Source organism: Topomyia yanbarensis, chromosome 3 (assembly GCF_030247195.1).
Source record: "Topomyia yanbarensis strain Yona2022 chromosome 3, ASM3024719v1, whole genome shotgun sequence".
NCBI classification, from domain to species: domain Eukaryota; kingdom Metazoa; phylum Arthropoda; class Insecta; order Diptera; family Culicidae; genus Topomyia; species Topomyia yanbarensis.
The window spans coordinates 290609285-290753463 of NC_080672.1; the positions used below are offsets into that span (position 1 = coordinate 290609285).

Below are 144179 nucleotides of genomic sequence, written 5' to 3' on the forward strand. Positions count from 1 at the left end.
ATTATTTTTATTTGGAAGCGATTTCACATTTCACTCGATCGAACGTTATTTTCTACTCTCTGATGATTTCACTCTCTGGTCGTCGTGCGTCTCTCTCTCTGCTTAGTGTGAGTGGCAACTAGTGGTGTGCCAATCGCCACAGGTTCATAAAAACAGACGCAGCGAATTTTCAATACGTATTGACCCGTGATCATAGATACTAGTCAGATTAGTCGTATTGGGGCTAATTTCCGATCAACTATTCATTTTTATGGCAATGTTTTCTCGACTAGATCTGTTCGCACCCTCTCATTCTGCTACTATCGGCAGAAGGCTGATAGCACCCAGTCGTCGCCGGACTAAGGACCAAATGTCATCAATAGACTTAGTCTCGCGTGGAGGTATGAGATAGGAAACTTGTGAGAATTTTGTTATCCCACCGTTTGACGACCAACGGTGAATAATAATATTTGCTCGAGAAAATTAGTCAAAAAATATTATTTAAGCTAAATGGAAATTTGCATCTAATAGTTCCAATAATGCTGCCAAAAACCAAAAGATGAACTTCATTGGCAACTGAATGTCACTAAATTAATGGAAAATAAGATTCTTATTAATTACAATCGAAATAAATTTTAAATTTGGTAATAAAATATAAATTTTTGCGACATGACCATATTGCCCCTTAAGATTGCTCATTTTGCCCCACAAGGTTTTTACCAAGCCAAAAATTCTCGACAAAAACATGATTACGGCCTAAAAGCCAACTGTCAAAATCCACTTTGAATAGAAATTCCAGACAAACCGTTACTAGTCGAACACAGTTCACAACAGTTTATCAAAGAGAAAACTTTTCTCTTTCGTTTACTACAAACATCTGTGACTGGCGTGTAACGGTTTGTCCGGAATTTCCATTCAAAGTGGATTTTGACAGTTGGCTTTTAGGCCGTAATATATGTTTGTCGAGAATTGATCATTACAAACAACGATTATTTTCAAGGTTTTTGAATTTTCTGCAGCACGTTTAATAACTGCATGTGAAGAATATGTTGTATTCTACAAATAGAGGGAAATTTGGGATTATTTGTATGTTTTGCTGCAGATATATTTGCCTTCAACCTTAGGGTGCTCATATTGACTCACTTTCCCCTACTAATGTGTTCAAATGGGTAGGATGAATAGAGGAGCTAAGATGAATTAGGGAGCAGTAACCCTACTTTTCAGACAGGATATTCGGAGTAGATGAACTATTGATAAATTTGTAACATTCTGCAGCAAATGAACCTTTAATTGATTACCGAATGTGGTCGGTCACCCGCACTTGTTCACTATTCAGTCGTAGTGCACAATGAACGGTAACACTGCAATTTTCTAACTACCTTCATCTCTGTTTCAGATATTAACCAGTACAATATAGTTTCACGAATCGACAGATACAGGCCTGGTGTTGATAGGTGCTGTTTATTACTGATTTAAAGTGTTCACTTCTCAGATTCAGACTTTACTTTTACTTGTAGACCTATCTGCAAGTTTTCTTTTAATTTGCTTCTTTGTTACACATGCCACTCTTTATCTATCGTATGGTGTTCATAATTATTATTATTAACGTGTAGTTGGCCTTTTCATGAAGTATATCACGAAAGGGGTAATTTAGATTGATCAAATCATGCCCTTGATGTTATTTAGCTTATCAAAGGTTTACTGCACTGTTATCGAAGACCGTAATATCTTCGTTCTTTCACTGTCGAAGACTAATGTTCTCAAATGTGATTGAATATCGAAACTCCAAATATTGCTTTATGGGCATTTAGTAGTTTATTATATAATTACTATGCTGTATGTTTTGCTCAGTAGAATAGGAAAACAGTGATTAAATAAAAAAAAATTGCATACATTACTTAGTTTGTCTGAACAACTGTAAGAAACGCCTACGGCAAGGAGAGAAACTTAACTTGAAAGAGCAAATATAGGAAGCCTAGTTGTATTCACATTTTTACACGTCCTAGCTACGAATGAAACCAAACTGTCGCGAAAAAGCTATTTTTTGGCAGAATTGCTACCATTATTCTGATTACTAGAGTTGTAGTAATAAGGCGGTAGTACGGTGCTAGGAATCTTGGTAGCATTATTATTGACCATCATTTGCTGCTGTTGCTGTTGTTGGACATTAAATGTACCGAATTGGTTGAAGTACTGTTGCTGCTGCTGAAGCGTTGGTGCCTGTGCATGTTGCATGTAATCGAAACTAGCTGGATGGTGTGGAGCTGCTGCAACCTTAGGTGTATTAACATTGTAAGCGGAATATTGCTGCTGTTGTGTGGATTGCACAGTTTGCTGAAAAAAAAATAAATAAATCAAGTTTGTTAATGATACACACAAAATTTAAAAGCGAAGTTTTTTTAAATCAAGAAAATATAAGTATCGTTAATTACAAAGTTGTTTTTATCATTCGACTAGAGTTGAATATTGAAAGGCAAACACTAAATAGTTTTAAATTTTCAGAAGCGCGGGCCTGATTGTTTCAGTTCAGGAGTCTTCTAGAGATGAGCGGGTACGGGTATTTTACCCGATACCCATGCCGAACGATTACCCGAATGCATCGGGGTGGGTTCAGGTTTTTATTACCGGCTAAGGATTGGGTCAGGTACTTTAAAAATGTTTATTCCAGGACGGGTCGGGTCGGGTTTTTTTTCTAAGCATTTCGGGGCTGATTTCATCACCATCGATTAACATTTAAGGGGATTATTTTGTTTTACGATGTTGAAGGCAAGGCAACATTGGATCTTTTGTGTAATGTTAGGATCGGTTTATACATTCATTGTGCACGAATAAAAAATATTTTCAGTCACACAAAGCACGAGCGTTCCAAGAGTAGACGTCCAACCATTTCCAAGTCGAGGAGCGCCGCGGCGAACACGATAACTCTCGATAAAATTGTCTGATATGGAAAATTCAATAAGTTTTGTAATGCTTAGACTTGTGGTTAGTCGATGAACAACAAAAAGAGAGAAAAAAGTTTCGGAAAATGGCTTCATGAAAACCGGAAAATCTCATAATTTACTGCAAAAATTCGCTCTTTTTGCTTAAAATAATAGGAAGAAAATTTTTTTTATTTAGTTTTCTGTATCTATGGTCCATCGACAGGCTGCACATATTGGGCATCCTCATGAAAAAATCAAGTCAATTCGTTGATTAGTTTTTAAGTTATCGTGTTCGCTAATTTAAAAAAAAAACGCAGTTTCGAGCAAAACGCTATTAAAGGGTGTCCCAATCGATCACAGCAACCTCTGACGACGAAGGTGTTTTTTTTCGCTCCTGACACGTTTTTGAGAAAAAAAAGTTTTCCGTTCGCTGCTCTTCAACAACTCAGCTGATGAAGAGAACAATTTTGCATTTCTAGAGAAAATTTTCAATAGGACGTAAGTAACATTGAGAGCCTCTCTTTGTTTACTTTCTCTTTCGTTTATTACGACGTCATTACAACACTTTGTACTAATTTTCCAGTACGTATCGAAAGCCGACGGTTTTTACTACAATATTATGCAAAGTGTAGAGTAGTAAATGTTGAAATGGCCGAGTAATGAACAGAAGAGAAAGACCTCAAAGAGAATCTCTCATTGTTACCTGCGTCCTATTGAAAATTTTCTCTAGATTTAGAAGCACGTGACCAAGCGGACTGAGTTTGAGTAGATACGACCACAGGCATCCACCCGCAAGCGGCCCTAGCGGCGACCTCCTGGCTGCAGGTTTCGTTGAACCCGACAGAGCCGTTCACTCCGGAGTGTTCAACATATAAAAAAATGTTTGAAGCGATAGCGGGCTCAATAAGGGATTTCCTGGGCTCGATTGAATGCAACATCAACTACAACTGGAATCCAGAAAATCGTAAGTATTCTGTGTGTGAGTGTCAAGGCCACCATCACGAGAGATGTAGATGACAGCATTCTGGACCATCTTATTCAACGTGAGTCAGATTTATTTGCCATTTTCTAAAAGATTATTTCTGAAATTCGTTGGTTCGTTCGTTAGTATTATTGTTGCAGTTGAGGGCTGAAGGGTCCTACCGGCGACAGTCGTTTTTTCGCTTGTTTGGTGCTAATCCCTCATGTCGGAGATAGTGCGCATTATAGCGCATCATTTTACGAATTATGCGCACTACCTACGACGTGATTCCCTTCCTTAGGACAAGAGAAAGTACGATTGTTGCTGGTCAGATTTTCTAGTTTTCAGGAGCAGCCAGAATAGCTCAAAAAAACATCCGGATTTCTCGGCCGCGAATTAAGAGCGAGTAAAGACGCTTTAACCAAGGCTTATTAGCCAGAGCAAGGTCTAAATACCTCTGTCCCATCCCAAAGGACCAAAGGAGTGACATTAACCTTCTTAGCAAAGTCACTCACAACGATTTATTATATCCCCTTTAAACTGAACGGTCGGTACGGTTGTCCTCGTTTCTTCCTTCTTTAAGATTCTACAAAAAATGTTAATTCACTTATTCATTAAATGAATAATTTAATTGTCGTCTAATTTTGAAACATCTTCAATCCCAACTAATATTGACAAGAAAAACACTACAGAATAACTGCAGTATTTTCCAGGATGCTTTTCAATACTGGCTGTGTAAGGGTTAGAATAGAATAGAATAGAAAATGCTATTAAAGGGTGTCCCACATCAAATTGCACCAAGGAAAAAAGAATGTGTTGTTCACACTGTATTTTTATCACTGTCAGTTTTTCGAAAATTGTTGCCCATAGATTGAAATCATCGTGTGTTATAGCAAATACGCATGTGGAATGCATGGTTGTTTAAAACAAAAGAAGTTCAGTGTAACCACCGAGATATCGGGAGACTTATCTAGAGGTTCAATACTAACAATTAAGTGGATAAAAAATAAATCGAATATTTTTTCCCTGTACACCAGACGCCCCCTTAAACCAGGTTTACCAGAGCGTAAAATCTGGTTAGAATGTTAAGCGGGGGTGATGAAATCGACCATTACCCGTATAAACGATTTTGAATGTTTGGATAATAACACCTTTCCGTAAATACTAGAATGGTGTAGATTATGAATAAAACGTATTGAAACAAGCATAATTTTCCTATTTTTACATACAGCACGGTGGTCCGAAACAGCAGGTGTTTTTTACTAGTACAATACACAACTGGTATTTTTACTATTACAATACACAACTGTTCCGAAGAATTCAAATAACTGTAAAGCATCTTGGCTGATATTGATTTTTTAGCATGTTTTTGAACCCCTATAACTTTCCTATGGCCAAATATTTTATTTATGTTAAATAGATTATTCTGATAGGACTAGGTTTCACTTATAAACGAAGGTAAACGCTTTGTGTCTGGCCCTCCTGAAGTCGCGTGAATGGGTCACTGAACGAGTAAGCGTTGATGTCCAAAGACGCTTCCGCTTGATTTTCTGAGCGCGCGCACTCTGTGTACTGGTGCGTCTGCCTGAAAGTTAGCCCATTATAACCCAGCTATGTTAAGACATTTGGTTATTTACACAATACTTCGAGAACCGTCATATTATGCTCAAATAAGTATGGGAAAAACAAAATAATCACTTTAAAACGTGTTGTTGCGAAAAAAAACTAACGTATGAAATTTCATACGCTGGGCTGATAGGGTATCAAAAAATCAATGCAGAGAAAATTTGGGCAATATACGTAATTTTAGCATGAAATTGAATAATATCTTTAGCCTTGGTTGAGCTTGAGCCTATGCGACCACCCCTCGCTGCTACTCCGTTATCGATCTGGACTAGCTGAAGTTGCAAAGAGAATAAGTAGATAATCATGCTTGGGAGTAGCGAAACATCTTTCAATGTGCAACTCCTGGTAATCCTAAAGTATTGATCAATACCGGCGCCGGCCAGGCCCGAACGTAGATCGCGCTAGGAAAGGAAAGGAATGGTTAGTCCGATACTTGATTTTGCTAGAGGCCGTATACACTACTGCGCACTCCACAAGTATCACAGGAGGAGGATATTTTTGTTAGTAATGGGGTTTTCTATTGATTGACACCGGTGTAGTGTAGTGCACTGAAACTGCACCGATTTTGCACTTTCTAGCAGAAGTGCAGAAAACTGGGTATGTTCCATTGACACTTCTGCTAGAAAGTGCAAAACCAGTGCAATCCACTACACCGGTGTCAATCAATCGAAAATCCCATAAGAGTATAGAAGTTGGATCACTTCTTCTTTACCGACGCCAGAGAGGTGACTTCACTATCTGGACTAGATATCGATCCACCAAACTCATAGATCGGGTACCAACGGCTTTACTTCCCTTCCGAAGGCAGACGTGACCACGGATTTTTTCACCTCAGAAAAATCTCAACGACCTCGGCTGGAATTGAACCCAGGCAAATTGGAATGAGTGGCGGTCACGCTTACCACTCAACCACCGGTGCCGTCTTGAATAATATCTTCAGCCTTGCGAGATCATTAATTTATCAGCTTTTTTGAATGAATTTTGCACTCCTCCCTCTCTCATGCCGCTTCGTCTCATGATTGGTTCGTTGCATCTTTCCCTTAAACTTTGTAATTATTTTAAGACAAAGAACATTTGCTTACGTGATCTTACATAAAAATATATTCTGGTTGGAATCAGGTATAATTTGTAACGTATTAAGAATTTGTTAGCCTTGAATGCACAGATTCAACGTCAAAATCAGCGAAAATGTTGTAAACCCCCTCCGGTTCCTAAAAAGGAAATAATTTCGCCTTAGGGAAAAAGATATCGGTTCAGCCCAGCGTATGAAATTTCATACCTTGAACTACCAGCAGAATTTTCGTAATTATTTCACCAATTTCCTCCATTTTTTCGCATTGAGTCACATCTTTCACACATCTCATTTGTTCTCAATCCGAAACAGTATTGTTCATATTTTGTTTTGCATTTTCTCCAACTTTGATATTCACAATTGACAACACAATTGAATTTTATAAAAATAGAAGATTGAGTATACACATTATAATTTATTGGGTATTAATTAACGTTCAACGAAGACCAGAAGTTTGAAGACGCCTTTATTGTATAACAAGTATGATCTAGAAATGTGTTGTTTTTGGTTATGAAATTACATATGCTAGGACATAAAGGGTTAAGGCCGATATTGAATGATTTTCGACCAGATGATGTATAATTCTATCTTGGTCCAGTTTATCGTATGAATTTTCGTTTCAGGTCTTCTGCAAAATTTAAAAAAAAATTTTTCTACATTAATTTGCCGAACACAACCAGGAGCTATCTCTTTGGTTCCAATGTCGACTATTGGTGTCCGTGCACGGTACTGAACCGGCATTAAAATGGATCGAATAGGTGTAAATGGTGCTTAAATCTTCTGGATTTCACACCAACTTGCACCAAGCAGTTGGAGGAAAAGGCACAAATTGATGCAGTGTACACGGACTTAAAAGCTGCGTTCGACCGAATTGACAACCGAATATTATTGAAAAAACGTTTTTAATCCACCTAACAGTGTGATGAGACATTTCTTATAACTTTTATCACTCTTTTCTGATATTATATAGATTGAGAATATTTAGAACTTTATGTTTCGCAATGTTTTTGATAACACATGCAGAGAACTAAAAACTGAAATTGTAGCTCTTGATATCACGCTACCTCTGAAGTGCATGCGTGCATGGTTCAAACTTTACTTCGATATCGATTTTTTCTAAAAGTGACTTCCCAGTAGTATCTTTGATTTGAATTATTGTCGCTCATCCTAATGCCAAAAAACAAATAAAGAACTCTCGAAACCCGTTGAAGAAAATCATCATCACTGGAATTTTCCGTTTCCATGAAACTTTTCGATAACCTTCCGTCACTTGTGTTAGTGCATATCGAGTTGTAAGATGATATTTACGAAATGTTCCTTAATCTATTTTTGCCTTTCGCAATAGAAAGGTATTGCAATTGCTCTGAAAACCGACCTTTTAACGGAGGCCCGGAGGGCCGAGTGACATGTCCCATTCGATTCAGTTCGTCGAGCTCGGCAAATGTCTGTGCGTTTGTATGTATGTGTGTGTATGTATGTGCGTCTGTGTGTGTATGTGACCAAAAATGTCACTCATTTTTCTCAGATGGCGGAGCTTCAGTCTCAAATGAAAGGTACAACGTTCCCATAGGCTGCTATTGAATTTCTAATGGATCCGACTTTCGGTTCCGGAATTACAGAGTGATGAGTACGATCACGCAGAAAATGTCGATTTTAATAAATTCTGCAATGAATGTATAAAGGTGAAATTTTTCCAAAAAGGTAACCACAACTACTTCGATTTGTAGTATTAGGTCACTAACAGCCATTCAAAATCTCTTTGGCCACATTGGCCACCATCATCGGTTCCGGAAGCCCCGGCGGAAGTATCCAAATGCAGAACAGTCACATCGGTTTCTCGGAGATGGCTAGACCGATTCAACCAAACTTAGTCTGTAAATGGCTATTAAATTTCATCCCGATCCGACTTCCGGTCCTGGAGTCACGGGTTGTGGCGTGCGATCACATAGCAAATTGCGATTCAAACCGATACTCCGATGAAAGCAAAAAGGTAAAAATTACGCTAAAATGTCTCTCAGACAACTTAAATTTGCAGTTCTAGGTCATCGACGGCCAACCAAACTTTCGTTGACTACATTGACCACCATAGACGGTTCCGAAAGTGCCCGGGAAAAGCAGCCATCTTTCAAAATTAACGAACTCACATCAGTTTCCCGGAAATGGTTGGGCCGATTGTCACAAACTTAGTACCAAATCGTCGCTGTTGTGCTATCTTATGACAAGCGCCATTTTGCACATTTCGAGAAAAACGATTTTTAAAGTTTGAGATTGAATATCTTGAAACTTATAAATTGTATAAATAATTCAAAGAAGACAAATGGTACTTCTATCTATTCTGCATTAATCTCTCAAATATTACGAGAATCGGTTAACTACATTGCGAGTTTTCTTTAAAAATGTAAACAAAAGTCGGTCTTACACGTGTCATAGGTGTGTATTGATGACAAAATTTGTATGGCGTGTCATAATCGTGCATGGAAAATTTTCCATAGAAAAAAATCATCAATTATTAACTTTTATTCATATCTTTGGCTTCATTTGGTCTATAAACAAGCGGTGAAATGCATTTTGAAGGAAATGAGTCAGGGAATCTAGAAAAAATAATTATTTTTGCATACAGTGTTGCCAAATATGCTATATTTCCAGTTTAAAACTTAAATTGCATTTTTCTCACAATTCTTGCATTTTTGTTTTGAAAATGATTATGCCATTGTGTTTCTCAGATAGTTTCACATATAAAAACATCTTATACATCAAGATAATTTGATCCAATTTTCAGACACAGTCATTTGAAGCAAAAAAATAAAAATTTCTCAGCACGTTTCTCGCTATATCTCAGTAACCAAGCAGAATGTCAAAATTCTGTAAACGCCACTTTGTAGAGATTTTTTATACAAGTAATGTTGCATATCTAACTCAGTTCACCCCAAAATGGCGTTTGTCATAAGATAGCACAACAGCGACGAAATGAGCTATAATATCCCCACAGATGTCTATAAAATTTCGTACGGATCGCTTAAAAAATATAGACTATACCGTCCGGTCACATATGAAATTCCCATATAAGCCGGAGCTCAAAATTTTTGTTCAAGGGGGGGACCCCATGAAATTTCAGAAATCGAATTCGTATTTTTGATGCCAAACATCTTTAAAATGCACGAAGCGTCGAGATTTTGTTATCTCAAAAATTTTATTTTATGAAAATCGACTTTTGGGACTTTGCCGATTTTGCACCTTTTTGCTTTTCTCAATAGAAAGGTATTGCAATTGCTCTGAAAACCGACTTTTTAACGGAAGCCCGGAGGGCCGAGTGACACTTCGTATGTTTATTGCTTGCGAAACAATAAGTCGAGATAAGTGCTACGTCCGAAAATCAGGGACCAGATTATGATGAGACGAAAACGAAATCCACGACTTACACAAAAATAGTTTTACCTATTTGTTTCCGTAGGTAGTATAATATACTCAGTTTTCTTCTTAAGGAGAAATATAAGATAGTGTATATCGCATTAGCTAGCTAAGTTGAAACATGTTTTAATTCCATTGATCTCTTTAGGTAAATCTGAACTTCTTTCTGTGGGGATTGACGCATGAGCCATTGTTTTCTTTGGAACTCGAAGCATCCGTTTTGATGTAGTGTCAATTTGATGCTAAGACGATAGCAGATTCTGATGAGACGACGTCGAAACACAATCCAAGACTATCCAGTACATTTGTGATTCGGATAGGGTTACGTAGTTTATTGGTTCTTTTGTCTACTGTTCAACTATTCTTTGGAAGGTGTGATTAGAAGGATTGCTATGAGTGGTAAGGTTTTCCAGAAGTACGTTTACTCTCACCGCTTATACCGACTGACAGCAAGGATACCTAAGTGGTTGATAAGCTCGTATATTTGGCGACCACCAAAAACGCCGCACATTGAGAAACTTGAAGAATTAAACTTACAGGAAATTGCGCCTACGTTGGACGCCCTGCATTTTCAAACGAAATATGTGGCGAACCATTAACGAAGTGCAGAAGGAAGACGGGACTCGGAGACGGGGGATAAACCACGAATGGCAACTGGGAGAACCATTCATCGTAGATAACATAGAATCCGTTGCCGTACATCGACCAAATAGAAGGAGATTGAGGACTGCATCCTTAGACACTGTTGATTATCAACTGTGGTCCGAACTAGCTAGAGACGACTTCAAAAGATTTTAATCAAAATGGTAATGTATGATAACTGTATTCACTTTGAAATCCATAATTATACTTAGAAAAGGAAACAATTTCAGTTCATATTGACGCATGGCACCCATCATACTTGCAATTAAAATTACACATTCATAAAAGGATTCAAAGAGGAACACATTCACTAGTTTAATTTGTCGGACTCTAGTACTGTGGGCTTGGGAATGATTAGAGTCCCGTTTTATTAGTTGTAAGCAACCGGAATATTTCTTTCAGACAAGTTCAACAGCAACGATAAAATTGGAGAAATAATTAAAAGTTTTCTTTAAAACGTAATTTATTTGATACCATTCTATTCAATTTCTTGGTTCGTGACAATGTTAATCAAATTCGAAAATTCCCTTTATATACTACAGTTACTATGTCAACATGAGTTTACTGGCAGTCAGTATATTATCACATGAAAAACAATACGCAGTTTTGTCAACGCTTTTTCAAGAATCCTTTCATGAAGTGAGCATTTGGTTTCCACTAGTAATCCCTTCTGTATGAGAAAAATTCATTTTGAATGAATCGTGAAAACATTTTCGGACATTCAATTTGTCGTTGTTTAGCTTGTATTAAATTGATTGCAACCTACTTATATCGATAAAAATAAACGTGACAAACTCCAGAAGTAACTGAAAGAAAGATATTGTGTCTTCATTGAAATACCATATCAGAAAAATTAAAGATAACTCAAAAATGCTGGTATGCATTGAAACCATTAACGTACGCCTAGCCAAATATCGATGTAGTTTAAATGATACATGCATGCATGCATAATCGATCTGGAAGAGTCTGATGATAATTTCAAAATGTTGATAACAGATGATAACCCATATATACAGTATGTCTTTCAGCTTTTACCCATTTCCATTGCTGCTACGTTGCGTAGTGGAACGTTCAAAGTAATACTTTTTTTCAGAATTTTTACTATTAAAAGAACAACGACAAATCGTCACTTACCTTGCTAGAAGCTGATTTGCTGGGAAAATTTCCGGACTGCCCGCTGACTGACGCACTTCCACCGCCGTTGCCGTTTTGCTTATTATATTCCATTGAAGCAGCGGAAACCGCCGATCTGCTAATTTTGCTTTTTTCACGATCTTTTTCGCGATCTTTCTTCTTGCTACTGTGACCATGGTGAGAGCTCGTATTGCTGCTATTCGCGGTGTTGTGAACATATCCTGAGCCATTGTTATGGCTATTGTCACCACCAGCGCTGATGTTGTAGTGATCAATTTTGTCCTTGGAGATTTTTAATTTGAGTGAACTTGGTGCCGGTACTGCACCACTAGAAGAACTGGAGGGGGCATTTCCGCTCGTGGTCGATCCCGCAGTTTGGGCACCAAGCGATGATGAACCAGATAGTCTGTCTTTTGGAATTTTGATTTTCAGCCCAGTATCGGATGGCGGGGGATTGTTGATAGCCGCACCGTCGGGAAGCGATGGGAGATTCAGCTTATCCTTGGGAAGTTTAATTTTTATTGGACCAGGTGTTGGGTCAGTGCTGAGGTCAGATTTATCCCGGTCGCGATCACGATGGCGATCTTTGTCCTTCTTATGCTTTTTACGCTCCTCGCGGTCCTTGTCTTTCGATTTGTCCTTTTCTTTGTGCTTGTGTTTATCTTTTTTCTTCTTCTTTTCCGATTTTATGCGATGATTTTCGTCACCTCTGGTAGGAACTACGAGAGCATCGCCTGTGAGAGTCTGGACTTCGGTTCGAACAGCAGGTGCTTCAGAAGCACCTGCACCTGCATTCATTGAACCAGTAGCAGACAATGCCGAAGTCATTGCAGGAAGTGAAGTTACAGGTTGAGCAAGTATACTACTGATTGTCGATGGAGCATTCACGTCTATTGGCGGAAGCTCGGTTTTCACCGTGACAGGTACATTGGACGTTAGATTTGCTGATGAAGATGTACTCATACTAGAAGTTAAAGAAGCACTATTGGATAACGACGACGACGATTGAGAACAAACGGCTCCAACATACGAACTCGCCGTAGTAGTCACAATCGCTGTGCTACTGCTATTGTTAGTAGTACTACTTAGGGTGCCGAATTTGCTCTCATTGCTGCAAAGACTCTCTTTTAGCAAACTACTAACTAGAGCCGGATTGGTTTCTATTCCATTAATCGTACTAGGAAAAATGCTTTTGCTGATGGTCGGTTTGGAATCACTCAATAAAGGTTGCGACAACAGTGATCCTGGGTCATTGAACGAAAATAGGGAAAACCCATCATCTTGCTTGTCGAAAGTATTCGCCAAATCGAAAGTTGAGGCGAATAATTGATCCGATGGAGAAGATATTTCCACTTTTCGTACCTTTGATTCCCGAAAATCAGTTCCGTCGTCATTTCGAATTTGGTCGCTGTTAGGAAATGATCTTTTTATCGGTACTTGACCAGTGCTGGGAAGTTTGCTAATACCCAAAAGATCGGCAGTATCAATCGTATTGCTAGCGTGCAAACCAGATATCGTCGGAGCTTCCAACGATCTCTTCAAGCTAGTATTCAAGGAGCTGGAGGAGGTAGATGATTTTTTCTCGGCAGACTTGGGTTGGTGGCTTCCGCTGGAGCCAGCTTCTGAACGACGATCTTTCTTAGGTGTTTCTGAACGTTGTTTTTGCGACATCTGATCTGTGAATAATGGCAGTATTGGCTTCTTTTCCCTGCTGCTAGGACTCTCCTTAATGGGTTTCGTCAAACCAGGAGGATTGCCTTGAGAGCGAGCCTTTCCACCACTACCAGCGTTGGTAGAATTGCTTATATTAGCGTTAGCATTATCTACCTGCATGTCTTTCCAATCAGGACTGAAAATCGATGAAGTTTTCATTTGTTTAGGCGGTGTGCAAATGTTCATAGGATCTGCTAATCGATTATTATCATCAACTAGCCGGAATGAGGGATCCGGTTTCTGTTGCAATGGATTTTTTAGCTGCTGGTTAGGGACGGAAACAGATTCAGTCGGAGGCAAAGTATTACTTCGACCACTCATCGTTTGACTGTAGCTGGGGGGATGCAATCCGTAGGATACCTGAGGCTGTTTAATGGTTGAAGAAGATGATCTTGAAGTAACATCCGGATTATTGCTGAACAACGATGTCATCATGGAACTTTGAGATTTTGACAAATTCTTGCCATCCGCATGCGATTGACCTTTCTGACTAATGCCGTGACGATCCATTTTACTTTGAGTGTACGGGTTCATTGAAGAGGATCCGCCCGTTGTCGCATTGGCCATTAGGCGACTTTTAGGGTCCCGTGTACCCTCGTGCGTGTAACCAGGACGAGCCGACGTCGAAGACGACTGCGAAGGTATGCCGGACCGACTGCTACCGTGGTGTGGTGCAGTCTGCATTTTGCCAACGGCACTACTCGTCCCATAATGACTACCACCTCCACCGCCAATCCCCAGCCCTTGCTGCTGTTGCTGTGATGATGATGACGATGCCGGTCGATCAGTACGGGAACGAGAGCTACCCGACGAAGATGACATTTTATGACTGGAGGACGATGTTGGTTGTGCTTTCAACATTTCACCTGGGAATGAACAAACGATAAAAAATGTATATCAGGAACAAAAGATATCATGCAATGTATGACATACATGTATTAAGAATGCATTAATGATATAGAGTACTAGCTAATACCACTGAGAACTGACATACAAGTAAAGTTTTCAACTTGTGTAAGAAATTAAACTGTCGCTTTGAAATGACAACAGTAAGTAGCAACTTGCTACTGGTCGGCGCTTCGATCGGCCATCAATCGCTATACAGGACTTGTATGCAAACTTGGATACAATGGTGAATCACGCATACAAGTATGCGATGATGATTTTCAACGTATTTTCATTTAAATTTTTACACATTTTTTCGGGAAAGTTTGTTCTAGTTTATATGTCTGTTCTCTGTGCTAATACCCATCGAACGTTGCTGCGACTTTCAAGGAAATAGGAGGAAAACACAATTTGTTCCGAAGCGCCATCTGGCGGGCAGATAATTCCCAACCAATAGCACACAAACACGCTCCATAGCAAATGCCTACTATGTATAAATTTTGACGGCAATCGGTTAAGCTGTTTAGGAGGCCATAAATCATATACATACAAACATTGACTTTTATATATAAAGAGTTGACAATCTGTAACTGTATTAGTGTGTTCAACGATTTGTTTTCCTCCACCTATCATAATTTTTGATAGATGGAGGAAAACAAATCGAAAAAAAAGCTTTTCAGTCGGATTATTTGCATGGTGGATCTAACCCAACCAGTATTGTGATCTACGGAATATATTTCACAGGGACACAGAGCATTTAAACACCATTATAAATACTTTAGACATACGATTTCAAACTTTAAATTGACTGATAGTTTTACAAATGATAGCTGGAGGAAAACAAACCCTCAAGTAGTGTGAGTGAATTCATTTGCATAGAACTCTACAATGAATAAACCGCCTCTAAATGCGTATGTGTCCAACAAATGAAGTGTCATACACGCAGAGTAAAAGTACATATCAGAATTTAATATATTAGGTCTTTGAATCCAACTACAGAGAATTGTTGATTCAAAACATTTTATTTTTTTGATTCAAATATCGGACAGTGTTGGTTCCAAAATGTTGGTCGATCCAAATAAAAATATTATTGATCCTACACTAAGTTGCTTCTAAGCTTTATTGTAGAAACAACACGCATTTGCCTAGAATCTAATAATAAGTATTTTTTGAATCAAATAAAATTGCAATTAGGCCCTGAGTCAAAAATATATTTTGTTGATTTCGAAGCGGTTTATTTTTTAATTAAATATATATTTTTCTGCGTGTATCCGTTCTCTAACCTTAAAGGTATCTTCACTGATCAGGGGGTACGTAAAAGGGTGGTGTTTGCATCTATATCGTAGCACAGTAATGTTTCTTCCAATAACTTTCTTCAAAAAAATCGGTATTTCTAAAACTTTATGATATGAAAGAATGTCCAGAGCTACATTTTATTTTTAAGTTGTTGATTGAAAACTTTGATTTTACCTACAGTCCACAGTTTTGTTCTTAGACACACTTTAGACATCGAATATTACTAAAAGTGAGACTGACGGGCAATTATATTGTCTATTCTTTCGATCCAAAATCATCCGCGGAAGCTTTTAGAATTGTATCGCGATTCTTAGTTTCGCCTGGGGCTTAAAGGTTAAGAAAATGAACTTATTTACATTACAAAAATCAATAGGTTTAGCTGAATATTGTTTTCAGAAGAAATTGAGTCCCTTAGATAAGCGGATAAATTATAATCTTTAGAACAACGAGATCTACATCCATATTGACCAAACTTTTCCGATATTTGAAATCTTTCCGAGGTACTTTAGGTAGTTTTCATAACAAAGAGAAAAAGTTTTTCTATTATGTACTCGTTTCTTTTTTTCATTTCTTCGCTCACCGTAGCTGATGGCTTAAGTAATCATGAATTGCCGTGCTTCTTCATCAGCCCTCATTTTCTTAAATAGGCCTGAATCCCTACCTATCTATTTGATTAAACACAATTGCACACATCGACTAATTGCAATATACAATAGATTTCATTGCAACTGGGAATATTGATGGTTTAGTAAGGTAAGAAAAAGATGATGGACGGAGAACAAAGCTCTAAGTTTTCGGTCATTTTTTTTACTTTTGGGATAGTTTCGAGGATATTTCAAGCTTGCATTAGCCATCCTCCAAAAAGGAACGAAAATATGAAAGGAAAAAACTGGTTCGTTTTGATGGATTACTCGAATCTTGGAAACGAGGCCAAAGTTTTATCTACATTTTACAATCGGCCCTATGCTGCGCGACGTGTGACGTGAGACGACTAATATCAGCTCACTCTACGTGACTTTTCTCATCCAATTCTGAAGAGTCATTTCGGGTGACGTGAGACGCCCATTTAAACGCAATGGGGAATCTCACCTCACCCGAGTCGACTCTCAGAATCGGGTGAGAAAAGTCACGTAAAATGAGGTGAGTTTAATCGTCTCATGTCACACGCCGCGCGGAATAACGCCGAATATCTCCTTGTTCATAAGATATCATTGGCGCCTAAGAACTGGAGGAATCTAGATATATTTTTCCGTTTAAACATGGGACTTCATAAGCAGTTCAAATTAATTCGTCCAACTGTTCAACTAAACCAAGATCCATCAACCGAATCACGCGGCCCTATTCTGCGCGACGTGTGACGACTAATCTCATCTCACTCTACGTGACTTTTCTCACCCGATTCAGAAGAGTCAGGTGACGTGAGATGCCCATTTAACCGCAATGGGGAATCTCACCTCACCCGAGTCGACTCTCAGAATCAGGTGAGAAAAGTCACATGAAGTGAGGTGAGATTAGCCGTCTCACGTCACACGCCGCGCAGAATAAGGCAGACGGTCAACATCTTCGCTGATTTCGTTCCTATCTAGATGGAAGGCAGCTCCAAATCAGCATAAAGGGCTATCTATCTGCAACATTTATCGCAAAATCCGGCATCCCGCAATGCTTGTTTTTCCTGAATCCGACGGAACAAGGGACAATTATGCGTAAAATGGTATTATATACCTTATTTAAAAAACTATCTTTGTCAAGAGCTCTGGATAAATTTTGGCTACGCAAGCTTTTTTTCAATCGAGGAATGCTAATCCACACAAGCTTTGAACAAATCGAATGCGTATAACAGCAGTATATTACATTTAAAAGGCTGTCGTTTGCAAGAGTCCTGGGTATTTTTTGCTTCGTAAGCTTTAGTCGAAAGCAGATTTCACAGTCTTGAATTGAATAAGAAATATAGAAACTTACCACTAGAAGAGCTTTGCTTGGAGTGCGAATGCTGTGAATGCGACGATGACCGATGGTGACTAGAGGACGACGAGCCAGCGTCGTCGATGCCCCGCAGAATGGACGACGAGGAGCCCGGCATTCCGGAGGAACTACTTGCGCTTCTCCGATTCGGATCATCCTGCGATTGGATATACATGCATATGTATTGTAACCATTAAGAACATAAGGATCGCTAGGTAACCTACCGATTGTGCTTGGTCAGCGCGTATCGATTTCATCTTACTCTTCAACCGAGTCGGACAACGGTCAAAGATGTGAAGGAATTCGTCAGTCAGCTGCTTAAGCTGATCCAGCGTAACGGTCTTATCCACGTAATGAAACCAATGACGACCTTCATTCGACTGGGGAATCTAGGAAATGCGAAATATAGCAGAACAAAACAAGTCTTAGATTACATCAACATAAAAATTTATTTGCTGATTTCATTTGTAGAGAAAATCAAATTAAGTAACAAAATAGATTACTACCCACCTCCCATCGGGACCATTTACAAGCTAAATGTATGCAGAAACAAGCCACTACTGTAGGTTTGTATTGCAAACACATGGTCGTCAGATGTAAACTGTAAGGAACGTATAATATTTTTCGGATTAAAATTAGAACAACTATAAATGTGGATCCGTGAATCCCTCACCTATTAGACGCCATAAAGTAAGATGTTTGGGCTAGATCTTTAGAAGCTGCAACAAAAAAAAATCGATTTAGAGCATTGCATTTTTAATCAATTTGCACCTCAGATTACCCTTGACTAAATGGCACGTCTTAACGACGTGCGTGTGAGGATGGTCGATGGCCACATCAAAGCCAAGCGTCTGTAGTAGAACATTTTCGTTAAACACCAGATCCTGTGCCTGCTCTGCGTAGCTTTCCTTCAACGGATCAGGTGCTTCCAGCCCTAAGCAGATATGTACGACCTTGATTATGTGCTCGAGCTTTCGTGGTTGTTCCTCTACCTAGAACCCGAAACAAAAACAAAAACGTGAATTTTTTTTTTGCACTATCGGAACCTATGAAACAATGTGCGACTTACCTTAGCGGCCAGGAAAAGTGAAGCAGCTGCTATGCTGTTTCGATGGAAGTGTGTGAACGAATGGAATGCGTAAAACCGGTGCATGTACACGATTGCGGTGTTTATGCAAAGTTGAGATCTGTTGAATAACAAGGAAAAAATAATCAAAATGTGTAACCATCAGTTCAGTATCACAGAGATGAAATATAATAACCATACAGAAAGAGGGCACTTCAAACGTACTATATTCATTAGTGAATTATTATGGTAGGTACATGTTGGACTCGATTATCCGGCGATTTCAAACAAAATTTCGCCCAGATAACCGAATCACCCGGATTAATCGAATCAAACTTTTTTTGTGTTATTTTATGAATTAAAGTTGAATTCACGAAGAAATTGGAAATAAAATGATCAGCATAAATTTTGCTATAATGGTAAATGGATCTATTTTGGCCCTAGTTATTTTTTCAGAATTTCAAGGTGCGATTTGTATTTTCAGTTGGTTTTCATTTATTGTTTACATTGGTAACGAGTTAAAGGTATGTATTACTTGTATAGCTATAATTTGTGAAAGAATTCAAACTTTTTAATAAAGTGTATCTTCTGCAATACAGGTCAATCGGGGCTTCGATTTTCCGGGGTAAATGATTTAGTTATTCGTATACTAGAAAAAAAAGTAAATAAGTAAGCTGGGGGTCGTATGTTTTTTTTTCGGCTCCAGTTCAATTTATGTGGTTGTGTCACATGATTCTTGTCCTTGTAGCATCATTTAGCTGACAAATATCATACCGGATTGTCAGGTGATCACTACGAATGTAGTCTTCGCAAACTCTTACTCATGTTTGTCACCAGCGAAGGACTACCAAAGGTTACGTAGATGATGGGTTCCCGGTTGTCTCAGCGAGAAGTATTGCTGACGCCCTCTTTACATAGTCTAACATCCATCTTTGCTTGAGCTACCCATGACTTGAAATCGCCTCAAGCGACATGACTTGAAATCGCCTCAAGCGACGGCCGGGTCTCTTATCAGACTCTTGTCAACTTTTTCTTAACCAACTTTTTTTCTTCCGCATCAAGGGTTCCAAAACTATTTTTCCTTAGAACTGTTGGCGTCATGAAACACGAAAAATCTGGTTCAATAAATTGGGTGCTTCTTTCGCAGTGATAGAAGCTGCTCAATATTTACCTTCCGATCTAGTCCAGTTGCATGAAAAAGATAGTTGAAGCCAAAGAGAATAGGGAAAGAGACGAAGAGTGAAAATCAGTCAAAACGGCAACACAACCTTATGATGATTTCAACACTAAAATTTTGGCAACCGCTTCCACAGGCAGCACTTTAAATGACTCCTATTATATTTTGAAAACAAACCGTATGTCGATCGTTGGTTTTGTTTATCAAACGATGCGCATTTCGAAACAAAGAGATGAAATAATTCTAGAGCTTGTTTTTACTCATACATATACTCTAGAATACACCTCACAATCACGATTAAACCAAATTCTGACGAAAATTGAAATTTCTTTTTTGATAGATGTACAATACTTATCTCCTCCAACTCAGGCGTGAGTAATGTTTATTTACATTGCACGATTGGTTTGCTCAATAAGGTATTTTTGGCTTCACACTATTCGTCTCTTTCCCTATTCTCTTTGGTTGAAGCCAGTTCAATAATATTGCCAGGCCACGAAAATATTCCAAAATGCCATTTTCACCATTAACAGAAACTATTCCTGGCAGCACTGCTTCAGCGGAACCAAATCAAAATATTTGTAATAACTTTTTATACCTTTATGGGCAGCTTGGGCCGAGGGTTGTGACTAGCGGGTCCTGACAGACAAAGCTATGGTGCCTTGCACACAGGTAACGCAGATCCAAGACCATCATTGAAATGATAAGTTCTGCGTTCGAGATGTACTTCACCCGGTTGCCAGAGGAAAACCTGTAATTATTGCGTGTGACTTTGTATGTAAATTCCAATTGTTAGTCCTGTGGTAGTAGGCGTGAGTTTTAGCGTTCGGAACCAGGGGTTCATATCTGTCTCCGTTGGCGTGGGTCTTCTCTAATTGCGTAATAGTGTGATTGCGAAGGGCTCGAGCGTTTGTATAATAAAGTGTTTGTCGCTTGCGCTAACGTGTATGTAACTTCGCGTGTATAAATTCGATTTTATAATCGTGTGGCCATTCGCAAGATAAGCCGTGTGCCGTGTCTAGCGGGCTGAAATTTGTTGCACTATTCCTGCCAAGAATAGAACGACCGGGAACCCGCTCCCATGTCGTAAGATGCAACTAGCAACATGCTAGGAGTTCCTAGGTCAAGATATTGATCCATACCGAAGACTTAACCTGGACGGACTTTCTGTTTTTGCATCATAGCCAGATGAGAAGAACTCGAAGCGCCTCCAATAACTAATTTAGTTATAGGTTTCGTGTCCTTTACGCGCAAAGTGGTTTAAAACAATTTTCTCCTTAGTGAAGAAAAAATAATGTTTTCCCTACCTACTAACACCAATCCTATCCTGCAACACTTGTGAATGATGTAGAGAATTCCTCGGTCATAACAGTCACCAGTGTTGAACTAACATTTCTTCCCATCCCAAAATTGACCTGCATGGGCATGGCCATCTACGTTACTGATCATACTATAATCTTAGTCTCTTTAGGTTGCACGTTGAGTATGATGTACTACTCCCAAGTATCATACAATTGGTTCAATATTCAATTTCAACAGGCTTTAATCAATCACGAGAAACTCAACTAAGCTAAGCTAGGCTAAGCTATGTTACAGATGCTAGAAGAGAGTCAGTTTCCCCATATCACTAGACCTCACGGTCCTGTCGCCATGGAACGTGTTGTCTTGTGAACATGAGCGTCATTTTTGATTGGTCCAACTGAAGGCATGAGTTTAGGCTGCTATAACTGAGGGTAAAGACATTCGGACGTGACCGATTCATGATCTCGCGAGCGGTGGGTTAATGCTCGAATATGTGTAGATGATAGCAATTGCAGGTTTGTGTTATCGCGAAGGCCACGAGCGTTTGCAAGTTTCAAATGGGAGAGATTGTGAGTGTATATGAGAGAATATGCAATTAAATGTGTTAGTGAGCGTTAGTGTAAATGTGTTAGTGAGTGTTAGTATAAATTTAGGATATAGTAATGAAACAAATCATAATCGATCCTCCCGAATAAAAAGAATCGGAAGCACAAATTGAACACCGGTTTTTGCCAACTATTCTATTATATGCACCAGTTCTGCATCCATTCCCTGAACCAGCTGTCACAAATACTCAGACGAACTCATACACACGACTAGCACATAACAATTGTACATACTAAAATTAGCTAATAGTTAATTGGCCTGTGCATGTTGACAAAGTCGACCGATAAATTGACACACAATGACCTCCACTACGAGCCATGCCCACAAACACTACCATTAAGCTGTTGAACAATGTTTAAAAACAGCTCACAGAAAGTCAATCCACGGCGACCCGCCAGTCGGCTACGCTAATGCGCACAGGCTGTGTGCTGACCCTTTAGTTTGGACTGGTGCGGAGTATGAAAACACACAAATCATACAAAAGACCCTCTCGGTCTCCTTGATGCTTCACTATCGAGGCTTAATGCAATAACCATCTTAAAGCAGTTGATGTACAAATATGCTTGATGATGTTTGCAATACCATCAAACCTGTCAACCTAGGGGAGGGGGTTAATTGTAATAACTTATGTTCTACTGATAATATTTATAACTGTTAGTGCTCAAATGAAAGATATTAGTCACAGTTATTAGCCTTACTTATCGTTGAAAACATACGTTGTGTGAACCAAAAGTTATAGTCGTTTAAAAACGTGGTTGTTTATCAACAACATGGGTATGAAGAGGTTAAAGATGCCATTGGAGTTCTGAGCAGAAAATACATTGTTGAAGGGGATAATGGGAAAACGGCAGCAATGTGTCAAAGTCCACTGGAACTCAAAGCAGGAGCTGTACACCGGATTTCATAGAAAAAAGGAACATGATTCTATCCGTATCTTGAATAAATCATAATCTTCAGAATTCTATCTCCACCACACCTTTTACTTCATCTCAGGAAAAAAAGATGGAAAGGATGTTCTCATAAAACTGCACAAAACAAATAGAATGGTTCACTTGGATCCGAAAAAAACAAAAATAATTGAACAATTACCTAACCTGTCCTCATAATTTTAGACGTGTTGGCAAACTATAGGGAAGAGTGGACACTTGATCCTTGGGGATATTTGATGTGATGCTAGAACTCGATGAATGCGGAGAAAGAAAAACAAAATTTTGGCAACATATTACCCGGTAGGGGAGAGTGGGTACGCTTGATCCCACTTTTGTTTTTTGCTTATAACTCTTCAATGAAGTAAAAATTTCAATCGCAAAATTCGCCATTTTGTAGATAATTCGAATTGTAAAAGATGTGTATAATGCGTAAATCGCAAAAACTATGTCCTGTCAGTAATATGAATAGTTTTGAAAATCATGCCAAAACGAGGTTTTTTGTAAAATCGTGTGGTAACTTGATCCCCCGCCGACTAGGGCTAAAGAATCAAAGCCCACTATTACCTATAGATACGAAAGTTCAGCTAACCACCTATCCTGACAAATTAAATAATAGGATTACCTTTTTAGATTCACGACAAACTTTAACCACAGTAGAAAGTCGACATAAGTATTTGCGGTAAATCAATGCTGTTTACCTGGCTTTTTCAACCTTCAATAACTTATACAATCATTTGTTCACGAAAAAAAAAAATTTTTAGATCAATTAATAGTGTCAGGTACATTATGAAAATGATGTTTTGCTATTTCTATACATTTCGGAAGTGTTTGAGAGAACTAATGAAAGGGATCAAGAATACCCAGTATTACAGGGATCAAAGATACCTGTTGTATAAAGCGAACAAAATTTTATTTTTTAGTATGTGTAGTGAAACTTTTTATCCGAAAAGCGTGCTTTTCTATGACAAAAGCCCTTAGAAAGTAATCGTAATATTCATAAATAATTAGTTCGACGATCTCATACAACCGTTCAAAAAATTTGTGAAAAGATCTTCGAGATGGATTTTTTTTTTTTTTTTTTTTATCCCTTTATGGGCAGCTAGGGCCGAGGGTGGTGGCTAACGGGTTTCATACATCCTTGACCTGACGGACAAAGCTATGGTGCCTTGAACACAGGCAACGCAGATCCAAGGCCATCATTGAAATGATAAGTTCTGCGTTTGAGATGTACTTCCCCCGGTTGCCAGACGAATACCTGTAATTATTACTTGTTGCTTTGTATGTATGAATCTAATGTTCAGTCCTGGGTGGTGTATGCGTGGAAGGTGTGGTTTTTAGCGTTCGAGTCCAGGAGTGCATATCTGTCTGGGTTAGCGTGGGCGTTTAGTAATTGTGTAATAGTGTGATCGCTAAAGGCTCGAGCATATGAATGCCAGCGTGTCTCCAACTTTGCGTGCATAAATCCGATTTTAGATCCGTGTTGCCATTCGCACATTCACGTGTATTCTTGTAATGTAATTTTCAGTGTATGGTAGAGAAACGTGTTGTCCAGTGAATCGGTCCAACTGAAGGCATGAGTCTAGGCTGATCGAGAGTAGAGAATTCCGAACGTAGCCAGTCTATGATCGCGCGAGTGGTGGGTTAATGCTTGAGACCGCGGTTGTAAAGTTATAGGTGCTGAAAAGTTCACTTAAGTAAAGGGGTGTTGGCGAAATTGCGAGCGTAGGTGTGTGTGGATGATTGAAATTGTAATGTAAGTTCGCGTTTTTGACCAGGTTTGTGTTATCGCGAAAGTTAGGGGCGTTTGCACGTTTTGGATGTGAATGTATATGGGAGAATATGCAATTGACTGTGCTTATGAATATCAGTATGAACCCAACTCAAGATACAGTAATAAAATGAAAAATAACATGCCGAATGTTTCTTTTTTTAGGTCAATAACCGTGCATTGAAGAATGCTCAAAAACTCTGAACTAGGCCCCATCGAGTCCAGTCTGTCCGTCTCGTCCTGTCGTGTCTGGGGTTTCCAGGTTACATGCATTCACCAGATGAGACTAGCTTATGTCAGCTTACTTGTGCACTGGTTTCGTAGAATCGAGGCGATCATCGAAATGATAGATCCTACGAGTGAATGCACTTGGCCCAGTCACCTGTCAAGCATTTGTGTATTTGTGTGTGTTGAGATATGTGTGGAGCCCGTAAATAATATTTTAATACGAATAACATTTTATACTTCAAAACAAGAAATGTGTAATATACTACTTGCAGTTTGTTGATCGTTCCTACTTATCTGATTCCATCGAGTATGAGAATACATCTCCATTGTTCTAAAACCTGGCGACGTCCGATGGCAGAGAAGAATCATTGTGGGCAGCAATGTTGCTCTTCTTGGATGTGTGAGCTCGCAAAGGTCATCACAAGAATATAACGCATGAGACCGAAAATTAATAAAAAAAATAAAGAGAAGAGTTAGTATTGTTATTGAGTATTAATAATATGCCGATTTTTTCGAGAGTTGTCCTACTGGAACTGTAGAGCTAATTGATTTAATTAAGGCATGGACCTAGACTTCTGGAATCGAGGATAGAGACCTCCGGACGCGAACGACTCATGAATGCGCGAGTGCGGGGGACTGTAGGTTCACGTTTGAGACCGCGTTTGAGTGAATACAAGTGCCGAGACGTTCATATTATCACCGGGATGTTATAATGTCTGGAAGAGCGCGAGTATAGGTTGCGTGGATGGTCGCGAAGGGCTCAAGCATTTTTATATTTGTTTGTCGCGTGTATGTGACTTTGCATTCGATTTTTATGTAGTTTCGCGCGAACACGGGCATTTGGAGGTTCACTCTCGAGACCGGGATTATTAATTTATAAGTGCTAAACCATTCACTTAGTCATAAGGGTGTTATACTTTTTACGAGATCGTGGGTGTGGTCGTGCGTGGATGATCGCGAAGGACTCGAGCGTTTGTATGTGGACGTTTTTGTCGCGTGTGCTAGTATGTAACTTCACGTGGACACACCATTTTTATAAGCGTGCGGCCATTCGCATGTTCGCGCATTCTTCAACGATCGCACGTGGATGTCTTGTCTAGTTTTTATTTCTATTGGTCCAACTAAAGGTATGAATTTGGGCTGCTATGATCAAGGGCGGAGACTTCCGGACTCGACCGATTCATGATTGCGCGAGCTTAGGTTCTTAGGTTCCAACATTCACCTAATCAATCGGGGTGTTCGAATATTGGCGAGATCGCGGGCGTTCGTATTTGTGACCAGGTTTTTGTTATCGCGTAGGCCACGTTTGTACGTTTGGAATGAGGTGCCTGCAGAGAGAATTGGGCCCTAAACCCACATTATATATTATTTGACCATGGCAGTGGATAATAAAGGTCGCCAAGTTAAGTACTAAAATTGATCACAATGTAGCTTAACTAAAAAGAAAATCATCGTATCCCAAGTTTATGTGATATCATCACTGTAATACTGCTTTGGTGGAAAAGCCCCCGGACCACATCAAGGTACAGTATCATGCCGAGGGAAAAGATCTTCGAGATGGATTTAAACACAAAATATTATACAACTTTTCCAAACCAAATGTAATACATCAGATTTGTTTTTAACCCAATATGTTTTAGCGTATGAAATTTCATACGCAAAAACAACACATTTCTGGATCATACCTGTTATACAATAAAAACGTTTTCAAACTTCTGGTCTTCTGTGAACGTTAATTATTACCCTATAATTTATAATGTGTACGCTCAATAATCTTTTTTTTTTATAAAATTCCATTGTGTTTTTGAATGTCAAAGTTGGACAATATTCAAACCAAAATATGAATAATACATCTTGTCAAAATTTATCTTCTAAATCACTAATTCCTGTTTCGGATTGAGAACGAGTGGCCATGAGAGGTATGAAAGATGTGGCTCAGTGCGAAAAAATGGAAGAAATTGGTGAAACAATTGCGAAAATTCTGCTGGTAGTTCAAGGTATGAAATTTCATACGCTAGGCTGAGCCGATATCTTTTTTTTCCTAAGGCAAAATTATTTCCTCTTTGGGACCCGGATAGGGATTCGCAACTTTCTCGCTTATTTAAACGTTAAATCAGTGCATTCAAGGTTAAAAAATGCTTAATACGTTGCAAATCATGCCTGTTTCTAACCAGTAAATTTTGCATGTAAATTTTTGTAAGAAAATGTTCTTTTTCTTAAAATAATTGCAAAGATTGCGGGAAAGATGGTTTGATGCAACGAACCAATCATGCGACGAAACGGCACGAAAGAGGAGACAAGCGTTAAAATCATTCAAAAACGTTGCTAAATTAATGATCTCGCAAGGTTGTAGATATTATTCGATTTTATGCTAAATATAAGGATATTAGCCGAATTTGCTCTTCAATGATTTTTTGATACCCTATCAGCCTATGAAATTTCATACGTTAGTTTTTTGCACAACAAAACTTTTCAAAGAGGTTATTTTATTTTTCCCATACTTAATTCGGCATAATATGAGGGGCTCACGAAGTATTTTATAAATTATCAAAAGTTTTAACATAGCTGGGTTATAATGGGTTAAACATCATAAACGACCAAATACTTCATTTTCTTTTTATATTTCCATAGCTTTATGCGTATAGATTAGGAGATATGGCCAGGGAATCAAATATCCCCAAGGATCAAGTGGCCTCACTCTCCCCTACTGAAACGGAAGAATATTCTACCTTCCTGATTGATTCACTCCAAGTTTAATACAAAGGTCCTAGATATAATTTTTCTCAACAAGGTCGTTTCCGGTATCATGAATCGGTACTGCTTTATTTTCTATCATATGGACGAAATTCGAATTGAGATTTTCGTAGAGTTCAATCGATTTTCAGAAATATTGAACGTTGTTGTTCTGGCCTGACCGAATTTTCTTTCAGTTGTGAAAAATCTGGATGACTTCAGATAAATCTGGAATATTGGCAACGCTGCTTTAGCCATTGTCTAGATGAGCACCTACTAAGCCTAACCGTTAATACGTTATCACTGTATAACATCGCATGCGTGGCGTCAATTTGTCTAATCCTATGGTAAATCTCCATGCGTTTACGATCTCTTTTTTCTAGAAATATTCCGTACAGCTATTCTGGATATCTTAATCTCCATTCTGATGATTCCTGTTCTAGTCGATATTACTGGATCATAGGCATGTGAATGGAGAAAATGTTTATCATTATCTATCTTAAAGATGACTAATTCTCTTTCTTACACGACTCTCGCGAATGAAATTTTAGATTAGTAAAAGTATTATTTAGTTCGGCAAGAAGGATTTCTGTTCATGAAGGACGTGTCACTCAAAGACGAGTCCTCTAAATTAACCCAATCTGCTCTTACCAAATTAACTGAACATTCGATTCCTACACATATCGAACGACGAAGAAACGACTCGTCACTTAAAAGAGCCAACTCGAGTAAAAATTACCAACAATTAGCTATTTAACTACATATAGTCACACACACACACACACACACACACACATAAACCCCGAGTCAGTCATGCACTCCTTTTCTGAACCAGCTTCTGGTTGTCACATATTCTTTTTTAAATGAAACGCAAAACGCCTTTTTATCCAAATTTTTATTTTATTGAAAAGATCAGTTCATGTCATTAATATTTGAATATGATTTCGGACATATGGTCAACATGCCTTCGTTCAACAGTTTTTTTTTCACAGAACTCTTGGCATATTCACCGATAACACGCATCGGACGTGGTTTAATGTCAAGTGGCGAATCCAAGATGACTCCGCGATTTCGACCAACGTAAGAGTCTCTTGTAATGATGGAGTCAAACAAACGGTAACGGGGATCAGATGACACGTGAATATGACAATAGAGCATCCTGTTTAGATCACATGAAGTACTACAGCACTCGGAAGAAGTTTGGCGCTGATTAAATTCCGTATCCTACATATCGTCAGCAAAAGACAAGTGGGTTCCTTGTAAGTCGATATCGGCGTCATTCAAATAAAGGAGAAATGTTACCGGGCCTGGATGGCATCCTTGTGGGATGCCGGATGTAGCAAGAAATTGTGCAGGTAGCAAGCCACTATTTCTGATTTTAAGTTGCCTTCCACTGGGTTAGGAACATGAAAACCATGTTTGTCTAGCTTGGCTATTACCATATCATGATTGATTTTGTCAAAGGGTTTTGATCTACGTATATAGCTTCGTTTAGCAGTTCGTCGATTAGTACATCAAGTACATAAGTTGTGAAGGAGAGTCTATTGCACGTTGTCGATTGTTAGGTAAAATACCGTGTTGATCGTCTGCGATGTAGTTTTAATAAGGCACTCAGACATGTGACAGCTTCAACTTGGAAATTGCCATGGCCTTGGCGCAAACAATAGAAAGTGCCAGAAGAAACGAGATTCGCGGTAACAGCAGCTTGTTGCGGTGTAAGGTTCGCATCGGAAAAAATCTGCTCCCTCCAAGGCGACAATTTTTTAAAACCGTCATCTGCTTTTGTAAAAATAAAAACAACAAAGAAGAGTAATACGCAAATGAAAACAAAATGTGTGAATTTCCGGATTTTTGGGGCCTTAGCTTCTAGGTCTGTGCAATGTTGATTAGGGGAGACAGAGGAAGGTTGAAACAATTGTTTTTATTAGATAAATCGGCAAGAATTGTAATTCGATTATTTATGCTTTATCAAATTACGTCAGAATAACTGGAACAAATTAATAACAAAGCATCAATATATTGATTTTTGTAACAGTGTTCTCTTTGTTTCAATTCTCCTCATACCGAGGTAAGTTGAAACAGCGACGATTGTATTATCAAAACGTTTTCTAAAGCATCAAATGTTACAATTGTGTCCTTTTTATTCGTTCACTCTAAGGTAATTCCTTAAAATGACATGCATTGTTATCATTATTCTTCACAGTATATATCTAGGTATATACTGACACTTGTTTTGAAAATTAATGTTAGATTTTTGTTTCAAATGCAGGAATTTCTGCACTAATCCTAACAGTAATAATAGTTAGATACTTTACCTAACTACTAATTGACTATAACTGTAAAATCAGAAATTTGATACTTATATTTCATATATTTAGTTATGTATTCATTTCAAACCACTTCCTTCAGTATATTCTGCATTTATCAAAATGGTTGATATGACCAGTGATACTATTTATGACTTCAAGAGATACGGGTTTATGAAAACAGGTAATTTGGTATCCATATCGGTAGTATTTGGTTTATTTTGACTTACGGTTACTTCGCTCCTAGCTTCAGAAGCTGATGGGAGTAAACAATTAAAACAAATGCATATTCCGTGGTTATAAATGACCTAGAACTAAAGAAATTGCGAATGCTGATCACTGTTGTCAATTCAGGAAAGAAGAATCTTGATTATTATTATTTGTTCAGGAACGTTAAAGTGATTGTAACATTACCATAATACTTGAAGGTGTTTCAACTCTCCTAGGTCGAGAAGCAAGGCTAGATCCACAATTTACAATTTATACATTACAAATATAGAAAAAATGCATACAATTCATACATGTTAACTGTAAGACTACATAATAATGATATTTTTATGATTAAACATCGCTTAATATCCTATTTATATCAATTTGAAGAATATGACAAAAGCTTACTTTTACTCGTTTTTTGCAGTGTGTTTACCGTAAATACTGAACCACTCATTTTACGTAGTTGGCGTGTATTTGAGGATTTATGGGCACGATATAAACAAAACAAATGCATTATTGTTGAATCCCTAACGGTACTGTTTCGCTAGTAATGTGCACTGTTTCAACTCTCCTCTGTTTCCCCTACTGTCAAAGCCTGTATATCTCCATATCGTTGCCATCGAACTGGAAAAATGCTTGAACGCGACTGCCGGAAGACTAACGCTCAAGGTTTGTGTCTGGAGAAGGCGTGTTCGCTTTGCTGTTTCTATTCCTGGTTGAGTTGAAAGTATTGGTCTCGTAGTGCTTCTGTCCTGTATTTCTGGAGCGTCTTTTTAAGGGGGGTGGTAAGGGTTTCAGTGTTTAAAAAATCAGTTTTTGCCATTTTTTTAGAAAGATGGGTGAAGCGAATTGATCAAAACTTTTGTACATTATATTACATCATTTCAATAACATTCTGTAATTTGTTATGCAAAAGTATCTACAAACGATTCGGTGGCGAAGCTTTTTGTGGAACGTGTCTGGAAAAACACGATTTGCGGTGTTCACTGCCATTCAAAAACTACTTGATCGATTTATTTCAAACTTTGCATACACATTCTACGTTAAAAATACCTAACCTCTACGTTGAGTTTTCGGGATAATTTTTCAATTAGGGGTGCTACTCATAATATGGCGGAATTTCTCTTGAAAAATAGCTATTCCGCCATTTTATGAATTGAAAAATTATCTCTGAAACTCAACTTAGGGGTTAGGTATTTTTAACATAGAATGTATATGCAACGTATGAAATAAATCGGTCAAATAGTTTTTTAATGGCAGTGAACACCGCAAATCGTGTTTTTCCAGAGACGTTCCACAAAAAGCTTCGTCACCGAGTCGCTTGTAGATATTTTTGCATGAAAAAATTACAGGATGTTATTGAACTGATGTAGTTTTTGGCCATTATTACTGGATTCGCCAGTCCATACACGACGGCGGCCCCTCGCAAGCAAACCTGTGATCCACTAGTTTGCCCAGATTACTCAAACATATGGGCTATAAATTAGTTCAAGTCCGACAAAGCGACAGCGATGTCGGACAGCATGCGACTTGAAGCGATGAGGCGTAGCACATTAGGCATGAATGTTTTTTATTAATTTTTATTAATCATTAAACGTGAATTAAATATTTTGGTAGTTGCCGTTACGCTCAAACATTTGAGCTACATGCCAGCTGCTTACCACTGCATAACTAACTTTCTCTCGAACGATGAACGCTATTGTTAACATGCAATCAAAATATATAATACATACAGGAAACGATATTTAATTTTCATTTTGCAGTGCTTGGTGGGGTAATGAGAGCGCAAATCAGTTCAAGGCCGATGACAGGAGAGGTAATGGCAGAATGGTCCATGCAGACCACAAAAACGCCAGGGAGGATCAAAGTGTGGGTTGGGATAGGGTTAATGAATTGATGTATACTTGACGAATAATTGCGCTGCAGAATGTGATGAAAAGGTGCATTGAACAGTACTACTGTTGGCTATGCAGGAATAAATATAATATGTTTCTCCATAAGGTTTGATAACAAATGTATGTATTTTGTGATTATGTGATGCCAATTTATAAGTGTTAAAAAGTTCATTTTCGCCCGTGGGTTTATCAAGTTTGTGTTACCGCTGCCGTAGATGTGCGTGGTAGATCGCGAAAAGCTCAAGAGTTTGTATGTTCACGTGTTTATCGCGTATGTCAGAACGTATGTGATTTCGCGTGTATAAATTCTGTGGCTGTGTGGCCATATGCATATTCGCGTGTGTTTTTTGAACGATCGCGCGGACCGTGAATTTGTTGCTTAGTTTTTAGTGTACGGTTCAGGTACTAGAAGAGAGTTCCCCCATAACACCAGAGTTTCCGGTCACGTTTCCGTGGAATGTGTTGTCTAATGAATATAAGCTTCATTTTTGTATTGGTCCAACTGGACATGAATCTAGGCTGTTAAGAACGAGGGCAGGGACGGACGTGACCGACTCATGATCGCGCGAGCGGTGGGATGTTGGCGAGATCGCGGGTGTAAGTATGTGCGGATGGTTGCAATTGCATTTTATGACCCGGTTTGTGTTATCGCGAAGGCTAGCGGCGTTTATACGTTTTGAATGAGATATTGTGAGTGTATATGAGAGAATATGCAATTGATTGTGTTAGTGAGTGTTATTATGAATTTATGTTAAGATATAGTGGTAAAATGAAAAAGAACAAGCCGAATTAAAGGAAAAAATGAAGATTAAGTAGAAGCGTATACATTGACTGATATTTTGTTTGGTATGCGTGAGCAGTGGAAAAGCAAACTAATAGAAGTAAAATAAAAACAGACCAATGAGGTAGAAGAAAAGAGGGACGTATTCAACGTTGCTTATAATTGGGAACACAGCCACTTTATTTGACGGATTGGTTTGCGTGAGAGAATTTTCTTCAAGATTACTAGGCACATTTTGAACATTTGACTTGATATGGTCCCAATACTTTGGATAGTTCACTTAAATTTTAGATTTAATTTAGATTATGGGCCCTATGCTCACAGTCACGTCACTTAGTGACTAGAAAAAAATTTGCTTCTAGTCACTAGGTGACGTGACTGTGAGAATAGGGCCCTATATGTAAAGAACCAACAATATGGTTGGATACTGCATTGGTCTGAATCTAGTTGAATTGACAGCAAAAATAATTCAATCTGCCAATCGTCAGGGTATCCCTTCGCTTCTATCTACCACCTGAAGCACGCGCCGCTCAGTCTCGCCTAGCCGAACAAAAACTCAAAATTTTATTTTAGATTTTTCATTTTACCTTTTTTCTTTGTTTCTTAACAAGTTGAATAGTCTTCTCCAAATATTAAGTCCCAAGGACGAGAGTTCGATTTTTTACAGAACTTCAAAGGTGAAATAGATGATGAATTCTGAGGAAAACTTTTTTCAAACCTAAGTTATTCAAATGAATATATCTTATTAGTCATGATTCCGATTAAGGTCAAACTGATTTCATTTGAAAGGTTATTCGCTGGACTTATAGCTGCCATTCGATTTAGTCGATACAAGCCTTTCTTCTCGCTCAGACTTGAAAAACAAATAATAAATCGTGCAAAAAATATTATGTTAATGTTATGTTCAAAGAATCTGTACTTTTTTTTGAAACGGTTCGGAAAGGTCGCTTGTTGTTAATGATACTTGAAAACTAGTGTACTTTCAGAAAATGAATATCTTGTTTTGCCCCTTTCTGCCCCGAGATATGAAAAAGGCGATTTTTCATGATACGACTAAGGAGACGCATGGTAGCCTTTGACTACCCAGGGTTCGCAATATAATTTATAGTTGTATCATCATTTTAAACAATTGAAAAAATGTGTATTCTGCTAAAAAATTCACCGAACCTAATTTTTTTAAAAAGAATTTTCGAAAATAGTGCACTTTATATTCGTAAATGTTGAATTTTCGAACCACCCTAAGTGCCAAAATTTTGAGGTAATAAAAAAACAAAAAAATAAACATCAAATATGAATTCAGCGTCACAAAATTACCCTAATGTGAACTTTTCATCAAATTCGGGCCACTTTTGAGGTTTTGTCCGACTTTTGTATGGAAGGTGATCACTTTGCGACTGTGCGTAGATCAAGTCAAATATGTTGGAGTTATATTGGATTCCAAAATGAATTAGTCTGCTCACATTAAGTTCAGAAACGAGAGCGCGAGAAAGCATGCATGGCCTGCAGAACGAACTTTTGGAAAGACCTGGGGTCTCTAACCTAAATACATCTATTGGATTTACATGACAATTGTACGTCAAATATTGTCGTACGGATTCCTTGTGTGGTGGCAGACGGGAGAGGTGATAACGGTCCAGTCAAAGCTAAACCATCTGCAAAGAATGGCTCTCACGGCGTTGACTGGTGCTTTCACCACAACTCCGACTGCTGCTAAGTATCAAACCATTTTACATACACATCAAACAAGAAGCACTATCATGTGCATACAGACTGCAGGTTACTGGGTTTTGGAACAGTAACCATGTTGATCTTATCACCAGCCAACGATATTACACTCACATGTAGTTTTCCTTACAGGACATTCCATGGGAAGATTCCCTCTCGAGAGGAGTGGTTGTCTGGCTATATGGAAAGACAACAACAAACGAAAGTGGTCTTTTACGCTGACAGTTCTCTGATGGAGGGACGTGCTGGTGCTGGTGCCTACTGTCGTGAAATGAGATTGGAACGATCTCACTCGCTAGGTAGATAATGTACTGTATTCCACGCAGAAATATGCGAGATAATGTGCGGGATACAATTGTCCCTTTAACGGAGATTGTCCGGCAAGTCAGGCTACAATCAAGGCCCTTAGCTCAGACAAAACATGGTCCAAGCTAGTGATCGCGTACCAAACCCAAATCGAAGAACTAAGCATTGTCAACACAATCTGCCTTGTCTGGGTGAACATTCCGGTATTACTGTAAATGAATGGGCTGATGAATTGGCCAGGGCAGGTGCAGCGATTGTCTTCGTTAGTCCTAAGCATGACCTGCCAATTTCGACAAGTTGGATAAGAGAAAAAATACGGTCCTGCGCACAGAGGAGTAACTAGAACAAATTCCTGGCCAATAAACAAAATAGTTTTTTGACTTTTTGTTTCGTTATATTTTTTTTCATACCTGAAAACCTACTGTATAATGTAGCAAAATTAGGGGAATGTCAAAAATTTTTAAAGAATCTTTGCATGGATGCAAAATGGTGATATTTTAAGGGGTTGTTTAATCATTTTCATTATATATCCAGCAATATTGCTTTCTAGTGGTGATGACTGTATTGAATAGGACAGTATTATTACAAACGTACTTGAACACAACCATTTGTATAACACCAACCTAAGACTAACTGAAAATATTAGTGTTGCTGTGCATTGCACCAACTTTGAAAAACGCGATTTTTAAATATTTTATTCCAAACCTAAATGACAAAAAAGTTATATTAAACGGGGAAATCCAGCTAAGTTGCTAAAACAGTATTATAAAACAAGATTCCAGCAATCCAAAAATATAAGAACTCTTCTGAAGTTGTCCGATCTACAAATTCCATGCGATTTGAAACTATTGAATTGTTAACTAATTTGAGGTACACCGAAATGCTGTAGGGCCAAATACTATGTTTGGAAAAATGCATCTTTATGAATACGTGCACAGGCGTCCCTTCCCCTCCCCTTTTCCACTGATCATCTGTTTATGCAACTAGAAAAGCAAATTATTCACAAATATTTCCTCGAGATTACTAGAATTCGAAAGGATGTAGAAAATTGACCTCTGCACTGGTAGATGGATAGATGCCAAATTATTCCAAAAACTAGTTATTGTCTATTTTTAGTTATATTAGGCCATAACCGACCACTGCAAACCGGCCACTGCAAACTCAATTATCACATGGTAACTATTCAGCGCACTGAATCATTTTCATGTGATGTTTGTGAATCCGACTACGGAAGCTCATATAATTCCAGCAGTAGCGCAATTGCGAATTCGAGTTTTCGGCCGTCCTTACATAGACAACTGAAATTCAGATATACTTAGCCAATGTGATAAAGAGCTTTAGACTTACTCGCAGGCGATTCTAACTACTTGTGAGTTTAATGTACCTGCTGTTTGTTTTCGCTCTGTTTTTTTCTCCACCCTTCCAATTCTACTTCCTCCCTCCTCCTTGTCCTTTCCTTGCGCTCAAGAAATTAAGAGAAGACACGGCAAGGCACAAATCCCCGGCTACATACGAGGAACGTGCCCTGTGAGCCAATACACTACGATTCCTGATACCTCCTCGCGGTGTCAACCACCTTATGCCATTTTTGCTTGACCCCAGGTCTGGATCGGATTATAAACCCAACTTCTGTCAGTTCATAAATTCTGAGTGATTGGTGTTGAATCCTGACTCATTTTCGCTTTCGTGACTTTAGTGAAAATCGGGTGGAATCTGTGCTCAAACGACGAGCGCGTGAAACCTCTAGTATATCCATCACACAAAGAAAAGCTTTCGGTATAGTTAAAACCTATTTTAGGCGGCTCAAAAAATTTTCACGCCCTTCGAGAATAAATCCGAAACGTACCTACGGTCTCTTCTTTTCCCTATTCGAAACCTTTTCAGTGATACTCGTGGGGATGCAAAGATAGTCTTGTCCGTTATCAACAGCGAGTGTCGAACTAACATTCCTTTCCTTCCCCGGTAGAATAGCCTTGACCGTGGTCGGCGTCGTTATTGGCCATTTTATGAAAATAATGAGTCAGTGAAACGTGCACAGTGAGAATGGTTTGCTACTCCAAATCATTGTGTTTTTGGTTCACAGTGCATGTTCACTCATCCGGTCAATTACGAAGTGCCAGTACGGGCAGTCTATCCTAGCTAATGTATAACTTGAAACAAGCTTTTTTAATTTGAGCCGTTCTTGTGTAGAGCCCCTCGTCTAAAGAGTACACTATCCAATGAAAAAGAGTGTTTAAGCTGCTTAGGTATAGCATCGCATATTTTTATGAGTAGCCATGTACCCATTTTTAACTGTAGATAGGTGCTAAAACGAAAATGATTGATAATGATTATTTTAGGTGAACTTTACATAATTTTACCCACCAGTTTTTAAAATTAGCCAGAGTTTACTGAATATACTCGTACAATATACTAGAAAATATTTGCTGTCATTTGGGAAAAAATCGGTCCACATATACCATCAATTCTCAATCGTTAGAGTTATTGAACATGTAAAAAGCTTGGTTGTCTTAAAATACTTCTAGTTCTAAAGGAATGCTTTGTATTTTAAATCTCTTGGCTCAATTGGAAAGGGGACACAATTTTTTATTGAATGATGTCCTCATATATCTCAGTTAATGAATATAAGCAAAACCTTAGAAGTAAAGTATTAAAAATGTACTATCTTTATAGTTTTTGCTATTTCTCAAAAAATAAATAGTTAACCTTCCGGCAGTCGCGCTAGAAACACTGAGTGCACGCTGCTCTGAAAATCTACCGAAATAGTCTTAGAGCAGCTGCGGCTGCTCGTTCAATAACGGAGGGTTAACATGATCATTTTAATAGTTCAGATCGCTCGTCTGAAAAAGCGGAAAGCTTTTTTCTTTGGCTTTATACACATTAGGTCTGTTCCAGTACCAGGAGAAACTGGAAGTACTCCGGAGAAAATCGTTCCTGTACTCTTCTTCTCTTTTTTCTTCTTCTGGTAGCAAACCGGAGTAAAAAGGAGCAAAGATTTTTCGCTCCTTTTTACTCCGGAGTGACTTCCGTGTACTGGAACAAACCTATTGATACCAGTAGAAAATTGCTTTGTACTCTTAACTAATAAATAGTTCTGTATAATTCGTCGACAACAGAAAAAGCTTCAATTGAAAAAATCACAAATAAACGAGAAGATGTAGGTACACAATGATGCAGAACAAACTAAATATCGTCTTAAAAATCAACTTTTGGAAAATAGGTGCTGCTCTGTTCCTAATTCTTTGTTTTGAGAAAATCGACAAAAACCTCATCGAGAACACAATTTTTTTTACTACTTTACCACTAAAACGTTACTTATTTCCATAAGCTGAAAGATGCAATGGCTTTGATGGGTTGGAATTTTCCAACAGCATTCCAGTAGACTTAAAAGAACGGAAATACAAAGTATTCCTTACAGGTATTTCAACACAAGAAAATCATTTACAAAAAAATCAGTAACCCTCAAATATGATACTCTTTTACCCCTGAGGAAGTTTATTACCATGAACTACGTCATTTTTACAAAAAAAAAATGAATAAGCCTTGTGGAAAAAGGCTAAATCATTGCTCTAATATATAATAGTACAAGTTTCATCATTTCAGCATTTTTGTAGTTTGTGATACAATGAATTATAGCATCGTAAGGTTGTGAAATACTCTACCCTCCGCCCCTTAATCTTTTTTTTCTCCCACAAGTGCCCTCTTTCTTGCTGGCGTGATCGATTTTGCGCTTGCATCAACAGAATGAATAAAATAAAAATAAAACCTTACACTTGCAACCGCTGGCCCATGTCCTGGATCAAATTCGCCGCGCGCTGCCTGTACATGAGTTCCTGATCAGCGTCCATACCGCATTTGCGGCTGGGTGAATTAGCCAATTGCTCCGACGTAAAGTACCATTTGGAATCATCCTTTGCTAAACTTCCGCTGCTGCTGCTACTGGTGCTTCCACTAGCGCTTCCAGACGCCATTAAAAGACCAAAATATTGCGAACCGTTTGCCAGCAGAAAATTGCCGTACTTATTTCGCAGTGGAGTTAAACACGGCACAAACTATCAGCTTGAAAACCACAATATTGATTCAAATCTTTCTTCAACTTAAAAAATCACATTCCTTGTAAACAAAACATCACACTGATCACAGCATAGGAAAATAACTGCGTGTTGAAAAGCTAGCCTCGTTCCTGTGCCTACACCCGTGAACACACTCACACAAGTGCACCTATTTCCGCTACCTTCGGTTCCTCTACTGACAGCTTGGCAGGTAAATAACTGCACACACACTTCAAAGTACCCCACACTCGCACTGTACCGTGCGTACTTCCAAGAGAAAATTTTCCAATATGGCGACCACAGTGCAGTGATTTGTTATTGCCCGTGGAAGTCGCTGTAGGAACTTACTCTGCAGATTTCCGTCAATTTTAGGCTGATAACAATCGTGAGTATCGTAAAATTACCCACAGGTCGTTACTTTGACACCTAGCCGACATAGATATGATAAAATCAAACTGCGAACGATCCTTTTAGTAGCGTGAATTTGAGCTGCAAAAAAATTTCATCATTCATTCATTGAAAGCATCAGCAGGCGAAAACTGCTACCCAAGACGCCATTGTTTTACGTAGGGAACAAGTAGGCTGGGTGTTACGTGTGTGCTTTCCGCCGTATCGCGAAACTTGACTTTCACCGTCTCTCGATTCCACAAGCGCCCTCAAATTTTCCTTTTTTCGAACCTTACGTATAGTTCCGATGTTCGAGAACTAACGGAAATGCAGGACACTAGCGTCCTTGAGTAGACGGGAGTAGTTCCAGCGAGTGGTATGTGAGTTTTGTAAGGATATTTACGCGTAGAAAAATGCACTTCACTGAGTTATGTTTCGCACTCCGTAATGGCCGACCTCACAACGGCGAGATTCAGGTATTTGACGTTTGCTCTCAGATTAGCATTCCAGAGAGCAGTTATCTGTCACTATCAGGGTTGTAATTGTACTAAAAATTGAATTACACATAAATGCCATTACCTGCTACACACTTTAAAACCACTACCTACCAGTAGGTAATTTCAATTTGCTGTAATCTACCCGAGTTTTCTAGAGATTTCGTTTTCTTTACATAACGTCCATTTGTAATTATGAAGTGCGAGGCACTAGGGGCAGATCACTTGTGATGCATTTTGAAAAATCAGCGAATTTAAATGCATTTCTTTCCATCAAAATATTCAAATTTTATTTTGCGTTGCGTGTAAGACGTCAAAACCCTACAAAAACTAGCCCTATATTCAACACAACGTCGAACAAAGTGGATCAGCGTAGGACGATTGTTAAATAAACTTTTGTGCGAGGGAGTGCAAAGTTGATGCAAAAATGGAAATTAAATGCATTTTTCTAATTTGATGCAAATTTGTTATACATTCCTAGAGTGATCTGCGACGACTTCAGAATAAAACCAATAAAGCGTTTCATATTATTTCGCTTGAAGTCTGGAGAAAGTTTTATCAAACTCGTGCATCTAATTTACATAAGTGTATCATATGTTGGCCGATTAGTCAACTTTAATTTTACAGAAACGAGAAATTGGTTCATACAGAATATTTTAATCTAAACAAATAATGTTTTGTACACAATCGAAACAAAACTAATATTTTTGCAACATTGGTAAGGAGCGGTGTGCCATTTTTACAAGGATTAGAAAAATATATGAAGAGGTGAAAAAAGAAGCCAGCTGGCGGATCCTATCCTAGGGATGAAGTTAAGTCGGCGTTGGGGAATATCATTATTTTTGGGTAAATTTGGACTCCCTCTCTTTCGTTTGAGGAAGTAGGATGCACAGATTTCAGAGTACCTAATGTATGTAATGCAAGTTTTTTACAGCCCCTGGCAACCCTATATCAACATACGGGGTTTGACCAGGTATCTGCTACGCCGCCATGATTTCATCATGTTATTCACCTACATGTCCAAAACAACACATTTCTTCAATTAGCTGTCCAATATCAAAGATGTCATTAAGAAGATAATTCTTAATGACATCTTTGGTTAAAGTATAGGTTCTAAGGAATGTTGTCCCAAATATACATATATATATATATATATATATATATATATATATATATATATATATATATATATATATATATATATATATATATATATATATATATATATATATATATATATATATATATATATATATATATATATATATATATATATATATATATATATATATATATATATATATATATATATATATATATATATATATATATATATATATATATATATATATATATATATATATATATATATATATATATATATATATATATATATATATATATATATATATATATATATATATATATATATATATATATATATATATATATATATATATATATATATATATATATATATATATATATATATATATATATATATATATATATATATATATATATATATATATATATATATATATATATATATATATATATATATATATATATATATATATATATATATATATATATATATATATATATATATATATATATATATATATATATATATATATATATATATATATATATATATATATGTATATTTGGGACAACATTCCTTAGAACCTATACTTTAACCAAAGATGTCATTAAGAATTATCTTCTTAATGACATCTTTGATATTGGACAGCTAATTGAAGAAATGTGTTGTTTTGGACATGTAGGTGAATAACATGATGAAATCATGGCGGCGTAGCAGATACCTGGTCAAACCCCGTATGTTGATATAGGGTTGCCAGGGGCTGTAAAAAACTTGCATTACATACATTAGGTACTCTGAAATCTGTGCATCCTACTTCCTCAAACGAAAGAGAGGGAGTCCAAATTTACCCAAAAATAATGATATTCCCCAACGCCGACTTAACTTCATCCCTAGGATAGGATCCGCCAGCTGGCTTCTTTTTTCACCTCTTCATATATTTTTCTAATCCTTGTAAAAATGGCACACCGCTCCTTACCAATGTTGCAAAAATATTAGTTTATATATATATATATATATATATATATATATATATATATATATATATATATATATATATATATATATATATATATATATATATATATATATATATATATATATATATATATATATATATATATATATATATATATATATATATATATATATATATATATATATATATATATATATATATATATATATATATATATATATATATATATATATATATATGAAACTTTAAGGTTCTACTTACCATAACATAAACGCTTGAATTTCCTCAAAAATACCACACCATTTCTCTTCCCTTATTTTCATGAATTGCGACGGTTCCTTGAAAACCACGAAAGAAAATTTTCCTTTACACTACTAGCACACCGAGCCACTATACAGAATCACCTCACCGAAGGAAACGCTTTTCATTAATATTTTTCGGAACCAAATATCACTGTTGGTTTTTTTTTAATTTTCTTCGCAATAATGGCCTTTAAATTGGTTTTTTGCAGGATAGAATAAAAAAAATCGACTTCCTGGGATAGTTTCTCCTGGGATTCGAGCTCGCGTTTACAAACAGCCGTTCACAACTACCTTCACGTTTTAATTTCTAATATGGTGAACGACTAAGAAATGTAATTTGCGCCTTAAACGCGATTATCTCGAAATCATGCTTTTCCAAAAACATCTTTGCTGTGACGATTGCCGAAAAGTTTTCAACCGATCTCTTTTTTTTAAATTGTTGGTAATTGGGTCATTAAGCTATATATAGTTTCCCGTTCCATTCGATAAATTTTAGGACCAATATAGATAATGTTGTAACAATGTTTATTTAAAAAAAAAATTTCGTTGTAATACGTAAAAACGATTTTTTTTGTTTTTCAAAATAAATCTTATGCAAATTTTACAACCATACATAGGAAAACTGCGGTTGTTTACATCAGGTCTATCAAGACAACACCCAAAGTGTGAAAAAACTATATGCATTGGATGGTGTTTATGTCAAATAAAAATAACCCTGCGGGAAAACCGGGAAAGCATGTATTAATTTTTTTCTGGCAGGGCATCATTTATCGTGAAATTCGATATGTTATGATTTTTTAAATTTCTTTTCGGGTGGCGCTATTTTGGCTTATTTAGAAAAATCGTCCCCGTTCGCAAAAATTAAGAATGTATGCAATGAACCGTTCAAGGACATCTCAAGTCTCTGTACCAACGATTTTTTTGTTTGTTTTTATGCTTTCAGTTGAGTTGTTAGACAGGAATCGTACTCACGGCAAACCTATTTAAAATACGATTTGCAAAACTTGGGTCATTAAATGAATAAAATTCGACTTTTATTTCATAACCCGATAGAGTTCATCTTTCTAAATATACTTATTTATATGCAGAGCCGTAGCGCGAACTTCTGGCGCCCTTGGCGAAGTCTCAGTTTTGCGCATCTTTGGTGTTAACTTACAGCATTTAACTAACACAAACTCGAGGAGCAGATGTTTCAGCTCGATAACATCAAGTTCTTTCGTGAATTGAAAGGGTCGAAGTAACGTTACAATGCAGTCGGATGTTTGCTCATTTATTGGTAATCACACGAAAAGTCAGCAACTTGGCAAAGCAGTTTTTTCAATTAACCCTTAAAGGCGCAAAGCATTTTTTTTTCAAATTTTCTGAAATTTGTCTAACAGTTTTAATACGTTACAATGATAATTTTGAGATGGTTTTCGCAATGTTGTTTTAAAACAACATTGCGCATTTAAGGGTTAAAAACTGCTGAAAGGAATGTCATTCCTTTGACTTGTCTTTCAATTATATCTCCCATAATTTCTGTCTCTGCCTTCGTATTCTTTAAATTTGAATTAGAACTAGTTTCTCTTCGAGCAAAAACTGCATTAGTTTTGCAACCCTTTGGTGTTTATATTCTCTTCTTTTTCAGTGTTCAGCTCACTTGGAAATGGCGCATTCTGTTGACTTATTTCATTATTTATCATCACAAAAATTGAAAAGCCGGTTATGATTTCAGCGCCCCTCTGAGGCTGGCGCCCTTGGCGGGGGCCAACCTGGACAACCGCACGCTACGGCTCAGTATATATTTTCAACCTTTAACACTTCAGAATCATGTTTAATTGATTTTCTAAAAGAATGAAAACGGACGGGAAATGAATTATTCATATATCTTCGCTACATAATATATTAAATATTATTGAGTATTGATAACCCGAATAGAAATGTACTGTAACAAAACCATGATTTTCATTGTGACAGTACAGTAATTTTACAATAATTTACAGTAAGTTCTAATGTTATGTGACAATGAAAAAACAATAAACTTTAACGTATTTACGGTAAATTGCAATGTAAAAACGACTTTTACAGTGAAAAAGGGGGGTGGTTATGTATCTTAACATCAAAACAATCGATTTTTCTCCATGCATTTTTTTTCTTGAAAACAGTAAAATTTAATGTGAATTTACTGTGTCAGTTTTTTGCTGAACAGTAAAATTGATTGTTGCATGAAATTTTATTGTAAATCTACTGCGAGAACACTGCGACGAACAATGTTGAAACAGTAATAACTATAATATTTATTGTTTTATGGTTGTTTGTAGGGTTAATGCTATTGTGAAATTCTATTCGGGAAAACATCAATTTAGACTGTTTTTGGCTACGTTTTGCAGGCAATTGGGCTATTGTAAATATTCTAGGAGAATTGTACTGAGCATTGGAATATAAAAATTGAGCAGCTTCTAGCAATAAGAATCTTTATGAAAAAGGCTTTTCGTGTTTCTTGGCGTCACCGCTTTTAAGGCAAAAAATAGTTTTGAAACCTAACATGCACTAGAAAAAAGTTAGTCATGAAAGGGTTAAAAGAAATCCACAATTTCATGATTTTTAAAATGTTCTAGCAATATGAATGCAGCGTCCCTTATGTATCGTTTCAACGTGAAGATGTCAATAGTTATACACATTACTTTTCTTTCAGTGCGATTTTAGTACATATAGGCTTGTTTGTCACCAAGCTTCTGATAGAGAAAATGCGAGACCAAAACAATCTTGTAAGAGCTCCACGTTTTTTGTTCACTTGGTAATTTTTTATAAAATTTATTATTTATTTCTTCCAGAAGAGTCCGAAGAAAATGAGCTATCCTCGTGGACAACAGAGGACTCGCCCATATCAGCATACATCTAAAACCACAGGAACATCCGTCACGGGAGGAGGTCGCGTCCCTATTTCGAGCCATCGTTGCGCCGTAGTCCCAGAAAAAAGTGTAGTTGATCAGGGAACAGCACTACGCAATCAAATTCACATGGAGATCGAGAAAAAATCCAAAGCCTGTTCGAATCTTACGTATGAGTGTACACTACCTCGGCTAGAACAATACAATTATTGCAAGCGGCACATTTTGCAAGATCCCCGAGCACCGTACAAACAGTGCGCGTATTTCTTTGCATCGAACGGCAAGCGTTGCCATGAACCGGCTCCAAAATATGATAACAAAAAGGATTATGGAACAAATTACTGTTTTGAGCACAGCCGATTGACCCAGCTGACAAAAACTAAATCTACAATTGGCAAGCACACACCCATTGAGACAACGGAAACCTTACTTCATAGTCTGGCACACCATGTCAAAGTGGATAAATCTAAGCAGCAGCAATCAGCAAATTGTTCTCTTAAAATTTCCGTTCACGAAGACGATGAAGATGGCGATGTGGATGTGGTCACGCCGTCCGTGGATCCGTACGGTAAGTTGGATGCTAGTAAACAGGTTTTCTTTTATTGTATGCTTCTTTCGTTATAGCCGATATTGATGTAGCAGCAATCAATGACTCCGCCCGCGTTGTATTAGACTACGCATCTGATAGTAGTTCCGACGAGGAAGCCACCACAATTGGAAATACATGGCGCGGCTACGAGATGGACAATTCTGACAACGAAAGTGTCGACTCACAAAATGAGGATCTACTGAAACACGCCGGAATCTATACCGCAGAAGAAGCAACTTTAATCACTAAAGAGAAGTTGATAAGGTTACAAGCGCTGTACATTGACCAATTCCATCGTCTACAACACGTGCTGAAGGAAAAACGAAGGCGGTACCTTCATGAGCTACGCCGCGAACAGGAACAATGCTGTAGTATTCATGTCCAGGTCAAAGACACGCCGAAGGAACGCATAATGTACGAAAAGTTGAAGGCTTTGAATCATTATCATAACAAACACGGTATGGAGGCGATTTTACATCGAAAGTATCTAGAAAAAAGGGCCAAAGCTACGGAAGGTTTGCAACAGAAGGTTCCGACATATCCAAAGTGTGCGTTTACGGAGGGTGGCGTCAAATGCGGGGAAAGAACGTTGCCCTGTTGCAAATTCTGTCGGAAGCATATTCTGGAAGATAAAAAGCAGGTTCTGTTCAAATTTTGCGGCGTTGAAAAGAGCGGAGTTGTGTGTCAAGAACCCTTAGCAAATCTTTTCGAAAATTCGACCTGTTATTTACATGTGGATCTCCCAGCGCAGAAAACATTCACAAAGAAAAAGTTCGAGTCGGAATCTGAAGGGGAGGAAGAGCCTCAGTCTGAAACAAAACAGATAGTGATTGACACCGTAGCGAATGACCAGAAAAACTCTCCTTCCCAAACGTCCAGCACTACTACGACTACTGTAGCTGAAACGGATGATCAGGACTTATCCAACGAAGCGCCGATTGTGGAACATAACATCACCATAGTACACGACGATGATCCAGGCAATCTTGAAGATTCGCTTCCGATTTGCGTTATTCCAAAACCGGTACCTGTGAAGGAACCCCTTCGAGAAGGCAAAAACGATGACAGCGAAGATAAGCAGGGATGGGAGAAACCGGAAGCTGAAACCGAGAAGAAATCAACTGAAGAAGCGGCGGACAAGATAAATACTTCAATTTAATTTCATTGTAATAGCAACGGCGTAAGATAATAATCCGAGTAACAAAGTGTAAATTAATACAAACATGAAATAACATAATAATCTAATGTACTCTCCCGAAATAAACGTTTCTGCTAAAACTTATCACATATGTTGTATTGTGAATGAGAAATGCGGTGGAAATCATACGGATGATTTTTGTGGAAGGAATGTGGAAAGTGTCACTACTGTGAACGAAATGCACACAATCTCCCCACATGTACCGCGTCCAAACAGCGCGAGGAGAAACTCAAGCATGTGTTTCAGAAAGGCTTTGAGCGATATTTTACAGAAATGTTAAAAGAGCTACGCCACCGGGGTCTATGAATGTCTATACTAGCTTAATGTATGATTTTTTAGTGTTTCGGATTCTCCTTGTCCAATCCAAAAAGTCACAAGTCTTGCGCGAACGCTTGTGACAGTTGATGAACTTGACTAGGGGTTTGTCTCCGACGCTAGCTTAGTTCTGCCGCTAGGTTGGTGTCGCATTTTGATGAGACGAAGGCGAAACTCAAATTTCATAACTAATTTAGTTTTTGGGTTTGTCCTCTTCATGTGCAAAAATAGTTTTAAACAATTTTCTCCTTAACGGAGAAAGTTTTTATAAAAATTTCTTTTCCACTAAGGAGAAATACATGCAGAAAAAAATCAATGAGAATAAACATATTTTGGTTTTAATTAACAATTTTCCTGTTTAATATAATGATAAGCAAGATTCAGGTTTGATTCAATCAATACTGTTGCTTGAAATTACCAACAAATTCATGTGTTGGCTTTTCAAAGGTTTCAACAAATATTTCGTTTGAAACAGCAAAATCATAAGTTTAACCGAACAAACAAGTTCGAAGAAACAATAAAAAAAATCTTTAGTGTTAACCAAAGTAGAGAACAACTCAAAGGGATAGTTCGATCAAATAAATTTTATTTTGATTCAACAATGTTTCTATTTAAAATGCAAACAGAAGTATCTACATTTTCCGGCTCAAGAGTTTTTGATTTTTTTAATTATATAAAGTGTTATGGCTCAGTTGACAATAAATTCACAGAGAACAGACGTCCATCTTCAGCATTCAACTTGTGTAAAAATCCCCAACGGTTGGGATATCTACACTACACGGAAACGAAAAACTACCTAAAATTGAGTTCCTTTGACTCAATCTCGCGGTATCGTGGGGGAACTTAAAATTAGGTAAACCGTGTTGAAAGTAGTTTCCATTTAACCACGGCAAAAATTACAATTCATTGATAGGTTTTTTATACTCAAATTTAAGTTGAATTTACCTAATTTTGAGTTCACCCCAAACAACTCAAAAGTACCTTCCTCCACGGAAGACCTCGACTGAGTCGAATCTCTCTTTTTGTTTTTGACAACACTAATAAGTGCGAAAGCGACGCACAACTCAAAAGTAAGTTAAAAGAACTTTTCTGCAGGTTGTTTTATTTAACCGTGTACACCAGGTGCGCTATTGTCGTCATGTTTTTAGTGGCTGAGTTCGACTGAATTGACAGCGGTTATACCCAGTAAAGTTCAGTCGGAAATGAACTGGAATTCTGGCTGGTTCCAGTTCGTATTCCGGCTCCAGTGCAACAACCGATTCTAACTAGAATCGGTTGTGTCACTGGAGCCGGAATACGAACTGGAACCAGCCAGAATTCCGGTTCATTTCCGGCTGAGCTTAACTGGGTACCTCTGGTACCTAGAGTTACTATATTAAGAGTTAGGCGGACACAAAAGCCGGAAAACTGGCAGCTCTTATTTCAGGAAGAAAACACTGGCATCCCATGTAAATGTTCAAGCTCTAGCTTGATAATTTCATTGTCGTCGTAATAACTTTAAATGCACGAATAGAAAAACCAATTCGAAGATCTGATGATATGTTTTCATACTTGTGCGAATATCTCTTCTTGTTACAAAAAAAATTGGTTCTTTTCGTTTCTCTACACTCGATAACACAAGATAAGAGTAAAATAGTTATGACCATAATCACAATACCTTTTCCATATACATTCAAAGAGAATATATTATGTGACGTCATGCTCGATTGGCGAATCAAAGCGTGATTGACTCACAGATGGCAAATATGTAAAAATGATGATGGGAAATTTGACATCCGTCAAACTACAGTGATTTTTTTGGTATTTACGAAACCTTCTCTAATATCTTCAACACGGAATCCAAAACGGCAAGAAAAACGTTAGGTAAGTTATAGAAATCAAAGATATAACTGCAAAAATCTGACGTTACTTAAATATTTTTTGTTTTAATAACCGCTGACATTGGTTATTTTTCAGAAAAGAAAAAATGTGTTGTTCACGTGTGCCTGAGCTATTTTAGTGCATCTGGAAATTTTACCACCTTTTTCAAAATTCCTTATCCAGTGTTTCATAAATGAAAGCAGCTCTTGCACTTCTCCAGTAAGCGCCGAAATTATATGTTCAGCTCATTTTACTTAGGCGGATATTATTGCAAGTAAGAAAAGAGATGCGAAAACCGCATATCCTTCCTTTATTGGACGGATGGATTCTCCGACGTAATGCAGGACGTTCATGGTCGAAATATAACAAAAATAACATAACCTTTCATAATTCAGAGTAGGTTTTGCAATACTTCAAAACTTCATGAACTATAACTTTACCAAATTGCGCAATAAAATAAAGGTAATTTCTTACCAGCACTTTTATATTCCATATCAAAATAATTTTTATTTACCTATAAGAATATCGTTTAGAAATTCACTTCCTTTATAAAAATTAACCCATCATCCTTTTTGTAATTGCAGGCCTGACAGACAGGTGTCTCACAACACGTTTTATTTTTGCTTTGATTCTTCAATTGGCTCCGGCATTTGACATGTTCAATTGGCTCCGCTCAGTGTCTCCGCCTAACTATGAATATAGTAACTATACTGGTACCAAGTCAAAGCAGTAACTATACTGGTACCAGTTAGGACTTCTGAGTGAGTTCAGTATGGATTCCAGCTCAAGTTCATCAACCGATTCAGTCGGAATCGGTTCCCACTGAGACGTCCAAAAAATTGTTTCAAAATCGTTCAACACGGGTCCAACGATGAACGTTTGTTGAACGGTTATTTGGACGTTGTCCAAATTGGTCCAACGAACGTCCTTCGTTGGACAATTTTGAAACCAACCGTTCTTAGAGGGTTCCCACTGAGACGTCCAAAAATTTGTTTCAAAATCGTTCAACACGGGTCCAACGATGGACGTTCGTTGAACGGTTATTTGGACGTTGTCCAAATTGGTCCAACGAACGTCCTTCATTGGACAATTTTGAAACCAACCGTTCTTACAGGGTTGTTTCCCGAGGTGCAACCCAGTGAGCAAATTTTCTTGCAGAGGGCGCTCTGGTAGATTTCTTGGTTTGGCAGCCCTGTGAGATTTCTGCGCGTATCCTGTCGGGTTAGTTGAGCTAGAGCGAACTCGGTTTCGCTCGCGTTTTCTGGTAAATTTTGACAGGAACCGAGCAAAACAAAACCCTGGCATAACTCGGACATAAACTGTGCAAAGATCCTGGCAATTCCTACCTGGTAGAATTTAGCACGAATCGAGCAAAACATCTGACAAAGATGTGGCAGGAAGCGTGCAGAGATCTTGGTCGTACATTTCTGGCTCGATTCTGGATAAAAGCAGCATCGGTTGGTGTAACCGTTTCTGTCAGAAACGGTTGTTGCATTTAAGCGAATTCGTTGCCAGAATTCTCGCACAAATCGCGCAAAATGCTCGCAGAAACTCTTGTCCGCTTCTCCAGAGAAGAAAAAAAACTAAAACGATACAGAAAGGAAAAAGGTGAGTGTTATGAATAAATATATTTTGACCACTCAGAATGGTTCAACGGACATGAAACAAGAACATGGTTATTCATATTTTGTGATACATACACTGCGTTTAATTATATTATATTATAATTTAGTGACCCGAAGCAGTTGGCGAATTGTAACTATTTAAACTAAACCGATTTTATTAACGTACATGTTTCCATTTCTAAGTCTTCGATTGATCCCTGACAGTAATTGCAATCGGCTCAGGCTCTTTTGTGCGTCATGCATTCACTAGGTCTGTTCCAGTACCAGGAGAAACTGGAAGTACTCCGGAGAAAATCGTTCCAGTACTCTCTTCTCTTTTTTCTTCTTCTGGTAGCAAACCGGTGTAAAAAGGAGCAAAGATTTTTTGCTCCTGTTTACTCCGGAGTGACTTCCGTGTACTGGAACAAACCTACTGACTCACAATCGAATTGTGCCTGACAACGCGCCCATTCCCCTTACTGAGCAAAAGGGCAGGGGAGGCTATTTATATAAGTGATTATACAACAAAAATCATATGCTCATAGAAACTGATCCTGACCTGCTAAGGACAAACGGAAGAAGTCATTTTTCATCATTTTTTGCTTTCCAAAATATTATTGTCGTTGTTAACCACGTTGAGTTTTAGTCTCAACTCTGCGCATGCTAAAAAACATTTTAGCAAATATAAAATGAATGAAATTTTTCAATGAGCAAGTTTTTGTTTATAGACAATCAACTTGATCAAACTTCGCCTCCCATTCGAAACATCCCTAATCCATATTTCGGAACATCTCTTCAAAAAAGAACTCGAAATAATTTGACAACTATCGGACCTTGGCTGGAGATCAGAACCAATAGGGATCTTTAGGGTGTAGTAAATATGTGAACAGAGACAGTGAAAATAAGATTGACATTAAAAAAACCAACAACAGCCAAAATGGAACCTTACAACGGTATCAAAAATGCGCACGGCTTTCCCAAACCATACACTGTAAGATCGAACTAATTCGAGTTAGGAAAACATGCGTTTCTGCGTTTATAAATACACAAACGCAATATCTTCACCGGAAGATGATAGATGTCGATGGACTTATGCGTTCAGAAAAAAAAGAGGAATGAGAGGAAATGATTCATTCTGTGAACTAAATTGAAGGAGAAAGGACGTGTTTGCCATATTATCAGACACGTTCACGACATGGCGCAGTTGGTCGGTAAGTATAAATAGCAATTGGAAAAGCTTTTGCTTATTGGAATATACGAAGAAGTATATTGGCCGAGCGTTGCAATACGAACCGCATATAATGCAATATTCGGAAATAAAATAAATGTGAGGTTGAGCCCACAATTGGTTCTGAGCGAGAGGTCTCGGATCACGAGAATATAAATTGGAGCAAGAGCGATAGGTCTCTTCTCATTTGCTACTCGAGCGAGTGGTCTTGAAGCACAAGTAACAAAAAAAAAGTGTAAACCGAAATTGCTTGGTCGAGCGAAAGGTCTCGACCCACGCGCAAAATAAAAAAAAAAAAAAAGAAGAAGATGAGCGCCATGAACATCTCGTGTTTTCTTTTCTCGTTCATTTTAGATAAGTCGTTGGGGGAAAGCAAGACTAAGAAAAAAGCTAAGAAGAATTTGTTGTCTAGAGAACTAGCAGAAGAAAAGGCTAGGAATGCATTGCTCTTGGACGAATTGGAAAAGAGTCGTATGCAAAACGCGGAACTTCTCGCAGGATTAAATGTCTCATCGGCGGCAAATATCAATCCTGTTGATAACGCCGCAATTGATTTTGATTATGGAAATAGACTCTGCAGTACACAGCACGTAACCACCCCACCGAGTTTGGATGAGTCACGATTTTTGTCATCCATGAACCAGCTTTCCGTTGCATCCATCAACGTACCGGAATGCAAACCTATTGATGATGATGATGATATACATAGACAGTCATTCGAGTCATGGAAGGATTTGCTTATCGATTGCATGAAGTTGGCGGGAATAGATGACGAGTTTACGAAATTTACGGTGTTTAAAGTGAAAGCCGGGGCTCGCCTGCTAGAGTTATTCCGGAACACAAAATCACAAGCAGATGATCCGGACCCGGACATCAAACCCTTTTCAAATGCTATGCACAGGCTCAAATCCTACTTCGGATCAGGCTCCGATGTAATGTTGATGAGACGCAAACTAGCACTAATGAGTCAGAAGCCAATTGAGTCTGACCTGACGTTTATCACTAGAGTTGGTTCTACTGCTCGCCTTTGTGAGTTTGACGAAACGAAGGAATTCGAAGAAATAGTTGCCACGGTTGCCGAACACGCTAGAAACAGGGATGTAAGAACAGCGGCATTAAAAATGCTCAGCCGCAAGGGATGCTTTACAGATCTCGTAGATAAAGTACGTGAAATCGAAGCTATAAGGCTGAATGAAGAATTTGTTATGAGAAAACATGGCAAAAATGAACAAACACAAGTCGCGTATGTCACTGATTCAAGGCAAGTGAACCGCCGACGATTTCCAGAACCGTATGAAATGCGCAGACACAATTATCGCAGTGCTCCAATGTCAAGAGATCGACGGTCTCCGCAAGGCAGATGGGTTAACAGGAACTCGGGGTCTATCCGTCCTTCCCGCGCTATGAAATGTTGGCGATGTAATAGCGTGTTCCACACAGCAGACGTTTGTAACGCCAGGGACAAAACGTGCAACAACTGCGGTCGAATGGGACATATCCGACGTGCATGCCGCGCTCAGGAATCAATTCCGACACCAAAACGTACATCAGATGACCAACTGGAATCTATTCCGAAGATAGCTGCTATCGAGAAGGAAGAAACCAATCACGAAGTTGAGGAAAATGTGAGTGAAGTACTTATTAATTAATATTGCGATACAATGTATCGAGTTAATATAAACCATGAATTTAAATATATTATTTTGAGAGAAATAAATAGAGGCTGGATTCATTATTAAAAAAAAAAAAAAAAACATGTTTCAATCGAAGTAATGCTTGAATACTATACAGGTACAAATTAATATTGACCAACGAGAAGCACGCATGCTATGCAATCAAATTTATCCGAAGATTCGAACAGAGACTGACTCAGATGCAAATGCGTGTGTCGATTCTTCTATTTGTCCAAAGAGTAATGTTACAAATGCTGCTAGCTACGATCCGAAGATAAAGACCGATATCAGTTTCCATCCAGTCGGACGAGTGAGTAACAATATATGCTTTAGGCAAATTGATTCTTTAAAGTTTGTTCTTATGCATTTAGGTTCAGACTCCATCTTCAGAACCGAGAAATATGGATGGAACTATTATAGCTGAAGTTGCGGGAATGCGATGCATTTTCTTGATCGATTCAGGGGCACAAGTGAACACGTTCACCAAAGATATGTTTCGTAAACTAATTAACGATTCAAGATATAGCAGTGGTTTGTTGAACATTCAATACAAAGCCGATAGACCGCTTAAAGCATACGCTAGCGGTGAAATTGCAGTAATAGCAACATTTGATGCAAAGTTGTACATATCGAACGATCGACCCACATTTCTTGAGAAGTTCTATGTTGTCAATGAGGTACGAGCACTCCTGAGCAGATCCACTGCCACAAGATACAGCGTCTTATTATTGGGTCTAAAAGTACCTATTCAGCATGATAATTGGGAAGATCAACAATTATATGCTGGGGAGGTCGCGTCGATTGGAATAAGTGGGATATTTCCAAAATTTAACGTTCCCCCTGTAAAGATATATTATGATAAAACCAAACCACCGTGCAGAAACATATTTCTGAACATTCCGTTGGCAGTGAAACCTCTGGTGGAAGAACGGTTACAGGCCCTTGTTGTGGCAAATATCATCGAACCTGTGAAGGACGGTATGGATACGTCATTCTGTTCTTCCATGTTGGTGGTACCCAAAGGAAAAGATGACATCAGAATGGTTATTGATTTGAGGGGTCCAAACCAATACATACATCGTACGCCATTTTCAATGCCAACTTTGGAAAGGATTCTAGCCGAATTAGATGGAGCTCAGTGGTTCTCGACGATTGACTTGGAAAACGCATTTTTTCATATAGAACTGGATGAGGACTCGAGACACCTTACTAATTTCTTCACAGAATATGGAATGTTTAGGTGTGTTCGGCTTCCATTTGGTTTATGCAACGCGCCAGACATATTCCAAGAAACTCTACAAAGAAAAGTTTTAGGAGGTTGCAAAGGCTGTAAAAATTACTTAGATGACATACTTGTATTCGGTAAAACGAAGGCTGAACACGACGAAAATTTGGCGGAAGTACGGGCACGCTTGGATAACCATAACGTAAAAATAAACGAGAGCAAATGTGTTTTCAGTTCTCAATCCGTCAAGTACATTGGATTTACCTTAACACCCGAAGGCTGGCAGATTGAAGATGAAAAAATCACTGCTATTAGTAATTTCAGAAGGCCTGAAAATTGCTTGGAGGTCAAAAGTTTTTTAGGTTTGATCACATTTATCGATAAGTTCATCGTGCATCGAGCCACGAAAACAGAATATCTCCGCTTATTGGCCAATTCGGAAAAATACTACTGGACGGACAACGAAGAAGCGGAGTTCAACTTTTTTCGAGAAACAGCTCTTGATTCAATAAAGCGTTTAGGATATTATAGCCCAACGGACCGCATTGAGTTGTTCGTCGATGCATCGCCCGTTGGACTTGGGGCTGTACTGACTCAGTTTAACGAAAATGAAATCCCAAGAATTATAGCGTGTGCTTCAAAAGTACTTACTGCAGCTGAACAACGATACCCCCAGACACAGAAGGAGGCTCTTGCAGTTGTCTGGGGTGTAGAAAGGTTTTCATACTACCTGTTAACCCGAACATTTACAATCAGAACCGATGCCGAGGCAAATCAGTACATTTTCAATAACAACCATCGCCTAGGAAAACGAGCCGTCTCACGAGCAGAAGGTTGGGCATTGCGTCTTCAGCCATACGATTATAGCATTCAACGTGTTCCAGGTAACCAGAATGTGGCCGATGTTCTATCTAGACTCATACCTGCAGCACAACAAGCTCAACCATTCAAGGAAGATGAAGAGAACCATTTCTTGTATGCATTGGACTCCGGTTGTATGGAGATTACGTGGAGTGAAATCGAGTCTCATTCAGAAAAGGACAGCGAACTTCAGCTAGTGCGGCAGGCTTTGATGTCAAATAACTGGCCTACCGAACTACGATGTTTCGAGGCCCAAGTAAAGCACTTACATGTACTTGGTTCGTTGGTGTGCAAGGACGACAGAGTCATTCTACCATATTTGCTCCGCGAAAAAGCACTTAAATCTGCCCATGGAGGGCATGTAGGAGAGGTAGCTATGAAGCGCATCATGCGAGGGTTTTTCTGGTGGCCCCGTATGTCTTCAGATGTAGCACGGTTCGTAAAAAACTGTAACACTTGTACGCTTTTGTCGAAACGTAATCCTCCTCTGCCACTAGCAAATAGAGATATGCCAACTGGTCCGTGGGAATTCATACAGATCGACTTTTTGTCGATTCCCAAATGCGGACACGGAGAATTTTTAGTCGTGATCGATATATACTCCCGCTATCTCTCGGTTGTCGAAATGAAGGCAATGGATGCAGAATCTACAAACTTAGCATTATCCGAAGTTTTTCAAATGTGGGGATGTCCACTCGTAATACAGAGCGACAACGGCCCACCTTTCCAGAGTGCAGCATTTACGAAATTCTGGGAGGACAAGGGGATCAAAGTTCGAAAATCTATACCACTATCCCCACAATCTAATGGAGCAGTAGAACGCCAAAACCAAGGCATCATTAAAGCAATTTCAGCATCTAGATTGGACGGCATAAATTGGCGATACGCTCTACAGGAATACGTGCATAAACACAATACACTAGTTCCACATTCGCGACTCAGAGTAACTCCGTTTGAACTAATGGTAGGGTGGAAGTTCCGTGGAACTTTCCCAAGCTTGTGGAGTAGCTTAAATGGGAACGAAATAGACCGCGCAGATCTGCGAGATCGAGACGCGGAGGCTAAATTAATCAGCAAAAAGCACGCGGATTCTGTTCGCGGGGCGAAGGAATCTGACATAAACGTAGGTGATACAGTATTACTTGCTCAAAGTAAAAAGAGTAAAACCGATTCCACTTTTTCACCGGAGCGATATCAAGTTATAGCTAGACAGGGAGCTAAAGTGGTGGTGATGAGTAAGACAGGCATCCAGTATGCACGAAACGTCCAAGAGGTCAAACGAGTACCTGTTGAAATATCGGATGAATCAAGTTCAACCGCACAAGAAATTCCTGCCAATAGTTCCAACATAACCAGCGATGATACATTTATTCCAGCATCAAATGAAGCTGTGGATCGAGAAACGGGATCTTCAAAATCGCCGAGGGCTGGTTCAAACATTGAAGCTAGAACATTGCGCAAGAAAGAATTAATTATTCGGCCAACAAGATTTGACGACAAATATATTTACCACTTATTTTGTTAAATCCACATTTCCATCGCATTCTATTTCATAAAACTTTGTATACCAAACGATATTGAAAAAAAAAAAATAAACTTTAAAGTCAATGACATGATCTGGTTATTAATTTCACCAATTTCACCAATTAGTATTGGGCGATGCCGATGCGATTTTTTTTTCAAAATCGATTTTATAGCAAAATCGATTTTTTTCATTCGATCTTTTTTCCGTTCAATGTTTGACAACATCGATTGTATTGATTCATTGAAATCCGAGGGTCTGCCCCAAAGGGAAAACGAGCGTGCCCGGACAAGAATACGAAGAGTGGCAGATTTGACAAACGCAAAACAGATTCAAGATAATCTGCATAAGGTGTATGCATGTGTGTACAATAATATTTTTGGTGGCAAACGCTTTGAGAGGCTGAAAGCACCAGTTTCTATATTCAAAACATTGTTTTAATTAATTTCGGTTTTATCAACCTCTTTTTTTGAGAAGTGAATCAGTATTTACGCAATGTCGATCTTGCCAATCGTAAAACCAAAACTCTTGCTTTACGTATGCCTATACCTTATCTGGTACCATCTTGGGTTTTCACGTCTTGCAGTTTGACAAGACCAAAATTTGACAAGACCATAATTTGATGTTGGAACGGTCTATCCCTGAGAATGATCATAGGAAGGGCAATACCTCGATGAAATCGGCTTAGTGAAATCGATTTTATGGCAAAATGGCATCGATGTTTGACATTAATTTTTTCTGATTAAAAAGATCGATGTAGCAAAATCGATTTTAATTTTCAAAATGCCCTTTATGTTGTCCAGCGATACCAGCTATGAGAAATTAATATAAGTTCTTTGCTGTTAGAGTCCCATCCGACTTACTGTAATTAAAAGCGAAAATTTTCAAACGAAGTTTATCAGGTTCACTTTGCGAGGTTAGGCTGGCGTAAAATGTAATATCAAGGGTTAAGAAAGAAAATTAAAACATTTAGTGAAGGTATTAAAAGTCGTACTAATAATTAGTAATAATAAAACTAAAGCAAAAAAAAAATCAGATTACGCTGCTCTCGTATGTTTACTCAGGTTTGTTTTCCTCCAGCTGTCATATTGTCAGTCAATTAAAACATTGAAAATGGCCAACCTAAAGTATATACAATGGTGTGAAAATGCTCTGTCACTGTCAAACTTATTTCGGAGACTAGCTAGCCTACTTTCCGAAATTCACGACAGAGACGTGCATTATTAGTTGGTCAGGTTCCATCATGAAGATTATCTGACCTGAAAGCTATTTTTCAATTTGTTTTCTTCCATTTATTAGAACATTACGACAGGTGGAACAAAACAAATCGTTCAGCACACTAATACAGATACAGATGGTAAAGTACTCCATAAAAGAATGGAGGTGAGAAAGGATGTAGTAAATATGTGAACAGAGACAGTGAAAATAAGATTGACATTAAAAAAACCAACAACAGCCAAAATGGAACCTTACAACGGTATCAAAAATGCGCACGGCTTTCCCAAACCATACACTGTAAGATCGAACTAATTCGAGTTAGGAAAACATGCGTTTCTGCGTTTATAAATACACAAACGCAATATCTTCACCGGAAGATGATAGATGTCGATGGACTTATGCGTTCAGAAAAAAAAGAGGAATGAGAGGAAATGATTCATTCTGTGAACTAAATTGAAGGAGAAAGGACGTGTTTGCCATATTATCAGACACGTTCACGACATAGGGGTGTGCGGGTTAAGGCATTTTCTGATGCAGATTTGTACCGTGAGTTAATATCTCAAGCCTTTTTCAATTTTTTGGCCCGAAACTATTGAAAAAAACATTTTTTAGTTTGTTTCCTTTTTGGACAATAACACATCCAAACCCATGAGACTTGCACGACTCCATAGGTTGCCTTATCGGATCTACCATAGTTTGCAGATTAAACTTGGGATGGCAGGCTGCTAGCGGATTGACAAAGTACCAGATCATGATGTGTGCACGCTTATTTGAAGCGACTCAGGGAGTGCGTCGAAAATACTCATTTTTGGCAACCATGAGAAGCTGTCAGAAAATGAGTAAAATTTAAAACTGTCGCTGAGTAAAAAGTGCTCAACAAATTTTCAGCGACGGAAGTGAAATTTCTATGTGCCTGAAGAATTTGTTTTCCCAGGTGACAAAATGGAGCAAATCCAGAAAATTGTAGACGGCGAATCATATCAGGCTCTAGTCGGTAAGTCGAAAAGATTAATGCATTTTATCATTGTTATGTTGTGAAGTAAAACATTGTGTACAACACAGCGGTTCGATGCCCCGTGCGTGGCTGTTCCCTGGTGGTACCGGGAGGGGCAAAGTCATTCAGATTGCATATGTCAGAGGTCCACGGAATCAAGACAAGCGTAAAAAATACTGTTCCAATGGCATGCGGGATGTGTAACATTACATTCGCATATTTCAAAAATTTTTGGAGTCACATTACTCGAAACCATAATGCATTGATTGACAGTAATGAACCATCGCCATCAGTATCTGTTGAATGCCCTCTGCCAGATCCTGATATGAATATGCAAGTAGATGAAGATGAATGCACTGAAAGTCCTGCGCTCATAACCAATCCCAATTTCTATTCTGAGCCAATAAGTTTGAACGAGTTGAAAGCGCAAGTTGCGGATACTGTAACATCGCAGCGGGCTGATGTTTCTCTTCCGGAAAGCAGGATTCAATCGTTCCTCGAAACTAGCTGTAAAATTCTTACCAATTATCAGCGTTATGTTTTAGCTGAGCTACGACTATTTCTACAACGGATGGCTATTTCAGAAGATAATAAAGATGCGGTTGATTTCATTAACTCATTGGAGCTATCTGATTCCTTTTCGGATGTTAAAACATATAATGACAATATATCGTATCTGTCCTTTAGAGCAAACGGTGACGTTCCAAGACCCCAAGAAATAGTTCTTGGACGCCGCACAGTGACTCAAATTGTCCCTCATTCTTGCAATTCAGTAGCAAAAAATTCAGTTCGAAAGGTGATAAAAGACGTTTTTCATTACATTCCCATTCATGAAACGCTTGAACTCATCATGCGAGAAGAAGCTGCACGCTGTAGTGTCCTTTCGGAGATGCCTGGAGGCGATGGTGTATTGCGTGGATTCAAAGACGGGTTAATTTTTAAAAACGATGAGTATTTCCAAAAACATCCATTCGCTCTTCGGATAATTCTTCATGTGGATGAGGTAGAGTATCTGAATCCTCTTGCCTCGCGAAAAGGTAAAAAGAAGCTAACAAATATTAGCTTCAAAATACAAAATTTTGACCCGATTGTTAACTCTTCACTTAGTCGTGTGTATTTGTCTCTGGCGGTGCAGTCGAATATTCTGAAAAAGTACGGTTACAAAAGAGTGCTCAGCAAATTTTTGGAAGATCTCCGTTTATTAGAAGCAGATTCTGGAATTAAAATAAGACTGAAATGCAATTCAATGTACACATTACGTGCTGTTGTGGTAAACGTAGCAGGAGATACAGCAGCACTTCATGAGCTTTTCGAGATCATGGGACCTCAGTCGAAACTATTTTGCCGAGTTTGTTATATCTCGCGAGATGATCTCAGAAACGGTTCATTTGGCAATGTTTTCCCGCACAGGACATATGAATCAGTTCAATCGGATTTGCTGGCTGTGCGTGAACATAGAAAAAGTTCTAAGGAATGCGGTGTAATAAGCGACTGTTGTTTACACATCTTAAATTTTTTTCATTATGGTAAAATAAGATCAATGGACCCGATGCATGATCTGTGTGAAGGGGTTAACATGATGGTGATTAAAATGATTTTTCATGACGTGGTTGTAATACAAAAATTAATTTCCTGCGAGGAAATTAACGAAATGATTGATGATTTTGAGTATGGTAATACAGAAAGGGAAAACAAGCCATCCGCCAATTTTACGCTGATTGGCCTAAAATCAAAAGGCAATGCTATCAGCCAATCTGCTTCACAGTGTTGGCTGTTGTTGCGAGCTTTTCCATTCATATTTGGTCACATCATGTCATACAACAATAATTACACTCGCATCATAAGTGTTCTCTTAAAAATAAATTATTTTTCTTTTTCTATGAAACTTACTCAACCCCAGGTAGACGAATTAGAAGAAGATATCAAGGATTTCCATCTTTTGTTCAAAGTTTGTTTCCCAACTGTTAATCCCATAAACAAGATACACCATTTATGTCACTACCCCGATATATTTCGTATGAATGGTTCCATGATTAATTGTTTCATTTTTGAAGGGAAGTTTAAGGAGAGTAAGGGACAGAGCAAAACGTGCCATAATTTTAAAAATTTAACCTACAGTATTACCAAACGCACTAATCTAAAACAAATTCATTCCATTATTTCCCACACCTATTGTCTTAACACTCACGTGACTAAATCTACGGCAAAAGTTTCAAAGCAATATTTAAAATATTCGTATCTATTAGATGATTTACCGGAAAATATCTTAATTGTGTATCACCTCACTATAAATGGCACCATGTTGAAAAAAGGCACAGTAGTTAAATACGAGATAAACCATTCGAAGTACTTTGGTGTATTCGAAACAGCTATTCAGCTTCCAGATAGGTTCATTTGTATCATACAAAAGCTAGACATTCTAGATTTTGATGTTAATGCTAATAGTTTGAAGGTTTCGCAAGTAGATGAGATGGTGCGAATTGATAGTTCAGCTTTGCTTACTAAGAAATCATACAATTTTTGGAAATACTATCCGTACAATGACTCCAGTTATTATATTAGTTTCAAATATATCGATGATTGAACAGAACTTATACTCGTAGATTTTACTATGTTCATAAAACAGATTGTTTTCGGAAAGCATTCAATGAATACATACAAAAAAAATTGAAAATTGTGTTATGAAGCATATTTTTATTTACCAAACGCAAAGAACATATTATTCTGTAGAAAAAATCTCTCATAACAGCACTTCATAAACACTTGCAATTATGTGAAAAAAAGTTCCAATCGAACCTGCAGCCTATGGGTACTATACTAGAATTTTCTAAGTACATCCAGTTTACCGTGTACTACCATGCCGATCAACGTACAAATCTAGATAAACATGTGAAAAGGTCCTAAGTCCAAATGAGAGCCTCTCCATGCTTACTTTCTCTTTGGATTGTTTTGGGCTCACCACAAAATATTCCAATGTTGAAAGACTCTAATGTCGTCTAACATATCTAGACAAACACCGTAAAAGGGCCGAAGTACAAATGAGAGTCGGTCCTTGTTTACTTTCTCTTCGTCAATAGCTCGGTCGCTTTCACGTTTGCTCCTTAACTCTTAACATAATAGACATGACATCAGATATTTATTGAAACAATATTGGAAAGTTTTGTGATGACGTCATAACAATCCAAAGAGAAAGTATGCACAGAGGCTCTCATTTAAACTTAGGCCTTTTCACATTTTTTTTCCAGGTAAGGTAGTATAAGAGGGCATGTTCAGGAGCGTTTTATTTTGTATAGGAGTTTCAAAGTAGAACTGGAACTGAAACATTCACATCCCCAGCAGAGCGTTTTGTTTTATAATTTCGAACAGCTTTGTTTTAAAATTTAAAACTTTTATACGACGCCGTTCTATTTGTTGCTGATTTTAAAACACATTTAGAACTGTGTTTTAAATACTTGCAAAGTTTTCAGCACAGACACTTAGACTCGATACACTGGGGAAAAATAAATTTGAATGCAGTAACGCTGAAGGCATGGCGAGACATGAATTTTAAATTGAATAGAACATCCGCTAAAACTGCTGCTGGGGAGAGCAAGTTCTAGTTTTAAAATTTTCAGTTTTATATTATAGAACTGTTAAAATTATGAATCTAGAACTGAAACATTCCTGAACATGCTCTTAGGGGCAAACGTAAAAGCGAGTTATTGACGGAAGAAAAAGTAAAAAAGGATACTCTCATTTGCACTTAGGCCTTTTTCATGTGTTTATCTAGAAATGTATAATTTCGTTAGATAATATCAAAAATATATTTTTCTTGTGGTTTACAAACTAAACTATTACGACTAGCACTTGCTGAATACAGTATTTGTAAGTATGCCATTAAAATTTAGTTTCGTTGATTTGAATTCAATAATACTAAGCTAAAAAAATATAATAGAAAGAATGTAACACTAATATGAATATTTGTATTATTTTCATTACAGCACAGAAGGTGACTGATGCATCACTAGTTCTTTTTGACGATACGGGATTGAAGGAAATAGGTATCACCGCAAAAGGGCCTCGCATGCTAATATTATCGATAATTGATTCACTGAAAGATAATCAGCAATCGCGCCAAAGTGATGGTAATGCTGGAACCAATATTATTAGCACTGCAGAAGAGGTAATATTTAACATGATACTAACATGTACAGGGTAATTACAGTGTTAATGTGACGAATTTTAGTTGAAAACTCTAGCTGCTATCAACTTGTAATCGCAACATCACTTTTTAACCGGATTCTTAGGTATGCTCTCCATCTTATAACATGAGTGCCAGTGCCTCTTACGCTAGTAGTACACGCTAGCGTTAGTATCACTACTCTGTACACATCTGTACTACACGAGTCGTACGACCATAGTTATTTATAAAATATACTCAGTAGGTTCAGTCGAAAATTGAGCCGAAATGATTGCTGGTTCTAGTTAGTATTCTGGCATCAGATTCTAATTAGAATCGAAAGTGTCACTAGTGTCGTAATAGTAACCAACTACTACTAAGAACCAGCTATAATAACGGCTGAGCTTTACTGGGTATAGGGTAACCAACCTAATTTGAACTCTTACATATTTTGGACCCTGTTAATGTATTAAGGACGATTCAGACGATACATCAGCTTCCGTCAACGTCAACGGAACGTCACCGTTCCGTCAGGATAAGTTTAATAGTTTTCTCGTGTACCTGTTCACACGTGCCGTACGTCGAAATGTTCCGTGCCCTTGATGTTGTGTGTAAATGCTTCCATTTAACTGCTTTAACTTAGTTACATAATCTTGACGTTCCGTACCTACCCGTGACGGAAGGCTAATATTTTTGGTTAGTAAAGGAATGGGTAGGAAGTGGGACAAATATTTACTGAAATCCCTTTCTGCGGGTATTTGAATGGATGGCAAATTGTACACAATACAAGTTATTGTTCATTTTAATTAACAGTAATATCAAATAACAGCAGTAAATAATTTTGGCTAAGATGCGACATCAGTTACTCCTCTATGCGTTGGCTGGTTGATCGTTGCGACATAAATGCTTCATATCAACTGTACCCAAAATCACTCATTTTTTAAAATTTTTGTGCCCCGCACTGCAAGTCATACACTTTTTGGAATTTTTCTAATGTAAAGAAAATTGCAGGAATCGAACGAACCTCCACGACCTTTGTCCGAATACAAGAAGTTGGGGCTATACAGGCTTTTGTCATTCATATTCAATTTTATCATTTTCTCGTTCATATATCTCTATTATTCTTCATTCAATTTTAATAAAATTGAACGCAAAATCCAAAACAAAAATAGATTCGTTACCGGTAAAATTCATAAACATCAGATTTTTTGACATTTGGTCTCGATTCCTCATTTTTATCATTGAATTGCGCATGTCAACTCCATTTAACAGTAAATAATTATTCAATTTACTACTTCTAGTGTAAAATACGCTTAAAGATCACACGAGAAAAGTTTCATTTCTGGAAAAATATGGGAAGCTGGGGTATTAGGACATTTAATGAAAAAAATGTGATTTGTAGAGTTAATGTCAAAAAGTTTGATGTTTCTGAATTTTACCGGATACGAAAATTTTCTTCTCGTGTTCCTTAGAATTTTCCGTGTTCAACAAGGTACATAATATGAAAATTGAATGAAGAATAATGGAGATAAATGCACGAGAAAATGATCAAATTTAATATGAATGACAAAAGGCCCTATAATCCCAACTCGTATTCGGACAAAGGTCGCAAAGGTTCCGTTCAAATTCTGTGATTTTTTCACATTAGACAAACCGTGATTTGCATCACGGAGCACAAAAATTATTAAAATAGGGGAGATTTTGGGGACAACTTGACCTAATATTTCACTTTCCCGTATTTAGCGACTAAACAGAAATATCCCGGTTCAAATATTTAGATTATTTTTTAAAAAGTGGTATGAATTGTAATTTTCTGAGTGCTACTTCAGATGTTATGACATTTCAAATGTTTCCTCCATATTTTCCCATATTACCAATTTCAAAAACTTTAAGGGAAATGGGCGGGGGTCTAAAATTGTCCAAATGATGTGAAATTTGGCATCTGAGCTTACTTTAACATTTGTCACAATATGAAAGGAGGGGATTTAGAGAATTCAAAAATGAGTGATTTTTCGCATTGCCCTAGTGGTCGTTCCAAAAAGGTGATGAGCCCATTTTCGCCATGTTTCTATCATCACCCTACCCATTTGAAGCCGTTGGTCAAAGTAGTGTCTGACATCTTTGTTCAACGCATTGAGTCAAATGGTAGCGCAACAATAGGGGCTTTCGATTTTTCGTTGAGCTCAAACACGAGAATTTCACTGTTTTCAGTGCTTTTCTGTTATTATATTGGTTCTTAAGAACGAAGCAAAGCTGTTGATGTCAATTTTCACGCATTCCATTGATTGTACGCCGAGAATTTAATGAATTAGTGAGGCACCCTGCTTAGTATGGTGAAAATAGGCCCTTTACCCTATGTATTGTAATCTCGTACTGCAGGGCCATATTGTAGATACAGGGAAAAGTTTGAGGAAGTTCTACTGTGAAGAGAAAGGAAAATATATTAAACTTGAACATTAATAGTTTTTAAAAATGTATAGATTGGAATCGTGTATGGGGAGGACACCGCCTACCAAGTCATCCCGGGCTGGTACCTTGGGCCTGTAGGGAATCTATTAGTTGGGTCGTTGGAACATGGCATCGCAGTACTTTGCACACAGGCAAACAACATGCTCGATGTTGTGATAGCTATACCTACAAATGCAATAATTAAAGCCCTGTACAACGGAGACACGCGTCATCGTACAAGTTATGTCATATCCAAGCCAATAAACCAAGCATTCGTCGACACCTTCGCAATGAATATAACCAGTAGATCGGCAACAATTTTGACTTTTTTTTCCGGAACACTGCCAATCCAAACGGTAATTGGATGCACAAATCATATGCAAAATATGAGCTTTGTCCGACAGCTCTAGCTCACTCACAAGAGGTTTCAAGTTTCTATAGTACTATATATGGAAACTCTGAAATGAAAACTTAAAATCCAATAAAAAATTCCACAGTAACTCTGCATACCTCAAAACTTATAGTCGTGTAGCTTATCATAATAATTTTATAACGAACAGCTATGTTGAAGATTGTATATTGATTGGAGGCTCCCCGACAAAGCTATTTAACTTTGAAGACCCACCGATTTTTTTTTCAAATTTCCTATTCTAAGCGTGTGCGAGAAAGAGATGCAACACACAACGTTATATGAGAATATCTTATTACTGCAAAATCGGATCAATTTGCAGTCTTTGGCAACGCCCTAAACCTTAAGCTATATATCAGCAGATTTTGGGATACACAAGAATATACTGGCATTTCGTACTGAATTTAGTGCTTCTATCGCTTATTTTTCCAATATTTTCACACACAAACTTGAAAATTTTTGTGAGTGAACTAGTTTTCTGAAAAATCTCATATTTAAAAAAATGGTACGTGAAGCCAATTACCGTTCTATCCAACAATGTTCCGAAAAAAGTCAAAATTGTTGCCGGTCTAATAACCACCATCCCGAATTCCCATTGTTCCATCAAATTTCGAACGTTCTCTGACAAGAGATACTAAAAAATTCGTTGAGGCAAATGTGTCTTTCGTAAATGTTGCCTTATAATGTGCTTACCTTGACTAGAGTCCGTCTTCTCATTACCCGGGAACAATGTGAATGTACCCAAACAAAGGTAAGGGACTATTCATATTGGGACATGCAGTGACATCTTTTTAAGGAAGAAATTTTTATTTTGAGGAAGTCGTTATGCAATAGAGAAGGGGGATAAAGAAATTAATGACAATTGTTACATGGTGGGAAATGAGAGTCAACTTTGGGCAACTTTTGTGTAACGTAATTTATAAATTGTCTCTAATCTGATAAGAAATAGCAATATCCTCCGCCGATAACAGTGATGATCTCCGACTTCAGAGACTTTCAAACTGTGCTTTCGATGTTCCTTCAGGACGTGAAAGCCTCAGATTGGCCGAAGAGGATAATATCGAGTTACAGCGAATGACTTTATTGGTCACAAATGACTTCTCTTGTATCATACGGAGAAGTTATATAAATTTTATTCATATGATTTCAAGACAGATCAACCATTCAAGACTGTCTTGAAAGGGTTACCGCAAGGCCAACGAATTCAAAAAAATTCTCCTTCACAAGTTATTCTTATGAAGAGAAAAATTAATGGCTCCAACGCGCTACTATGCTCTGGAATTATCCAAGAGCTTTAATTTATTTTAACCGTAATGAGGTTAACAATTTGAAAGTTTTAGAAAAAGCATGTTTCTTCTTCCACGTGCGAGTAAAGTGGAAACATTATAGACGACATAGGGGCAGAGCTTAAAATCTGACCCAATGTCGTTGATGCCAATGTTTTGAGCACGGCACTAAAAATTCACATGTAGATTCCAAATGTTTGATTTGTGGCGATAATTCGCACACAAAGGTCGCTTGTTCGGTGAAAGAAACCACATAATGTTGTGATGCCCTAGTTGTATCTGAAATCATAAATCGAATTTCTGGGCATGTCGTATTCGAGAAAAATTATAAATTCTCGTACAAAGCCATAAAAATAACAAATGAAAAATTTACCTACTTATTCAAGTACAGTTCAAGAAAATAAGATTAAAGTGTTAATCCGCTTCAAAATTGAATTTCAACTTCTCTATCTATACAAGGATCTTCTATCTCCGTCAGACTATTCTACAATGGTGCGTCATCTTATGATTCAGTAGTAGGTAACGCGGCTAAAAGAACGATGACTACCACGCCTCCAATTTTGTTCTCACACAACGCTTCCTTTGCTCCAATCGATCTAGGTAGCATCACGGAAGAAAAATTGAATTTCTTGCAGCAATCAATGTTTCGATTGATGACTGCAATGCTAAATTCTACCTCACTGTTTGAAGCTTTTCAAACTGGGTGGGAATTTGCCAACTAAATTGTAATGATGTTAAAATTTAATCCTTATCGTTCAGGCTAGAGCCTTGTTGTCTCTTGTTGTATGCAGAAGCCGTCGCCACTCAACTCGGTCCATTGCTGCTTGTCGCCAGCCTCGCAGTCTTCGAAGGGTCCGCAGGTCGTCTTCTATCTGGTCGGTCCACTGTGCTCGCTGTGCTCCCCGTCTTCTTGTTCCTGTAGGGTCGCCCTAAAGAACCATCTTCACCGGGTCGTCGTCCGACATTCTTACGACGTGTCCAACCCACCGCAAACGTCCTATTTTGCGGTATGAGCGATGGATGGTTCTTCCAGCAGCTGATGCAACTCATCGTTCATTCGCCTGCGCCACGTTCCGTCTTCCATCTGCACGCCACCATAGATTGTATGTAACACCTTTCGTTCGAAAACTCCAAGAGCGCGTTGGTCCTCCACCAGCATAATCCAGGTCTCGTGGCCGTAGAGGACCATCGGTCTAATCAGCGGCTTGTAGATAATCAACTTCGTGCCGCGGCGAATTTTGCTCGACCGGAGCGTCCTCCGGAGTCCAAAGTAAGCGCGATTTTTCGCCAAGATCCATCTCTGAATTTCTCTGCTGGTATCATTGTCGGCGGTTACCAGTGAGCCCAAATACACGAGTTCGTCGACCATCTCGATTTCGTTACCGTCAATCCGAGCTCGGGATTGGAGGATCACATTGTCGTCTCTAGAACTTCTTCCTCTCATGTATTTTGTCTTTGAAACGTTGATGACAAGTCCAATCCTGCTGGCTTCAGCTTACAGTCTGATGTACGTTTCCGACATCGCCTCAAAGTTCCGTGCCATTATGTCAATGTCGTCGGCGAAGCCAAGAAGCTGGACGAAATTCCTGAAGATCGTGCCACTTGTGTTTCCCTGCTCTCGTTATTACACCTTCTAACGCAACGTTGAACAGCAGGCACGATAGACCATCACCTTGCCGTAACCCTCTTCGAGATTTAAAGGGCCTCGAGAGTGTCCCTGATACTCGAACAACGCACATCACCCGATCCATCGTCGCTTTGACTAATCATGTTAGCTTATCCGGAAAACCGTGCTCATGCATTATCTGCCATAGCTGATCTCGATTGATTGTGTCATACGCCGATCTGAAATCGATGAACAAATGATGTGTGGGCACGTTGTATTCGCGGCACTTCTGCAGAACCTGCCGAATCGCGAATATTTAGTCCGTGGTGGCGCAGGAACCCATGAATCCCGCTTGGTAATGCACCACGAACTGCCTTGTAAATGGTGACAATCGGCGGTAAAGAATTTGCGAGAGGACCTTGTAAGCGGCGCTAAGTAGTGTGATCGCGCTGTAGTTGCAGCAATCCAACTTGTCACCCTTTTTATAGATTGCGCGAACGACACCCTCCATCCACTCCTCCGGAAGAATCTCCTTCTCCCAAATTTTGGCGATTACCCACTGCAGCGCTCTTGCCAGTGTTTCACCACCGCTCGTTGGATAGTTGATCTACAACGGCTGCTTTGTTGTTTTTCAGACGACCGATCTCCTCCTTGACTTTAAAATTTAATAATGACTTTAAATAATCATTTAAATGTATTAAATTTAAATGCTCGTTCAATAAAAACGTGCGAGGACGTTTTTTCAACTTCTTGAGGGTACATAATGGGCATATAGCCGTTGTGACCGAAACTTTTTAAAACCAAATATTAAATTGAAGAGTAACTCTAATTTTGTTATTTATCGATTCGATCGAATTGTTGAATTCGGCGAAGGAATCGCAATAACGGTTAATAGCAGAATCAAACATTGTGTCTTGCCGTCTCTTGACACCAATGTAAATGAGAGTTAGGGTATCGAAGATCTTGGTAGCATCTTTACCTTTTCAGTACAAATTCTTTATGATCGGAGTTTATAACGCTAAACAACGATCCTGGAATAATACTCAAAGTAATTCCAACTTTACTACTTTTTAATAATTACTCTGCCGATTGTTATTCAATTTTGTTCCCGAATGGACCTTATATTGAGAATATTAATCATGATCATGATTTACAAAATAAAGATGACATTGATACGGCATTACAAAATTTAAGCGATTTGATCGATTCGCTTGCCATAACTCTACCAGTAAATGCTCAACAATTAGAACTACTTGAAAAAAAACTCAGGGTCAGTCGTCCGTGACGGCTTCGTACAGCCTGGAAAGTGCGTGTCAAAAAGAAAATTGAGTGTTTCATCTTTTCTGCCAGATCATGCAAATGTTAGACGATTCCCTACATTGAGTATATGCAGATTTGTACTACTTAAGCATATCATCAATTTAGTGCCTCTCAAATTGATATCTGAGATGATTGGCATTTTCATCACTGCCGATTATGTTAAATCCCATTTTTACCACAGTATGGTACAACCTTTTTGAAATCATCAGAAGGGTATTACGTTCCATTATGCGACAAATATGCCGAACAATAAAAGTATTTCCTATATATATATATATATATATATATATATATATATATATATATATATATATATATATATATATATATATATATATATATATATATATATATATATATATATATATATATATATATATATATATATATATATATATATATATATATATATATATATATATATATATATATATATATATATATATATATATATATATATATATATATATATATATATATATATATATATATATATATATATATATATATATATATATATATATATATATATATATATATATATATATATATATATATATATATATATATATATATATATATATATATATATATATATATATATATATATATATATATATATATATATATATATATATATATATATATATATATATATATATATATATATATATATATATATATATATATATATATATATATATATATATATATATATATATATATATATATATATATATATATATATATATATATATATATATATATATATATATATATATATATATATATATATATATATATATATATATATATATATATATATATATATATATATATATATATATATATATATATATATATATATATATATATATATATATATATATATATATATATATATATATATATATATATATATATATATATATATATATATATATATATATATATATATATATATATATATATATATATATATATATATACATATAATGAACAAATGAGATTTCTAGAGGAAATATCAAAAAGTTTGATGTTTCTGAATTTTACCTCTACTGTTTTTATTTTTGTTTTATTCTTCAGAGTTTTACACGTTCAACAAGTTACATTTTATGAAAATTGATTGAAGAATAATAGAGATATATGCATGAGAAAATGATAAAATTTAATATTAATGACAGAAAGCCCTATAACCCCAACTTCTCGTATTCGGACTAAGGTCGTTCGATTTCTGAGATTTTTTCACATTAGAAAAATTACAAAATATGTATGATTTGCATCACGGAGCAGAAAAATCATTAAAAATGTGGGATTTTGGGGCCAAAATGACCCAGTATCCCACTTTCCCGTATTTTCCTAGAAAGAAAATTATCTTCATTCAAATGCTAAGATTATTTCCTTTCAAAAGAGGTATAAATTGTAAATTTCTGATTGCTACTTCAAAAGTTATAGCATTTAATGTATTTTTCCTCCATATTTTCCCATAGCACCAATTTCGAAAAATTTCAAGCGAAGTGGGCGGGGGTCTAAAATTGTCCAAATGATGTGAAATTTGGCATCTGAGCTTACCTTGGCATTTGTCACAATATGAGCCTTCGAGAATTCCAATTTTTTTTGCGATGCCCTATTGCCGGATTCCGTTGGTTGTCAAGGAGAGCAACGCTCGATTGGTTCATCCTCCACAGCGAAAGCGGCTGCTGTTGGATGTTTTGTGGTTAGAAGGAACGCTAAATTCTACTTTGAACTACATCGACAAAACAATTCATAAACACGAACTACAGCTATATGTGGCCGGCATTATGCTTTGTCAAAACACGTGAAATAATTAATCTAACGGGTTACAGAAGAAATAAAGGAGTATACCTGACTCTCTAAATTATATGATGATAAAAAACGATGAAAGTATTCCAAAATGTTTCGGGGTGAGTATAGCGTAGTTGGTAAATTGATTGCCTTATACGCAGCGCACCTGGGCTCGAGACCCGACCCCGCACAAAGGGTTGGAAATTTTTCATAAGAGATTTTTCTAACCCGAAAAGCCGAATGACCTTAAGGTTAAAACCTCGATAATCGAAATAAAATTTGAAAAAATGTTTCGAACAATCGCCATTATTATACCTAGTTTCAGCGCATGCTCATCTTTATCGTAAAATCTACCCCTTGGTCAGTAAACACCTTCGGGTCAGAGTCCCACCAGAAGTGATAACCCTATTACCAGCAATGAAAAATTGGATAGGCCGATGGGTTCATATCGCATCCTTCGATGTTATTTTCTAAATCAAATTATTTTTTACAGAACCTGCGAGCTCTGCTAATAAATGATATAAAATTCCGTTGCGTTGTGTATAATAAGTTGGATAAAATGATATTACCAAATGATGCAGAACTCCGGTGGATGATTCGAATTTTATGCGCATCGTTCGAAAGATTGATCTACGATAAAAAAGGGTATCATATATTTGTATATTCACGACGACAAAATTTAATGACTTGCAATTTGATAGGTACCCAACATGTGATGAACAATGGAGGCTCGCTAAAACCATTATACGCACGTTTCCGGTATTAAAAGAGTCCAGAGTCAACGGCAATGCGCCATCAGAGGTAATGTGAATTTTGTAACTAGTTTTCATTTAGTGCTTACACTTAGTAATATCGTTACAGTTGAAAACTGGAAAATCCAATCAGCAACTATCGTTTTGTTTTCTTGATCCGTGCTAATCTATCACGTAGGATCCGATTCAGTGACGGTTCAGTACCGAGCACATGTCCGTCAAGGTACCGTAGCGGGCAAATGTGAATGCTCGCATTTGAAATGTATGAAAGAATATTGGTGTCTGTGCACGATACTGAACCGTCACTGAAACGGATCGGATAGGTGTAAATAGTGCTTTAAGCCCGATTAAGACAATACATCAGCTTCCGTCAGGGGGAAAAACGTCAACGTCACATTACCGTTTCGTCAGGATAAGTTGAATGCATTTCTCGTGTGCCCATTTACACGTTTCGCACGTCAAAACGTTTCGTGCTGTTGATATTGTATGTGAATTTAGTTTCATGCAACTAATTTTGACGTTCCTTTGACGTTTTGTACCGGTCACGAATCGTGTAAATTGTACTTTATAGTGCATCTATGTACGAATATAAAAACAAATTCCGTGCTGGACAAGTGTGAATGATTTCACATGAAATGCATGAAAAAAAATTGGTGTCCGTGCACGGTTCTGAACCGTCACTGAAACGGATTGGATAGGTGCGTAAACAGTGCTTAAAATACGCACTACTTCCAACGTGATTCCCTTGCTTAGAAAGAGTAAAAATACGATTGTCGCTGGCTGGGTTTTCTAGCTGATAACTGCAACCAGAATACTTCAGAAGAATATTTTAAACGAATAATTAACATGCATATTAACCCTCAAAAAGGCAAGCTAAAATAGTGACTTCATAAAGCATCCTCAAAGACCCATTGAACTTAAACGCCTCTTTTTTGTGTTTTATCAGAGAATTGAAAACTCCAAAGCGCTTGATAATGTTTATGCCTAATTAGAAGTTCAATAAAATTAGAAAATTGTAACCCTTCGTAGCTCTAATACCGCTTGCCTTCTCGAGGGTTAAAAACAAAAAAAAAATATTCTAATGCGCAGTGAATAGAAAATATACTTCAGTTATGATTATTAATTACCTTTCATAGGGGCTGAAGTCTTAAATGTAATAAACAAAATGTTTATCATTGAGACCTTGTGTGATTAAATTATGATCGACCGAAAATAAAAGTGGAAAGGACAGAACATGCTTTGAAAAACCCGCTTCAAATATATTTAAATGTAAAGACCGGATAGAAACTTCAAACATAAAAATCGGACTGGTTCTCTCCTCTGTAAGAGTCGGATAGAACACCTTCAGTATAAAAACCGGAAATAAATTATCCTATTTTACAAAGTAATTTTTTATCGACTTTTAACCTTGAGCGTGACGATATACGTACCATTAATTTATTTCTATCCGGTTTTTATACTGAAACTTATAAAGCGATACTTATGCTGTAGGATCTCAGTCCGATTTTTAAGTATGGAATTTATTTCTGATTTTTACATTCTAATATATTTACAGCAGGTGTTACGAAGCATCCCGGTAAAACCATTCGGAATTTGAATCGGAATCCTGAATGGAATCAGTATGGATTCCAACTCAAATGCAACAACCGATTCTGAGCCGGAGCCTTACGACACTAATTTTCGGTGGCTCATATATACCTAAATGAATGGCAAGAATAACTCAAATAAATATGATAACTAACTTCTATCTTTACGCCAATCAGTAGTAGTCTTATTTTAAGCTTTTTGATCATTATTTTTAATGGAAAAATGAATAGAAATGCTATGGCTATTATCTGAGCCGTTTCAAAATCTATAATTTAGTGAAGAAAATTAAACCGAAAAAGGTGCATTTTTAATATTTCGACACGGATAGGGGCTCAAGTCGCAAACTGTGTTTGTTTCATTGTGTTTCATAGTTTTCAGTAATTAAAATACACAAAAAAGATAACTGAATAACAAATATATATATATATATATATATATATATATATATATATATATATATATATATATATATATATATATATATATATATATATATATATATATATATATATATACTAATATATATATATATATATATATATATATATATATATATATATATATATATATATATATATATATATATATATATATATATATATATATATATATATATATATATATATATATATATATATATATATATATATATATATATATTTATCTATTTTAGTCTGCTTTCTTCTGGTGGCATAGTGGCAATGAAAAAGGACCCCATTCGGGTTATATTTATCATCGAGTTCGCAACATGATCAAAGCATTACCTAAAGAGTTGAAAAAGTACCAAAGAATTTCTGGACCCGAGGTGGCAAATTCAGTTTCAAATGCAATCCTGGAAAAAGCAACTCAACTATCGACAGTCATGGCTTCCTTAGAAAAATACAACGAGATTAAGCAGGGAATGGACGAATGCTTCCCGCTGCACAAATTATTACTCAAAGAAAAAAAAGGTACCAAAGCTATCATCCAAACATTTCCACATATAACATCGTTCAAAGGAAGGATGGTAAGTTCTCTTACTATTTCAAATTCATTATGTACTAATTTCAATCTATTTTTTAGATCCATGCCGCATTCTACCGTTTGAATCCTACCGTTGCAAAAGATATTGATTTCACACCCATTTTGTCCCAAGGGTTGCTTCTACTTCCAAACAGCTTCAAGGAAGTTGAGGACGGTATGTTGTATTTTGTGCGTATCGTCGACTAGTTGTGGTTCATGTTATTCTACTCCCTTGGACAATGATGTTTCAAATTCGTCCAATGAATGACGTTCGTTGGTCCAACGTTGGTCGACGTCCAACAAACCGTTCAACAGATCGTTTCCATCGTTGGACCCTTGGACGATTTTGAGAATTTTTTTGGCTTCACAGTGGGCAGTTGCAGTTGAAAATCGAAATAGTAAACTTTCGATTTTTCTTCCATTTTTGGTATGCGTAACTAAAGCGCATCTTGTGTATATTCCCACTGAGACGTCCAAAAAATTGTTTCAAAATCGTTCAACACGGGTCCAACGATGGACGTTTGTTGAACGGTTATTTGGACGTTGTCCAAATTGGTCCAACGAACGTCCTTCATTGGACGATTTTGAAACCAACCGTTCTTAGAGGGTTATAGCATCATGCGCATACCCTCTAAGAACGGTTGGTTTCAAAATCGTCCAATGAAGGACATTCGTTGGACCAATTTTGACATCGTCCAAATAACCGTTCAACGAACGTCCATCGTTGGACCCGTGTTGAACGATTTTGAAACAATTTTTTGGACGTCTCAGTGGGTAATGAATACCAGTTGCACACTCTAAAAATGAAAGACACAAGCACACTATTTTAAATTTTCAAGCGCAACCAGCATATATTAAGCATTCTTCGTGCACACATTTCAATCTACTTCCTTATCAATATTTTTTATTCAGAAATAAACTACACTCAGATTCCCAAAATTCCAGTTTTACCGATAATTTCTTTCCTTCATTCAATATAGTTCATCTAAGAGGATTGCTCAGAATTTTCGCAAGCTTGTCTAAAAAAGGAGTTCACGCATCTGGTGATATGGTCTGGGATTCGCCAGAACAACTCTATGCTGCACCTGTCATCCAGTGGACGCAGGTATTAAACAAAAATGTATTTAGTAGTATTAAATAACTGTTTGACTGTTATAATTATTTTTCAGAACTTGACTGATTATTTGGCACTGGCAGAGCTAACGCCGCATCTGGTTTGCGAAGCCGACAAGTTTAAAACAGGAACATACAGTGTTCTTATGGATGGGGTGATCATAATGACGGACTCGTCCATCAGAAACGTCATTGACACGTTCTTCAAGGCCTTCTTTGTCTTTGGGGTACCAGTTCCGGCACGGCTTTTAATGTTAGAAGAACTAATGTCCATACTTGTGTATAAAACGCGGAATCAAAGCTCACGCAAAACAGTAAATCAAATTGCAATGTCCATAAATGAAACATTAAATGCTCAGCTTGTTTAAAATATATAATACATGAAATAATTGGCATAAACATTCATTTTATTTAAAAGAATTCCAAAAACAATTAAAAAACTCAATTTTCCATGATAATGAGTAAATTTTACACATTTAGGCATATAAACAAAAGTGAGTTATTTCTACTCAGTTTGGTCATAAAACAGGTTTACTCAAAAATGAGTAGACCCCCTTCTACTCATTTTTGAGTAGGTATGGTTTTCACTAAACTGAGTAGCATTCGACTCATTTTTGGGTAGCCGTGGATAAGCGTGTGGGGTGCTGTCCCGGTTAACAATAAGGCGAACGAGATATTAGCAGATACGTCATTTAGTAGGACAACTGTCAGTTTGCTGGTTGAATTTAATTTGATTTTTTTAAATTTAAAAATCATTAAAGAATAATTAAAGTTTAAGAATGATATGAGTGTACTCGTAAGGGCACCCGCTACCAATACATATGAAAAACTGGCACAATTTTTCCAAATTAAGGATCCCTATTCCCACAATTTTCCAAAAGTACTCATGTGGCTTATTATTAGTGAATATTTAATCAAATTAGTCAGCAGTAGGTTTCTTTCAATTCAATAAAGGGCGAACACGAAATTATTGCGACACATTCAACAGGGCATAACTTTTTTACCATTGGGTAAAAATCAACCAAATTTTGCACACTTTCTCATTGATGTGTATTGTTTACATGCTGTCAAACTCGAAGTTGTGTTTTTCGATTCAACGAAAATGGAGGTGAACCAACGCGAGTCGAGAGAACAAATTCTTTCCAAACACCTGGAATTTCCTGACCTGTCGCACCGGCAGTTGGGAAAAATGTTGAACATTCATTATTCAACCGTCTCCAGAGTGTTGAAGCGGTTCCAGGAGCTGTTGACGTTGGACCACGGCAAAGAAGTTGGAAGAAAACCGGGACCGGAGAACAAAAAGACGGAGGGAAAGTTGAAGCGGATGATTAAAGCAAATCCCAACGTCTCAAGCCATGATTTGGCTAAAAAGATCGGCATGTCGCAGAGCTACGTCCAGAATGCAAAGAAGAGAGCTGGACTACATACATACAAGGTACAGAACTTCCCAAACCGCGATGAGCGGCAACAATCGACGGCTAAAACTCGGGCACGGAAACTCTACGAGAAGATGCTGACAAAATATGGCTGCTGTGTGATGGACGACGAAACGTATATAAAAGCTGATTTTAAGCAAATTTCGGGGCTGGAGTTTTTCACCGGCAAGAGCATGTTCTATGTGGACGACAAATTTAAGAAGAAGAAAATGTCGAAGGTCGCCTCCAAATATTTCATTTGGCAGGCCATCTACTCTTGCGGACTGAGGAGTGAGCCTTTCGTGACAAAGGGTACAGTAAATGGCGAGATCTACAAATCTGAGTGCTTCGAGAAGCGCTTTTTGCCGTTCCTGCAGCAGCACGACGAAGCTCCGCTATTTTGGCCAGATTTGGCATCATGCCACTATTCTAAAAGTGTCCTGGAGTGGTATGAGGCCAATTTTGTCCATTTTGTTCCAAAGGACATGAATCCGCCAAACTGTCCGAAGCTGCGCCCGGTGGAGTAGTACTGGGCAATGGTGAAGCGGGAACTTCTTAAGAGCAAGAAGACAGTCAAAGACGAGAAGGACATGTTAAGAAAATGGAAAAAAACTGAGAAACTGGTACCGGATGACACTGTAAAGACTTTGATGGAGGGAATCAAGCGAAAATGCGTTCAATTTTACACTCATGGCTCCATCGATTAACTTTTCTTTTGATTTTTGAAGTAAATATATGTATGAAACTACCCTAAAATTTTGGTTTGATTTTAAACATAAGAAAATTGGCATGACATTTTCGGTCGCAATAATTTCGTGTTCACCCTTTAAATTTTGGATTGGGGAGGTTGAACCCCCAAAACCCCCCTGGCTACTTCACTGGGCTGGAAAATATGAATCCCTACATGCGCAATTAGTGCTCAAGCTAACTTCGGATTTTCGAATATGACAATCGTTAAAATAGTCTTGCGTTTCTCCGGCTCTATTGCTGCAATGTACTTTTTATTGTTTTAACTCATTCGTTTATTATAATATTAGATAGCTTCAAAAGCTGTTGATCCTAGTGTGTTGGGGAATAATATTTTACTATTGAATACTTCAATCCGGCCTAAACCGTTTCACTTGGTACGTTGGCAAACTTCTAAGCTTGTTCTGGATTCGTTTTCTCTTTCGAATGTTTACCGTGGTTAATATTTTTTTTTAAATAACTCTAGTCTGTCTAGTAGTATATTTCTGTGCCGTTAGTTTTGTAGTCATACATAATTCGTAATACAATTCGCTTTGTCCTCACTTCCTGAAATTCATTTTGCTTCAGTTCCACGTTTGCTACATGTTCATCGCATACAATCGATGTTTAAATGCTAAAGACAATTAAAATAATGAAACTCGAAAAGTTAACTAAAATTCAAAACATGAATTGCATCGCCTCGGCAGAATTCGTTGAAGGAGCGAAAAATTCCTATTTTCACGAGCAAACAAAAAAAGACTAACCAGTGCTACTATTCAAAACACAATAGTAGATCAAGGGTAATCACGGGTTTTGGTTTGGATTCTCTGAGCTGACTCAACCACGCTTATGTACCTGATTTACCAGAATGTAAATCCGGCTCCGTTACCACCATGAATGAAGTTGTTCTTTTTCTTCGTCATCACAACCTGTTGACCCTGCATGGCGGCAATCTGGGCCGCAGTTGGAGCAATACCGGGTGGTGGCGGAGGAATGGTTGTAGCGCCGCCTGTTTTACCGAAACGTGCACCAGCGTCGTACATTGTGCCCTACAAAAGAAGTAGAATTAGTTGAATAGAATGATTTTTATCATTGTATGGCAGTTCGTCTAAAACCAACACTATTAATGCCACAGGGTGACCTGTTTTAATCCTCCCAGTGCCTTTTTCATTTATGTAAACTGTGATTCCATGGCTGGTTGTGTTCAATGGAATTGTGGAAATATCTATTACTTTGTTATTACACTTGACACTCGTATACTACCCATGATCGCATATTTGTCCCGTTTTCTATGGGATTTCCTATCTTTATGGGACTGGTATGCGATCATGGGCAGTATATAGCATAATAAAAATCAATTTGAAAAAAGATGGGTGGGTAATGTCTGCGACATAACCGGAGAGATGTAGAATACATAAGGAACACGTTCTTCAAATATGTTGATACTCATTAGGATTTTCGGACAAAAGCTGATTTGGGCGAGGAATATTTCAAATTATTCTTTACAAAAATGATGGTGGTCCTGAAAAGGACCGGTTTTGTTGGCGTTGTTGGCCTTGGTGAGGGAGATGGCTAACGATGAAATTAATTGTTAGCATGAGGAAGTCGCGTAGTACTGGCCAATGGAAGAACAGATAATAATTGATTCCTGAAAATCAATTTTTCTTTATTCATGTAAATTATACATACTTACAAATCTAACAGAAGATTCCTGATCATATTTCTGAATCATTAGTGCGAACATTGTGTAATTTGGTTAAGAACAATGAAAGTTACAAACTTTCCAAACTCGACCTTCTGTTCATTCAGAAATATTGAAATGGGGTGTCGTGGTCAAAGATGGGTGGGTAATGTCTGTCACATAACCGGAGCGTCGTGATTTCAATTCGAGACGTTAATTTAAATCTAATAATATTCAACAGAATCACGTTTGAATGGGAAATTTTCAAATAATTCTCTATGGTAATAATGGTGGTTCTGAAAAGAACCTTTGGTATCGGCGTTGGTGTTGATGGTGATGCGCTGGATCGTTGGATATTTTTGGCATGATAGTTACGTGCCTGGCGAACTGTTTTGTAGCCTCGAACAAAACGACAAGACTGGCTTCTTCGGGTACCATTACGGCTGAACTTTATAAGCTTAGCTCGACTTTGAAATCCTGCACAATCTCACGAATCAGACACTGGTAGGGCCATTTTGTTTGCTACTAGCACGGAGCTGCACAAAAAATCATTTAATGCAGTTAGTTCACGGGGGCTGCCAAAAAGCTTGAATAGAAGCATGCGACTTCAACGTTTCTCTTAAACACATGCAACAACACATTCGTTTTGGTAATGCTGATAATAACAGTAGAAAGGAATGGAAAAGCAGTGCACGAAACGAGCGAGAGGATAATTTAAATTTTTGTTCCGTGTGCAAGCTACTTCTTTCCACCCAACGTACACTCAGGTTTTTTTTTACGCGGGGGATACGAGCCGCGTAAATGAAAACCGCGTAAATGAAAACCGCGTAAATTTCAAAATCCGCGTAAATGAAAACCGCGTAAATTTCAAAATCCGCGTAAATGAAAACCGCGTAAATTTCAAAATCCGCGTAAATGAAAACCGCGTAAATTTCAAAATCCGCGTAAATGAAACCCGCGTAAATTTCAAAATCCGCGTAAATGAAGACCACTTAAATTTAAGAATCCGCGATAAAGGGAACCTCATTGATGGATACCGCGTAAATTCCAAAATCCGCGTAAATGAAAACCGCGTAAATTTCAAAAACCGCGTAAATGAAAACCGCGTAAATTTCAAAATCCGCGTAAATGAAAACCGCGTAAATTTCAAAATCCGCGTAAATGAAAACCGCGTAAATTTCAAAATCCGCGTAAAAAAAAACCGCGTAAAAAAATACCGCGCAAAAAAAAACCGCGTAAAAAAAAACTTGAGTGTATTATGTTGCTTGTTGAAAATTTGCTACACACCTTAAAATAAAAGTTTCAGTTTAACTCTCACTAGAACACAATTGATTGGTCCTGAAAAGAACCGTTGCTTTTATTGTAATTTACGCCCACTCCCACAAACCGACCAAGTAGGCATCAGTGGCTTCATTACGGCTGAGTTTTGTAAGCGTAGCTCGACTTTGAAGTAATACACAACCTTACGAACCAGACGCTGGAATGTTAGCCAGCGGATTAGTTGCTCCGTTGCCCTTTAGTTGGGGCGAAATAATAGCATGGCGACAGTTCCTGATCGGTAGTTGGTTGCGATGGGCCACCAGTAGCTGGGGCACTTTTGCGGACCGTCATCATCGCCAACTGCTTTCCTCCGGTGGACTGGCTGCTTGCTAGTGCTTGAACGAATACGAATGATGAGAAAAACCGACCGACCAATATTCATATATGAAAACACGAGAAAGCACTACTATCGCTCTCCCGCTCGTTTTCGTGTCATTCCTGTGCCTTTCCTTTCCGTTCGGCTACCAATACTAGCATAACCAAAACGAATATTCTGTCTTTCCATCGCCTTCAATCTAGTGGCCAGTGCTAGCAAACTTGCATGTTCAGTTTTTCAATAACAACATTCCAACAATATTTTCAAAGAATGTTGCAGATTTGAAAAGAAGGAAGTAGAAGATTTTCACAAATTTAAATTCTTTTGTTTTATTTGTTAGCGCTGATAAAGGCTATTGAGTTTGCTACTAGCAAGGAGCTGCACAAACAAATCGATTTATGCAGTTAATCAACGGAGGCTGCCAAAAAGTTCGAATAAAAGCATGCGACTAGTGTACTTTGCATGTTCTATATTTTATCAATACTAGAGAGGATCAATAAAATAATTCAAATTGTTATAGCGACATGCAATTGTGGCAACACTGGCCATGAGATGGTGGGGGAACACGCACATTCGTTTTAGTTATGATGGTAGTAGCAGCAGAAAGGAATGGAAAAGCAGTGCACGAAAACGAGCGAGAGAAGATAATTTAAATTCTCTTTCTTTCTTTCCACACATCGTATTTCTTATATTGCTTTCTGAAAATTATTTGTTATACACCATAAAATGTAAATTTCAGTTTAACTCTTATTAGAACACAATTAATTGGTCCTGTAAAGAACCGTTTATTGTTTTATTGCGGGAGCATAATTCAGACGCACTCCCCGCGGACACGGTGAGCTAGAAAGCACTATTTTGCATTCTCGAACAAACCGACCAAGTAGGCATCGTTGGCTTCTCGGGGCATCATTACGACTGAGCTTTGTAAGCGTAGCTCGACTTTGCAGTCCTGCACAATCTCACGACCCAGACGCTGGAACGATAGCCTACTCTGTTGCCCTTTAGTTGGGGCGAAATTCTTGCAGGGCGACAGTTCCTGATCGGGTTGCGATGAGTCACCAGTAGCTGGGGCACTTTTTCCGCCGTCGTCATCGCCGACTGCTTTTCTTCGGTGGACTGGCTGCTTGCTAGTGCTTGAACGAATACGAATGATGAGAAAAACCGACCGACAGATATTTATATAATCGCGCTAATATGCACTACTATCGCTTTCTCCCTCGTTCTCGTGCCGTGCATGAGCCTTTCCTTTCCGTCCGGCTTCTAATGGCCTAACCAAAGGAATATGCCGTCTTTCCCCCACCAAGTGCTCTCGTCAAGCAACCCAATGCGAATAACCATACGAACAAACATGTAGTGGACCTATATATAAACTTTTCATTATTTTATTGTTCGGTTGGTCTACCATAACGACGGCTCTGTGCGGGATGGGCTGAAAATTTTCACTTTTCCGAGTCGTTTTCGAAAGATTTTTCAAAACACTTTTTTTTTGTTATTAGTACATGTTATACATACTTCAAATTTTAATACAGCATAGAGGAACAAATTTTCAACAAATTGGCCTAAAAATCAAATCATTCTGTTAAGTATGATAAAAGTTATTAACGTTCAAAATCTGACGCGACGCCGCAGCCGATATTTTGAAACGGGACCCCTATATTGAAACCTTAAATGTATTCTACATTAAAATAGGCCTAAAGAGGAATGATGGCAAACTTTTTTCTAGTGCATTTAGCTATCTTTTTTATATTTTTTATCATTTAAATCAGTTCTAACAAGCATTTCTTGACACTATCAGTTTATACACACCCATATACGATTCGTTGCTAACAAGTAATCCAAAGTTCCAATTTTCTTAGCACTTCTGGTAGTAGTGGCGCTTGAATTCACCAAACGTGCTGAGAAAATTGAACTGTAGGCGTCTTTTTAGCAACAAATCGAATATGGATGTGTCTTACGCGACAAATTTCCTTACAAACTAGACGTAAGGTGCTGCAAACTGTCGGACAAAGTGTGCAGGTTCTTTAAAGCGTCGGTATTCTAGGATCGTATCATCCCGTCCCTTGCTAATTGAACGTCATTATAATATAAAAAAGATGTTGTATGATATGTGCTGGACACTTGTTAGCTGTAACGAACATAGTATGTATGCTACCCCAGTATGTTACCATGATGAGTATATGTGCATTTCATTATTTTATGCTTATAAATCAACATTTTAGCAGAAGGTGGCAAAAAGTGGCTCATGCCTGTTTGATAACATTTAACCCAAGCAGCCGCTGGTGCCTGTAAACAATTTCGCTAGATTTTCAGAGCGGCGTACACTCAGTGTACTAGCGTTACGGAAAATTAAAAAAAAACTTTAAAATGACACGAACAATGTTCAATTGTAAACTTGCTATTTTGCTTTGAAACATTTTTCGGGCTTCTTGAATTCTTTGGCGAATTTAGAGAATTTAGTTTTTTTTTCTAGCGTTGGGCCCCGTTTGGGGAATAATTTCTGGAAATAAATAATTTCGGTTTTCTGAGATAAGGTACATTCTACGCAAAATCCGAGATATTTTATTTTCTGGGGAATAGAAAGCCGTACTATACTGCCCCTAAAAGCATAAGAGTCCTATGTGGATGTTTGTCGAAAATGACTTATCCGTTGGATTGTATTCTGTATCACCACTGTACTGCCCATACTCGCATATCAGTCCCATATGAAAAATCACCATGTCGAGAAAAAGACGAATTTATGCTTTTGCATTACTTTTCTTTTTTTGACACTTCTCAGAAGTAAATCTTTATGCTATTGTACTATATACTTCAATTGAGACCTATGCACTTCTTTCATACTGAAATACAATTAAAATTACTTTTCTGTTTTTGTAAAATCTATCTATCTATATATATATACATAAAAGTCGAAGTTTGTATGTATATGATTTATAGACTCCCAAACGGCTTAACCGATTTCCGTAAAAATTTATACACAGTAGGTATTTGTTATGGGGCGTGTTTGTTCGCTATTAGTTGGAGCTTATCTGTCCGCCAGATGGCGCTTTGGAACAAATTGTGTTTTCCTCCTATTTCGTTGAAAGTCGCAGCAACGCGCGATGGGTATTAGCTAGTCATTGATAAAACTAGATAGGATTCATATGCGGGAACTTCTGTTGACGAACTCAAATGTACCCGCATGTCAGTCTCACATCTAGTATGCTTAGTTTTTCTCGTCCGTTGGCACATTGCACGTGGTTTGATTTTAAAATACCTGGTGTAAATAATAACAACTTCTTTAATAATGTTAGCTCTTGACGCAATTAAAGTGTACGAAAGTGGATCTGGTAGTGAAGCTAGTTCAGATTCGGATTTTGGTGGATTCGATTCGATCAACACTTGGGAGAAGTTCCCGGAAATTTCCATACTTGGCACTTTTAGTCAGGTTGATGACAGAGAAACACACGGAACTTTTTCAGACGGCGACGATCTTTCGATGGACAATGCAAGCAGTACTAGTGAATCGATTGATTCGGAAGGAAGCTATTTTGGAGAGGTACGTAGAAGAAAACGCAGAATAACAAAAAAAGAACACCGTCAGGCTGTTGTCTTGAAGAACCGTCGTATTTTGCATCCGCCAAAGCTCGTGCTTTGTGAATGCCGGAAGGAATGTACCAATATAATATCGAAAAACGATCGCAAAAGTATCCATCGAGCTTTTTGGAAGCTGAACTACTTCGGACAGACTACATTCATCCGCGAAAGGGTTCATCGGGTGCCCATTAAAAAAAGAAGCAAAAATTTCCATAAACTGATCGATCCTCGCAAGCTGCACTCTTATCAATTTTCCCTTCAGATGACCGACAGAAGAGTCGTTCGAGTTTGCAGAAATTTTTTTTGAACACTATTGGCTATGGAAAAGACTGCGAGTAAAATAGTTCTTTTAGATGTTTATTTCATTATTTAGATAATTTTTATTCACAGAAATATAATATATCGGTGTCTTGAATCAAATAAGAATGGGTTAGTTAGGTCTAAAAAGCGAGGTAAATACCAGAGGAAAACCGATAAAAAGGATGCTGTAAAAGCACATATATTTTTGTATAATCCGACGATTTCGCATTACCGCCGTGAACATGCTCCGAACAGGCTTTATTTGCCATCGGAACTAACAGTGAAAGAAATGTACGACCAAGATGCGCACCCTATGTTGAGGGTTAGTTACACATTCTTCTGCAGGATATTGAAACAACTTCACATTTCACTCGTAAAGCTTGGGCACGAGGAATGTGAAACGTGTACCATAGCCACGCTACATCGAAATAATTCTGGTCACAACGATGTAGATTCGATATCTGGCTGTTCTGTTTGTGAAAGTTTTGTGAAGCATTTGGCGTTTGCAAAGCAGTCACGTGATGCATATCGCACGGATGGCGATATAGTAAGGCCGGAAGAAATAGTGCTGGCTGTTGATCTACAAAAGGTTTGCATCATTTGATTCGTCTGTAGATATTTGCTCAAAAGTTTTTATAACTTTTTTCTTTAAAAGTTATCCAGCTGCCGCGCCGCGAAGGTTTCAAGACCATTGTTTTTTCACAACGTCTTTTAGCGTTTAATGAGTCTTTTGCTCCAGTTGGAAACTACGCTAGATCTAACGATATCATAGCATGCCTGTGGAATGAAGCAGTTTGCAGGCAGATCAGCAAATGATATCATCAGCTGTTTTAATCGGGTCATTAGGCACCTCGATAGTCTACGCAGAATTACTTTCTGGGTGGATAATTGCGCGGCTCAGAATAAAAATTGGGGTCTATTCCTTCATTTGGTTCTGTTAATCAACTCCAAGTCAGTTCAGGTGCAAGAAATAGTCCTCAATTTTTTTTTAATCCGGACATACATTTATGGCAGCCGATTCTTTCCATGTTGCTGTAGAAAGGCAATGCGTAAAAATCCGCCAGTTACTTTCCCGGAATTTATTAATACTGTTTCAATAGCGAAGAAAAATGTTGATGTTTTGGACATGCAAGCGGAAAATTTCTTCCAAGCAACGTTTAGTGTCAGCCAATATACATTGAACCAATGTAAAAATCGCCCGTACATTGACCAAATCAGGCGGATAATTGTGAGAAAAGGAATTTCGGGATTGCAGTACAGCGGTACTGTCTCTGACGATGGACAATTGGAAAACTGTATGTTGTTTCCCAAAAAGCAACTAAAGCTGGTTACCGCTGAAGGATTCTGCTTTGAAAGCACGCTGAAGTATCAGAAATACCCAGTTGGTCTGGAGAATACTCGAAAAGATGTGCTGAATGGTGTAATTTTACCACTTATAAGAGAGGAGCAGAAATTCTTCTGGAGAAACTTGCCTGTTAAGCATAATTAACAAAGAGCCTGATTTTCTAAATATAAATTGCTGTTAAATTACAGTACAATAACTGCATTAATACATAAATGCCGTAATACAAAAATACTTTATTATTACAACGAAAAAAAAACTTTTTTTTTTGGAGATAACATATGGGACGAATATACGAGTACTTTTTATATGGGACATACATGGTTTGATATTTTTTTCGTATTTCGCCGATCAAACTCATCATTTTTCTTTTGAGTTCCGAAAGTATAGTAATAATAAGCATTGTTTGTGACGATAACTCAAAAATGATGGAAAATCATATGGGACTAATATGCGAGTATGGGCAGTGTATCACACTGCACAAATAAGATTACCGGGTTTGTTTAGAAAATATAAAAAAAAAATACCAAAACATGGCTGTCTTATCCATTTGACTCAATGGATGGGACAATCTTGAACAGCGTTTTTCACGGTTTGCTGTTTTTCAACATGGGACTCTTATGCTTTTATGGGCAGTTAGCCCTATAATATAACAATACAACGTGAGCTACCAATTAAAAGCAAAACATATCAAAACAATTCTTCGTTTTCTATTACTTGCACTCAGATATAATTACTTGAGCAATATTGCACTGCAATACTATCGGTTCATGCTGGATTTTAGTAAGATGTTAAATTCTCAAGCTCACCTGAACCGGATAAATCTGTGCCTGATACACCTGTGGTGGTTGTGCTTGGGGTGCAGTTGCAATAGGATACTGGTACATTGTCGGATGTACGGATTGCGCTGGAATGGCCGCGACTGCAGCCTGTTGTGCTGCTGCAGCGTACGGCGGCGGAGGAAGATGGTGAGTTGCGAACTGCATTGGGGCAGCCTGTGGTGCGGACGGATTCACGCTCCAATTGTTGGTGTAAAATGGCTGGTGAACAATCCCCGGAGGGTACGGTGGATAACCTGCTGGTGTCATGCTAGTAACCACGGAATTATACGATGGAGGCAGCTGTGCATGTGCTGGAATCTGTAAAGTATACATCCCTTTTTCGTTCGCTGCAATATATGAATCTACGGAAGCTACTTACTTGGCTGTTCACGTATTGTTGATAAGCTGCTGATTGAGCCGCATCATACGGATAACCTAAAATAAACAAATATAAGTTATCTGTTGCACCATCTGTTTATTTTTCAAACAATTTTTTTGAAATTTGGCTAGCTAAGTTCATTTTATTAACTTTTAACAGAAATAATTTGATTTCTTAATAATGCAAATATCTGCTGATTTGCACTACATAGCAGGTCGAATGAATATATTGTTAGACAATCGGACATTCTAATTTTGATGTGTTCTGGGGGAAGATGTTTCCGTCAATGTTGGTTTTAGCGTGTTTTAGATTTTCATATTGGCAATGAAATCCTTAAACACCTATTGTGTATTTGTGCTTGAAATTTCAGTTCAGAACAAAGAGGAAAACCCGTAAACCAAGCTTATTGATTTTCTGATGATCGATGTCTCCTTTAAGAATTTTTCCGTTGTAGCTGTTCGCTAGTAACATTGAATACGTTCATGTTCAACCCCGGATCTAAGCAGGAAATTTGTATTTGGCGATACACAAATGACTAATTTAAAGTGAATTATTTTTATTGCATTAACATGACGTTTTTTTTTCTCGTTGCCTAATCCTTTTTTTCGATAGCAAGAATAACGTTAGCAATTTATCAATACTCACCATTATTTGCCTTGTTGTTCATGGTTTCACTATATTTGTTAACTTGTAAATTTATAACTATATGTTTTATACTATATAAGTTAAAAATAAATACAAAATCGCGTTAAATTCAGTGATTTACCTCTAAGTAACTTCTTTAATATCGATTTGTTTGTCTATAGAAAATGTCAACCTTCCGACTTGGGTGAAACTAAAGACGCTGAATCCCTACGGATAAAGACTCGCCATCTCTATCTTATTCTTATTATTTATCTGTCAGCGTCATTCCAATCGAGCACGAGATTTGTCAAAAGCTCTCAATCCGAAGGAAATCGCTTCGAATCCTTCTGGAACGAGGGTCATTGACAGGTCTTGTGCTTGATTGGAATAACACTGACAGATGAATGGTGAACAAACGATAGACGTGTCGAGCCTTTATCCAGAGGGATTCTGGTCGTTACCCAGTAAAGTTCAGCCGGAAATGAACTGGAATTCTGGCTGGTTCCAGTTCGTATTCCGGCTCCAGTGACACAACCGATTCTAACTAGAATCGGTTGTGTCACTGGAGCCGGTATACGGACTGGAACCAGCCAGAATTCCGGTTCATTTCAGGCTGAGCTTTACTGGGCAGTAGCGACATCTAGTGGTAAACAGCTAAACTAAAGCAGCGCTACCTGTATTTCAGATATATAAGTCGTGTATAAAAGTACAGAACACACGCAGAAAAAAAATAGTAAAATGAAGAAATTTTGGTTTTAAACCACAATTTTCCCGTTGGATATAGTGACAAACAAGATTCAGGTTTGATTTAATCAATACTATTGATTGAAATTACCAACAAATTCATTTGTTGGCTTTTCAGCAGTTTCAACAAATCTCGACAAACATATGATTACGGCCTAAAAGCCAACTGTCAAAATCCACTTTGAATGGAAATTCCGGACAAACCGTTAGACGCCAATCACAGATGTTGGTAGTAAATGAAAGAGAAAAGTTTTCTCTTTCATAAACTGTTGTGAACTGTTTTCGACTAGTAACGGTTTGTCTGGAATTTCCATTCAAAGTGAATTTTGACAGTTGGCTTTTAGGCCGTAATCATATGTTTGTCGAGAAATATATCATTTGAAACAACAAAATCATGGTAAGTTTAACCGAATAAACAAGTTCAAAGAAACAAAAACAAATCTTTTGTATTAACCAAAGGAGAGAACAACCGAAGACTCCATATCAAGAAGACTGATATCTCTTTCCTTCCCCCATACAAACGAGAAGCGACAGAGGTTACAGCGCCTCTATTGGAAGAAGGGAGGAAGCTTTATGTAAAAATGTATATGTGTGTGTGCATCACTATGGAAAGTACCACCTTTACCCGCAAGTGGCGTTGCTGTTACTGTCTCCGGATTCTGGACAGAGTTGCCAGTCTTCTTGATATGGAGTCTTCGGAACAACTCAAATTTAGTTATTTAAACAAAGATTCTGTTGATTTTTAACAAAGGGATCAGTTAGATCTAACACATTTTATTTTTATTCAACAATGTTTCTATTTAAAATTTATACAAGTATTTGTTGAACTAATACAATTACATTCTTTCGAAAAACGCCCATTTCAGTTTGAAACAGACATTCGCCTCGTTTTAGATTCAACTAAACGTCTTGTAGTTTCAAAAAGGCCTGATTCTTCTGCGTGCACGGTAAAAAAACTTTACCTATTTTATGTATTCAAATTGGGTCATTAAGCTATATATAGTTTTCCGTTCCATTCGATAAATTTTAGGTCCCATATACATAATATAACATTATTTAAAAAAAATCGTTGCAATACGTAAAAACGATTTTTTTGTTTTTTAAAATAAATCTTATGTAAACTTGACAACCATACATAGGAAAACTGCGGATGTTTACATCTGGCCTATCAAGACAACACCCAAAACAAATTGGGTCATTAAATGAGAAAAAAAACTTTTTTTGTTGCATACATCGATAAAGCTGATTTTCGTGATGGCAACAATGTATTTTTCCAATTCAGGAAACGCGAAAATAAAATTTAAAATTTAAATTTAAAATAAAGAAATATGTTGACAGTCGTTGGGCTGGACTTGACATTATCAGAAGGATTTGACATTTCGAATTTCACGACAACTGATGCCCTGTCAGAAAAATTAAACACATGTTTTCCCGCAGGGTTATTTTTATTTGACATAAACACCATACAATGAATATAGTTTTTTTTCATTTTGGGTGTTGTATTGATAGGCCAGATGTAAACAACCGCAGTTTTCCTGTGTATGGTTGCCAAGCTTATATAAGGTTTATTTTAAAAAACAAAAAAATCGTTTTTACGTATCATAACGATTTTTTTTTGAAATGATGTTGTATTATGTATATTGGACCTAAAATGGAATGGAAAACTGTATATAGCTTAATGACCCAATGCCCATTTTCGGAAGTTATTCGAGTTGTAAAAATGGATATTTTTTTTGTTTCTAACAATGAGTACTTTTTATCCATTTCAAAACTACTGGATGAGGTAATTCCATAGGGTATATTGATCTTAATAATGAGTCAAAAATCCTTAAGAATTATTTCAAACGAGTTAACCTGCAAACTAAGAATCGTAGCCGAACCTGCAAATTATTGACGTGCATCGGAGTCCGTTACGGAAACGGAACATTTCGGCAATGCTCAGAAAACAGCGGCTGTTTAGACTACTGAGGATGGTGCAAATATGTGCTAGTTCGGCATTTTTTGAGCAGCCAAAAGATCCAGCCATCAACAATATATCCAGTTGGCGGTTTTGTTTTGTTAAGTAGTTTTAGAATGGGATGTCTATCTAGATTCCTATACTTTTATAAGGAGATTATAATGTGAAATGAAGGTTATTTTATGTTTTTGTTTTTAAATTCAGAAATAGTTCTATTGACAGTATTTTTCATTCTGGCGCGATTTTCATGAACGGGTATTTTTTACACATTTTGTTGTAACTGTTCTGCAAAAAGTAATGGGTGAAACATACCCACCCAAGTAACCAATAAGCATTATAACGTAGCCTAATATCTGCTTTAGATCCACATATAAAGCTGTCCTAAAAAGCCGTGAAGCCCTAAATACTTATTTAATGCCGATATTATGCCAGAAAAGGCGAAATATAGTGCTATTACTGTGCGGAGATTGACAGCTCGTTTCTGCAGTACTAATGCTATTATATAGCAAAAGCATACAAATGTCAAATTTGAAAGCCTTATATTGGCACTACTAATGCTATTAAAAAGCTTCAGTTGGTTGTCATTGTCCGCCATGGTTTTAAAACCATTTCTTATGTTTCCTTTCGGTATGATGAGCAAAAAGGAAAAATTTTAAAATAAAATATTCTGTTTAAAACCGTAATTGACTGTTCTAATGCATTGTAATGAATATCCTTAATGGGTTTTCGTTCTCACATGATATTACGAAAATTACCTTTAGTAAGTCTCGAACTGAGGTACCTTGCCTCGTCCTTCACGGTAAGTGCGCTGCGTTTGCTTACTGGACTATATTGCATATGTTCGATTGGAATGAAATATGCCGAATATAATCTTCAAAAAGAGTTGCATAACAAATAAACCCACAGCATTACAATAGCATTATATCAGCTTTTTATATACTCTATAATGGCATTAAATGCACTTGTAAAGCTCGATTGATGTATTTGAGCTGGAATTCATACTGGCAGTCCGAACCGGCTCCGGACAAGTTTGACTGGGTAGACGAATAACCGCTGTCAATTCAGTCGAACTCAGCCACAAAAAACATGACAGTAGCACACCTAGTTTGGATATCCCAACTACCTTCGCAACCGTTAGAGATTTTTACACAAGTTGAATGCTGAAGATGGACGTCTGCTCTCTGTGCTTTGGTATTCGTAAGATGAATCTTACACCCGGTCAAACCATTCGGAATTTGATTCGGAATCCTGAAAGGAGTCAGTTTGGATTCCAACTAAAATGCAACAACCGATTCTGAAACCGATTGAGTCGGAATCGGTTGTTGCATGTGAGTTGGAATCCATACTGACTCCATTCAGAAATCCGAACCGGTTCCGGAATGAGTTTAACAAAGTATGGGGCGTTATAGCTATGAAGCCCCAAATTAAGAATTATGTTCGGCACTCGTGTATATATTCCAGTATTCCACATGACGTTTTGCATCTTTCCAGTAAAGTTCAGCCGGAAATGATCTGGAATTCTGGCTGGTTCCAGTTAACATTCCGGCTCCAGTGACACAACCGATTCTAACTAGAATCGGTTGTGTCACTGGAGCCGGAATACGAGCTGGAACCAGCCAGAATTCTGGTTCATTTCCGGCTGAGCTTAGCTGGATTGTGGGATGATTTAATACCATATTACCCACTGAGACGTCCAAAAAAATGTTTCAAAATCGTTCAACACTACCTGTATTTCAGATATATAAGTCGTGTATAAAAGTACAGAACACACGCAGAAAAAAAATAGTAAAATGAAGAAATTTTGGTTTTAAACCACAATTTTCCCGTTGGATATAGTGACAAACAAGATTCAGGTTTGATTTAATCAATACTATTGATTGAAATTACCAACAAATTCATTTGTTGGCTTTTCAGCAGTTTCAACAAATCTCGACAAACATATGATTACGGCCTAAAAGCCAACTGTCAAAATCCACTTTGAATGGAAATTCCGGACAAACCGTTAGACGCCAATCACAGATGTTGGTAGTAAATGAAAGAGAAAAGTTTTCTCTTTCATAAACTGTTGTGAACTGTTTTCGACTAGTAACGGTTTGTCTGGAATTTCCATTCAAAGTGAATTTTGACAGTTGGCTTTTAGGCCGTAATCATATGTTTGTCGAGAAATATATCATTTGAAACAACAAAATCATGGTAAGTTTAACCGAATAAACAAGTTCAAAGAAACAAAAACAAATCTTTTGTATTAACCAAAGGAGAGAACAACCGAAGACTCCATATCAAGAAGACTGATATCTCTTTCCTTCCCCCATACAAACGAGAAGCGACAGAGGTTACAGCGCCTCTATTGGAAGAAGGGAGGAAGCTTTATGTAAAAATGTATATGTGTGTGTGCATCACTATGGAAAGTACCACCTTTACCCGCAAGTGGCGTTGCTGTTACTGTCTCCGGATTCTGGACAGAGTTGCCAGTCTTCTTGATATGGAGTCTTCGGAACAACTCAAATTTAGTTATTTAAACAAAGATTCTGTTGATTTTTAACAAAGGGATCAGTTAGATCTAACACATTTTATTTTTATTCAACAATGTTTCTATTTAAAATTTATACAAGTATTTGTTGAACTAATACAATTACATTCTTTCGAAAAACGCCCATTTCAGTTTGAAACAGACATTCGCCTCGTTTTAGATTCAACTAAACGTCTTGTAGTTTCAAAAAGGCCTGATTCTTCTGCGTGCACGGTAAAAAAACTTTACCTATTTTATGTATTCAAATTGGGTCATTAAGCTATATATAGTTTTCCGTTCCATTCGATAAATTTTAGGTCCCATATACATAATATAACATTATTTAAAAAAAATCGTTGCAATACGTAAAAACGATTTTTTTGTTTTTTAAAATAAATCTTATGTAAACTTGACAACCATACATAGGAAAACTGCGGATGTTTACATCTGGCCTATCAAGACAACACCCAAAACAAATTGGGTCATTAAATGAGAAAAAAAACTTTTTTTGTTGCATACATCGATAAAGCTGATTTTCGTGATGGCAACAATGTATTTTTCCAATTCAGGAAACGCGAAAATAAAATTTAAAATTTAAATTTAAAATAAAGAAATATGTTGACAGTCGTTGGGCTGGACTTGACATTATCAGAAGGATTTGACATTTCGAATTTCACGACAACTGATGCCCTGTCAGAAAAATTAAACACATGTTTTCCCGCAGGGTTATTTTTATTTGACATAAACACCATACAATGAATATAGTTTTTTTTCATTTTGGGTGTTGTATTGATAGGCCAGATGTAAACAACCGCAGTTTTCCTGTGTATGGTTGCCAAGCTTATATAAGGTTTATTTTAAAAAACAAAAAAATCGTTTTTACGTATCATAACGATTTTTTTTTGAAATGATGTTGTATTATGTATATTGGACCTAAAATGGAATGGAAAACTGTATATAGCTTAATGACCCAATGCCCATTTTCGGAAGTTATTCGAGTTGTAAAAATGGATATTTTTTTTGTTTCTAACAATGAGTACTTTTTATCCATTTCAAAACTACTGGATGAGGTAATTCCATAGGGTATATTGATCTTAATAATGAGTCAAAAATCCTTAAGAATTATTTCAAACGAGTTAACCTGCAAACTAAGAATCGTAGCCGAACCTGCAAATTATTGACGTGCATCGGAGTCCGTTACGGAAACGGAACATTTCGGCAATGCTCAGAAAACAGCGGCTGTTTAGACTACTGAGGATGGTGCAAATATGTGCTAGTTCGGCATTTTTTGAGCAGCCAAAAGATCCAGCCATCAACAATATATCCAGTTGGCGGTTTTGTTTTGTTAAGTAGTTTTAGAATGGGATGTCTATCTAGATTCCTATACTTTTATAAGGAGATTATAATGTGAAATGAAGGTTATTTTATGTTTTTGTTTTTAAATTCAGAAATAGTTCTATTGACAGTATTTTTCATTCTGGCGCGATTTTCATGAACGGGTATTTTTTACACATTTTGTTGTAACTGTTCTGCAAAAAGTAATGGGTGAAACATACCCACCCAAGTAACCAATAAGCATTATAACGTAGCCTAATATCTGCTTTAGATCCACATATAAAGCTGTCCTAAAAAGCCGTGAAGCCCTAAATACTTATTTAATGCCGATATTATGCCAGAAAAGGCGAAATATAGTGCTATTACTGTGCGGAGATTGACAGCTCGTTTCTGCAGTACTAATGCTATTATATAGCAAAAGCATACAAATGTCAAATTTGAAAGCCTTATATTGGCACTACTAATGCTATTAAAAAGCTTCAGTTGGTTGTCATTGTCCGCCATGGTTTTAAAACCATTTCTTATGTTTCCTTTCGGTATGATGAGCAAAAAGGAAAAATTTTAAAATAAAATATTCTGTTTAAAACCGTAATTGACTGTTCTAATGCATTGTAATGAATATCCTTAATGGGTTTTCGTTCTCACATGATATTACGAAAATTACCTTTAGTAAGTCTCGAACTGAGGTACCTTGCCTCGTCCTTCACGGTAAGTGCGCTGCGTTTGCTTACTGGACTATATTGCATATGTTCGATTGGAATGAAATATGCCGAATATAATCTTCAAAAAGAGTTGCATAACAAATAAACCCACAGCATTACAATAGCATTATATCAGCTTTTTATATACTCTATAATGGCATTAAATGCACTTGTAAAGCTCGATTGATGTATTTGAGCTGGAATTCATACTGGCAGTCCGAACCGGCTCCGGACAAGTTTGACTGGGTAGACGAATAACCGCTGTCAATTCAGTCGAACTCAGCCACAAAAAACATGACAGTAGCACACCTAGTTTGGATATCCCAACTACCTTCGCAACCGTTAGAGATTTTTACACAAGTTGAATGCTGAAGATGGACGTCTGCTCTCTGTGCTTTGGTATTCGTAAGATGAATCTTACACCCGGTCAAACCATTCGGAATTTGATTCGGAATCCTGAAAGGAGTCAGTTTGGATTCCAACTAAAATGCAACAACCGATTCTGAAACCGATTGAGTCGGAATCGGTTGTTGCATGTGAGTTGGAATCCATACTGACTCCATTCAGAAATCCGAACCGGTTCCGGAATGAGTTTAACAAAGTATGGGGCGTTATAGCTATGAAGCCCCAAATTAAGAATTATGTTCGGCACTCGTGTATATATTCCAGTATTCCACATGACGTTTTGCATCTTTCCAGTAAAGTTCAGCCGGAAATGATCTGGAATTCTGGCTGGTTCCAGTTAACATTCCGGCTCCAGTGACACAACCGATTCTAACTAGAATCGGTTGTGTCACTGGAGCCGGAATACGAGCTGGAACCAGCCAGAATTCTGGTTCATTTCCGGCTGAGCTTAGCTGGATTGTGGGATGATTTAATACCATATTACCCACTGAGACGTCCAAAAAAATGTTTCAAAATCGTTCAACACGGGTCCAGCTATGGACGTTTGTTGAACGGTTATTTGGACGTTGTCCAAATTGGTCCAACGAACGTCCTTCATTGGACGATTTTGAAACCAACCGTTCTTAGAGGGTATTCAGAAAATCAACATCTAGTAACTAATTCCCGGTCAAGTCATTCGGAATTTGATTCGGAATCCTGAATGGAGTCAGTATGGATTCCAAATCAAATGCAACAACCGATTCTGAGTCGGAATCATAATGAATCCATTCAGAAATCCGAACAGGTTCCGGAATGAGTTTAACTGGGTTACAGCTTTTAATCATTCGATTCACGGTTAAAATAAAGTACCCATTAATGAGTATCAGAAGTATCTATTTTCTAATTCCAATCCAGCTGTCATAAATTGGGTACTTTTTTGAATTAGAAACTGAGTAACATATTACCCACCTTCATCTTGCCACCCTACAAGAAAAATGGGTAATCTACTACCCATAAATGGTTGAAAAAGACTGCTATTTTTAGACTGAACTGATTTAATGGAACTAAAATATATAGTTGGGTAAATTTTAAACGGATCGGAATCCAGCAGGAAGAGCCAGGTTGACATGAACTGGTGAGTATTGATAGTGCCAAAAGAAATGAGCCTCCGTACTTATTAAATTGTTCGTTCTTCCAAAGGGCCATTGTTAGGAATGTTCAATCCCGTTTTCTACGACCAGCTTCGAATAGCTCCGGAAACCCCTAGAATGACCAACCATAAGCAGCAGCTTCTGCTGGCGAAGGTTACTAATATGTGTCCGTATAACTATAACACCCCGTCGGAATATATGTCATTGTTTTGTTGATTCTGAGGAACATTGTGGCCATCTGAATGTGGATTAATGAGCTACGATAAACGAAAGATTTAAGAAGCTCATTTCTTCCGTTCTATAAGTACTCAACGATGGGTAAATTTCTACTCATTTTCAGTTCCAAGTAGTAGATAAATATGGGTAGAAAAATACCCATTTTCTGACGTATACTGATAATATTCAATAGTGGGTATATGATGTTTATCCAGTAAATGAGTTTTGCCAGTTTTGTCGGTGATGGGTAGTATAAAACTCATTAATGGGTACTTTATTTTGACCGTGTTCAAAATTAATGACTGCCATGAAAATCAAAACATTTTTTTGATTTTCATGGCAGTGATGCTGGCTGTACAGAGACGTCATCCTTGACAGAGACTTGCATTTGAGCTGGAATCCATACTGACTCCATTCAAGATTCCGATTAAAATTCCGAAAGGTTTGACCGGGTATATGTTGGTCGCTGTCAAACCAAATACAAAAATGTATTTGGTCAAACTCCATATCCCAGTAAAGTTCAGCCGGAAATGAATTGGAATTCTAGCTGGTTCCAGTTCGTCCACGGGCTCCAGTGACACAACCGATTCTAACTAGAATCGGTTGTGTCACTGGAGCCGGAATACGAACTGGAACCAGCCAGAATTCCGGTTCATTTCCGGATGAGCTTAACTGGGATGATGGTATACACTGATAAAATCAAGTACCCATTAATGCGTAGAAAACTACTCATTTTCAATAAAAGTGGAATAGCCCATTAAATGGGTAAAGCGTTTGTATTTTGTACCCATAAATGAGTACAGACCTTGTACAACGACACGACTAGACACTAGCATTCTAAAAGTGTATCACAAATATGACAACCCCTCAGTGACTCAGGTAACTGGTACTGTCAAATATGACATTTGACTAGAAATTGTATTAAACTAGCAACACTTTAATATTTTGTTGTTTCCCTCTAAGAACGGTTGGTTTCAAAATCGTCCAATGAAGGACATTCGTTGGACCAATTTGGACAACGTCCAAATAACCGTTCAACAAACGCCCATCGTTGGACCCGTGTTGAACGATTTTGAAACAATTTTTTGGACGTCTCAGTGGGTTATTTCACAAAACTACGCAACCCCGGTTACGCAGAGAAAAAAATTACTACTAAACAAACCGTTACCTTTTGAAAATCGGTAGTAATAATCTGGTGGAAAAACATAAAACTTGTAACAGTACGTGAGTCGTGATGTTTTCGATTGGAATCGGAAAAATCTCTCCCGACATTTTCTGATTGGTGCGCTTATGTTTATACTATTTTCAGGAATCTATACAACCTTTAATTTGTGAACAATTCAGAACAGTAGACTGCCGACTCTAAAATCGCAAGAACTACAACGGTTGTAGCGATTGTACAAATTTGTACTTGATTTAAAGATACTCCCATCCAGGTTAACCTGTAACTAATGGCCGGCTAGCTCAGTAACAATACCTCAGCCTCACAGAGTCGGCAACGGATAACCACGACAACTAAACACGATTCGGTCACAACCTGAAAACAATTTCAGAGGCGCACGCAAGAAATGTGGCAAACAGAAAAGTCCAACAAATTAATTTAAAAAAAAACTAATTTTAGTGAAGAAAAATAAGGAATGAAGAAGAAAACTTTTATTTATCTCACTGGTCACTGCATTTATTCGTCAACGATGGCTTCCACGTGCTGCCGCCGCTATTGATGCTGTCCGCATGTTCCGCCGGTTGATGGCCACCGGTTTTCGTCGTTGGCGTACCGTGTGGTGGTTTACTCTTCCAGCTCTCCTGCCGGGAACTTTCTCCAGCTCTCCAACGGCTTCACTCGGATTAGCGTGATAGTATGATGAAGGACGACCGTTCGACACTTTTAAGTCACTGTTACTTTCCTTCAGAAGTATCTGAACTTAACTTCGGCTGGCGGAAGGTCTCCAGGCACTGAGTGTCACTTTACACACTAACTATGTTGCAAAAGGCTGTGTACTTTAACAATTTTACGGTGAAAGACTGTGCCGACTTGAAAAAATCCGAATCGTAAGAGCTTCCGGTATGAAATAGTTAATTCAATCATTATAAAATGTTGTCGAACTTTGATAATTTCTTAAAGGGGTATAGGGGTTGACCTAATGTCACGACAACCTTACCCGTTTCATCTAACATCGTTTAATTTTTCACGGGGACAGGGGGAGGTTTACCGTCACGCTACCTAATTACTAGGGGGGGGGGGGGGGGGTATGTAGAGGTTTGTGACTAAATGCTACTATGGGGGAGGAGGGTGTTGAAAATCACTCAAAAAATGCTACGTGATTTATGGATGATCCCCAAGTTGAATAATGAAGATGGAGTGTTCTCTGTTCTCTGTGGTATTTTGTTTCATAGAACTTTGCTTGAGGGACGGTCTACCAAAAGAATAACTGCTGCTCAGAATACCTGCCAGTTTACAACACGAGCACTTTGAAATGTGATAGCATTGCATTCAGATTCAGCCATTTCAATAAAATGACATTTTGGGAGTGATATGCACTGGCAGTTGTTATTTTTCAAAAAACAATTTGTCACAATTTAAAAAACTAAGCAACAGATTATTTTCGCGGCTCAAAGCAGCCTTCAGTAGCCCCTTTCATTACCGCGACCATAACTTCGTTTGATTATCTGATGGTCTCTACACGTCCTGATCATATGTGATAAGGCGCAGTAAGCAATTCCGAGCTGCTACTGATCCATTATTACTGACATGCTAACGAGTTATAAACAATTGAGAACGACTGTTTTTTTTTGGAATATAGCCAATGGAATGTACCCATGCGTCACGACGGTACTGATCAGTGTTTCATATACGTCTGGCCACAGGAAAATGTCGCCAATATCTATTTGTTGATTTAAATTAAAAACAGTATTCGAATATTTTAAATGAGTTTTACGTAGCCAACATGGTATCTGTTATCAGCAGACCATTCAATTGAAGAGACTTTTTTCTTATTTTGTGTCCGCGCGTTAACCGTTAAATAGTCGATCAGTAGAGCAGTAGCAGTGTTTCGCCTCTTGTGAGCTACCGTTATATACAAAGTTAAGTACCGCAATTATATTACGCTACCCTCTTTTGGTTCTCCTACTAACGTGCAAGGTGAGATGAATATCGATACAAAATCGACTCCCCGACCAATTTGTCACAATTTAAAAAACTAAGCAACAGATTATTTTCGCGGCTCAAAGCAGCCTTGAGTAGCTCCTCACTAGATGAGACTTTCTTATCGTATTGTATCTGCATATCGTAGCATCTACCAATTACTTCCTACAATTGGAAAGAACCGTTAGATTAACTACAATTTGTTGAGATAATTTACTGTCTTGTTGAGTTGATAATGAGTGATATTCAGTAATTCATTTCCAAAATGCTTTCTTGGTTCTGCTCTGATAGATTTTTCATATCCTGCCACTTACTACACTTCCTGCAGTCTGACATCAATTATGCTCTTATGAGAACCTTTTAATGTTTTCTATAGAGTATCGATTAGACTGAGCAGCCGAATTTTGAAGTTCATTGCTTGCCATCAGGCTTCGGAAGTATGTATGAAAGAAAAATAAAATAAAATTAATTGAAATGTGCGCGATATGCATAGAAAAAAAACTTACTTGATCGCCTTAACTTCTGATTTAACTGTCACGTCCTTCACAATTCATCCGACGCATTCTTCTTTGCAGGGCAGTTAGTGGCTTCCAATCAATTGCTTGGGAACAATAGCGGGCCGTTACGGACGGATTGATGGAATTCAAAACGTCAATCTTAGGATGCACATCGTCAATCCATTTTTTTACATTACACTTTTAACAGTTTTGTCAATACTCTCTATAGTGCATATTGAACGTATGTGAACCCCGACCGAACGATTAGTTGTGATAAAGAAATTGTAGAAGCAGTGGTAGATCTTGGAACACTAGTAGTTGGGTATAAAATCACTTCCGTCTTTTGTGAGATTAGGACCAGCTCATCATCTGACCGAGAACGAAAAAACATTTTTATTGAAGTTATTTGCTCATAACTAGGTGTGCTTACCTCCGAAGCTTTCTCCGCCGGTCCAATCAGTCACTAAGAACTTGCCGTGGACGTATTTGCACTTGCATGACCGACACCGACAAACATTTTCATTCCTAGATGATACTCCACAATTGAAGAATAATTCAAATTATTTGATCTGATCAGACCAAATTGAAGTACTCACCGGTTATATTTATGTCAAGTGTACTTATTGAGCAGTATCACAAAAATTGTACTGAAAGTGCACAGAATCGTTTCGACGAACTGGTACTTAAATTTTTAGGGATCCATATCCGACAAGAAGTTTATGTGGTGTAAACATAACATGATTGCTATCGTTGCTATACATTGAGTTCTACAAGATGACGACACGAATGAACTTATGATGAATGAAGTTCATGTTTGACAATTCTCGGTGGTTTGTTTACTTTGTCAATTGCGTGAGTGCGAGTGCAACGGGTGCTCATCTGTTACATTCGAACTCATGTAACTCCCATGTAAACAAACCACCGAGAATTGTCAAACAAAGTTCATCCGGCTTGTTTTGTGAGGTTATGTCGGTTGATGTAATACCTAATTGAGTTCTACAAGATGACGACACGAATGAACTCATGGTGAATGAAGTTCACGTTTGACAATTCTCGGTGGTTTGTTTACTTCGTCAGTTGCGTGAGTTCGAGTGCAACGGGTGCTCATCTATCACATTCGAACTCACGTAACTTCTATGTAAACAAACCACTGAGAATTGTCAAACGAAGTTCATCCGCCTCATTTTGTGGGGTTATCTCGGTTGGTGTAAAACCTAATAGCAACTGAAGATCAAAACAAGAAAGTGTTGCTGGAAAACTATTTTTTTTGCCACATCGAGGGGTCACTAAATGTGCTGGTAACTGGCGGTAAATGACTCGGACGCTTTTTCTTCGGAAAGTTTCACCGAGTTTCATGTCGTGTCGTTGCCTTCTACGTCAACCTGACTATGTTTCACCCATTATTTTTCGCAAAACTGTTACAACAAAATGCGTAAAAAATACCCATTCATGAAATTCGCGCCAGAATGAAAAATACTGTCAATAGAATTATTTCTGAATTGGGTCATTAAGCTATATATAGTTTTCCGTTCCATTCGATAAATTTTAGGTCCAATATACATAATATAAAATTATTTAAAAAAAATCATTGTAATACGTAAAAACGGTTTTTTTTGTTTTTCAAAATAAATCTTATGTAAACTTGGCAACCATACATAGGAAAACTGCGATTGTTTACATCTGGCCTATCAGGACAACACCCAAAATGAAAAAAAAACTATGCAATGGATGGTGTTTATGTCAAATAAAAATAACCCTGCGGGAAAACCGAGAAAACATGCCTTAATTTTTTTCTGACAGGGCATCATTTGTCGTGAAATTCGATATGTCAAACCCTTCCTATAGTGTCAAATCCAGACTGTCAACATATTTCTTTATTTAAAATTTTAATATTATTTTCACGTTTCCTGACCTGGAAAAAAACATTGTTGCAATCATGAAAATCAGCTTTATCAATGTAAGTAATAAAAAACGACTTTTTTTTTCTCATTTAATGACCCAATTAAAAAAAACATAAATTCATTTCACATTATTGTTTCCTTATAAAAGTATAGGAATCTAGATAGAAATCCTATTCTAAAACTACTTAACAAAATAAAACCGCCAACTGGATCTATTTTTGATGGCTGGATCTTTTGGCTGCTCTAAAAATGCCGAACTGGCGCATATTTTCAACATCCTCAGTAGTCTAAACAGACGTTGTTTTCGGAGCATTGCCGAAATGTTCCGTTTCCGCCACGGACTCCGGTGCAGGGCGATAATTTGCAGGTTCCACTACTATCCTTAGTTTGCAGGTTAACTCGCTTGAAATAATTCTTAAGGATTGTTCACCCATTATCAAGATCAATATACCCTATGGAATTACCTCATCGAGTAGTTGTGAAATGGATAAAAAGTACTCATTGTTAGAAACAAAAAATACCCATTTTGTTGACAGCTCGAATAACTTCCGAAAATGGGCAATTTGAATACATAAAATGCGTAAAGTATTTTTACCGTGTAGGGTTGCCAGGAGGCTGGGTTGTCTTTCTGGACCCGAAATACGAATTAGAACCAGCCAGCATTCCGGTTGAACTTTACTGGGAGTTGTACAACCGATTCTATATATCCCGTTAAGCTCATCCGGAAATAAACCGGAATTCTGGCTGGTTCCAATTCGCATTCCGGCTCCAGTGACACAACCGATTCTAACTAGAATCGGTTGTCACTGGAGCCGGAATACAAACTGGAACCAACCAGAATTCCAGTTCATTTCCGGCTGAAATTTACTGGGATAACTAGAATCGGCTCTGTCACTGGACCCGGAATACGAACTTGAACCAACCAGCATTCTTGTTCATTTTTCGGTTGAGCTTAACTGGGCATCAGAACAGACGTCAAAGCATCGGTCCGTCGCTAATACGCGAAAAAGAGAAGTACATATTTTAAGGTGCTCTCATCCAGTTCCTTATTAGTTGTATAGAGAAAGCGAGACAACTCATATGCCTTATTCTGCCAAGAGTACTTACCTGCTGAGAGGAAGTGGGATCCCAGCTACGACTTGATTCTCAGCTCATGACCCAGCTACATCTAGCACAGCTTGGTTGCGTTCATTCTCTTTGGATTGTGCCCTCCGTACGGTTAGGAAGCTTGCGGCCTTTGTACCTCTGCGCTCATCGACTAGTGTGTGAAAGCAACTAAAAAAAAGATCAGAAGAAAATGTCGGGAAAGAAGGCTGATCCCTACGGTTTCGCGAAGGATTTCTTGGCTGGTGGTATATCCGCTGCTGTATCCAAGACTGCCGTAGCCCCGATCGAGCGCGTGAAGCTGCTTCTCCAGGTGCAGGCTGCTTCCAAGCAGATTGCCGTCGACCAGCAGTACAAAGGTAGGTTTAATTTCATACCGGCTGCTCATGCTCCGGACTGGATTCCAACATGGTTACCGCCATCTTTTTTTTTAATACGGGCATAATTTGCAAAAAATGTTTAAATCAATTCTGAAATCGTCCTGATCTGAACCGCTCGAATCCAGTTACATCTACGAGTTAGTATAGTAGATGGGGTGTGGTTGATTAGGTAACTATTTCAAGGAAACTCACGTGATGGGGGCGAAAATTGTGTTATATAACCGCGAAAGAGGGATGATTGGAAGGTTCCTACTATTGGATCTGAAATGTTCTCATGTTATACTACGCGGCCAACACTATCACTATCTGTACCGCAAATGTTTTGTAATTTAAAAAGATACACCTTCAGCTTAGTCTTTAGGTGAGATATGGATAATCGATTTTTTTCACTTGTTAAGAATGGCAACAATGTTTGTGCGAAATGTATGCCTAATTCGAAAAAAGCACATCAATCAATTTCTATTAGGCAGCAAAAATTCAGTTAATAAAAATGTAAATACTTTATATTTTAACCGATAGAATAATAGGTTCAAAATTTTTGAAATGATTACATAAAGTGTAGGTTGGGGTCGCGAAAAAGTCCAAGTTGTATTGCTTTATTGTTGATTATTAAAAATACATTTTGCATGAGTTCAGTGAACATAGCAATTTTACAATGTACTTTCTTCTAATGAAACTAAATTTTAACTTATAGGCGTTGAAACGATGAATGCCGCAATTAATTCCAAATCCTTCAACGATTATTTTTCTTTTCTTAGGAATCATCGATTGCTTTGTTCGTATCCCAAAGGAACAGGGTGCGCTAGCTTTCTGGAGAGGTAATCTTGCCAACGTGATCCGGTACTTCCCGACACAGGCGCTCAACTTTGCCTTTAAGGATGTCTACAAACAGATCTTCTTGGGCGGAGTTGACAAGAACACCCAGTTTTGGAGGTACTTCCTTGGAAATTTGGGATCGGGTGGTGCTGCTGGTGCTACCTCGCTGTGCTTCGTTTACCCGTTGGATTTCGCTCGTACCCGTCTCGGCGCTGATGTAGGTCGTGGTGCAGGCCAGCGTGAATACACCGGTCTGTTGGATTGTCTTAAAAAGACCGTCAAGTCCGATGGTATCGTTGGTCTATACCGTGGCTTCAACGTCTCGGTCCAAGGTATTATCATCTATCGTGCTGCCTACTTTGGTTGCTTCGATACCGCCAAGGGAATGCTGCCAGATCCGAAGAACACCTCGATCTTCGTCTCGTGGGCCATCGCACAGGTAAGTGTCATCAATTATTTCTTGTAAAATTTTTATTGAAAGCGACATTACGTAAGGACGACCTGATGACATAAGAACTAACAAAGCTAAGCTTGTTCGTTTGATTATATTTATCGGTGGCATGCTTGGAAGGATTTATCACTTGCTTTATAGATTTACAGTAAATCACGGAGGCCTGGTAACAAGCCTCCACTGATTAAAATTGAACCTTCAAGCCATCCGTCAAACATCTCATGCTCGACAAACAACGGCTTTTGGTGTGATAACGGACATCATTATAATTATAGTAAATAGTGTATGTTATGGTGACGTAATCATGTGAAGAATGAACGATTCTAAACGAACATCTCATGTTGTTCGAAGGCAGTGATCGAACATCGGGTATGAATCGACTGACGCAGTTGCTAGAAAAATACTTGAAAGCAAGTCCAGAAGCTTTCGCTCTCGGTGACGAGACTTTGCACCACAATGCCAAATTTTACGCAGTGTAACGAATTGTTTTTCATCACTTGACTACGGTTTTATATTTAGACTGAAATTACATTTTTGTACACCAACCGTATGTGCATGAACTGCCTTGACAAAATGCTGACGTAGATATAACGTCAGCACGCCTGTCCACGAGAACGAAAGAGCCACCAAGGTCAATTATATCAACGTTCGAGTCCAACGTCGATCGCCTGAACAGAGTAATTTTGCGATCTTTACATGGAAATAAGTTTGGCGTTTGGTAAAGAATGCTGATTTTTCCACGTTACGTTACATAACCTTGTACAAAAATGCATGCTGTCAAGTAGCAGGTACATAACCTTAAAATGGACAGATACGAGTGATTGAGAAATAAATCAGATGGGCACTCAGCGACAGCGAGTGAATTCATTCCAGCTGTATGAAATTCATTCAGTAACATCTGTTGTAAATTTTTTGCATTTTGCTCTTCGATCTTTCCATTATTTTGCTGTATACTCGAGTTATGAGCCAGGAATATCAGCAGAATAAACGTGACAGGATAGAAAATATGTAAATAACGCATATCTGAATTCATCCGCATGCATGCGCTGATAGATTCATAGCATGTTTGCCTGAGGGTTAGTTCAGTGCGAATTGTACAAAGAAAATCGATAGCATTTCATGCATGCCTGCAGTGCGACTCTTGACCTACACCTTTCGTTGCAATTGCAAGTATTTCACCCAATGAACTATCGAGTGAGCGGAGCAAATAGTTACAATACACTACTTGCTGCCACCGCTCAGCTTTTTCTACGATCTTTCTCTGTAGACGTTCGAATTAATGCGCAAGCAATGTTATTTCGAAACGTTACTTGATTGCGCTGGGAAGGTTATTTTTATAAAATGTAAATCCACTCGTGCCAAGAAATCTGGGGAAGGGCATGCACATGCTGAATATTTCGAGGGTCAAATTAATGGCACATTTCTGCGTATTGGTATCTTATGTTTGTGTTACTATCTATTCGCAGGGATTATATTAAGATAAATATTAGAATGTAAACAAACTGACGTCGTATTTTTACTGGATTGATTCAAAAGACGTTACGTCACGAAACAAATCGGCGTACTGTAAGTAAATCTACTGCGCCATTGAATCGTAATAACAGGTTACGTAATAGCAACTGTTGTAGCAAATTGATAACATGCTTTGGTTGTCCCTAAAAAATACAATATCTTATAGGTGCTTATAGGGTTTTTAATTTTTACATGGTGTACACCGGTTTAGCGCAAAAGAGGTATACTGACTACATCGAAGTTTGAATCAGTATATCATCGATAACGAAGGTCTAGTGTACTAGTCTATTCTAGTCTGGACATACACAGCCAATACATGTAGGGATCCTGGAAAATTGCAGACGTTCGTCCACAATTTTTCTTGTCATTATTAATGTTTGTGGCACATATAGAATATGACATAAGCATTAAAGCGGCCAGGCCAACTGTGCAGCGTACAAAACAAAGATGCTTCAAAATTATACGGCAATCAAATTATTCATTCAATGAATAATTTAATCAACGGATCATTTTGAACCTTGAATAAGGAAGACACGTGGACAACCGTACACAACCGTTTCAATTTGATGGGGGTTTGATAAATCGTTGGGAGTGACTTTGCTGAGAGGGTTAATGTCACTCCTTTGGTCCTAGGTTCCTGGGATGGGACAGAAGTGTTTAGCCCTGCCCTGGCTAATGAGCCAGGGTTATAGCGCTCTTACTCGCTCTTCATTGACAACGAAGGTCTAGTGTACATTCAAAAACAAAAAAGCTGTTAGTTTTCGCAGTGTAGTCCTAAACACAGGTGTTGCACTGACTAGTGATCACACTCTTTCAAACGTGAGTGAAATACGCTCTTTGACACTGAGTATAGTGAGAAATCAATAATATCTATTTTCACCCAAATCTGAACAAAATATAGGGTTACTGTGCCCTGATTCCTCTTAGCGCCTCTATTCATCCCACCCATTTGAACACTTTAGTTAGAGCAGTGTATGCTATCTCTATTCAACGCATTAACTCAAATGGTAGGATGAACGTTTTAAATAATCTGCTTCTTAAGAACGAAGCAAAGCTGTTGATACCTATTTAAGCGCAATACAATCAGTATAAGCGGAGTCATCAGCGAAATAGTGTGACATCGTGACTAAAGAGATGAATAAGGGCTTGTCTACCCTAAATTAATAATGAATTGGTTCCACTCCTTGTCAGTTTCTTCGAAACAGACGTAGGTAAAAAAATCACTTCTGTTTAGGGCAAACGGGATTTGATCATGAAATTTGGGTCGGGATTTTGTATCGAGTTTCGATCACCAAAGATTTTTTGCCGTGATTCCTATACTGCCGTTATAAGCTTAATTGTCCCATGTTCTATGGGATTCCCTATATACATGGGACAATTATGCTTAGAATAGCACAGATTTTCTAACATAGGAAAAATATTTTTTTTTCCTCGAAAATCGGATTTTTGAGCGGAGATTTTTTAAAATTCCGCGGTTGAATTTACACTTCGGGAATCTTGATGTAATAGTTGTCTTTTTCCATTATGAAAAACGAAAATTCATTTCCCATTTGATATGAATGGTGCACAGTAGTTTTTAAGGTTGCTGTACACCTCAAGAATTTGATAGCGGGTTTCGTGCCGGATTTTGATCAGGGAAAATTGTCAACCGAAATCTTTCCAAATTGTTAAAACAAATGATCTTTCATTTATAAAAAATACAAGCTCTTTCATACAACATCAAATTTTGAACAATTTTTTCGTCGGAAACTGTTCAATTGTTCCGATCAGATTTTTTGTGCGCGGTTGGGTTTTGGGCCTCAGGAATTTTAATTTTTGGTGTAGGCTTTTCCCTTAAAGGCTGTACAGCTCAGGAATTTGATAGCTGGAGTTTGATCTCGGAAAATTTCCCCCGGAATCTCTCCAAACGGTCAAACCAAAAGTTCATTCCTATCCGGTTGTAACCATGGTTCTTGTTGCTGGATTCAAAGCTTATGATTTTTCAGTCAAAAATTTTGATACGAAACATGTTAGGGAACCTGAAGAGCTAATTTAGTGGTGTCTCGTGATTTTGAAATGCTTTCATAAAAAACATTTACGAATGCACTGGCTTTTCATCTATATTGGTTTTTTAGATACAGTTAAATTTTTTGGTGGTACGGAGAATCAGGGATGTGAACGGTACCGGTAAACTATATTTTTTCCGGTACCTTTACGTTTACACAAGCCGGCCAGCTACATCAGTAAAATACATTTTTGTTTTGCTGCTGTCCTCCGTGTTTTGCATTGGTATATGAAAGAAAAAACTATAATAATACAAACAACAGTAATTCGTGTATTATTTACGTTCGCTATTACCGCAAATACAAATCATTCAAGCAAACAAACCTGTTTTCTAAACACAAATTCTGACGTAATGCAATAAAGTGACAATGCTAAATAAGTTATCAAAGCGTGCGCGATTACCAAACAAATCTCTGTGAGTAGGTTTTACGTGAATGATGATCCGTATCCGAAAAACCCAGTTAGAAGATAGAAAGCCTTCAAAAAAGTTTCTTGTAAAAGATACCACCACACTATCGCTGCAGTTTCACTTCGATTATTTAGAATGGAAAACGATATTCTTGGGATTCAGCTACCGAAGGCCGTTTTTCGAACAAAAATCCTAAATATCTATAAAAAGCTATTCAACGCATTAGGAGGCTGCTTCGATCACCAAAAATTTGTATTTCATTGATTGAACATTTTGCACTTCTATAAAATCGTGGAAAAAAGTTATAAGGAAAAACGCATTTTTTTCGATCTTCTCGAAAATCAGTGGTTTTCAACCTTCTTCGTTCCATGTACCCCTTCTAAATATTGATCACCATCTTGTATCCCTTTTTGATTTGAAAATTGCTTTCCATGATTTTTAATTTGACGGACGCCACAAATTTTTCAATTAGAAACTGTTCCTAAACATTCTCAGCCAGCATCTTAATTCTTGATGCACTGAAACAATATATAAAGTGAATAACCGAAGGGAACGTTTGGATAACAAGAAAAAATTTACTCCCTACCATAATTCAATGCACCCCTGGGGGTGAAGTCACCCCCGGTGATTTAGTTCAAGTCCGACGGAGCAGTGACTGTCGGACAGCACCCGCCTCAAAGCGATGTGGCATAGCCAAATTAGACGTCATTATCAATTATTTTTTTCCATTACGTCAGTATCACAAATTCTTGAATAATAATAAACTATTTAGTTTTGGTTGGTGACAAGTTTATTTATAAATATATACTTTTGGTAAGCAAACCCTTTATTTCATTCATGCAACGAAAAAGATTCTAAGGGAAAATATAATTACGCCAAAAGTCAGTTATATGACTTCCAGTGTGATCAATATTCAAATTATGCCAAATAACCATTTTGCTCAATGGTTTTATGCCAAATGATCTTATGCCAAACAACCCCGTACTAAAGAATAATTGCAGTGCTTTCCAAGACGCTTTTCATCACTGGAACTTTAAAACAGGTCTTTACGATTGAACAACTTAGGCTAAAATTGAGACAATCAAACGGGAATGTTATGCGTATCAGAGTCGTACAAATCGTCCCTACCTAAATATAATGACGTTAAGGGCTAGTTTTGATCAGCTCAAACTAGACACAAAGAAGCTCTTGCCTATTTACACAAGCTGTTATCAGCAGGCGCCCTGCGCACACTCGTCATCTGTGCGGCCATGTGATGGCACTTATCGCATTAACTCACATGGCACTGATAAACGAAACGACATAGTCCAAATCGTTGGTGCTAATAAGCGACGTACCTTTGTAACTTTACGCTTTATCGTATTCATTTTTTGAAGGTTATCGCTTTTTGAAGTTCGTTGACATTTTAAAGACGAACATCTGAACTTAACTGTGATCCTATTTTTCATTCGTTCCAGGTTGTAACAACGGCTTCCGGCATCATCTCGTATCCGTTCGACACCGTCAGAAGACGTATGATGATGCAGTCTGGACGTGCCAAGGCCGATATCATGTACAAGAATACCTTGGACTGCTGGGTCAAGATTGGTAAGCAGGAAGGATCGGGTGCTTTCTTCAAGGGCGCCTTCTCCAACGTCCTGCGTGGTACTGGCGGCGCGTTGGTGCTTGTGTTCTACGATGAGCTTAAGGCTCTGATGGGTTAGATTTAAGTTTAGCTAAAGATAAAAGGCAAATCCCAGCTGAGGAAACCAACAAAAACCCTAATCAAGATAAGCAGAAAAAAACAGTGGAAACAGTAAAAGCTATTTATTTAAACTTTAGAAAAACTCACAAGCAAGACAGCAAGTTGTATTAGGATTGACAAATGATTCTGAAATGATATTTCATACCAGCCGGACAACAATGTTGCTAAAGATTACATTAAGACAAACAAGTGAAAGTAGATGCGCTTTTCGAATGTAAAATCGACAACACCACACATTCCGTACTTTCTACACCAACACGGGTAATGTGAACACGGATGCACCGCCGGAGAGTCACTTTGTTGCGTAATATCATTTCAGCCTATAACCAAGTATAGCAGGACTCGCGCTAAGAGTTTAATTAAATGTTTTGTCGAAGAACACCGAGTACAGCGCCACGTCGTGATAGAAATGCCAACCTATGGGCATAGTTGCATCCAACTACGTTAAAGTTGGCATACTGAACGAAGATCGATTCAATAAAAAATAGTTACAACCTGAGAGAATAAATTGTCTGTTTTTCATTAAGAACTTTCTTGTTTTCAAAATTCAAGTAACATTCCTTAGGGCTGATTTCTTCACCCTCGTTTAACTTTTAAATCAGGTTCACCAGTACGTTTAAACCTGGCTTAAGTGCTAAGCGAGGGTGAAGAAATCGACTCTTAGTATCTATAGACTAATTTAGTTGCGTTAGTATTGTTCCGTTTCTGGGCGAGGGGAGAGTAATAGCACAGAGAACAGACGTCCATCTTCAGCATTCAACTTGTGTAAAATCTCTAACGGTTTCGAAGGTAGTTGGGACATCCAAACCAGGTGCGCTACTGTCGTCATGGTTTTTTGTGGCTGAGTTCGACTGAATTGACAGCGATTATTCCGCTACCCGGTCCGGAACCGGTTCGGACTTCCAGCATGAATTCCAGCTCAAATGCATCAACCGATAGATTCGGAATCGTTTGTTTTCTTTGAGCAAGATTCCATACCAAATCCATTCAGAATTTCGAACCGGTTCCGGAATGGATTTGACGGATAGTTGGGATAGGTTGGTGTGGCGGCGCTAGTGTTTATCGTATATTAATTCAAATGTTTACACACGTTTTTTAAATATTTTTGTTCGATTGTGGATGTCTGTTCTCTGTGGTAATAGTAAAAAATGCAAAATCTCATGGGATTCTCGATTGATTGACACCGGTGTAGTGGAGTGCACGATATGCTCAACAATTTTGCCGAAGAAGGTATGATGCTCAGCGATGCCAACATTCCAGTTTAACCCTCTAGTCCCCAACACCGTCTCTAGGCGGTCTCTATAAAAATCTAAATAAAACTACTAAAACATGATTGTATGTTGTCATCCGCACTAGCATTTCTTCCCAACGCTCACACCCTTCATACACACACATTATTTTAATATTCGTAGCTTTCTGTCAAAGGCATTTGAAGCTCAAAGTTGAAAATTCGAAGAAAACGTGGAAAAAAACTATTTTGTGTTTAGTGGTAATCTACATTAAACAGATTTTAACTATGCTATATTTCACCCTAAGGAGGAAAATTTGATTAAAACCAAAATTTCTCACTAGAGTGAAAATTTTGTTGGTAAAAACCAGTCTTTGTACAGGAGGGCACAAGCACTGTGTCTCATCGGCATAAACAGAACTTCTGCTCCAACGGGACATCACGTTTGATCAGTCGTTCGATTGAAACACATAGGTGTTTTAGTTTTAAGGGATTTGCGTCAAGCCGGCGCTAATCTATTCCGACAATAAGTTAGTGTTGGTTTCTGATGAGGCGAAGCCGAAACGCAACATAGTATGAGATTTTAACTGTTTTTGGGAATTTCAATAACTAAAAAAATATTTTTTCAGTAGCCTGTTACTAGCATTTCACTGTAGATGTGAATTGGTTTAGTGGAATAATTCGGAAGTTTAGGTTTTTTGGTAAAATACTTTGCCCGCCTAGAGGCGGCGTTGGGCACCTGAGCGAAAAAAATTTCAGTTTTTAGAGATTACTTATCGTACAGAAACTAGTATTATGTGCAATTTTAGCTGACAAAACTTATGTTTTAAAAACTTTGGCTGATTGTTGGAGTTAGAATATGGATATTCTTATCATTTATTAATATTTAGGGGAGTCTGGGGCTAGGTGGCAGAATCTTTTTTCTCCTTTTGTATTAGACATATGGCGCTGTCTCTAATTCGGCACTTCAAGTACTGTTTAATCCATTTTCCAATGTGTTTATGTTGCATTAAATTCTGTTTCGTACACGTTGTAAGTGATATTGAGTTTTCGAGCGTATTAGAGTGAAGAGCCTACTTGAGTCGTATTAGGAAGGGTTTTATTAATTACTCGGAATACAATTGATGCAATACGTATGAATTGGCACCAATATCTTTGCTTTCTTCTTATGAACCATTATGATATCAAAAATCGCCATTTGAACCAATACGTTGAAAAAGATGGCTAACGCCGCTCTAACCAACGGTTTTACATGGTTATGACGAAAATATGCTCATTACCCTAGGTAACGTTTTTAAATTGCAGCATTTTTGTGATTTAGGGCGAGTTCAAAGCTAGAAAAACTCATAGTAAGAGAACTGCGGAGAAAAAAACAGCATTTTTGGCAACGTATGCCCCGGCATTGTATGGCAACACGTCCAATGTTATAAGGATAGGCAATGTTCGATTGGATTCGTTTTTTGACAGCTAAACGCGAATCCAATCGACCCAAAATGGAGTCTCCGCAGTTCTCTTTCTAGAGTTTTTCTATTCAAAGCTATTCCACGAATGACTAGATTTTTCGATAGCGCGCGAAAAGAACTTTCTTTGGCCGTATATATAATATACGTAACCACAAGTAAAATTTGTTTTTTTGTTTGTTTACTTCGGAATTTCACCTGAAATATTTCGAAAATTTAGCTTTTGAATGCAAATTGTGTGCCGAAATTAAAATGCAGGAGCATTGAGACTGAAAAATAATAACAAGTATCATTGATTTGCAGTTTTATTCATAAAACATCTCACGCGATCCATACTTTATCATCAAAAGTGGCCAGGTGGCACCATTGTGCGTACAGTCGTAAATTGGCGAGATTTCCGCGTCACATATTGAAAATGCTGTAATGTAGACAATAGTCCGCTCTTTTATGCGACGCATTCACTTTTACACGATCTTCTTAAATTAAAAACATAAAACATGATAAGTGAAACCATCGCCAGCAGACCTTGGACTCCCCTACTATAAATTAGAAGTCAATAATTAAACAACCAAAGCACTAGAGAAATACTCCTTATGTAGCGTTGACATTAGTGCTGGTTGCCATCTGCTGATGCCAGCATGCTACCAGCATAATGTAAACGCATGCCATCTGCTGGTGCCAGCAATTCGCATGAATCATAAAATATCAGTGTGTCAGCTCCTAGGAAGTCCATTGTGACATTAGATCTGAAAAAATGTGCATATTTGTGTCCGGTGTAGTGTATAGAAATATATCAAGTAAGCTAAGAAACCGATTGTGAATAAACTGATCATTCAGAGCCGTTCTTTCAGTAGTAACTGACGTCTTGAGTCTGGGCTACTACATTGGCGACGAGGATGGGATCTCGAAGAATACGCGAAGATCTCAAGAATTTTCTCACAGTCCAGTTTTCATTACAAGTTGTGAAGAAAAATACTTTGACAGGATGTCCCGTGTAAGTAGAGTGCATATCATGATAAAATATTAGAAATTCAGAGCAATTTATTCCATGTGTTAATCCGAATTTAGAACCATGTGTTCGTTCGTTTACCTTCTTAACGATGGAAGTCCATCGGTAATCAGAACGATCCGTTCGTTTGATTGAACTGACCAAGATGGGACTCAAGTCCATCGGTAATTAGAACGATCCGTTCGTTTGATTGAACTGACCTAGATGGGACTCAGGTCCATCGGTAATCAGAACGATCCGTTTGTTTGATTGAACTGACCAAGATGGGACTCAGGTCCATCGGTAATCAGAACGATCCGTTCGTTTGATTGAACTGACCAAGATGGGACTCAGGTCCATCGGTAATCAGAACGATCCGTTCGTTTGATTGAACTGACCAAGATGGGACTCAGGTCCATCGGTAATCAGAACGATCCGTTCGTTTGATTGAACTGACCAAGATGGGACTCAGGTCCATCGGTAATCAGAACGATCCGTTCGTTTGATTAGATTTTTCACGCTTATGAAAAAAAAGATTCGAAAAAAAATAAATTCCTGACAACCGTTGCTAAGAAACAAACACAATTATGTGATTGTTACTGGGATGCGTAACCTAATTAGAAGCTATAAAAGGAATGAAACTGAATTTTCTTCAAATAAAAGGAACAGTGGAAAACTAACTCAATTTATTTCACAATATTCAGCTGGATTTCAATATCGCGCCTTTTACAGAAAATGGTGATGGTCAAACAAATTCTAGGTGGGAAGTATGGAAAGACCAATTTATGGCATATTTAGCCCTCAAGTCAGTTGAAAATCACGATGAAAAGTATAAAGCTCTCATGTGTTTCGGTGGACCAGATGTTAGGAAAATCGCACAAACCGCAAATTTTGAGGAATCTCATGTGTTAGATAATCCTTTTCGTGCGGCAATGGAAGTTTTGGATGATTATTTCTCGTCTCTACGCTATGAGAGGTTTAGATTTCGTCAAATTAAATTTAACCCTCAGGAGAAATTGGACCATTTTGTTGTGCGTCTACGATCACAAGCTGTTAACTGTGATTTTGGTGATCAATTCGATCATATGATTATGGATCAAATAGTGTTCGCTACAGAATCAGATGATAAACTTAGAGCCACGTATCTCGAATGCGATAGACCTTTGGACGACATGATGAAGGTTGGTCGTACACATGAGTCCGTTAAAGCTCAGGTATATAAATGTAATTCAAATATTATGGTTTATATGTATTAATTGTTCATTCGTAACCCAACTTTGTACCGGGAAACAAGTGCTTTTTGTTCTCTCCGGTGTGGTTTAGTTTTTTCGGTGGTACGAAGGTGCTTGCTGTGGCAGAGGCTGCAGTAAAGCATTACTAATAAACAGTCCCGCGAGTGATAATTGTTACCTGCGATATCAGTTAAAGTAGTGCAGTGAAGTGCGTTACTAAACATTTTTCTTGCCTGAAAGACGGCTTTGTTTAGACGAGCTATATCAGCTCTAATGTGTGAAGGTCACGCGGGTGACGAATAAAACAAACGAAGGATCAATTCACCTACCAGCTCGTCAGGAACCAACTGGTGAAGTGTTTCGTTTTTTACTTTTCTTATCGATTTTTTTCTTTTTATTGCTTTTGATTTTTTATTTTGATTTAAGTTAAACAGTGCGGTCGAGCGTGTTGCTCCCGCAACAAAATGGAACAAACAGAAGGATCACCCTCCGAAGAGGAATATTATGAAGAAGAAGAACGTATATCTGATACTGAGACAGATAATGTTATGGTCGATCCACTTCCCCCACTTTCCCCCAATGTCTCACAGCCCCCCCGAGTCAAGGTTTACCAGGATGGATCCGCTGGTCCTTGGGTGGTATACTTTCGGCCCAAAAATAAACCGTTAAACAGCATAACTGTTGCACGGGAGCTGACAAAACGTTACTCGGCCGTAACCGAGATTAAAAAGGTTCAGTCAGACAAACTGCGCGTAGTCGTTACTGACTTGAAACAGGCCAATGATATCGTTAGAAATAGCCTCTTTACGCTGGAGTATCGCGTCTACATCCCTTCTCGTGATGTGGAGATCGACGGTGTGGTAAGTGATGCGGGTCTAACTGTCGATGATCTGATGAATGATGGGGCTGGCCGCTTTAAGGACCCTAACCTTCAATCAGTTAAGATTTTGGAGTGCAAGCAATTGCACTCAAAGTCCATCGAAGATGGTAATTACTATCCATCAGACTCGTTTCGCGTAACCTTCGCCGGATCTGCACTTCCGAGCTACGTTGAAGTGGGAGGAGCTCGTCTACCTGTACGCCTGTTTGTACCGCGGGTCATGAATTGTTCCAATTGCAAGCAGCTAGGTCACACGGCCACCTACTGTAGCAACAAGCAACGGTGCGGTAAATGTGGGGAACGCCATGCGGATGATACTTGCAGTAGCCCTGCTGAGAAGTGTGTTTACTGTGGGGAGAATCCGCATGCACTTTTGACATGCCCAACGTACAAACTTCGCGCGGATAAACTGAAGCGATCCGCCAAAGATCGCTCCAGACGCTCTTACGCAGAAATGCTTAAAAGAGCTGTTCCACTTATCTCCGAAAACCCATTCGCTCTCTTGCCAACTGACGATAACGCCTCTAACGACCCTTGCGAGGGGCATTCTTTGGCTCCGCTTGGAAACTCTAGGAAAAGACCTAATCAAAACTCACCTGAACTTCCTCGTAAGGGTCCTAGGTTGTCCCAAACAAGGGTACAAAATAAAAATAATTCATCAACTGGAAGGGCTGGTACAAATCCGAAGATAATACCTCCTGGTTTTGGGAAATTGAGATACAACCAGGAGTTCCCAGCACTCCCCGGGGCACCAAAAATCCCAAGTGCTCCAATTTTACAGTCAGAAACTCAACCTAAAACGGGATTCCTTAAATTTTCTGACATTGTGGACTGGATATTCACAGCTTTCAACATTACCGATCCTATGAAAAGCTTGCTGGTTGCTATTCTACCAACAGTAAGAACATTTTTAAAACAGTTGACTGAACAATGGCCCCTCCTTACAGCGATCGTATCCTTCGATGGCTAACTTATTAGACGGAATCAGGGATCTGATCACTGTTTTACAGTGGAACTGCAGAAGTATTATCCCCAAAATTGATTCATTAAAACACTTGCTAAATTACAATCATTGTGATGCATTTTCCCTATGTGAAACATGGCTAACTTCTAATATAAACCTCAACTTCCACGATTTTAACATTATCCGCTTGGATCGAGAAGACTCATATGGGGGGGTACTTTTAGGGATCAAAAAGTGCTACTCCTTCAATCGAATCAACCTCCCTTCGACGCCAGGCATTGAAGTTGTCGCTTGTCAAACAACAATCAAAGGCAAAGATCTTTGCATTGCTTCTATTTACATTCCTCCTAGGGCCATGATGGGATATCGAAGATTCTCCAACGTGATTGAACACCTTCCCTCGCCCCGCCTGCTTCTTGGAGACTTTAACTCTCACGGTACGGGGTGGGGCTGTCTATACGACGATAATCGATCTTCGACAATTCAAGACCTTTGTGACAACTTCAATATGACAATTCTGAACACAGGGGAAATGACACGAATTCCTAGACCACCTGCGCAAGCAAGTGCACTGGACATATCTTTATGCTCGACATCACTACGGTTAGATTGCAAGTGGAAGGTAATATCTGATCCCCACGGTAGTGACCACTTACCAATTGTAATTGCAATCACCACTGGTTCAAGACCATCGACACCAATCAATGTTCCCTATGACCTCACACGAAACATTGATTGGAAGAGCTACGCTGCTGAGATATCCAAAACTATCGATTCAACACAGATACTTCCCCCGGAGGAAGAATATAAGTTTTTGTCCAACTCGATTCTCGATAGCGCGATTCAAACTCAGACGAAACGAGTACCCGACGTGAACACCCAAAAACGTTCTCCCAACCCGTGGTGGGACAAAGAGTGCTCAGACGTGTACGCGGAGAAAGCTGCCGCGTATAAAACTTTCCGGAACGACGGGTTAGTTGCTAGTTATCGAGTGTACGCGATATTAGAAAAGCGAATGAAAAATTTAATGAAAGCTAAGAAACGCAGTTACTGGCGCCGGTTTGTCGACGGGTTAACAAGAGAAACATCGATGAGCACTCTTTGGGGCACGGCCCGACGTATGCGAAACCGAAACAGTACTAACGAGAGCGTGGAATATTCAAACCGTTGGATATTCGATTTCGCCAAGAAGGTTTGTCCGGATTCCGCCCCGGCACAGAAAATCTACCGCGCCGCGTCGCCTTACAATACCGCGAACGAAACACCGTTTACGATGGTGGAGTTCTCACTTGCTCTCTTATCATGTAACAATAAAGCCCCGGGGCCAGATAGAATTAAATTCAACTTATTGAAGAATCTTCCAGACTCTGCCAAAAGACGCTTGTTGAATTTATTTAATAGGTTTCTTGAGGGTAACATTGTCCCACATGATTGGAGACAGGTGAGGGTCATCGCCATCCAAAAACCAGGAAAACCAGCCTCCGACCACAATTCGTATCGTCCGATTGCAATGCTGTCCTGTATCCGGAAGTTGTTCGAGAAAATGATCCTGTTTCGGCTCGACAATTGGGTCGAAACAAATGGCTTACTGTCAGATACACAATTTGGCTTCCGCAAAGGCAAAGGGACGAACGATTGCCTTGCGTTGCTCTCAACAGAAATTCAAATGGCATATGCTAACAAAGAGCAGATGGCATCAGTATTCTTGGATATTAAGGGGGCTTTCGATTCAGTTTCGATCAACATTCTTTATGAGAAGTTGCACCAGCATGGTCTTTCGCCAATTTTAAATAACTTTTTGCTAAACCTGTTGTCTGAAAAACAAATGCATTTCTCGCATGGCGATTTATCGACATCACGATTTAGCTACATGGGCCTTCCCCAGGGCTCATGTCTAAGCCCTCTCCTCTACAATTTTTACGTGAATGACATTGACGAATGTCTTGTCAATTCCTGCACGCTAAGGCAGCTTGCAGATGACGGTGTGGTCTCTATTACAGGTCCTAAAGCCGTCGACTTGCAAGGACCACTGCAAGATACCTTGGACAATTTGTCTGCATGGGCTCTCCAACTGGGTATCGAGTTCTCCACGGAGAAAACTGAGCTAGTCGTATTTTCTAGAAAGCGTGAACCAGCGCAACTACAGCTTCAATTAATGGATCAAACTATTGCTCAGGCTTCAACATTCAAATATCTCGGGGTATGGTTCGACTCTAAAGGTACCTGGGGATGTCACATTAGGTATCTGAAACAGAAGTGCCAACAAAGGATCAACTTTTTCCGTACAATAACTGGAACATGGTGGGGTGCCCATCCAGGAGACCTAATCAGGTTGTACCAAACAACGATATTATCAGTGTTGGAGTACGGATGTTTCTGCTTTCGCTCCGCTGCGAACATACACTTCATCAAACTGGAGCGAATCCAGTATCGTTGCTTGCGTATTGCCTTGGGTTGCATGCACTCGACCCATACGATGAGTCTCGAAGTGCTGGCGGGCGTTCTTCCGCTGAAAAATCGATTCTGGGACCTCTCATATCGATTGCTCATTCGATGCGATATTCTGAACCCATTGGTGATTGCAAATTGCGAAAGGCTTGTCGAGCTTAATTCTCAGACCCGATTCATGTCCTTGTACTTCGATTACATGGCACAGAACATCAATTCATCTACATATAACGTCAACCGTGCTCATCTCTTAGATACTTCTGATCCAACTGTATTTTTCGATACATCCATGAAGGAAGAGATTTGTGGAATTCCGGATCATATTCGCCCACAAGTGGTCCCAAATATTTTCTATAACAAATACCATCAAGTCGACTGCGCCAAAATGTTCTACACTGACGGATCAATTCTCGACGGGTCCACAGGCTTCGGTATCTTCAACGAAAATCTTGCTGCCTCATTCAAACTCAATGATCCTGCTTCAATTTACGTCGCAGAATTAGCTGCCATTCAGTATACTCTCGGGATCATTGACACCCTGCCCTCAGACCATTACTTCATCGTTTCGGATAGTCTCAGCTCCATTGAGGCCATCCGTGCGGCGAAGCCTGGAAAGCACTCACCGTATTTCCTGGGGAAAATACGGGAATATCTGAGTGCTTTATCTGAAAAATCTTACCAGATTACCTTGGTTTGGGTCCCGTCACATTGTTCTATTGCGGGCAATGAGAAGGCGGACTCTTTAGCCAAGGTGGGCGCATTAGAAGGCGACACTTACGAAAGACCAATTTGCTTCAACGAATTTTTCAGTATCTCTCGTCAGAGGACGCTCGATAGTTGGCAAACCTCATGGAGCAATGGGCATCTGGGACGGTGGCTACATTCCATTATCCCGAAGGTATCAACGAATGCTTGGTTTAAGGGGTTGGATGTGAACCGGGACTTTATTCGTACGATGTCAAGGATCATGTCCAACCATTACTCGTTTGACGCGCATCTCCGTCGTATAGGGCTTGCTGAAAATAATCATTGTGTTTGTGAGAACGGCTATCACGACATCGAGCATGTTGTTTGGCTGTGCGCAGAGTACTGTGTTGCCAGGTCCCAACTAATAGATTCCCTTCGGGCCCGAGGTAGATCACCCTATGTGCCAGTCCGGGACGTCCTGGCAAGCCGTGACCACCCCTATATTTTTCTTATCTATATCTTTTTGAAAACCATTGATGTCCAAGTTTAATACATTTTACCCTCTCTCATTCACAGTAGAATCTCACCAACCTATCCCTGTATCTACAATATGGCATTGCTTCACGAGTCTTCGGTGCACACTCTTCTTGATAACCGTCTATCCAGAACATCATGACATACCGCACATGCAGATGATATAGAGTGCCAATAATTATCCGAAATATCGACCCTCCCCTCGCCCCTGCGATTACAGGCTGGAAACTACAACACTACAACAAAGTGTGCATATCCGCCACAATGATCAATCAGCAAACGACGATGTCAATTACACAATATGTATCCCACTTCCTACCTTTGTCCTTTACTTACATAAGAGGGGAGCAAGCCGCCCCTAAATACGGCTTTCCCTTCCCCCACTAACATGTGACATGTAATATAAAAAAAAAAATGAATTATCGGCCTCGTTAAGCTACAGCATTTGGGCCTAAATAAACGTATTTTAAGATAAATAAGATGTATTAATTGATGATTGACACTGATGTAACAGCTTTAAGAGCTTCGAAACAAACTAGCATCTAATTCGGCAGATATATGTCAAATCAATGAAAAAAGGTTAAGTGTAACAGATGCTCCGGAAACCATTTGGGGAATGATCCAAAATGTCCAGCACGTTCTGAGGTATGCCGGTTATGTGGAAAGCTCGGACATTTCGCGAGATGCTGTAAGACCGATCGGAAAAGTTTCCATAAGATGGCTCGTAAGAATGTACCCGGAGTTAAACCATACAGTCATCAGAATCAAAACCATCAACAAACCAGGAAACAGAAGTTTATTCGAGAAGTTGACGATGTTACCGAAAAGGTCGAAATTCACGATCTGTTCCATCTAGAGGGAAAACGATCAATTGAGGTTGATGTAGGTGGAGATTCGGTAAAGTTTATCGTTGATACAGGCGCAGATGAAGATGTATTGAGTTTGGCTGATTGGGAGATGATAAAACGCGTTGGATTTACAGGGTTTGATGTTAGGAAGGGCAGTAACAAGATTTTTCGGGCTTATGGAAGTAACAAACCGTTGATAGTGCTTGGAGAAATAGATGCAGAGATCAAGCTTGGAAACAAAAGTTGTGATACAACATTGTTCGTTATTCAAGATGGGAAGTGTTCACTACTATCTGGTAAAACATCTGAAGCTCTAGGCATCGTGAAGTTTCTACATGTAGTTTCTCAAACACCATTCCCTGCTATTAAAGGTAAAGGGCAGTAATTTAATTTTATCTATTTTACATAATGAATAATAGTTAATATTAGATATGTACGCATCGATTAAAATAAACAAATCATTCCCACCTGGAAGACAATCTATTCGGCGAATACCTATACCATTAGAAGAACTCACTCTACTCAAATTAAAGGAATTAGAAAGCCAGGATATAATTGAACGAGTGAATGAAGCGTCTGAGTGGGTTTCACCTATGTTAGTAAAACGGAAAACTGCGGATGAGGTTATAACTATTTTATGCTTTAAATAATTAATAATTTGAAATATTAAATTCAAACTAAGAATTATTTTTGCGAGATTCGGATTTCCCGAAGAAATAGTTTGTGACAATGGGCCGCCATTTCACTCAGCGGAATTCAAGAAGTTTTGTAGCAATAGTGGAATTAACATTAACTATTCGGTACCATACGCACCGTTCCAGAATGGACTAGTAGAAAGATTCAATAAAACATTGTTGAAAACGGTGAAGATTAGTGCTGCAATGGGAAGGGATTGGAAAACAGATCTACAAAATTTTCTTCTTGCTTATCGTTCTACTCCTCATTCTATTACGAACGTGGAACCAGCAAAACTTCTGTTTGGACGAAGAATTAGAGATAAGATTCCAACAATAAATAGTGAAAAAATTGACGAAACATACAATGCAGTTCAGGACATCGATAAAATAAGGAAAGAAAAAGGAAGTGTCGGGAGATCTAAAGAGAAAGGCTAAAAATTCAAATATTGATGTAGGCGATCAAGTAGTTATTAAAAATACGATCAAAAGAAACAAATTAACAACCAATTTCAATCCACAACCTCATATGGCATTGAAAAGAGCTGGAACAAGATTGACTGTCAAAACATGGCAACAGGAGCTGAGATGGACAGGCGTGTAAATCATGCAAAGAAACTGGTATCTGCAAATCCTTTTGAGAAGCCAGAGATGCAAGAAGATGACAGAGCTAAAACACGACCAGTACGACTTCGTGAAACTAAAAGACAAATCAAAAAGCCTAGTTATTTGAAGGATTATTCAACATATAGATGTAATTAAAATAATAGAAGTTCAAATCACTAAGGCTGTGAACCATTTGATAAAATTTTTAACTTTTAGTTAAAATCTGACACTTCGAAAGTTATTTGCAAAATAACCCTACTCTGGAGCATGGTTAAAATTGACAGAGCGATAGTTAAATTTGACAGCTCGATGGTTAAAATGTTGCCCATGATGCAGAATAAAATGGTGGAAACATTTTCTGTACCTAATTGAGGTTGTCAATACTCTTCAAGACAAAATTAAGGGATAAAGATGGAAACGATAACGTGTTGTGTTAAGATTTGTTTGGGTTATTTCATGATGTGGATGTTTACTTTTCGAGGCTATGACTGTCATACTTAATGTAATAAGAAAAAAACTAATTTTCAAAATATCGACAAATGTTCACACCTCTACCATCTTGTGGTTATCGCAGCTGTCAATTCTAAATAACTATCCATATGTCAACTTTTGAAATGGTTCGCTCTCTCGGTTAAATTTTTCCATTCAAGAAAAAATAACTTTCGAACTGTCAAATTTTAACTAAAGGTTAAAAAAAATCGCCAAATGGTTCACAGCCTAAGAAAACAAGGAAGAGATGTAGTGTATAGAAATATATCAAGTAGGCTAAGAAACCGATTGTGAATAAACTGATCATTCAGAGCCGTTCTTTCAGTAGTAACTGACGTCTTTAGTCTGGGCTATTACATCCGGGATATTATGATGCACGGGAGATGCATCTTATTCGGATTCTATGGCAAGCACCTTGAGCCTCAATGCTCCGTTCGTTATGCTGCCCTCGGTTTAGAAGTGATAACCTCGGTTGCAAACGGAATAATCTGGCACGTTTGGATATGGTGCTGAATCTAGGGGCAGATCACTTGTGATGCATTTTTAAAAATCAGCGAAATTAAATGCATTTATTTCCATCAAAATAGAAATTTATAATGTATTTTGCGTTGCGAGCAATGTTTTTGCGTTGCGTGCAATGTTGTTTGCGTTGCGTGTAAGACGTCAAAACCCTACACGGTTAAATAAAACAACCTGCAGCATAAGTTCTTTTAACTTACTTTTGAGTTGTGCGTCGCTTTCGCACTTATTAGTGTTGTCAAAAACAAAACGAGAGATTCGACTCAGTCGAGGTCTTCCGTGGGGGAAGGTACTTTTGAGTTGTTTGGGGTATACTCAAAATTAGGTAAATTCAACTTAAATTTGAGTATAATAAACCTATCAATGAGTTGTAATTTTTGCCGTGGTTAAATGGAAACTACCTTCAACACGGTTTACCTAATTTTAACTTTCCCCACGATACCACGAGATTGAGTCAAAGGAACTCAATTTTAGGTAGTTTTTCGTTTCCGTGTACAGAAAAACTAGCCCTACATTTAACCAAAGACTGCATATCAAGAAGACTGGCAACTCTGTCCAGAATCTGGAGACAGTAACAGCCACGCCACTTGCAGGTAAAGGTGGTACTTCCCATAGTGATGCACACACACATATATACTTTTACATAAAGCTTCCTACCTTCCTCCAATACCCAGTTAAGCTCAGCCGGAAACGAACCGGAATTCTGGCTGGTTCCAGCTCGTACACGGGCTCCAGTGACACAACCGATTCTAGTTAGAATCGGTTGTGTCACTGGAGCCCGTGTACGAACTGGAACCAGCCAGAACTCCGGTTCGTTTCCGGCTGAGCTTAACTGGGTAGAGGCACTGTAACCTCTGTCGCTTCTCGTTTGTATGGGGGAAGGAAAGAGATATCAGTCTTCTTAATATGTAGTCTTCGATTTAACAAAACGTCGAACAAAGTGGATCAGCGTAGGACATTTGTTAAACAAACTTTTCTGCGAGGGAGTGCAAAGCTGATGCAAAAATGGAAATTAAATGCATTTTTTTTTTAATTTGATACAAATTTGTTATACATTCTTAGAGTGATCTGCCCCTAGTGCTGAATTTTATAGACGCAAAGGGAATGGGTAATGGTTTTGACGTCTTACACGCAACTCAAAATACATTACGAATTTCTATTTTACTATGCATATTGGAGTGTTCAATATTACTATTATCGTACAGATATCCTGCATAGTACATTTCTCGACAAACATATGATTACGGCCTAAAAGCCAACTGTCAAAATCCACTTTGAATGGAAATTCCGGACAAACCGTTACGCGACAATCACAGATGTTTATAGTAACCGAAAGAGAACAGTTTTTTCTTTCATAAACTGTTGTGAACTGTGTTCGGCTAGTAACGGTTTGTCCGGAATTTCCATTCAAAGTGGATTTTGACAGTTGGCTTTTAGGCCGTAATCATATGTTTGTCGAGATTTGAGCTTGTATATAGTTAAATTCACCTAATGCTGTAGTCGGCTAATAATCACTATACCCGCAAAGTCGACTTTACGTTCTCATATGGTAACTGTTACCATACTATTTTTCGTAGTGTAGGGTATCAATAAATTACATGAGTACTAAATAAATAGTAACAAATACTTTCCAATTTTCGATCAGCGCAATTGCTCAATGTTTTGAATACACGACCGCAGCCCACCTCAAAAACATGTGGTCACCTTTACCATCTTTCTTTATTTTTACTTGCGTATAGACAAGTCTGGCAGCCCTGATTTGAATAAACATTATATTATGACAGTTCTGATGTTTTATCATTTTACTTTTTCTGTTTTATCGTGTTTTTCGTCATCTTTCAATTTTATGATAACAGAAGCAACGTTAAAATTTTCAGGAAGTCATACTTATTGTTCAAATATATTAGGGATTGACAAATTGTTAAGACTATTTTTAGAGGTTTACACGAACCGGCTTTAGATTTTTATTAGTAAGTATATGCAAATCGTAAACAGTCAAATATGTCAACAGAAAAATTACTCGGTCATCCCGAAGGATCTTTGGTGGAAAACAATCGGCGAATAGCGTTGTTAACTGGTATTACGGGTCAGGTAAACATCTGCAAAATGCGATTTGCCTGCCGATATTTGAACGAATAACATCATTCCAGGATGGTTCCTACCTGGCTGAGTTTCTGCTGGGAAAAGGTTATGAGGTTCATGGGATCATCCGCCGGGCAAGTACTTTCAATACATCGCGCATTGAACATTTATATGCGGATCCACATACCCATAAGCAGGGCAAAATGAAGCTGCATTATGGTGACATGACCGACAGTAGCTGTCTAGTGAAGATTATCGCTAGTGTTCGGCCATCTGAGGTCTACAATTTGGCGGCGCAGAGCCACGTTAAGGTTTCGTTTGATTTGAGCGAGTACACGGCGGAGGTTGATGCAGTGGGAACCCTCCGGCTGCTGGACGCCATCAGAACATGTGGTTTAGAAAAAAATGTCCGGTTCTATCAAGCGAGTACATCAGAATTGTACGGGAAGGTTGTAGAAACACCACAGAATGAGAAGACACCTTTCTATCCACGGTCACCGTACGCTTGTGCCAAAATGTATGCCTTTTGGATTGTGGTGAATTATCGGGAAGCTTACGATATGTTTGCCTGCAATGGTATTCTGTTTAACCACGAGTCTCCGCGACGTGGGGAGAATTTTGTGACAAGAAAGATCACTCGTTCAGTGGCGAAGATTTACCTAAATCAGTTAGAGTGCCTGGAGTTGGGAAATCTTGATTCCAAGCGCGATTGGGGACATGCTAAGGACTATGTGGAAGCTATGTGGTTAATGTTGCAGCAGGATCAACCACAAGATTATGTGATCGCCACTGGCGAGTGTCACTCGGTGCGTGAATTTCTGGAGGAATCATTCAGATTCATTGGCCGCGAAATAGAATGGCGAGGTAGCGGAGTAGATGAGGTGGGTGTAGAGAAAGGTACAGAAACGGTACGTGTTCGGATTAATCCGAAGTATTTCCGCCCGACTGAGGTAGATTTCCTGCTTGGAGATGCCAGCAAGGCGAAGGCCGAACTGGGATGGACTCCGAAGGTGACGTTTTTGGAGCTGGTAGCCGATATGATGAAAGCAGATATCGAGCTGATGCAGAGGAACCCTAGCGCCTAAGTATATCATATGTCAAGTAGAGAAACCATCTAAATTGTATATTGAGTTGCCGGCAAGTTTTTGTTAGATCAATAATTTGAACGAAACAATAGACTAGAACACAAAGAGGCTGTTTTCGTTTGGGTTTCCAATTCAGCTGTAACTGTAGATAGTTGAGTTGGAATTCTATACGAAGCATGTCTCTGTTAAACTAATCTTTCTTGTTTGGTCAATGGTAGTAGTAACTCGTTGATAGCAGTGGTCGGATTATTCGTATTGTTCTTTTATTAAAATGGTTCATTAGATTTGGCAACGAAGTGTTTGAGTAAGATGAAGATTTCGATTTGAATCTACCTTATTTTGTGACCTCATGCTTCTATACCATATGAACTATTACTGCCGTTCTACGCATAGTTGTCCCATGTATATAGGGAATCCTATAGGACATAGGACAAATATGCTTATAACGGCAGATTATGTTTATATAAAAAAAAATTCTGATTCAGCGTTCAAAATGCACTACTATCATGTGTCACATTCCTTATTATCTTAAGAACAAGTCCTAAAGATTGCATTTAAACATTTGGGTATTTTCAAAAATTACGCATATATTGCTAGTGTTGATATCAAAATAACTAATTATTTTGTATTTTATTTTGAAACGAAAGAATATATTTTATTACTTGTTCATATATTTTAAGCATAAAGTGTGTATGCAATTGTGCACATAGCAAAGTAACAATAAAATATTTGCAAGCACAAAGAACTATCCGCATGCATGCGACACTCAATCAGTTCCCTACTTAAGTGGGCCGTCCGATTCCTGGTGGTAGCTCTTGACGCGTGAAAAATATAGCGGAGGATACTTTGTTGGTGCTAGTTCAAACGTAGTTGTTTTCTCTTGACTGTTGCGAAGTTGTACCATCTGCAAATTTAAAATATCAGTCATGGAACTGAGACATATAGAAACATGAACAAAGCACAAAGAACATGTTTCTAAAAACTGTTTATCAGTGTTTACGTCATATGCAACTGATTAGATTATAAGGCAACGCTTACTCACAGAGTACTGTCTCCAGTGCAGCTGCGAAAAAGCTCGTTTTGACGTACTAACAACCTGAAGCTCCAGATAGAAGGTTTGCTCGCCGTATTCCGATTCGATTTCTTTCTTACGCCCGGGTCGTTGATTTTGTCCACTGGGTCGATTTCGCTGTACAGCAACAATAACTACATCGTTGTGTAATCTGTAAGCGTGAAAAAAATCTCGTTTCATTGGGGTCGGCGTGAAAAGATTATTTTTCATACCTGTAATGACCCTTCAAAATTTCGTTCTGCGCGGGATAACGAGGTTTTAACTTGGTAACACAGCTCTGCGGCTCTTCAGGACTGGTCAACATTAAGACTCTTCCATCGGCGAAAAAGCGAAAATACCTAAAATACTCTACCAATTGCACCGGACGATAGAATTGATCCTGAAAACTATTTTCTCCCAATCGCAAATAACTGGTGCGACTTATGTAGCACCCATGGAAATGAACCCGAGGCCGGTTGATATACATTTCGCGCCAGGATGAGAACGGAGAACCTTTTAGATTTCCAACGTTGACCCCGTACACCCTGTGAATAAACAATGCAATTGTAATCAATCCATCTTAGTCAGCTTCAGCCCACCTGATACAGGCTCTTTTCCATATTTCGGGATCTCTGGCTAGCAGATAGAATCCGCGACAAACCTTACTGAAACGCTCCAAAGACCTAAGATCCAGCTCATTGGATACAACCCAACGAAGGATATATAGAACGAGTTCCATTGGTAGGTCCGAAAAGTGAGCAGATGTCGCGATCAGCATCCTGTCAGCGGCCGAGGCACTCTCAAACAACTTTCCTGATTTTGCCAACATTGTTTGGAAACGCATAACTAAATCAACTTCATCAAGATTCTCAACATCTCTCAAACTTGACTCAATTATACTGGTCGTCGAATGATCTATTGTGGGGCCTGATGGAAGAGTCGCTTCATTACCTCGATCCAGCTGTCTGTTGGGAACTTTTTTGTCATACACCTTGAATTCAATGTCTGGTACAAGTTGCACAGCTCTTCGATAAAGGCGCATAGCTTCAAAGACCTTACCGGTGCGCTCTAGTTCCGACCCTTGCAGGAACAGAGTTTTTGCCTGCTGTTCGACAGAAACAACTTCCTTATCAATCAAGGTACTGCATGGAGGGGGCAGATTCTTTTGCGAGCTGCTTCCTCCCCCAGCAAGCTCCTGTTGCCATTTCTCGCGAAAATCTTCAAGAGCAGACTGCACATTCGACGAACTCTCATCGTCGTCTTCTTTACCTGTGTCCCCGGTTGAGTCCATGGAAAAAGCCGGTTACGACCGTATTCTTGATTTTCTAATCGCTTGATGGGGGATCAATAGTTGCCACCTAGTTCACGGTCAGAATAGCGAACCAGCGTCGAGAAGTAGCGGCACTCGCGGGAGGATTCAATTTTCACGTTCTCTTTTTGTTGGTACAAAAATATGGCCATAGTACTCCGGCGGTACAGTAACTCAAGACTGGTTTTACGGTGGGCTTTGTTGGCAAATTTTCGTTGGCGATGTTTTAGATTTATTGCGCTTTACACATTCTCGTTTCGTAAAAACTTTACTGAGTTTCGACAGTAGAATGAAAACAAGTTTTTATCGTTTTTGTTTTGTTTACTTTGACGTATATACCGCTGCAGTTACTTTGACGTATATACCATGGAAACCGTACCGTCAGAGAAAGACAGAAAGTGAACAATCTGGGGATGGAAATATTTCACGATAAACCGGCTACCAGCGTTGCCAAATAGCGTGCTGTGTCTATATTAGAGCAACTTTCACTACTTTTACAGCCAATTTTTTCACTGGATGAAAACCAGCTTTCGCTGATAACCAGTTTTCAGGTTGCTGGTGAGTTAGTTTTTTTTCGCCGAATCCCGCATTTTTACCGACTTTTACACAGGTGAACGTTCCGCAATAAGTTCAGTTCTCGACAAACATATGATTACGGCCTAAAAGCCAACTGTCAAAATCCACTTTGAATGGAAATTCCACACAACGCAAAATACATTGCACGCAACGCAAAATTCATTACGAATTTATATTTTGATGGAAAGAAATGTAAATTTAGCTGATTTTTAAAAATGCATCACAAGTGATCTGCCGCTAGGAATGTCACCACCCCTATGTTTTTTCAATGCGTACTGGATGTGGTCGATTTGTTCGCTAATCATCCAATAATGAGAACTGCAACTTTTACTCTTTGATTGTATGGGGGTCAGTTGGCCGATTATGTCGACCATATTATGCTAGGAGTGCACGAAACACATTTCTCACTGATCGCTGATTTTCGAAATATAGTTGAATAATTTGAAAATGGTGAGCATACTGTGGTGGCAAACAATACTAAACTGCAATAACATGACATACCCTGTTAAAAACCATCATGTTGAACCACCCTGTATATGCCAAAGTTTGAGACTAAAAATAAGGACATTTGAAGTAAAATAAGGACGCTTTCCTAAAACCTCGAAACTAAGGACATGTCCTTTAAAATAAGGACGGTTGGTAACCGTATTATTACCTTCACCAAGAGGTCCCTTGGCCCGAATGGAAGTCAAAGGCCGTCGCCACACTGTTAAAATTCGCTGGAGTCCGGTAACAGCGCTCTGGCAACCATAGTTGGTTCTCCTGAACGGAACTCGCAGAAGAGAGTTATTACGTAGAGCTCGAACGCGGGCTTGAAGATCCAGACGTCCGGATTGTAGGGCAATCCACTCTGGCAGAGAGTAAGTCCGAGACGAACAGGGCTCGAGAGCAGTCCCTCCGAATGTTGAGTGTATCGAGGTGTATTAGCTGGCAACGGTTTTTGTAGCTCGGCAGCTGAAATCTGTTTCGCCATGGGAGATGCCGAAGGGCGAAGCGTATGAACCTGCGTTGGACAGCCTCGATTCTGTCAATCCCGTTCTGGTAGTACGGATTCCAAACAGCAGAACAATATTCTAACGTTGAGCGGACCAACGCGCAGTAAAGCGATTTAAGACAATATACGTCCTTGAAGTTTTTCGCTATCCACGATGTATGAAGTATGTGATTTGAATGTTAGTGCCGAATCCATGATGACTCCGAGATCTTTGATGTGAGAGTGTCTTGGAATGCTCGAGCCGAAGAAATGGTAGTTAAACCACAGAGAACAGACATATAAGCTAGAACAAACTTTCCCGAAAAACCTGTGTAAACATTTAAATGAAAATACGTTGAAAATCACCATCGCATACAGGTTCGCATGCGTGAATCACCAATGTATGCAAGTTTGTAAACAAGTTCCGTATAGCGGTTGCTGGCCGATCAAAGCGCCGGCCAGTGGCAAGTTGCTACCACAGTCTATAGAGAACAGTTGCGCAAAGAGTGAAGTCAAAAAAAAGCCTACCTATCGAGCACAATTGGAATCCATCTCTGATACCTCTACAGCAAAGTTGGATTCTAATTTTGCTCGATAGGTAGACTTTTTTCGGCTTCACTTTCTGCACGCTCTTTGCGTACCTTTATACTAGGGCCTTTAGTTGCTACTTGCTGTTGTCATTTCAAAGCGACAGTTTTATTTCTTACACAAGTTGAAAACTTTACTTGTATTTCAGTTCTCAGTGGTTAAACTGAGTCGGATTGCGTTTCCGCGTGAACGTGACGATTGAGCATTTGCGCGGGTTCAAAACCATTCTGTTTAGATCACACCACGTACTAAAGCTGTCCAGTAGAGTGACAAAAAAATGACCCCCATCGGCCCACCCCTGAGTCGATTTCTAGTCCCACCAGGAGTGTCTGCTCCAAATTTGAGCCAAATTGAACAAGTCTAGCTACTGGACCAACGTGCTTGAAGTTTGTATGGGATTTTTCGACAATTAACATGGAGAAAACCCACTTTCGCACATTTTCACCAAAAGTGAAACTTAAGAAGATAATTCTATTACCTACAACTTTGTTGAAGACTGCAAAGCGATCCGACTCGAACAAGAAATGTTATTAAACTTTTAACGAAGTGATGTCTGAGTCAGTTTAGTATGGGGCCTAGCAGTGCATGGTAGTGAATCAGTACTAGCACAGAGAACAGACGTCCATCTTCAGCATTCAACTTGTGTAAAATTTCTAACGGTTTCGAAGGTAGTAGGGATATCCAAACCAGGTGCGCTACTGTTGTCATGTTTTTTTTTGTGGCTGAGTTCGACAGAATTGACAGCGGTTATTCCTCTACCCAGTCAAACTAGTCCGGAACCGGTTCGGACTTCCAGCATGAATTCCAGCTCAAATGCATCAACCGATAGAGTCGGAATCGGTTGTTTTTTGAGCAAGATTCCATATTGAATCCATTCAGTGGTGTGGCAGCGCTAGTATTTATCGTATATTAATTCAAATGTTTACACACGTTTTTTAAATATTTTTGTTCGATCATGGATGTCTGTTCTCTGTGGTACTAGGTTCTAACAAACTAAACATTTTGTGGAATAATGGTTAGATTTAGCTCAATAGTATGTTCGGAAGAATTGTAGTACATAATACGAGTAATGTTTTGGTTAGAAAATTTTAGTTCCACCTGTGACCGCATAGATGGCGCCAACACTATCTTTTCAACGGAGAGAGATAGAAATTAGGTGTTTTCTACAAAGTTGTAGAACAAGCCTTTTGCAGTAATTCTTCCAAACATCTCGATATTTTATCTCTCTCCAGCAGGAAGGGAATGTACCGTAAACCGGGGTGACATTGATCACTTTTCGAAGTAATCATTACATATTTTTAGACGCAACACATTTTTTTCAAGTTTAATATTTTTAAACCATGTACTGATGTATGAAGAACAAGATTGGATGGTTTTACCTAAAATTGTCCGCTGACAGCTATTTTTTAAAAAATGATTTCAAGTTGAAGTCCGTTTTCGTGTTCCGGGGTGACTTTGATAACCTGCATGTTCATCCACATTAAGTTATTGATGTCAATGTTTTTCATTCAAATGTTTGTGTAAACTAATTCTGGAAAGATACTCATTGTTAAATAGATGTTAATTGGTATTATACAAAGTATTTAAATGTACTTAAAATTCGAGTAAACAATATTCGTATAATTTGTGTCCAACTAGAATAAAAGATTCTGAAAAACTTTCAAACTGCCAAAATTGTTTTATTTTAGTGCTTTATCAATGTACAAACAGTTTCATTCATTTTAACACATTAGAATATTGAACAATAAAGAAAATGTTATGAATTTTAGCTTAACATAATTTAAAATAATTGCCAACTAGTTTTACAAAAAAATGTATTTAAAATAAACAAACTCTTAAAACTTAATTTGGCATATTCCAATCTAAAGGAAAATAAAAACTCGCTTGTAATTTATTACTTTTGCTCAAATCTGAGATTCATTTGTTTTATAAAAATAGACACTTCACGAAGCTTCGTAAAAATAAGGTAAAGTCAAATTTTGGTTTTTTGTAGTTTTTGTACCCAAAAACCGAACAATATACTCAAAAAGTATAACAAGTATATAAGTATTTTATAAGTTTAGAGTAAAAATCATTCTAAATTAAAATGATTCCGTCGACTATTCTGGTTTAATAAGCGATCTACGAAAAAAGTTTCGAGTGATCAAAGTCACCCTGATGATCAAAGTCACCCCGGTTTACGGTACCAGTAATGAATGAGTGATAGCTCGAAGACTCGCTGAAGCGGTTCAAGAAGCCCGCTGATGCACTTTTTGACAAAAATCGAGGGAACACCATCTGCGCCCGGGGAAATTGTCCAACTAAAAAGCATCTGAATGTCAAAATCTTAGGTCAAATTTACTTTGACAATCAATCTGACAATTATTAGAGATGTGAATAGATGTAATTACACTACTAACATCTCCTTTGGAGAGTTTTTGACATCTGTCAGTCGGTCCAACTAACGAATCAAATTCGTTAGTTGGACGGAGGTGTGGCCCAACCAGCGAATCACGACTGTAACAGAATAAGCGGAGTTCGTCATTTCAAACAAAAATAGCGGAAGTATCAAATATTTTGCGCAAAATACTGAGTTGATCGGTAAAAAAAATTATTGCGAATCTTTTCTAAAATCCACATCGAGACATTTCAGCCATGCGCCACCAAGCCGTGCGCCGAATAACGCGCATGATCACTTTGCATTAGTGCAAGCGAAAAAAACGGTTTGACGTTTTATTTTTGTTTCGTTCGCACTCATTTGTGTCAGTGATGTACCAAATCGGGTTTTTATGATTTTGGGGAAAAAACCCAAGGTTTTTTCCCGGTTAAAAAGGTTTTTTTCCCGGGAAGATTGGGTTTATTGCAATTTTTTGATATTTTATTAATTGAACATTAATGTATTGTTATCCAAACATTTTTATTTTATTTATGAGCATTATTGTCATAAAGTTTTGCATGTATATGAATTCTGAATGGTTTTCCTCGATTGAATCATTGTTATAGCGGTGATCTAACATTTCTTTACAAATATTGTGGTTAAATAAGTGATAAAACTTTTCAACACGTTTTGGGCAGCGTTTCTTACTGTGAATGCACCTAAACGTACTAAACATTTTTTCTACTGTTGCTGAGTTAATTGATGCCGAAAGAATTTGGATTGCGATTTGTGAGATTTCTGATTACTGTTCATATGAATGTCAAGGCCACTCCCTTTTTTCATATTAGTCACTTTTTCTTTTACCGAACTAAATAGGTATTTTCTAAATTTTGTGTGTACCTTATTTCGCTAAAAGTATAGCAACCCCTAAAATAAGTAACAAACAGTATAAAAGTAGTTTTGGCATCACACGATTATTCTAATTTTCACTAGTCAGAGTAACAATATGACTATTGTTCCCAGTATTATATGAAACAAGTTGGAATATGGAATGGACCGAAATTAAAGTCGTAAAACCCGTTGTAAACATACTAGAATGTGAAAATTGGATTTGAACTTCAAGTTTCAAAATGGGTCAGCGTGGCAAGCAGAAAGTTAGCAAAAGTTGAGCAAAGCGAAATTGATGCTGGTAGAGTTTCTGCGATTATTTTGCGCGATTTGTGCGAGAATTCTGGCAGAGAGGTCTCTGCCAGAAAATTTGCTCACTGGGGAGTTTTGTGTAAACAGCGAAAATGTGTCCAACAAAAAATGATTGGGTGCACAGGTACCCGCTAATTCAAAAGTCCATAATTATGAGAAATGTTTTATGGGCTTCTTATGCCAAGCAGCGTTACCAATGTTCTAGATTTATCTGGAATATTCCAGCTTTTTCCCAACTGAACAGACATTTGTTCAAGCCAGACATTTTGTTAGATTTTTGAAATTTTGCTAGATTTTTCCAGATATTTTGAATTCTTCGTTACACCTCAGCGATGTTACCATTACGCTAGATTTATCTGGAACAATCAAGTTTTTTAAAGCTCCCAGCAAAAGGTAAATTTTTTTATACTATTAAATTTTTAAATTATAGAAGTTGTTACACACAAATTTTGCAAATCTGGGTCATATTCGATTAATACACGTTCTATGAAGACCAAAATGTTTAACAAATTTCGATGACTTTGAGGTCGCTTTCAAGTGACAGATTTTGCCAGACATTTTTAGATGAACTGCCAGATTTTCGTCGAAAAATAGAGGGCAGAGTTCCTAAACATGCCCTTATATCTTCTGCCTAATCCGCTGAGCGTTTTCGCTTCGCGTTGATATTGTGGCACGTATACATTTGAGACGATGATGGAGACATACACTGTAAATAATCTACACTTTTTATCGAAGAGATTCGACACATAAAGTTTAAGGCTCAAGTCGCACTGAAAATTTAAAAGCTTTTCATTTGCTCTCTAATAAAATTACGCTTGAAAATTAAGTGTACCATTCCATGACATGGTCGACTGCCATCGCAATTAAGTTTCAAGTGTCTCTTATTACATCGTAAATGTTTTGCTTATCATTATAAAAATTGCACACTTTCTTTTGAAGAAATTCGACACATAAGATATAAGTTTCAAAAATTCGAAAGCTTTGAAAATTCGAAAGCTTTCTATTTACCTTTCAATACAATTTCACTTTAAAATTAGGTGCACTACCATATGACATGAGCGACTGTCATAATATTTAATTTTCATGTGTCATCGTATTAAATCTTAAATGTTTTGCCTATGAGATCAATGTTCTCAACACTTGCGGCAACATTAAGTGTAGAAACACTTAAATAAAAGTTCGATTTTCCCCAAAACAAAGCTGAAGCAACATGGCTGCGCACATTTCATTATAGATTCAGGCTGGTAAGTAAATTCGTCTCAAATGTATATTTGCATTATTGATACGTATACGCTTGTATTTGTAGGAAATGAATATAAACAAGACCCTTGTGTTTCTTCAAAACAAGAGATTTGTATCAAAAAGAGGAAAGTTAGCGGTAAAATGCGAGTATTCATTGTAATATAATTGTAAACATAAAACATTACAAATTTACTGACATATTCTTTCTTTTTTACAGAACGCCAGCTTGGCATTCATCTTCTAGTCTCCCAAATGGTCAAACTTATGCAGGAAGTGGCTTTTTATAGTGTATTTTTTATTCAAATAAAATAAAAGATTCAACTGAACTGACAAATCTTTAATATATCAGTTATTCATAAAAATGTTGTATCCATTTGAAAATTAACATTTTACACATGGTTTTTATATGCAATGACATAATATTTAAATCGAGGCAAACGTGAATTCTATATGAATTTCAATCAATAACCATTTGGCAGGCACTTGATTTGAATACGCCATGCATATGAAATTTAAGTGTGGAATCTGTTGGAATTAACATGTTTACGAAGAAGTGTGTCATTAAGTGCCTTACACATGAGATCTAAGTGTCAAGCCAGTTGCGGCAAAAGTAAGTGTTAAAAACTTGAGTTTAATGTGCAGTTTTTTTGCAGTGTACGTCTGGCTATACGTTTAAGCCCAATTAATTGGGTTAGTAATGTATGTGTCTAAAACAAAATGGGCAAGAGGTTCGAAGGAAGAAACATAACACGTCTCGCCGAGAATATCGATTGATGGTAACGATGGTCGATGAGTTCGTACACTTTGCTGGTTTTGCATGGCATTTTTTTTGTTGATTTTTGTATGGAAAAGGTAAAAACCATGATAAAGTAAGCTTACTCTATTCATAGGGTTCTAGAGTGCCACGCAACAAACCTTTTTAGCTTTATTGTGGATAGTTTAGGCAGTTAAAAAAGTGCCTGTTCGTGCATTTTGGTTTGCACCTTTCTTTCTTATGCGTATAGTTGAAGCACAGACAAACAGACATAACACTCTAAAATTCACCATCGCCCATGTTGAACACAGTAATTTTTAAAATATGTTTGTGTGCAGGAACCCCACACTTAGTGTGGTGGCGCTACGGTGCATTCTTAGAAGCTTGCACGTAGTAGTCGGGCAAATAACTTTGTAAAAATGGGTCGCCGGTACGAGTTTGTGATGTGTCAAAACAGACAAGGTGCAACAATTGGAAAATCATTTTTTCCGGTTTCCAAGAAATCCGCAGGTAGGTGTAGGTAATTTATATATAGTTTTTCTAATGTTCCATAAGACAATAGGCTTGTTTTCAGCTGTGCGCTTTGGGTGCAACCTTGTTGCTCGGACGAACTGTTGGAACGGTTCAATCACGAAGGAATTCAATGTGTAAAAAATCGTTTATTATGTTCCGATCACTTCCAGTCGCTAGCGTAAAAAAAATCCTTCGCATCCCCGACAAGGGTAAGCTAAATTCGTTAGATTGAATTAACAGTGATCAACTCCTGCTATTTTAGATTACGGGAAGTAGAGATGATCGGGTTTCAATTTTTTCGAACCCGAACCCGACCCGAACCCGAGAGCTTAAAAATTGAAAAACCCGGACCCGACCCGAACCCGAAATTATAAAATTTTAAAAACCCGAACCCGACCCGAGCCCGAAAATTTTAAAATTGAAAAACCCAAACCCGACCCGAACCCGAGAATGAAAATTTTGTAAAACCCGAACCCGACCCGAACCCGAGAATTTCGAAAATTCGAAAAACCCGAAGCCGACCCGGACCAAAAAATTTTTAATTTTGAGAAATCCGATCCGAAGACAATTTGTTAATGTACAGTCTACTTTCTACCTCTGCCGCAGCCAGACCTACAATCGAACCAAGTGAACAACAGGCCTCTCGATCTAGTGTACATTGTATCGAGAACAAAGGAAGCATCGGATTATTCTTGTTATGATGAGTAAAATTGACGAAAAAGCTCTACTCCGACCCAATGCCGCGATCGTTGACTTGAAATTTTGTTCAACACGCCCGAGTTTTTATGAAGTGGAACACCTTTTGAAGGTAAAAATGCAACTTAGACTTACGGAAGTGTTATACCTTCAGTATCATCATCTTCGCAATGCAGTGTTAATATCATTCGACACGTTAGCACAAGCTGAGCGTTTCGTTTTGCAGAATAACTTAAAACACGTGGTTGAAAGTGACAACGTTGGGATTAAGATTCCCGTTTATATTGAAAATGATTATATTGATGTAAAGCTACATGACCTATCACCTCGTACCCCTCCTGACCCAATTGCAAAATGCATGTCGCAATACGGAGAAGTAGAATTCGTTACAACTGATACTTGGAGAAACTTCTTCCCGGGTACGCCTAATGGCGTTTTTGTAGTGAGGATGCGGGTCGAAAGGCCTATACCCTTCTACTTGACAATAAAACTCAAAACTCACGGATCTACAATTAAACAAACTACGTTATGTACCCATTAGGGGCAAACTCCTACATGCAAGTATTTTAATCAAGCAACACATCATGGACAACCTTGCGCGGAAGATGCAGAGGAAGACGCATCTCAACCGATTGCCAACTCATCTACGGCAAACCAACCCAAAACAGAGTTTTCAATACTAATGCCTGAACCACAAACGTTGGCAGCAGTTGCTAAAACCAGCACCCCAAAATCAACTGTGAGCAACATCGGCAAGGAAAGTAATAATAATGACGGATTTACACTGGTCAACAATAAGTGCAAGAAACAGGGAAAAACATCTGATCGCGGACACTAAGCCGGCCTCGACCTGGACTTGAAAAACAAAAAAGAATTAAATGACCCTCCAGATGCAGTATGCTAGTAGACCCCGCGAAAGAAGCTCTCCGATCGCAATAAAAATTTGCGTGCGCGAGATCCAATATTAAAATAATATTTGTTAATATTTTTATATTTACATTTGTAAACATATAAAAGATCCAAATGTAAAATAAACAAATTGGAAAATTTGTTTTTTTAATGTATGGAGAATCAACCAAAGATCCCGAATACAGTGAAGGCCCGTTTTTATCAGTCCTTTGGTGAATTTTAGGCTGATAAATGGGGACATTGGCAAAATCGGGACATATATTTTTCTTTATTTTTAAGACACTCTTAAAATATACTTCTTTTGTCTCTAGATATAGCCTTATAACCTTTCCTAATTATTTTGCTTAAATTTCCTAATTATTTTGCTTAAAGTCTAACAGTGCAAAATTAAAAAAAAGTTTTTTGCATGTTTCGGATCTCTAAGATGAGAAAAACATGCTCAAGAAAAGATTTACTAGAATTCAACCTGGTTCGTATGCTAGAGCCCATCGCACTATCACTTTTCATATGATGCTGATAAAATCGGGTCAAAAAGATGATAAAATCGGTTGTAGATTAAATCGGTGACTGATAAAATCGGGTCTTCACTGTATTTTAACTTTTCAGCACCCGAGCTGGATCCTAGGCTCATCTAAGAATTATAGAATCACTCGTACCTGAAGTAGCACCATATCCGTATAGTTATATCTGCCTATGGAATTAGCCACACGTGTTAGAATTTTTGACAGTAATCCTAGGATCAAGGTAGTTCAATCGAAGGCGTGGTCGTAATAATTTAATCTATTTTTTAAAAGAGGCTGGGTGTTGTGTATAGACGTAAACAGTGTCAAGAAATGTGATCTGTTCAAACCCCGAACCCGACCCGAATCCAAGAATTTCAAATTCGAATAAGCCGAACCCGACCCGAACCCGAAAGTTTAAAATTTCAAAAACCCGGACCCGACCCGAACCCGTGAAATTCAAATTTGAAAACCCGGAACCCGACCCGAACCCGAGAAGTTAAAAGTTATCGTACCCGAACCCGACCCGAAACCCGTCGGGTTCGGGTCGGGTCCGGGTTTCGGGTCCAAAAACCCGAACCCGACCATCTCTAACGGGAAGGTGCTGCTGCTGCACATATTCAGCACAAAAAATGTCGCAAAAACCCGACGAGGTAGATAAGAGCAGCTCACTATATATTTTCTGCAGGATAAAAAATGCAACAACGGTTCCGAGCACCATACTCTACAATATAGGATTCCAAGCATTCACCGTGTTTAAGCAAAAATTCAAAAAGTTCCTATACCAAAATCGGGAGAATGTGAAAATATGTGAATTTCTCAAATTCGTCTTTAATGCGCCCAGTTGTTCATAGGAAAGGCCGATAATAATAGGTACTGAAAAAGCTTTTGTTCGGTTAAAACCTTAAAATCTACCAACAAAATCTAACATCCAGACGAGCATGAACGCTGTTCTCGTATGCTTTGTTTATTTTTATGACGTTCGGCGTATTAACGTAAATGCAATTTGTCTTCAAATACTCTACATAATCGTCCTAATAATAAAGTGTCATTGTGAAATGAATAAAAATTTGATTTCTAGGGAAAGTTGTGGGGTGTCGGTTTTACCCACAGTGTCGGTTTTTCCACAATTCCCCTACGTTTTAATTTTTCAGTTTCGGTTAAAGCAGTACCTTTTCTAATGTGAAAATACGGTTAAAGCAGTACCAGTTTCTATCAGTGTGAAGCGTACTTCTGTCAGCAATGTTACGATGTGTTGGTTGATAAACTGAATTAAAACAAAAAATACGATCGAAACGAACTTTAACGACAAGAAAGATTTGGCTTGGATGTTTAACATTTAGTATTTCCCGCATTTTTTATTGTATAACTTGATTTAAACATAAAGATCTATTTACATTTATATAAACATGCATTTGAATTTACCTAACCAACTTATATCATAGCATAGTCATTTTAGCAAATGCCTTTACCGTCAAATATAAGTATATATGTTGCAGGAATCTACCCTAAAAACGCACAAAAAAGTCACCTGTGTTATTGTTTACTGCGCGCTTGTGCCTTGAGTGCACGTCGCTCTGAAAATCCAGCGAAATCGTCTTAGGGCACCAGCGGCTGCTCGTTCAGTGAGCCATTTGCGCGACCTTCGGAGGGTTAAGTAGAGACTGAGAATGTATCGCATGATTCCCTGATCATTGCGAACAACTCATATTGTGCGTGAAATTATGCTTTTCGGGAACATAAGTTCTAAGCTATGCGAGACGGATAAAAACTACAATATCTTGCTCTAGGTAGATTGGGCATAAAAATAAAATTCCCCAGCACATACAATGTTGGCTTCAGATGGGAATGCAAAGCTATAATAAAAAACTTCAGCTATGGGAACATTTAAATTGAACCTTCGATTCTTTGGTGTAGCAACCGTTAAGTTTATTTTCGGAAGTAAAGCTGTACATAGCTTTTAAACAAACAAACTGTCGCCGAGAAGCTTTTACCTGCCAAAGGTGACGAAACCAGCGTCGCTATCTTCGATGAGGTTAGCAAAGAAGTTGAGCAGGAATCACGATAGATAGCGCTAGTGGCTAGTAAGAATGCCTTAAAAAATGTGATCGATAGAAATATTGGATTTTTGTTCAAGGTGTTATGTCTGTTTGTCTGTGGTTGAAGTTAGTGTAAAAAAATGTAAAAATCTTCAATAACTTTGAAACGAATGAGTATTTTCACATACAATCTTCGACAATATTATGTAGTTTCGATATCTACACATTTGTCTAGAACATAGTTTGCACGAAAAGTCACAATGAAAAAAAGTTACATTAATAAAACTAGATTTAAGGGGGTTGCAATGAACACGTCTTATAAATCTATAATATTTAGTGCTACAAGCTCAAGTTCTTCAACAAAATTCTTTACTATGAGCATTTCTAAAACTTTGTCGAAGACGCCAACTTTCTACCTCGTCAGTAAAAAAAGTTAATTTTTTAGTTCGATCATAGTAAGCCATGTCTAATTTCAATTGTTATCAGATTGTGGGGAATATTCATACGAACAATTCTCGCGTGTTTTTGTAAACGGCCAATAAGCATACTGTCAAATTTCACTTTGAGAGAATATTCTGAACAAACCGTAACTCGCCAAGAGTGGACGTTGGCATTTTATAAAAGAAAAAAGTGTTCTCTTTCGTTTAATGCTGTCACTAAT

At 38.1% G+C, this 144179-nt stretch overlaps 8 protein-coding genes across 13 annotated transcripts; 5 read left to right on the top strand and 3 right to left on the bottom strand.

The window, feature by feature from the left end:
- Nucleotides 1-1237: 1237 nt before the first annotated feature.
- Nucleotides 1238-39010, bottom strand: LOC131693334 (cyclin-T). The gene is made up of 9 exons (XM_058981056.1): nt 38403-39010; nt 18669-18786; nt 18381-18591; nt 18273-18318; nt 18110-18200; nt 17824-17988; nt 17597-17756; nt 11744-14322; nt 1238-2313 (listed from the first exon to the last, which is right to left on the bottom strand). The coding sequence occupies exons 1-9, from the start codon at nt 38600-38602 to the stop codon at nt 2017-2019; spliced, it is 3867 nt and encodes a 1288-aa protein (XP_058837039.1). The 5' UTR covers nt 38603-39010; the 3' UTR covers nt 1238-2016.
- LOC131693335 (KAT8 regulatory NSL complex subunit 2) lies at nt 38978-46691 on the top strand. 4 transcript variants are annotated; one of them, XM_058981057.1, is made up of 4 exons: nt 38979-39068; nt 44625-44697; nt 44764-45388; nt 45445-46691. In XM_058981057.1, the coding sequence occupies exons 2-4, from the start codon at nt 44677-44679 to the stop codon at nt 46566-46568; spliced, it is 1770 nt and encodes a 589-aa protein (XP_058837040.1). In that variant the 5' UTR covers nt 38979-39068; nt 44625-44676; the 3' UTR covers nt 46569-46691. The 4 variants fall into 4 exon arrangements, with proteins under 4 accessions (XP_058837042.1, XP_058837040.1, XP_058837041.1 ...); XM_058981058.1 differs by having other exon boundaries at nt 44767-45388; XM_058981059.1 differs by lacking the exon at nt 44625-44697 and having other exon boundaries at nt 38978-39068.
- A 4623-nt stretch (nt 46692-51314) lies between these two features.
- LOC131692683 (uncharacterized) lies at nt 51315-54611 on the top strand. Its single transcript, XM_058979863.1, has 2 exons — nt 51315-51597; nt 51969-54611. The coding sequence occupies exons 1-2, from the start codon at nt 51582-51584 to the stop codon at nt 53261-53263; spliced, it is 1311 nt and encodes a 436-aa protein (XP_058835846.1). The 5' UTR covers nt 51315-51581; the 3' UTR covers nt 53264-54611.
- A 7755-nt stretch (nt 54612-62366) lies between these two features.
- On the top strand, nt 62367-76963 carry LOC131687979 (uncharacterized). The gene is made up of 8 exons (XM_058972086.1): nt 62367-62971; nt 63088-63269; nt 72635-72786; nt 72843-72942; nt 75154-75486; nt 75543-75657; nt 76463-76587; nt 76652-76963. The coding sequence occupies exons 2-8, from the start codon at nt 63171-63173 to the stop codon at nt 76961-76963; spliced, it is 1236 nt and encodes a 411-aa protein (XP_058828069.1). The 5' UTR covers nt 62367-62971; nt 63088-63170.
- Nucleotides 76964-78980: 2017 nt separating this feature from the next.
- On the bottom strand, nt 78981-89477 carry LOC131689664 (DAZ-associated protein 2). Of its 3 annotated transcripts, none has more exons than XM_058974912.1 (5): nt 89286-89477; nt 89114-89184; nt 88469-88524; nt 88078-88407; nt 78981-79785 (listed from the first exon to the last, which is right to left on the bottom strand). In XM_058974912.1, exons 2-5 carry the CDS (start codon nt 89133-89135, stop codon nt 79597-79599), a joined length of 597 nt encoding a protein of 198 aa, XP_058830895.1. In that variant the 5' UTR covers nt 89136-89184; nt 89286-89477; the 3' UTR covers nt 78981-79596. The 3 variants fall into 3 exon arrangements, with proteins under 3 accessions (XP_058830895.1, XP_058830894.1, XP_058830893.1); XM_058974911.1 differs by having other exon boundaries at nt 89114-89170; nt 89235-89477; XM_058974910.1 differs by having other exon boundaries at nt 89114-89477.
- A 15314-nt stretch (nt 89478-104791) lies between these two features.
- Nucleotides 104792-112596, top strand: LOC131688766 (ADP,ATP carrier protein 1). Its single transcript, XM_058973276.1, has 3 exons — nt 104792-105092; nt 105872-106368; nt 111802-112596. Exons 1-3 carry the CDS (start codon nt 104927-104929, stop codon nt 112045-112047), a joined length of 909 nt encoding a protein of 302 aa, XP_058829259.1. The 5' UTR covers nt 104792-104926; the 3' UTR covers nt 112048-112596.
- Nucleotides 112597-127472: 14876 nt separating this feature from the next.
- Nucleotides 127473-129393, top strand: LOC131690082 (GDP-mannose 4,6 dehydratase). Its single transcript, XM_058975586.1, has 2 exons — nt 127473-127736; nt 127796-129393. Exons 1-2 carry the CDS (start codon nt 127647-127649, stop codon nt 128810-128812), a joined length of 1107 nt encoding a protein of 368 aa, XP_058831569.1. The 5' UTR covers nt 127473-127646; the 3' UTR covers nt 128813-129393.
- Nucleotides 129394-129446: 53 nt separating this feature from the next.
- Nucleotides 129447-131499, bottom strand: LOC131690081 (F-box only protein 9). The gene is made up of 4 exons (XM_058975585.1): nt 130463-131499; nt 130097-130408; nt 129855-130035; nt 129447-129716 (listed from the first exon to the last, which is right to left on the bottom strand). The coding sequence occupies exons 1-4, from the start codon at nt 131152-131154 to the stop codon at nt 129591-129593; spliced, it is 1311 nt and encodes a 436-aa protein (XP_058831568.1). The 5' UTR covers nt 131155-131499; the 3' UTR covers nt 129447-129590.
- Between the last annotated feature and the right edge of the window lie 12680 nt (nt 131500-144179).

Excerpts from the sequence above, each read along its gene's own strand:
- LOC131690081 (XM_058975585.1), bottom strand. The coding sequence starts at position 131,154 with ATGGACTCAACCGGGGACACAGGTAAAGAAGACGACGATGAGAGTTCG. Across the intron at positions 130,036-130,096 it reads ATTTTGAAGGGTCATTACAG|ATTACACAACGATGTAGTTA; the intron begins GTATGAAAAATA and ends TCACGCTTACAG. Across the intron at positions 129,717-129,854 it reads TGCACTGGAGACAGTACTCT|ATGGTACAACTTCGCAACAG; the intron begins GTGAGTAAGCGT and ends TTAAATTTGCAG.
- LOC131693334 (XM_058981056.1), bottom strand. The coding sequence starts at position 38,602 with ATGGCGTCTGGAAGCGCTAGTGGAAGCACCAGTAGCAGCAGCAGCGGA. Across the intron at positions 18,787-38,402 it reads ATGGGCCAGCGGTTGCAAGT|ATCTCAACTTTGCATAAACA; the intron begins GTAAGGTTTTAT and ends GTTATTCAACAG. Across the intron at positions 14,323-17,596 it reads CAAGCAAAGCTCTTCTAGTG|GTGAAATGTTGAAAGCACAA; the intron begins GTAAGTTTCTAT and ends GTTCATTCCCAG.
- LOC131688766 (XM_058973276.1), top strand. The coding sequence starts at position 104,927 with ATGTCGGGAAAGAAGGCTGATCCCTACGGTTTCGCGAAGGATTTCTTG. Across the intron at positions 105,093-105,871 it reads CGTCGACCAGCAGTACAAAG|GAATCATCGATTGCTTTGTT; the intron begins GTAGGTTTAATT and ends TTCTTTTCTTAG. Across the intron at positions 106,369-111,801 it reads TCTCGTGGGCCATCGCACAG|GTTGTAACAACGGCTTCCGG; the intron begins GTAAGTGTCATC and ends CATTCGTTCCAG.
- LOC131689664 (XM_058974912.1), bottom strand. The coding sequence starts at position 89,135 with ATGAACAACAAGGCAAATAATG. Across the intron at positions 88,525-89,113 it reads GAACAACAAGGCAAATAATG|GTTATCCGTATGATGCGGCT; the intron begins GTGAGTATTGAT and ends TGTTTATTTTAG. Across the intron at positions 79,786-88,077 it reads CACAGATTTATCCGGTTCAG|GGCACAATGTACGACGCTGG; the intron begins GTGAGCTTGAGA and ends CTTCTTTTGTAG.
- LOC131687979 (XM_058972086.1), top strand. The coding sequence starts at position 63,171 with ATGCTAATATTATCGATAATTGATTCACTGAAAGATAATCAGCAATCG. Across the intron at positions 63,270-72,634 it reads TTATTAGCACTGCAGAAGAG|AACCTGCGAGCTCTGCTAAT; the intron begins GTAATATTTAAC and ends TATTTTTTACAG. Across the intron at positions 75,658-76,462 it reads CTTCAAGGAAGTTGAGGACG|TTCATCTAAGAGGATTGCTC; the intron begins GTATGTTGTATT and ends CATTCAATATAG.
- LOC131690082 (XM_058975586.1), top strand. The coding sequence starts at position 127,647 with ATGTCAACAGAAAAATTACTCGGTCATCCCGAAGGATCTTTGGTGGAA. Across the intron at positions 127,737-127,795 it reads TAACTGGTATTACGGGTCAG|GATGGTTCCTACCTGGCTGA; the intron begins GTAAACATCTGC and ends ACATCATTCCAG.
- LOC131693335 (XM_058981057.1), top strand. The coding sequence starts at position 44,677 with ATGCGAGACCAAAACAATCTT. Across the intron at positions 44,698-44,763 it reads TGCGAGACCAAAACAATCTT|AAGAGTCCGAAGAAAATGAG; the intron begins GTAAGAGCTCCA and ends TATTTCTTCCAG. Across the intron at positions 45,389-45,444 it reads GCCGTCCGTGGATCCGTACG|CCGATATTGATGTAGCAGCA; the intron begins GTAAGTTGGATG and ends CTTTCGTTATAG.